At 46.7% G+C, this 102,960-nt stretch overlaps 5 protein-coding genes, 1 long non-coding RNA gene and 1 pseudogene across 8 annotated transcripts; 3 read left to right on the top strand and 4 right to left on the bottom strand.

Annotated features, from left to right (window-relative positions):
* Positions 1–5,424: 5,424 nt before the first annotated feature.
* Positions 5,425–8,783, bottom strand: C6H1orf210 (chromosome 6 C1orf210 homolog). Its single transcript, XM_090335048.1, has 3 exons — positions 8,734–8,783; positions 6,449–6,567; positions 5,425–6,305 (listed from the first exon to the last, which is right to left on the bottom strand). Exons 2-3 carry the CDS (start codon positions 6,465–6,467, stop codon positions 6,019–6,021), a joined length of 306 nt encoding a protein of 101 aa, XP_090191174.1. The 5' UTR covers positions 6,468–6,567; positions 8,734–8,783; the 3' UTR covers positions 5,425–6,018.
* A 22,167-nt stretch (positions 8,784–30,950) lies between these two features.
* Positions 30,951–49,533, top strand: Tie1 (tyrosine kinase with immunoglobulin like and EGF like domains 1). Its single transcript, XM_090335049.1, has 23 exons — positions 30,951–31,053; positions 34,909–35,226; positions 35,304–35,414; positions 37,117–37,272; positions 37,430–37,561; positions 37,651–37,791; positions 37,986–38,114; positions 38,914–39,059; positions 39,311–39,455; positions 40,010–40,168; positions 40,322–40,459; positions 40,651–40,947; positions 41,330–41,620; positions 41,902–42,092; positions 44,347–44,557; positions 44,716–44,826; positions 44,981–45,171; positions 46,141–46,254; positions 46,362–46,432; positions 47,784–47,824; positions 47,907–48,003; positions 48,105–48,204; positions 49,097–49,533. Exons 1-23 carry the CDS (start codon positions 30,996–30,998, stop codon positions 49,166–49,168), a joined length of 3,420 nt encoding a protein of 1,139 aa, XP_090191175.1. The 5' UTR covers positions 30,951–30,995; the 3' UTR covers positions 49,169–49,533.
* A 1,337-nt stretch (positions 49,534–50,870) lies between these two features.
* LOC150061972 (small nuclear ribonucleoprotein F pseudogene) lies at positions 50,871–54,922 on the bottom strand (annotated as a pseudogene).
* A 7,036-nt stretch (positions 54,923–61,958) lies between these two features.
* On the top strand, positions 61,959–77,325 carry Mpl (MPL proto-oncogene, thrombopoietin receptor). Of its 2 annotated transcripts, none has more exons than XM_090333773.1 (12): positions 61,959–62,037; positions 62,199–62,331; positions 62,599–62,773; positions 63,499–63,630; positions 64,022–64,184; positions 64,423–64,549; positions 70,641–70,819; positions 70,948–71,090; positions 73,485–73,644; positions 73,767–73,863; positions 76,409–76,496; positions 76,684–77,325. In XM_090333773.1, exons 1-12 carry the CDS (start codon positions 61,959–61,961, stop codon positions 76,912–76,914), a joined length of 1,707 nt encoding a protein of 568 aa, XP_090189899.1. In that variant the 3' UTR covers positions 76,915–77,325. The 2 variants fall into 2 exon arrangements, with proteins under 2 accessions (XP_090189899.1, XP_090189898.1); XM_090333772.1 differs by having other exon boundaries at positions 62,599–62,777; positions 63,332–63,630.
* A 4,575-nt stretch (positions 77,326–81,900) lies between these two features.
* On the bottom strand, positions 81,901–82,647 carry LOC150061970 (uncharacterized). Its single transcript, XR_016535861.1, has 2 exons — positions 82,391–82,647; positions 81,901–82,263 (listed from the first exon to the last, which is right to left on the bottom strand). It is a non-coding gene; the product is annotated as an uncharacterized LOC150061970 (long non-coding RNA).
* A 107-nt stretch (positions 82,648–82,754) lies between these two features.
* On the top strand, positions 82,755–87,850 carry Cdc20 (cell division cycle 20). Its single transcript, XM_090335047.1, has 11 exons — positions 82,755–82,840; positions 83,001–83,231; positions 83,349–83,497; positions 83,609–83,705; positions 83,863–83,991; positions 84,083–84,279; positions 84,364–84,458; positions 84,606–84,834; positions 85,003–85,128; positions 86,964–87,081; positions 87,589–87,850. Exons 2-11 carry the CDS (start codon positions 83,051–83,053, stop codon positions 87,765–87,767), a joined length of 1,500 nt encoding a protein of 499 aa, XP_090191173.1. The 5' UTR covers positions 82,755–82,840; positions 83,001–83,050; the 3' UTR covers positions 87,768–87,850.
* On the bottom strand, positions 87,798–92,943 carry Elovl1 (ELOVL fatty acid elongase 1). Of its 2 annotated transcripts, none has more exons than XM_090335046.1 (8): positions 91,148–91,228; positions 90,092–90,151; positions 89,723–89,913; positions 89,460–89,540; positions 89,279–89,335; positions 89,094–89,199; positions 88,872–89,008; positions 87,798–88,719 (listed from the first exon to the last, which is right to left on the bottom strand). In XM_090335046.1, the coding sequence occupies exons 2-8, from the start codon at positions 90,135–90,137 to the stop codon at positions 88,498–88,500; spliced, it is 840 nt and encodes a 279-aa protein (XP_090191172.1). In that variant the 5' UTR covers positions 90,138–90,151; positions 91,148–91,228; the 3' UTR covers positions 87,798–88,497. The 2 variants fall into 2 exon arrangements, with proteins under 2 accessions (XP_090191172.1, XP_090191171.1); XM_090335045.1 differs by lacking the exon at positions 91,148–91,228 and adding an exon at positions 92,860–92,943 and having other exon boundaries at positions 87,799–88,719.
* Positions 92,944–102,960: the final 10,017 nt, after the last annotated feature.

Raw genomic sequence — 102,960 nt, 5'->3', positions numbered from 1 at the left:
CAGTGCTCAGGCCCTGAGCTCAAGCCCAGGACTGGCAAAAAAAAAAAAAAAAAAAAGCAGAAGTTAGAGTTTAACTTTGAGAATCATACTGACCGGTCATGGCCGTCTCTAAGATGTAAGTGAGAGAGCAACAACCCCGCCTAGCCTTACAGGCTACTTTTATAGGCCACCAGCCATGTGGGTGGGCTTGGCCATACACAGGTTGCCAATGGAATCTCAACATACTTGAGTGATGGCTGGGGCAACCACTGACACCTTTGCTGTTTGTACTGACCTATCATCTAGGCTTTGACAACAAAAGAAAAGGAGGGAGTTTCCTGGCAGGAGAAGGGGGTAAGGTGAGGAGGAATTCTGGTAACCACCTGGTTAAAGCTGTTCTCCTAATCTGAGCTCTGTTATCAGGGAATTTACAGCCCCCCCCCACATCTTGAGTCAAGTACTCCTTTGTCAGGAAGATGGAAAATGCCTATAGGGGAAGGAAGAGAGGTCTCAAAGGGGTCTCTCTATTTTAAAGGGAAATCTAGGGAGAGGTCCCTTCAAGAGAAACAATAAGAAAGATCTAGAGACACAATGAGGGGTAGTCTGGACTTACAGGCTCCTTTCGGGTAACAAATGATATAGACAGCTATCCCTCCTGGTCCTCACAGTCTCAGGTCCTCAGTCAGGTCACCTGGATGGATGGATGCTGGGATAAAATCTAGGAACTCCCCAGATCTGATCCACTCCAAGTGGTCTTTACATCATACCCAGCTAGACTAGTGCTCCCAAGGGGAGCTGCCCCAAGTTCAGTGTGTAGTACAAGGACCAGGAATGCCTGCTTGATTGTTCTCTTGGGCCTATGAGACTGCCCTGGGCATGACTTTGGAAATCATCCCACAGGCCTGAAAGAACACAGGCAGTGAAAGGCTAGGCCTGGCCAGGGCATGGCTGATCAGTTTTGCCTTCCCAACCTACCCTCCCAAGCCCAGATTTCACACCTTGAAATTTCTGGGCTCCCCATTCACTGGTAGAAGAATCCACACAGTCAAAGTGGGGAGCAGCCCAACTCGCCAGAAGGTTCCTTGTGTGGGTCAATTTTATCCTTACTTCAAGGGGTGCTGTTGGTGTTATTGCTGGGCTGGGCCAGGCCAGTTGCTGTTCACATCTCTGAGCCTCAGTGTTTCAAGCTGCAAAGCAAGGTTGTCTATCGAGGTGTTGATTGTGCGAAAATGCTGGCATATCTTTGTTGCTGTTTTTTCCACAGCATTAGAGGTTTCTTTGTTTTTGTTTCTTCCACCCCCGGCCCCCAATCCTTTGCTGTCCTGACCAGGTCTTTGAACCTGAGTCCTGGGAAATAAATTCACATCTCCAGCCCAATGTGAAAGAGGACTGAGATTTGGCGAATTCCTTTCACAGGATTAAGGCTGGCTACCTGTTGTGGGGAGCCATTATCAGGAAGTGTGGGGGAGCCATTATCTGGAAGTGTGGATTGAGAGGGATTTGCAGAACACTTGTAGGGTCCTTGTGCTCGTGAAGTACACATACAGAACTCAAGCAGTCCTGCTAACGATCATGTGATGTTTAAGTATTCCTGTGATCTCGGTCTTATTGAGAAGTCAGAGCAGGGAGGGGTTGAATAACTTGGCCCCACGTTATGTAAATGACATTGCTGAGATTTGAGTCCTGGTGACCTGTGCTCTCATAGCTCTTCACTACCCTGCTAGGATGTTGCTGGAGCTTCTCAAACTTGCTATATGTGTCCTTTGTGATACCTCCCCCATTCACACAGGACCCAGGATAAGGCCATGCCTTTAGAGACATCCAAGATGCTAGATTGTCCTCTGGAGTCTTGGTTAGGATCCCCAGAGCAGAGCAATGACAGCTGCCATGAGCCAAGCTGAGGTCTGGGATCTAAAGCCAGAAAAGACCAGATCAGACAGCTAGTCGAGTTGAATGCCATACCTCCCAGAAATTCTAGTACTCTTGATCCACTGAGTCTGTGGACCCAGGTCAAGTTCCCTCCTTGTGCCAGGGACAAGGTATGCTGAACACAGCAAGAACAGATTCCCCCAAGGAATCAATGAAGCCTGGAATAACAGAGTCCAAGGTTCTGTGACTCCAAGGCCCTGCTCAGCCAGGCTTGGTATCCAGCAAGTTCTGAAGGAAGTCCTGCTTGGAGAACCTTGCTTGGAGAATATAGGTGGCTTCTAGTGTGGGATCTGGCTTTTCCCTTCTCCAGGGTCTAACATAGTTCCCAAAAGGTATGTAAAAATAGGGACAGCAGAGTCACTCTCTTGCACAGTCTGAACATAAGAAGGCTCTGCTGGGGTGGGAGCCAGGGGAGCTGGAGGACAGGGGATAGGCCCAAATGTGTTTACAGCAGCTTCTTCCTCAGAAACCAAGATCAGCCCTCAGCCCCTTAAGTCCACCGCCCGGGGTCCTCCTCCAGGGTCTCAGGCTGTGAGGTAGCTTCCATTCTTCCAAGGCCTTCATAATCAAACCAACTCTGGAACTCAGGAACAACTGCTGAGTTGGGCCAGTTCCACATAGTACCAACCCTCAGGAATTTCCTTGTATCAGTTAGTTTTATCCCAACGTTGAGGCTAGACATTGGAAATGCTGCTGGGCAAAGCAGGCAAGGTTCAATTAATGTGTTTGACCCATTCCAGAAGTCTGGAGGCACCCAGTCATTCCCTAAATACACCTATCCCTTGAAATGCAGTACGGCAGAAAATCAGATCTAGGACCCCTCACAGACCCCCAAACCATCATATATGAGATAACGTGGTATTTCACACACATCCTCTTACTTACAATACCTAATACGCTGCCTACACATCATTACCTTTGCATAAATTTAGCATAATCCTTGGCTCCTGGCAAATGGGAGTTTCATACTTTAAATTTTCCTGGAATTTTTGAAAAAGAAAACTGTTTTTTTTTTTTATGGTACTGGGGTTTGGACTCAGATCTTTATGCATGCAAGACAAGCAACTCCACCACTTGAGCTGCAGTCCTATGCTTTTATCCAGGGTCAATCTCAAATTGTAATCCTTCTACATCTATCAACTAGCTGGGATTATAATGTTGGACCACTATGTGTGGCCTCCAAATATTAATAATCCATGGTTGGTTGATTCATCTGATGAAAAGCCCTGAGATGAGGGTCTTACTCCATCCTCAGCACCTCTTACTCTGCCCATCTCCGGTGACCTCATCCACTCCTGTGTTCAGTGACCACATTGCCAAGCATCTCCAAACCTATATCCTCCTCCTCTGTGAACTCTGGGCATCTCCCCCTCAAAAATCCTGCATCCAGAACCATCCCCTCAGCTTGCTCTTCTCCACTGCACCCAGATGCGGATCCAGAAATTAAGGCAATTATGTGATGCCTTCCCAGCTCCCCTAAAATACAAAGGCAAGTTCTGTCAACCCTGCCTCCTTCCTGTGTCCAGAGTCTCTGTGCTTTGTGTGACACCTTAGTCAGATCTTACTACCTTTAGCTCATTTTTGCAGGGACCACTTTTCTATCATGATTTTACCTCTCTTGAAACAAAAAAAAAAAAAAAAAGGAAGGCCACAGTTGCTCTCAGGCTGGAGTGTGAGCTCTGCACCTGTCTCCAAGGTCCTAACAACAGAGACTGCTTGGTCTTCATCACTGCCATGAACCCCATCAGATACTGCACTCTGGTCCTCCAGAACCTTCTCCCTCTTTCTTCAGCCCTTCCTGCATCACTCACTCTCTCCATTTCCTTCTCAGCTAATTCTTCTATCAAAGGCTGGTACTGCTTCCTAGGGAAAAAATGTGCCCTGGGCACATCTTCTTATCTGAGGACATGGAACAGACAGGTGAGATTTCCAAATTGCATGTATTCTAAGGACCTTGCCTTTACTGATTGGGCCACTGGTGAATACTTGCCCCATATTTGACCAAATACAGTCTCTTGCCTGAGTGCTTAAAACTTGAATGCCAGGCCGGCACAGTGGCTCATGCCTATAATCCTAGCTACTAAGGAGGCTGAGATCTGAGGAACAAGGTTCAAAGCCAGCCTGGACAGGAAAGTCCATGCAACTCTTATCTCTAACAATTGGTTTTGTTGTTGGTGGTGGTGGTGGTCAGTTGTGGGGCTTGAACTCAGGGTCAGCGTGTTGTCCCTGAACTTTTGTGCTCGAGGCTAGTGCTCTATCACTTTGAGCCACAGCTCCACTAGCCTCGAGCACAAAAGTTCAAGAACAACACGCTGACCCTGAGTTCAAGCCCTACAACTGACCACCACCACCAACAACAACAAAACCGATTGTGGGGCCGGGGATGTGACCTAATGATAGAGTGCCTGGCTAACGTGCAAGAAGCCCTGAATTCAATTCCTCAGTACCACATACACAGAAAAAGCCAGAAATGGTGCTGTGGCTTACGTGCTAGAGTGCTAGCCTTGAGAAAGTCCAAGAACAGTGCCCAGGCCCTGAGTTTAAGCCCCAGGACTGGCAAAACAAACAAACAAAAACAAAGATTGCTACATTGCTTAGTCTCCCTGTAGCAACTATGACCCTATCCTTCCCTTTCCTTCATCAAGATTCTTCGAAAAGTTTTCAATATGTCTTCCACTGCCTCATCTTCATCTTTTCCCTCAGTACATGGGCTGGAAATGTGGCTTAGTGCTGGAGTGGTTAGCATGCATGAAGCCCTGAGTTTGACTCCTCAGCACCACATACACAGAAAAAGCCAGAAGTGGTACTGTGGCTCAAGTGGTAGAGTGTTAGCCTTGAGCAAAAGAAGCTCAGGGACAGTACCCAGGCCTGAAGTTCAAGCCCTAGGACTGGCAAAAAAAAAATTCTCATCTCGTAGTCATTCAATACATACACCTGTTCCCTAGAACTCAAAGATCACAGGGGATCAGCATTACAGTCCCTCACAGACACCAAAATCCACAAATGCTCAAGTTCCCTATGTAACATAGCACTATATATATATATATATATATATATATATATATATATATCCACATACACCCCCCTCTTATACTTTAAACCATCTCTAGATTACTTATAACATCTGATGCAATGCTCACACATAAGTTCATTTTCAGCATAGTTTTGGCACATGGCAAATACAAGTTTACTCTTTGAATCTTTCTTAAACATTTTTCCCTAAACAGTTCTGACCCATGTTGCTTGAATGCATGTGTACATGCATTCCAGAGCTAGGAAGGGCTGACTGTAATTAGCATCCATCTTATGTGAGATTACACAACTTGAAACCTCGAAGAGCTCACAATCTATCTCTGGGGACAGGTCTGGGGACAGGTCCGGGAGAGTCAGGTCCCAACGGCCATGAACTAAAATGTGGAGAAACTGACAACAGGCATGACCAAAGGATAGGCCAATGTAGGAGAGGAGGTCTAAGGAATGTCTTGCAGCTGATTGATAAACCCTGGTTTAGACGTCTTGTTTTTAATTAAAAATGAAAATCGATTTATTAATTCCTCTGCAAAACATATAATCAGATTATTCACTTCACTGATAAGAAAATTGTCAGTAAGAAACTTGGCACTGGTTTCTACCTGCTTGAATGTGTTGTCCAGGCACATCTGACAGGCCCCAGGGGCTGGGGTCAGCTGGCCAGGTTGCCATCACTGTCAGAGAGAATGGAAGGAGGGCAGGGCTGTCCAGGCAGGGGAACAAGGTAAACAATGACTATACAGTAAATAAACATTTAGTGAAGTAGGGAGTGCAGTAGGAGCGACACAAAAGTTGATCAACGGGCCAACTGAGTCCTGATCACATTCTTCTGTTGTTAGGCTTTAACCGGGGAAAAGCAGGGAGCCATTGAGCAAGAGCAGGTCACTGTCACTTTGGTGGCTGGTAACAGGAAAAAGAGGATTATTCTATCCCTGGTCAACCTTTAAGCCCTAGCCACCTTTGTCCCTGAGATCTGAGATTCCCACATAGCATCCACTGTCCTTAAAAGATCAGATATCAGATATAGAAGGAGGAATGTCCAAAGATCGCAGATCAGAGTGAGAAGTGCTCCCTGCTTCCTTATGTCTCCAGCTCACCAGCCCCAGGCTGGATGTAATTGTCTTCAATGAAGCCATCATCATCCTCATCTTCAACCACCACTGGACGGTCCCCGCCCCCAGTTCTGGGCAGCGGGCGATGCTGGTAGCTGGCACGGTATTGGCGGCAGACATGGCATTTGGCAGCAAGTGCAATGAGGAGAGACAGGAACACGGCCCCCAGCACAACCCCTACTAGTACCGGCCACGCCCGGCCCCCACTGCTGGGTGCAGGGGTCATGGCTGATGCTGTGGGGAGCCCCACGAAGGCTGCAGAGAAAAGGACAACATTATAGGTGGTGCCCAGGTGATGCTCCAGGGAAAACTGATTGAAACGCAGGCAGGACCCTTTCCCCAAGCCCAGCAGCTAAGGGGACCCCATCCTCTTGTTAGCTACCCGCCCTGCTACTCACTTTCATTTGTCTCACTCATGGAGCGGCCTGATGAGATCAGGGAGCTTCGGCTTCTACCAGAAAAAAGAGCCCAGGCTCCAGAGAGACCCCAGATGCCAGGCAGTTGTAGGGTACAAGTCCTAGAAAATATACAGAGGCATAGGGGTCAAGGGCAACCAGAGGGACCACATTCCCGGCCACACTCCCAGCCACATCTGGCACTGCACAGATGTTGATGACTGGAACACTGCCCATTTGTCCACAGAACAGAAAACTCTTGAGTTCAAGGAAACTGGCTCTGCCTTTCTTTTTCTTTCTTTCTTTTTTTTTTTTTTTTTTTTTTGCCAGTCCTGGAGCTTGAACTCAGGGCCTGAGCACTGCCCTTAGGCTGCCTCAAGAGTAGAGCTCTACCATGTGAGCCATAGCACCACTTCTGGCTTTTTCTATGTATGTGGTACCGAGGAATCGAACCCGGGTCTTCATGTATGCTAGGCAAGCACTCTACCACGAGGCCAAGCTCCTGGCCCCTGGCTCTGCCTTTCTAAGGCATGGTTGCTAGGCTCAGTTCTAGAAGCTTCTAAAACAATAAACAAATTCTGATGCTCTTAATGAGAACTCCTTAAGGCTCAGATACCATGTAACACACACACACACACACACACAAAATTATATGGACATAAACACTATGTCTACCTTATAGATGAGGACCCCAAGGCCAAAGAGGTGAACATACTCAACTAAATCCCAGGTCCCTGCCACGAGAGCCCCCTCTGCCATGCTGCTTGTTAATAGATTTGGCAGAGGCAATCCTGTCTCCTAAGATTAGACAGCAACAACTGTATGGAAACATTGAAGAGAAGGATGCAAGTCCTTCCGAGGACAGAAACCTTACACACAACCAGAGCTGCTCAGTGTGGTAAGGGCACTGCCACACACCTCAGTGCTCAGCCCTTGCAGCAGCTCCTTCAATACTTAAATCCATGGCAGGCCCACATTCTACCCTGGAGGGAAGCTCACGCCACAGATGACCCCCCGCCAGGACTGCCTTAAGCAGGAAATGATGGGACTGAGGATCACGGAGGCTGGGCACTCTGGAGGGAAGCACCTGAGTCAGGTGACCAGCTGGAGCAACTCAGGGAGGCTTGGGGATCCCTGGAGAAGTGACACCTGAGGCAGAGGTACGGGGGAGACACACCTCAACATGCCAGAGAAGGGAGAGCTAGGCTTCCATTGGAGCAGAGCCACCAGGCTAGGGAAGTACCTACAGAGAAGCCCCGGGGCCAGGAGCGTCCAGTCTGTACTATGCTGCAATATGGACTCAAAAATACTCGGGCTCCCCGCACTCAACTGGCCCTCAAGCCCCAACTGTGGTCAATACCTCCAGCCAGCCACCCCTCTTCCCTGCCCACAAGCCAGCGTCCTCCTCTTGTCCTTCCAGCCACTATCTCCTAACTGGTCTTTTCTGACCTCTACTCCATTCCCCAGAGCCAACTCTGAACCTAAAATATGCTTTGGAAAAAATCCTTCCAGAACTTCTCAGCGATGCTCTTCGGATTCCTAGCCTATCCCTGAAGCTTGTAATCCAGCACTGAGCCCTCGGGCCCAACGTCTTCCTGGACTCTTCCTCTTGAGCCCCAATCCAGGCTCCAGGAGACTACTCCTGTCTGGCTCCTAACCATCTTTGCCTCAGGTTTTTGAGTCTCCATTCTTCTCAAGACCAAATTAAACCATCCCAATCATGAGGTTGCCCAAGGATTCCCCTGGGTGACCTCTACCTGTTCTACCCAGTCAGCTGCCACTCAAAATGGGACAGCACCAGTTCCCTGAGCGCCTGGAATCGTTGTGTGCTGACAGTTGTGTGCTCAGTGCTGCAGGCAGCGCTGGGCCTCTGCTACTCAGCACAGGTTAGAGAAGTTAACGGAGGAAAGGGGGAGAGAAGAAGGAGTGACTATATGGGAAGAAATCTTTTACAAAGGAGAGAGACATGGGTCCTTCTGCCACTAGCAAGGCACCAACTTCTCCAAAGATGAGCAAGTTCATTACCTTGAAAGGATTCAATTAGAATTTTTCAAGGGTACAACGCTTCCTTTCTCCCTGTAAATTCTTCCAAAAGACCCATACGTGTGCACACACATTCTACCCATTCCCCAGCCCTCACTGGCCTGCCCATCCCCCCCACCACACAGCACACACCACTACAGATTCGGCCCACGCAGATGTGTAATTTCTCCAGCAGCCTCTGGGGATCTCTGGGGCTCTCCCACGCCCCCCACCCCCACCCCATGTCTTCCCCCTGGGCTCCCCACCTTCAGGAACTGTGCACAGGCGGTGGAGGTGGCTTCCGGCTGGGCGGGCACAACGTGGACAGGTGGGCGGGCCGCTGCGGGCTGACTCACCTGGGGACGCAGTGGGCGGGGCGGAAGCGCAGGTGCGGGGAGGGCAGGTGCGGGGAGAGCTGAGCACCCAGGAGACTGGAGGACTGTTACTGCATCTTCCCAGGTCTTTATGGGTGAAGGTGCACCCTGCCCCCAGGGCTGGAGAGCTGGTACAGTGGGGTGCAGAGGGGACCTAGAAGAGGCCGGCCTTAGCCTACAGCGTCTCAGGCTGATTGCCCCGATAAACAAGTGAATTTCCGGTGGCGGGTCCAAAGTTCAGAGTGGAAGGGAGAGTTTTTCAGGTCCTGGCAGGCAGTGGGCGGGAACTGCAGGGGAAGGGGAGGGCATTCTTCCCAGGCAAAGCCACCGGGCCCAAGGACACTCCATATCCCCCTTGAATGTGTGTCTGTGAGAGGAGAACCCCTGGTTCTCTCCTCCTGGGTCCCGGCCAGAAGGCTTTGAACCTCTCCCAAGTGTTTGCTTACCTTTCACATCCCTGGGCCTGATGCCTCTTGTCTGTCCTTTGGATACAGCACAAGAGTCACCTTCTCGTGACATTGATCAAGATGCACTGTATTTATAAACTGATTTGTTTAGTTGAAACCCCTTAGTATAACTACTTAAAGAGTATGAAAAAGAAATTGGAGGAGGAGGAGGATGACGACGACGACAACTACGACAAGGACCAGGACAAGGACAAAGAGGAGGAAGAGGTCACCTTTTCTGAGCTGTTTACCCTGGCAAGCCCTGTTTCGGGTACTGGGTACCTTCTGTATGCCTTGTAGCCTTTTTCTCAGTACCTGGTACTAATTCCTCTCCGTGCTGCCTTCCCCAGTGGCCTGAGAGCTCACCCAGAAATAGACACCCTGTCTGACTCATCTCTGGGTTCCCAGGACCCAGCACAGAGCCGGTGGCAGGACAGGCTAGGTACACAGCTCAAGGACCAAAGATTGCCTACACCAGTGTAACCAAGGTAGCTAGGACAGGGACGTGCCAAGATGCACAGGAACTAACTGCAGCGCTGGAGCAAGGGCTGCCCAGAGGTGATACACAGTCGAACTGAGGACACTTTCTGAAATACTCTCAATTTCATGACAGAGGAATGAGAGAAGTTAATCAGCCACAAGTGACAAATTACAAAGTGAAAATCTAAAGTGAGAAGCAGCAGCAAAAGCCCAGCACCGGTGGCTCAGGCTTGTAATCCTGCTCAGCAGACTGAGATATGAGGATCTCAATTCAAAGTCAGTCTGCGCAGATCCCCGATTCACCAGCAAAGGGCCAGAAGTGGAGAAGTGGTTCCAGTGGTAGAGTGCCAGCCTTGAGTGAAAAAGCTTAGGGACTGCATGAAACCTTGAGTTCAAGCCCTGGTCCTTAGATAAAGGAAAAAAAAAATGTTTATTTTACCTTCTTGAATGTGTATAAGAACCTTGAGTGACAGTCCTAATTAATACTGACCCACCTTCTGCACTTTGGTATAATCTGTCCTTCCTATATGCTAGCAGGTTCAAAGGGGTCAATGTAAAAAGCCTACGCTTTTCTTTCTTAGATTTTCATTATAATGAGTTCTAGCATTTTAGATCTCACTTCTCCCCACCCGCCCCCCCCCCCCAAGTGTTATCTGTCCTGTTGCTGGGGGTACAGCAGCTTGTCCCAGAACAGGTCCTTTTCTGGCTAGCAAGTGTAATGGTTTAATAAATGCTTTTCTTTCTGGGGATCTCTTGCTCTCAGGAGCAAGGTGGTACAATGAGGATAGTGGAAGCCAGTTCATACAAGGCCCATCGCATACTCTGCACCAGCTAAATCCAACTTTTCCCTACTCCCAGAACCTACCATCCTCTCTCCTCCCAGGCTTGGCATATTCTGTTCCACTATTCCTGGGACCTGTGTTTTGCTCTACAACTTGCACCTCCAACTCCTCATTCCGTGTCTCCACCATCCAGATTCCTTACCTCTCAGGTCCCAGCTTAGGAGCCTCTTATTTCTTTCTTTATTTATTTGTTGGGTTTTGTTTGTTTAAAGTAGTTGTGCAAAGGGATTTCAATTCAATGTGTCAGTTATGAGTAGGACACATTTTCATCATTGTCACCTCTTCCATTATTCTTCTTTTCCCCATCTATCCCAACCCTACCAATTCCCTCAAGTTCTCTGGTTTCAGGAACCTCGTTATCTAGACCAGCCTTCCCTGATGCTCCCTAGTCTGAGTGACAAACCCTCTTCACTCCTCCTGCACCCCACACCCTGAGCCCTTATCCCCCCCATTGCCCTGACCACACTGTATTGTGATTTTCTTTTCAGTATTCCATGTAAGTTGTGGGGGAAGTTCTCATAATCTCCCCGATATCGACACTGGCAAAAATGAATACTGAAATGAATGAATGAGAAGGAAGTGATCATTATCCCTGAATGGAAAAATGAATGCTAAGGAAACATATTTTATTTTCTTTTTGAAACAAGGAAGTCCTAGGAATCAACCAACAGTCACAGAACACCTATCATGTCCCAGCATTGCTTTTTGGAGTTTTTTTGGTCAGTTGTGAGGCTTGAACTCTGGGCCTAGGCACTGTCCCTGAGCTCTTCAGCTCAAGGCTAGTGCTCTGTCACTTGAGCCACAGTGCTACTTCTGGCTTTTTCTATATATGTGGTACCAAGGAATCAAACTCAGGGCTTCATGCTTGCTAGGCAAGCACTATATATACATACATATATATATGTATATATATATACATATATATATAACATTATACCCCTTTTTGGTCATTTTCAAACATGTGATTCAGTAGCAATTACTACATCCATAATTTCTGAGCATCACTCTAGTTTTACAGCACTTCTCACTGTAAAGGATACTCTTACCCAGTAAGCACCCACTCCCCCATTTCCCTCTACCCACCTGCCTTGAGTTTGCCTATGTTAGATATTTCATATTCATGTCATCATATTTATACTAGCTTTGTGGGGGGAGGGGCTTGGACTCAAGGCTTCGCACTCTTATTTGGTTTTTCCACTCAAGACTGGTACTCTACCACTTAAGATATGCCTTCACTTCTGGCTTTTTGTGGCTAATGGGAGATAAGAGTCTTATAGACTTTACTACCTGGACTGGCTTCAAACCTTGATCTCAGCTCTCAGTCTTTGGAGTAGCTGGGATTATAGGCATGAACTACCAACACTTGGTTTTGTGCTAATTTTTTTGTTTTTGTTTTTCTTTGTTTGCCAGTCCTGGGGCTTGAACTCGGGGCCTTTGCACTGTCCTTGTGCTTTCTCAAGGCTAGAGCTCTGCCACTTGAGCCACAGCACCACTTCCAGCTTTTTCTGTGTATATGGTACCAAAGAATTGAACCCAGGTCTTGGCAAGCACTCTATCACTAGGCCAAATTCCTGGCCCCTTTGTGCTAGTTTTTTGTTTGTTTGTTGTTATTGTTGTTGTGGGACTTGAACTCTGGGCCTGGACTCTATCCCTGACTACTGCCCTATCCTTGAGCCACAGCGCCACTTCTGGTTTTCTGGTGGTTAATTGGAAATAAGAGTCTCATGGTCTTTAGTGCCCGGCTGGCTTTGAACCGTGATCCTCAGATCTCAGCCTCCTGAGTAGCTAGGATTACAGGCATGAGCCATCACACTTTCTGTGCTGTTTTTTTTAATGAACTATTTTTAGTTGATCTTCATAACCATGCCACAAGATAAATACTGTTTACCCACTCAATAGATGAAAAAGATGAGGTCGTAAGAAGACAAACTGCCATGAAACCTTGAAGAAGAAAATAAAGCAAAATGTCCATTCATCGACCAATGGTCTGTCATTAATCCTTTCTACAAAGAATACTCATCAGATGCCCACCACAGTGCCACAACCAGCCCATACAACACATGTTGCAAAACAGCAGGTGGCAACCTGCTGGAGACCCCACAGCCCTGAGTGCAGAGAGGGTAGGCTGGAAAGCAAAACATGCGTTGGAGTTTCGGCAGCTCTGATGCAACAAAACAACCAAGCTGCGCTGCCAACCATGCAGTAAGCACTGTGAGAGCTGCTGGAAACACTTCATGCTTTCATTCTGGCAGGGAAAGCAGACACTACACAAATAAATAAGACCATTTCAAATAATGGTGAGTGTTGGAAACAAGATAAAATAGCTTCATGTAATAGCTTCATGTGATCATGAGAAAAAGCTGTTACTTGACATGGCCAGAAAAAAAGAGGGACTGGTTGAGGAGGAGAGAGAAAAGTGTGGAGCGTGGAGGTAGGCAGGGTGGGGTGGAGGGGAGGGAGTGGGGGGGGAAGGCTATGTCAATATCTAGTGAAAAGCATTTTGGGAAGAGCACAGTCAGAGAGACAGGAGCATGTCTGGCTTGTTCACAGCAGCAAGGCTGCTGCTGGATGGGATGTGGGGTGATAGGGATGGCTGATGCTTCTGGGGTTCATCAGTCCTGCCTCCCTTCTGTGGGACTCAAAGTTTTGCTGATTTGGGCTGAGGAGGCCAGGATGAAAGCAGAGAGGGAGGCCAGCCAAGAAGCTGCTGTAAGCATCCAGGGGAAAGGAGACACCACCTCAGGGGAGTCAGGAGGAGATGGGAAGAAATATTCAGGTTACAGATACATTTTGAAGAGAAAGCTAACAAAATTTGCCAACTGGATTTGGGAATTGAGAGAGAAAGGTGAAGAATTTTGTCAATAAGAGCTGCTGTTTACTAGTACAGGAACACTGTGGGAGGGCTACAGGGAAGGGAATCAGGATCAAGGCTTTGGGCACACTGGGTGCCTGAGAGACATAAACTAACATGGGGTCTCAAAGAATCTACAAAACATGGAGTCAAGTGTTTGGGTTAGATTGGGTGAGAGAAGCGCTCTGGAATATACCTAGAGTAGAGATCAGACTGGGGAAGAGAAACAGGAAATGAGGTGAGGGAGTGGCCCTGGTGGTGAGCTTGAGGGATCCTGGCCAGAGAAGAAGACATTTCAAGGACAAGGGCTTGGTTAGCACTGTTAAGTTCTACAAATTGGTCAACTTAGGTATGGACTGCAAATCCACCTTTGAAGTTGGCAAAGTAAAATCCCCGGTAACCTTGACAAGAGCAGTTTCCCCAGTATGTTGAAGACGAATGTCGGATGAGGGTGTGCACAGATTAGCAAGCACAAAAAGTGAAGCCCTCTTTTTCCAAGAAACCCTTCTCTAAAAGAGAAAAGCAGGCAGATGAAGAGAAGGAAGACCCTGAGGAGGAGCAGAACACAGAACTGCTAGATCAGGCATATGCTGGTCAGAAAAACCCAGGAGAGACAGGAATTTGATGATGAAGAAGGAATCGAGAAACAAGAATGAAGTCTCTGAGGAATCAATGGAAGGTGGGGTTGGATACCGAGATCTGGCCTTGACAGAAACAGCAGAGTCCCTCTTAGTCACTGGGGGAAGATGGCCTGTACTGGGAAAATGCAGGTCTGTGATGGGAACATCTGGACAATTTCCTCTGATTCCTATGTATTTATTTATTTTTCCAGAGCAGTAGGAAGCAAAGTCCTCAGCTGGGAGGAGACGTGGGCAGGGGGTACTAAGGCTGGAGAAGAGAAGAGAAAGTATGAATTTATTCCAGAGCAGAGGTGTGAGAGGTGACCCTAGTTGTGTAATAAGCTTGTGGGGCTGCAACAAATCCCCTTAGGGTAAATGAGTCTGTTAGGGTTTTTATTTTCTGATCACTCCAAGTCCAGGTGGGGAGAGGATGGTGAGAAAGATTTAAGCAGGAGTAGGGATTTTCCAGGCAAATACAATAAAGTGCATGCCAGAGAGGCAAAGACGCTAAGCTATAGGCCAGGGAATGGAAAATGGATGCAAGATCTGGCAAGGGTAAAGAGAGAAGTGGGCCTGAAAAGTGTGGGAAAAACAAAACAGAGTGATCTGGTGGTTTTGCAGCAGTTCCGGTGTACTACAGAGTAGGAGGACCTGGTGACAGGGGCAGGATGATGGCAAAGGGTGGGCCCAGGGAACTGAGGTCACCCAGACAGTGCAATTCTTGTTAAAAACAGGTTCTAATGTAGGAATCATGGCATAGTCCTGAACTGAGGCCTTCAGAGCAATGGTGGCTTTAACCCTTATCTGAAGCATGTGGCTAATCTGCTCAATCAGAGGCCTAAGTATATAAAACTCTATCCTAAATAACCCCGGGCTCCCAAATCCCAGTCTGGCACCTTTCCAGTTATATCCTGGCTCTATCTTTCTGCACGGATCATTCACATTTCCCGTCACAGTGTTCAGTTCTGCAGTCTCTCGGAGTGACAGATAGCAATCACTTCCCTTTGGGGACATAATTGCATTTCTCAAAGATAGCTCAGGTTTCTGCGAGCCGAACAAGGCATGGATACAGAGGAAGCAAAAGCACGAGGATTCCCCAGAATCCACTCACACTGGCTCCCTTTCCCATCAGACCTAACTTCCACCCCACCCCTCCTGGAGCAGGTAAGACTCCTCATCTGAGGGGTCTCTGTCTTGGGGGGCTGAACAGCCTGTTTGAGAAGCTAGTAAGAATAGGAAAGTACATGTGCTTATGCAGGAATACGCTCACAGGGCTGAACATACATTAATTGATGCTCAGTAAAAAAATTAGTTGGATTGAGGCATGCTTAAGATCAGGGAGTTTACTTGCTGGCTCTGAGTTACAAACTGGCTATTAGTCCTTTCCATTCTGTGCACAAAGACCTAGGTTCTGTCTTAAACAGATGAGAAATTGTGGCAAGCCTCTAAAGGGAAGCCGCCCATCTCTCATGCTTCCAGTCACTTCCAGCCTCCCACTAAAAAAAAAAATCATCGGGGCCGGGAGTTTGGCCTAGTGGTTAAAGTGCTTGCCTAGCATGCATGAAGACCCAGGTTCGATTCCTTGGTACCATATACATAGAAAAAAGCCGGAAGTGGTGCTGAGGCTCAAGTGGTAGAGCTCTAGCCTTGAGAAAATCCAAGGACAGTGCTCAGGCCCTGAGCTCAAGCCTAGGACTGGCAAAAAAAAAAAAAAAATCATCTGCTTCTTTGAACTTTAGCTTATTCTTAAGAAGACACACGCTAGTCCTCCTCTCCATCTTCACTTTCCCAGGAATCTGGCCTTGCTCCACTCCAGATCTGCCACTGCTAACTTCCTAGACGTATTGTATTCCCTTGCCTGGCCCTCGTCACTTAGAACAATCCTAAAGTCCACTGAGAACAGGGTTTGGAAAATGAACCGTTCGCTGAGAAGTCGGTGTATAAAGAGCTCAAAGGACCCTTTTCCAGTGGTGCCTCCTGGGAGACCCCAGACCAAAGCACCATTTAAAGCCAAGGGTTTTCCCACCTCCTCAAAGTTGATGGGCCTAGAGAGCATCATAGTATTCCAAGAGGCCCTGAGTCCTTGGCCATCCCCAACCACACCCACCTTAAAATGCCAATAAAATGACCTCACAGACTTGAATCTAACACCAGCCTCCTGAGTTGATGTCTGCCCGTGCCTGGCTCTCCCTTGCCATACCTGATGGCATATAAAGATAAACATGGCACATACAAAGTGTAATGATGTACCGGTCTATGGACTGCCATGGTTTTTTAGTTAGCTCTGGGGTAGCAAGGCCTAGGGAAATCAGAGTTCAGTGAGCCTGGCAGAGACAACCACATCCTCTCCGGAGGATGCCTCAACCATGGAAAAGGATGGAGGCATTAGACCAGCAGGACTAGAGGTGTCCGCCATGCCACAATAGGGCAAAGTGGGTAGAATGATCATATCTGACATGCTCTTGCTCTTGGGGCGGTTTGGTTAGGAAGGGGAAGGAGGGACGCTGGTACCCACTTGAGCTCGCAGGAGTGTTGGAGCAGGCCCCATGCAGAAATCCTCCTGTGCAGGCACCCCAAGGCTGTCTCCTGGTGACAGCAGGATGCTCACAACTGTGTGTGCTTGCAACACCATGCACCCTGCCCATTTGGGACATCGTTTCTTCCTCCGAATGGAGGCAAGGGCCAAACTGGCAAACACCACTGTGCCTTCAAGGGAAAGGGCTAAAGAAAGGGATAGAGTTGGAACACTGCCTTTCAATTGTGCTATTGTGGGAAACACTAGTGTATGTGCCACTATCTCTTTGCCCTCTATCCAACATTCCAAATATTGGGCACCCAGAAAACATGCCCCACAAGCAGATCCTGAAGGAATATGTGACTTAGGCCATGGTGACAGTTTTGTTTGTTTGTTGTAAAATGTGCTTTGTATGCTAAGTAGCTTGCTATTGTTTGAGGGCAAACAATGAATCACTTGTGTCTCATACAATTGGATGTGGTATTGGTTCTAGGATTTCAGAGTGACCCAGGATAACTTTGAGGCAAGATGCCCTTAAAGCTCATACCGGCTGCTCTGCCTGTCTTCCCTTTCCTCTGCAAAGGGCCCCATCCACTGTGACACAGAACCGAGTTCAGCTCATGGTTTTTCCAGAATAAAATCTGATGCTTTCTGAGTATATGAGCACATTCTCTGGCTGTGAATCAAATTGTCAGAGGCCAAAGCTAAACTTCACCATGTAAATAACGTGGGGAAGAATTTGTTTCCTCATCTGTAAAATGGAGATAACAATGAAACCTATCTCAAAAGGCTAAGAGACCCAGTTAGGAGTCTGGCCTAGTGGTAGAGTGCTCGCCTAGCATGCACAAAGACCCAGGTTCAATTCCTCGGAACCACATACATAGAAAAAAGCCAGAGTGGTGTTGTGGCTCAAGTGGTAGAGCTCTAGCCTTGAGAAAACCCAAAGACAGTGCTCAGACCCTGAGTTCAAGCCCCAGGACTGGAAAAAAAATGCTAAGAGTCTAGCCAGGTGTGATGGCTCACATCTGTAATCCTACGTACTCAGGAGGCTAAGATCTGAGAATCGAGGTTCAAAGCCAGCCCGGGCACTAAAGAACATGAGACTCTTATCTCCAATTAATTACTAGAAAACCAGAAGTGGGGCTGTGGCTCCAGGGGTAGGGCAGTAGCCTTGAGCTGCAGAGCTTAGGGACAGCACCCCGACCCAGAGTTCAAGCCCCATGTAGCCAGTGCCTTTTTTTGGCACTGGTAAATCTCAATATCTGTCAGCCATTGTAACGGCCGTTGCTAGCTATTCTAGTGTTAGACTGTTTGCGTTACTGGGTACATCTCATTCTAACCAAGGTCATCAAAGTGTGTTCCAAGTGAAGTAAATCCTGAGTTTCTGTTTGGTCCCTGCACATTGTGCTGGTTTCAGCTTCTGATCTCACAAGACTCCTCAGAGCCAAATGGCCTTTGTCAAGCATTTTGTAGAAAAGGGACTTCATTCAATGCCGTGTTGAATTAACTGGAGCTTCCTTTAAATAAAGGCCTGTTTTTAGAAGCTTTCGGTTTTCAACAAAGAAAAGAACACAACTAATTCCAAGTAGTCTCATCACAGCTTATCGAAAACACCTGGCACCTCTTTTCAGCCTGACAGTGCACACACACACACACACACACACACACACGCACACGCTAACCTTAGGACACTGCCTCAGACTACTGTTCCAAAAATATTTGCTGCCAAACTTCCTCTCACTACTTGTTTCCTGGAAGAATAGCAAAACTGGCTTTTAAATCAACAGTATGTTTAGGTTTTGTTGAAGTGAAGTGAAAGTACAATTGTTACTACAAAATCTCTCTCTCTCTCTCTCTCTCTCTCTCTCTCCTTCTCTCTCTTCTTTCTCTCTCTCTCTCTCAAAGCAAAGATATTTTTCTTCTTTCTGTCTATCAACATGGAAAGTGCAAAAGTGTTTCATTGTTAAATATGGTTTCAGACAAAGATAGAACTTAAGAATCTGTTATCATGTTACTTATTTTAACCAGAAGTAAAACTTAATAATGTTTGGGCAACACTTACTTGTTTTTCAAAAAGCCACTGTATTAAACAGCAAAGTAAAGGCACAGATGGAAAATACAAAGACACCAGCTTCAGGCTTGCACATGACCAAGAAATATCTCAAATACTTTTCAAAATTTTCTTAGAGCCAAGATACAAGGGCGTGCTTTAGGAGAAGATAGGAATGTAATCTGGGGCGGGCATAAAAGGCATATTGGCACTGCTCATTTCCAAATCACTGAACAGGACAAAGCAACATTTATCTTCACATACTGGCTTAACATAATTTGTACACAATAGCTTCCCCAAGAAGCAAATATAAGAACTCTCACTCCATTAATTTTGAAAAATATTTGCATGGGTGCCCAGGTAATCCACTCTAGTTTGGCAGGTTTACTTGGCAGCAGTCACCAATGGCCTCCCTGCTTCACTATCACTTCAGAAGATGACCAGTGTGACACTGTTTCAGATGGCTTTGATGTCAGTGTTTCTGCTTGGGTGGTGCTGATGGTGGAAGCAGGGCCTTGTCCATGCTAAACAATGCACTCTAAAACTGAGCTATTCCCCCAACCTTCTGCCCCTTGAGGCCAGTTTTGGAAGACAACTTGGAAAGAATTTCTGTCTTCCCCCCTCCCCCATGTAGACTTTTGATGGAGCCCCAAATTTAATCTGCTTTTTTAAAATTCTTTTTGATGCGTAATTCGCACCACTATTTCAACCATTGAATTTCTTCTTTTTTCTCCCAAGATTAAATAGGATTTAATTGCATTTGCATTAAATGAAAAATATACCCCTTGGCTAACTCAGCTAAGGATGATTATGGTATCAGCAGCAGGACACCTGGGTATAGCACACCTACTGGGGCTAAATCTAGTGAGAGAATCTATCGAATTTTCCCTGCGTTCCCCTTTCTTTTTTTTAAAAAAAATTTATTTCAATGTACAGAGGGGTTACAGTGATATTCACCAGATAGAGGGTGCATTACTTCTCACACATTGACATCCCTTCTTACATTTTTGTCCCCATTTCCCTCCCCCCACTCCCTCCCCTCATTTTTCCCCTCCTATTTCAAATAAACAAGTAAACATCTATATAATATACCAGGTAACAAAGTGGGATACTGAAACAATATGAGATTAGCCAAAGGGCAACACAAAAGAGAGAAAAACATAATACATAAAGAATAACGGTCACTTATAATTAAGCTTTGTTTCCATGTCCTGGAGGTCCATTAATTTGGCCTCATCCTATAAGGCCTTATGTATCTAGGGTTTGAGCTATTGTAATCCTCTGCTAGGAGAGTTCTAGATGTGTACTCATTATTACAGATGAGGGAAACCATTGAGTCTATTTTCCTTTGGGTCTGGCTTACTTCTCTTAATATGATTTTTCCCAAGTCTTTCCATTTCCTTACAAATGGTGTAATGTCATTTTTTTCTGATGGCAGCATAGAATTCCATTGTGTATAAATACCACATCTTGTTGATCCAATCATCAACTGAGGGGCATCTGGGTTGGTTCCATATGTTTGCTATGATAAATAGTGCTGCAATGAACATCATTGTGCTAGTGGCTTTAGTATGTCCTTGTTTCTGGACCACTGGGTAAATGCCCAGTAGTGGAATTGCTGGGTCATAGGGGAGATGTATGTTTAGTCTTTTGGGGAAATGCCATACTGCTTTCCATAGTGTCAACCACTGAATTTCAATTGCATCACTATTTCTATGAGAAGACTGTGGACCTTGTCTATACAGTTAATGAAATCAAATCCATGGACGTTTTCATGAGTCTGTCCCACAATCATTTATCTACATGCAGTCTACAGCTGGAAGAGTAGCTTAAGAAATAACACAAGAAAGTCAAATGAATGTTGTGGTAGGTATAAGAGTTTGTGGTCTGAATTCAGGGAGACTGTGGATCATGGCTATCAGGCTTTTCTGCACCTCTAAAATCTATGGGATCCCATGAAGAACACTAGGCTCTGCCTATAAACTTTTACTTAAAAAAATCAAGAAAACACTAGTGCAACTGATTTCTAGTTGAACCCTGCCTCCAAAGTGGAACTTAATATTATAATTGCCACTCCAAAAGTTTGTCACATCCATTGGAACTCTTGTACATTTCTGGCCTTTTAGGTAAGCCAAGTGGGCCTGGGATTCACTGTGAAGCCTCACGTTGGCCTCGCTTGAACCAGCGGCCCTCCTGCCCCAGCCTCCTGAGTGCCAGGACTGTAAGTGCATGCTACCATGCCCTGCACTCATTTTATTTTCAAATCAAGGAAATAAATATGAAAAGCAGAGTTATTTTAAAATTATTATTATTTTATTCACAAGTAGGTACTATAGGGCAGAGAATATCAGCTGTTTATATGACAGATACTGGATTCAATTTCTCAGTACCAGCCCTCTATTCCCATTTGCCTAGTCCTCTCATCCTAAGTAATTACTTTTTATTTATTATCTTTCCAGTTTCCTTATACACAAGCAATATAAATATAGATTCTTTTCCTATCTTGGATTAAAAACTAACTCTATGTACACTGCTTTTCACTTTCTTATTAGTTTACCTTGTGGAGCTACAGAGTTTCTTCAGTCCTGTTATAATTATGTAATATCCCATTGTAGAGCTAGACCAAAATTTTGTTAGTAGTCTCCTATTGGCTAAGGTCTAGTTACCAGTCTATGTACAACCAGGCCATAAGTATTTGTGACATTATATATGGTGTAAGTATATCTACAGGATGAATTTCCAAAAACATGAATAAATGGGTAAATGCACCTGTGATTTCTGATAGCTATTCCTCAATTGCTGTCTAGGGAGGTGGAACAGTATGCTTTATGTATGAACATACTCACACTGGTCTATAAAAATAGTGATCAGGGGCCGGGAGTTTGGCCTAGTGGTAGAGTGCTTGCCTAGCATGCGCGAAGACCCGGGTTCGATTCCTCGGTACCCCACATATGTAGCAAAAAGCCAGAAGTGATGCTCAGCCTTGAGAAAGTCCAAGGACAGTACTCAGGCCAGGGCTGGCAAAAAAAAAAAAATAGTGACCATTTTTCTTACCCTGGGTCTGGGTGAGGTCCAGCATGTTTTTATATGTCAAAAGGCCATTTGTTACTTCTCCATAATCATAACCTTTCATCATTTTCAGAATCATTGCCCACTTATCTTTTGGATTTTCTATCCTTTGATTTCTTTCTTTCTTTCTTTCTTTCTTTCTTTCTTTCTTTCTTTCTTTCTTGTATGTGTGTGTGTGTGTGTGTGTGTGTGTGTGTGTGTGTGTGTGTGTGTGTGTGTGTGTATGGATCTTGGGGCTTGAACTCGGCCTGGGCGCTGTCCCTGAGCTCTTCAACTCAAGGCTACTGCCCTACACTTGAGCCAAGCCCCACTTCCCATTTTCTAAATGTTAATTGGAGATAAGAGTCTTAGGTCTTTTTGTGCCTGGGCTGGCTTTGAACTTTGATCCTCAAATCTCATCCTCCTGAATAGCTAAGATTACAGGTGAGAGCCACTGCGCCAGCTGTTCTTTGATTTCTTATCTTTCATATGAGTTAAGAAATGTCTCACATTCCTCTACTATTTTTGCCTTTCAGTGTTTATTTGTAGCACATTTGATTAACACTTTCTTTTAGGATCTATAACCTGAGTTTGACTTAGAAAGGTCTCAACCAGAGTTATAAAGAAATACCCATGTTTTCTAATTCTTTTGTAAATTTTGTTTTTTACAGTTTGTTCTTATATTAATAAAATGATGTCAATATTATCTTTCAGATATCAAATTGAATTAAAATTAAACTAAATTAAAATTAAATTAGAACATTTTTTAAAGCCCAACTTTTCCTACTGGTTTGAGGTTCTACATTTTTTCAGAAGCTACCTTTCTTCCTGAGTGAGTCTTATCTCTAGATTTTCTCCCCATGCTACTTTAATTATTATGACTTTGGATATGTTTTATGTTCTAGCAAATATTGAGGTGCAATGAATTGCCTCATAACCTAGTTACTTAAAACACAATGGTTTTATTATTTCTCAAGTCTCTTATGAGTCAGAAATTTGGAAAGTCTTAGCATGGTATTTGGGTTCTGGCATATTCATAACCAGTACTACTTGACCATTAATGTCAGTGGGTAACAAGAAGTAAATCTGTGATGAACAGGAAGTGCTAAAACAGCTCATGGCTAAACAAGCATCTATCTGTATGAGTGTGTGTGCGTGTGTATGTGTGTGTCTGTCTCTTTTTCTCTCTGTTTCTCTCTCTCTGTGTCTCTGTCTCTCTCTCTCTGTGGCTCTGTCTCTCTCTCTCTCTGTCTCTCTCTCTGTCTCTCTCTCTGTGTCTCTGTCGTCTCGGTCTCTGTCTCTCTCTCTGTCTCTCTCTCTGTCTCTCTCTCTCTGTCTCTCTCTCTCTCTCTCTCTCTCTCTCTCTCTCTCTCTCTCTCTCTCTCTCTCTCTCTCTCTCTCTCTCTCTCTTCATATGTAGCCTCAAGGCTTTTTTTCTCTGCATAGAAGACTTTGAGCTTCCTCCCAGCTTGGAAGATTCAGAGAAGTCAGCTATTTATGTGGCAACTCCAAGTTATAGGACACTGTTTCTATTAAAAAAGTAAAAGCTGTCCTACCTTTTCCAGCTTAGCCTTCCTTGGAAGACACTGAGCATCATGATGCCACACATTCTATTGTGTGGGTGTGGGTGGGTGGACGTGCACATGTGCACACCCATCCCCAGACCTGAACTTAGAGCATTGTTCCTAATTTTTTTCCCTCAAAACTAGTGCAGGTGCAGTGGCTCATGCCTGTAACCCTAGCTATTCAGGAGGCTAAGATCGTGGTCAAAGCCAGCCTGGGCACTAAAGACCGTGAGACTTTTATCTCCAATTAACCACTGGAAAACTGGAAGTGGCCCTGTGGCTCAAGGGGTAGGGTGGCAGCCTTGAGCTGCAGAGCTCAGGGACAGCATCCAGGCCCAGAGTTCAAGCTCTATGGAAAAACAAACAAACTAGTTTTCTACCTCTTGAGCCACAGCTCCATTTCTGGCTTTTGTTGGTTAATTGGAAATAAGGATTTCGAAGATGTCCCTAGTAGGTCTGGTTTTAAACTGTGATCCTCAGATCTCAGCCTCCAGAGTAGATAAGATTACAGGCGTGAGCCACCAATGCCTGGCCCATAACTCTACTTCTCAGTAGGAAAAGTGTATCTGTTACAAAGAAAGAATATGTAGAATGGGAGGTCAATTTGGGAAATACAGTCTTCCACATCTTACTTTCCACTGGGGTTGAGGCATATTTTACAGATCTCTGTTTTCTTGGCCATTATTACCAGTAGAAAATTCTTACTGTCAATTAGCCTTTTTAGAAACCTGCTATATAAAGTAAGTTCACTGATAATCATATGCCAACCTTTTATCATCTTCATATAGTATTTAACTTTAACGATGGCTAAGTTTCCACTGTGTTTTTCTCCCTTGATGACTGAACCCAGTGTCTATGTATGCTCAATAAGCACACACTTGCCACAAATGTGCATTCCCAACCCCCCACGTAGGATTCATTTATGAAAATATATATATATATATATATATATTTGCCAGTCCTGGGCTTGAGCTGAGGGCCTGAGCACTGTCCTTGGACTTTCTCAAGGCTAGAGCTCTACTACTTGAGCCTCAGCACCAATTCCAGCTTTTTCCTATATATGTGGTTCCGAGGAATCGAACCTAGGCCTTCATGCATGCTAGGCAAACACTCTACCACTAGGCCAAACTCCCAGCCCTGAAAAAACATATTTTGAAATCAAATAGTTGGTATGACTGTTTTGTGGGGGCGTTGGGAGGGTGGAGGTTCTCAGATCAGGGAGTTGGAGATATCCTTATGGAGTCATATTTAGCTTAAGATAAGTATATATAACTACATATAGAAATTTATTTGCAACCGTTACCACATATATTTCCTTGTCAGCTGAGACATCCTAGAAGCAATAAGAAGTTAGTAGTAATGAGCAAATGGATTCCCAGGTTTTGCTTGGTGCTGAGTATTCAACACAGGATTCGTAGTCACAAAGTACCTACTCCACCTCTGAGCTGTAGCCTTGGTCTCCACTCTCAAATTAAAGAGACCAGGGCCTTTTGAAGGTATAGGATGAGTCTAGGACTACAGTTGGACACATACAAGAGGAATCTAGAGCACGTCGTTTGTGCTTAAAAGTAAACAAATGCTAGAGAATAATAAACAAAGAACAAGCTATAATTTGTGAAAGTGTGTCAACAGGGACCTGGGAACAACCAAGAGTTCCCAGTGGCCAAAGCTGGAATCATTTGAGCAACCAAGTGAATAAAGAAATATTTGGACTATTACACTAAGTATGAAAGAATTATCTATAAGTTGATAGTGATATAAATAAAAGATGGGTTAAGTATGTACGTGGGTGAAGAGAGGAATCTGTCTTTAAAAGAATTCCAAATAATTTATGGAGCTACTTCAGCTTCAAAGAAGGAAGACATAGATCTCCTTTCCTCAAACACAGACTATTTATAGTGATTTCCTCCACAAAATACAGAATGGAATGGAAAGGGAGGAGAAAAATAGTCATTTAGACAGTAGAGAAATACAAAAGATACAACACCAGCCCAGTTATTGATGTCAATGTGGGCTGTGATAAATTGTGTCCCTACTATGTGCCTTTGACACAATGTGATGAAGATGGCACTTGATCTTGGTGGTCTTCCTCCCAGAAATCCATAGCTCCAGTCTTATCCTGAGAAAAGCATCCGGAAAATTCCAGTCGAGGTTATCCTATAAAATAATAGCCTTGTATTCTGTAAAAATTGTCAAAGTCATCAAAGCAAGGAAATCCTGAGAGACACTCACATGGCCAAGAAGAGCCTAAGGAGACATGACAATGAAATGTAATATGGTGTCTGCAGATGGGGTCTTAGAATAGATAAGAGACATAGAGGGAAACAGGTGGAATATTGATTTAAGTTTTTAAGGGCTAGCCCAAGTAGTTCAGAATCAGCAAGATCAATCATGTCTTTTAAATATCATAAATAAACAAACAAACAAGATGGACAAATAAATACCATTCTCCCATCTAGCTCAGGAGAATGAGCTAATGTGATACACAGGAGGCTGTGGGCTGTGGCCAGTGGCAGTGCAAGGCACTGCTTCATCTCCACTGCCCTGACACTTGAAAGTCCATCTGGGTACCATCATCCCCATCCTTGACTTCTAGACAAGCATCAGTCCCTTGAACTAAACCTGGGAGAAAGAAGTGTTTCCCCAGGGCCATCATATCCCACACTCAGTGGGACCTGGCTAGATAGTCCTCGACCCTCCAGGTAAACTCCATGCAGCCTCCTGCTCCTTGTCAGCATGGTCTGCGGTTCTAGTTCCCTAGGCCCTCTCTCCACCTCTATTCCTGGAGGAACAAGGGTGGAGGAGGTCAGATGAAAGAATGATCCAACCTGGAGAAAAGAAGTTCCAGTCCTAAATAGGCAAGCAAAGGGCCAATCGCCCATGGCCTGGGGACTTCTTAGAGCCTTGGAAATAAGTAGATCATACATTGGTCATATTTAAGAAAAGACCCAGATATCACCCTGATAATAAAATTAAATTTATAAAAGACCCAGTACCCCCACCCCACCACTTCCTTCAGTTCAGAGAACCATCCTTCTCATTGCCACTCAGGAAATCTTGGACTTCCAGTCCGTCTTGAGTTAATTTAAACATCTTGTTAAAGTCTTGTGTTCAAGTTTTCAAGTGTGTTCCATGAAAGGATCTCTCTTACTTCTTAGGCTATATGTTCCAAGGTGTAACACCTCTGCTCATGGTTGTATCTTTTTCTTTTCTTCTGGGTCATGGGACTTGAACTCTGTCTGGGCACTGTCCCTGAGTTCTTCAGCTCAAAGCTATTGTGGTTGTATCTTTAGCCTATGCTACAGGGCCTGACACATGGAAGGGCTTGGTAAAAATACATGGTCGGCCTCCATCTTGTTTTCATTAGCCTCATCCCAGAGAAAGGCTATTTCTCCAAATGTAGAAGTGGCCAAATCTACGAAGTGGCTAAGAAGAACACATAACAATGTTCCCTGTCACTCAGACCAGTCAACACCAGGAAGCAAACACAGCCCTGCTTAGTCACAGCCCACTGTCCCAAGGAGTCTTAGACGATTCTGAAACACAAGTCTGTTTTTCAGTTGAGTTGAGAAAAGGGCAGCTGCTAGGTTTGTTTGTTAGTTTTGTTGTTGTTGTTGTTGCTGTTTTTTGTTTTGAGATGGTCTCATTATGTAACCCAGGCTGGCCTCAAACTAAAGATCCTCTTGCTTCAGCCTATCAAGTGCCAAAATGACAGTTGTGCCCCCACCACTTATAACTTAGCTTTTCTTTTGAGAACCTACTACAGGCTTTTAACTACTTTGCCACTGCTAAATCAAGGTCAGTAAATTTAGTACTTGAAAACTAAACTTACAGGACTGGGAATATGGACTAATGGTAAAGTACCTGCCTAGCGTGCAAAAAGACCTGGGTTCAATTCCAGGGTACCACATACCCGGAAAAGGCTGGAAGTGGTGGTATGGCTCAGGGAGTAGAGCACTAGCCTTGAGAAAGCCCAAGGACAGTGCCCAGGCCCTGAACCCCAGGACTATCCAAAACCAAAACAAAACCTAAACTTAATAGATAGCATTTACTCAAAGCTTTACCTCAGTGTTGTATCAAACTCTGACTGTTCTAGACCCCTGATAGCTCACTGAAAGCCCTGCATGTCCCCTGGTGCCCATAGCTAGAATTCTGGCAGGCAGGGAGGGGTGCGGGGAGGACCGCTTGATTAGCAGTGACATATTAGCCTCATGTGGGGTGGGTCATACTGCTATTTTTTGCTTAACCTGCCTTTGGCTTAGCTCTATCATGATCAATTTTATTTGTTTGGGTTGTGGAGTTTATCTTACAATCAACAGAACTGTCTATTTTCTCAAGCATTATTTTTGTCCTGTAATTTTCCAGTCACTGAGTCTTAAAGATATGTATTGTGGTTTAGATATTTCCTATTGTAACAGCTGATGTATTCACAACCCACTCAACATTTGCTTGTGGGGTGATATTTCATTTAGCGTGTACTGTTTATAAACCGATGCTATTTAAATTACTTGCAACATAAAGTCAACATATGTAAAAATACTTTTATACTTTATAGAACATTATTGTATAATATACATTCTTATATAAAACTACAACCGTTGCCTTTTATTTATCTACAAATCATAATTACCAGGATTTGTTTTCCAGAAGACAGATGGGCCTAGAGTCTTTATATGTGCCTCAGTTAGTGTCTTATACTTCTCTATTCAGAGAAAACACCTGTGCCTCTCTCTGTGTAATTTTCAAAAATAAATATTGCTCTCATAGTTCTATATGTCTACAAAATAACATGGGGCCCACCAGGTTTCCTAAAACCACAAAAAGTGTACTCTGCCTGCAACCCTGCCACACAAATGACCCCAGAATGTTCTAGTCCCTTTCTCATCCTGTATTTGAAGATCTTGGCACCAAAGGAACTATAGTCTAAGGCAACAACCACTCTCACTCCTAACAGAGCCTACTCAGAAAGAGCTCATCGCAGACTCTAATCTAGGAAAAGGAATACCTGTAGGCCAGGGAGGTCCCTCTAATCATTTTTCATGGGACAGCAGGAGCCAAAGCCTTTCTTGGGATTTTCCAGGAACATTTAGCTGCCTAAGCCAGCTGAATCCACGTATAGGGATCCAACTTCTCCAAGAAAGCAAATTTGAGTCTACATCCAGAGGAGAATCTAGTCTTCTCCCAGAACAGATTCTGGGAAGATGTTCCAGCCCCAGAGGGAGGGTTTGAACTTTGAAATCACCTAAGTTGATACTAGTCTCAGCTCTCCCCCACTCATTCCATTTAAAAGGGGGTACAGAGTTAACGAGTAACACTTCCTTTGCCTCTCTGCAGTACAACATTCACACTATACACATATTGCTCTGCTCTGAGACCACTGGAAGCTAGAGATGAGTAGGGGCTTCAATGTGCTAAAAAAAAATGGATCTGGAAAATGAAGAAGAGGTCAGAGCCATAGGGTTTGAAGGCTGGGCTATTTCCAGGTATGGACGGTCTTTTTAGAGTGGAGGCATCTCAGGCCAGGCAATAGTGACTCACCCATATAATCACAGATACTCAGGAGGCTAAAAATCTGAGAACTGTAGGTCGAAGCCAGCCTGGGCAGAAAAGTCCATGAGATTCTTATCTACAATTAACCAGCAAAAACAAAGCCAAACTGGAGTTGTGGTCCAAGTAGTAGAGCACCAGCCTCAAGCAAAAAACAAAAACAAAAAAAATCTAAGTGAGGCTGGGAGTTTGGCTTAGTGGTTAAAGTGTTTGCCTAGCATGCACGAAGACCCGGGTTCAATTCCCCGGTACCAGAAGTGGTACTGAGGCTCAAGTGGTAGAGCTCTAGCCTTGAGAAAACCCAAGGACAGTGCTCAGGCCCTGAGCTCAAGCCCAGGACTGGCCAAAAAAAGGAAAAAACAAAACAAAACTAAGTGAGCCAGATGCTGGTGGCTCACACCTATAATCCTAGCTACTCAGGAGGCTGAGATCTGAGGATCACAGTTTGAAGTCAGCCTGAGCAGGAAAATCTGTGAGGTTCTTATATCCAGTAAGCTACTTGGAGAAAAAAAACAACAACAACAAAACCCTGAAATGGTGCTGTGGCTCAAGTAGTAGAGTGTTAGTTTTAAGCAAAAGCAGCTCAGAGATAATGCCCAGGCCCTAGGTTCAAGCCCCAAGATTGCACTCCCCGAGCCCCCGCACCAAAAAAAGAAGGGGAAAAAAAAAGTCAGGTGAGAAACCCAAAGTTTTAAGCTATAAGTACTAACACACACACACACACACACACACACACACACACACACACACAGTGGATACATCTCCTTGGCAGACATCTGCTGTCTTAGTATCCAGAGGAATTGTCATGGATTTGCTGCAAAATTAATCACAGCAAACAATGGGCTAGAGCCTTGTTAGCAGCCTAAGCCAAGGGCCATCTACATCACAACTCACTGCTTGTATGTTCCCCCGAGTCTGCTCAATGTGTATCCTTGTGGAATAATCAGCACTGACATGCCAAGGCCCAAGTGTTCCATACATAAAATAAGAAAGCTAGGAGCATGGCCTAGTGGAAGACTGTTTGCTTAGCATGCATGAAGCCCTGGTTTGATTCCTTGGTACCACATACACACAAAAAAGCCAGAAGTGGTGCTTTGGTTCAAGTGGTAGAGTGCTACCCTTGAAAAAGCTCAAGGACAGTGCCAAGGCTCTGCGTTCAAGCCCCAGGACTGGCAAAAAAGAAACAGAAAAAGGTCTGGAAGCATGGCTTAGTGGTAGAGTGTTTGCCTAGCATGTACAAAGCCCTGGGTTCAATTCCTTAGTACCATACATACAGAAAAAGCCAGAAGTGGTGTTGTGGCTCAAGTGGCACCAGTCTTGAGCAGAAAGTGTCCAAGGACAGTGCCTAGGTCCTGAGTTCAAACCCCAGGACTGGCCAAAAAGAGAAAAAGAAAAAAAGGAAAGAGAAATAAACAAACATCAAATAAGAGAAGTTTGCAAGACAAACGGGAAGGCTCCCTGTGTGCCTTGTGTTCCTTTGAGTGTGTAATTCCCGACTCGAAAGATCCATGGGAGGGCTGGAGTTGGAAGGGCTCTGGAGACTGATGAAGGGCTGCCCAAGATGTGGTGTAGTCATAAACCCCTTTATTGAGTGGCAATGCCTTTGCACAACTAGTTAAAGATATTTTTTTAAATATTAAAACAAATCCTCAGGTTGCATATGAGCTGCTCTTTAAAATCCCATGCAATGCTGCCAGTATCCTGGATGGCCATGAAAGTCACGTGGGCTGCATTGTGTATCTGTGCTGGGAGGAGGGGGTCATAGGACAATGTCCTGCCTCCAAGCCTCCTCAATAGGCGGAAGCTACTGGCTTCCTCCCTTTCCTGCCTTCTGTGTGCCAGCAAGACTGCTGGCTAAAGGGAGAAAAGGGGATAGGAAAAATCTGCCCAACCATGGCTAGGTCTGTCTTTGCCATACCTTTTCCAGACCCCCACCTTTTAGGTGCCTTTTAGAGCCTTCTAGGCCACACCCATCCTTAGCCCTGTGTGAGTTGGACTGGGGGTCCTAAAGAGTGGGAAGCAAGACAAATCTTCCCCACCCCTGTCCCACCACCCCTCCCACCTAAGCTACCTCATTTCCTTTTCCTCCCAGCACCAGGGTACACTGATCGGCACAGGCCAGGCACTCAGACCACAGCAACTGAGCCCAGGCCTAGTTGGTCCTGGCTGGCCTGGGTCAGTTTCCAGAGTATGGTCTGGCTGGGCTCCCTTTTCCTGTTTCCCATTCTCTTCTTGGCCTCTCATGTTGGTAAGTTTTCTCACCCACCCTCCACCCCCTCCACCTTATTTCCAGACCCCAAGGCCTTTATTTTCCCCCAAGAAACCCCATCATATGGAGAAAGAGAGCCTAGTAGATGCCATGAGCTGGGGAGGAGAAGTATGAAGTTATTGTTTAACGGGTAGAGTTTGTTTGACAAGATGAAAAGAATTAAGGAGATGGATAATAGTGTTTGCACAACGTTATGAATGTATTTTCTAACACTGAACAATATGTTTACAAATGGTTGAGGTGATACATTTTAGATCAGCCCCAAAGTAAGATCAGGTGCTATAAATCACCGCAGCCTGGTCCTAGGGCAGGGGTGTGGACAGCCACTGAATGCTGAATCTTGGGGTCAGTGGGACTAGTCAATGGCCCTGTGATGTTTTCAGTGCATACTTAGAGGGTCAGTGTGTTGGGCCCATTTATCGAGCACCAATAATATTCCATTAGCAGAGAGACCACAATCTCTAGATCTGCAATGATGCTGATCTTGGTTACAGAGTTTAATGCATATACTGTATTCTGTGTGCTCAGTACAGCACCTGACTCTTGACAAAGCTTTCTGAACAAGTGACTGGAGAAAAACACAGAAGGCTGCCTTTGAGTGGTTTGTCATCTAGTGGGGAACTCGGGCCAAAGGATGAAGGCTAAACTGAGACAGATAAGAGCAGATGGGCAGGGGGAGGGGAGGAGGCAAAAAAAATGGAGGCTGGAAAGATTTCATTAAGAGAGGGGAACATGTGAAAGCTTGATCTAAAATGCTGGGACATAATAAATTATACAGGTCTCTAGGCATTCACACAGTGAGACCAAAGGTGGATACTCTTTGGAGAAGAACAGAAAGTAATAATGCCTATGTGCATCTATGATCATACAAAATAATATTTATTGAAATGAACTCCAGAAAATCAGAGTCTTTTTCTTTTTCTGGCTGTTTTCCTTTTCTTTTTGTTCTGTGTGTTTGTTTATATGTCTCTGGGAGTGTAACGGAAGGAGGCATGAAATGGGTGCAAACATACAGCAATGGTATTCACTAGACACTTGAAAATGAACTATACAACTTATAGGTGAAGATGGGAGGGAAAAACAGAGAGAGAGAGCGCAAGAGAAGGACTGATATTGTCTCCAAAAAGTACTCTTTACCTAACTTATGTAACTATAACCCCTCTGTACATCACCCCAATAATAAATAGTAAAAAAAAAAAAAAAGAGAGAGTGGGGGCCAAAATAATAATTGCGCATCTCAGAGGCTTTGAAGCACATAGGAAAAAAGATTCCTGCAAGGAAAGTAGCCAGAGAGACAGTGTGAACGTAAGGGCTCAGGAGCATGCATATCTCCCGAGAGCAATGGACACCCATGGAAGGTTATAGACAGAAGTCACAAGGTGGTGTTTATCACGGAGCTTAAGCTCGAGGCCTCAGCTTTTTTTTGCTTAAGGTTAGCACTCTACCACTTAACCCATAGCTCCACTTCTGGCTTTTTGGCGGCTAATTAGAGATAAGAATCTCACAAGCTTGCCTGCCTTAACTGGCTTTGAACCGTAATCTCCAGATCTCAGCCTCCTGAGTCTCTAGGATTACAGGTGCCAGCCACCAGCCCCTGGCTCATAAAGTGGTTGTGAGTCAGATGGATCACTTTGGTGGATGAGCTGGGAGCGGGGAGGGTGTTTGCTAGGACAGTCCAGGTGAAGAATGAACAAAGGTGCGCTTGGGAGATGGAGGAAGGAGGTTAGGAAACAACCTGCAGAATTTTGTGATTGGTTAAGTCATCAGGAAGCTCAATGGTGTAGGTTTTAAATTCAGACACCTTGGTCACTGCATGGCCTTGGGCAAGTTGCTTAACTTCTCTGATTCTGCAAAACAGGTCTACTGACACCCACCTTCTGGCACAGTCATGGTAAAATGAGAGACCATCAGTAAAGTGTCTGGGGCATAGTTGACATCCTATAAACTTCCATTATTTCCCAGTGCAAGTATAAGAGGACTCCTTAGTCACGGTCTCAGGTAGCAGCTATTATCCTGAGTCAGATAACACAGCAGGTTTAGAAGATGCTGTGGAAATTTAATTTGGGTAAAAGATTATCTCAGGTACTGACTCAGAGGTGACAGTTAAAGCCTTAGGAGTGGAAGAACTTGCTCAAGGAACATTGTAGAATCATAATTATTATTCCTTGTAAAGACGGTCATCCAATAGGGTCATGAAGATGCAATGTGGAAATGGTTTTGGTACCTGGTAGGTGGCCAGTAAATGCCAGCTTTGTTTATTTATGGAGGGCTTTCAAAGGATAGTAAATAATAAGCTACATGGCCTTTAAATTAATAAATGATTGGACAGTTACCAGGCAGGGATAGGGAAGGCGGAGGCCCGGAAGGTGTGGGGTCATGAAGCTGAGATGGACTAGCTGACCTTTAACTTCATGGTGTCTGCAGGCTGTGCATCAGTTGCCCAAACCTGAACCGCCCCTCCCCACATACCATGATTTTCATGCCATGCCTTGTTGCCCAGGCTGCTCTCCGTGTCTAGAAAGTTCTCTTCCCACCTGTACCCCTCCTCCCCATTCTCCTCATCCATGGTGTCCTCCATGAGTTTCAAAAGCTCTCAAGTTATACCTCTGAAGATACCTACTACCCCCCCCCCCCCCCCCCCGCCATTTCCTCCTCCTCCCTCGGGCTGGGATCAGTTTCCTCTCTGCTCCCTCACACAGCACCTCTTCAGCTCACAGCCTTGTCCGTGTCTGTTCCTCTAAAGCAGTAAGTTCTGTGTAAGCAAAAACAGAACCCCACCTGTTTCTATACCCACCTGGGCCTTCCCTGTATCTCTGGGCAGCGGAGGGCTAAGTTTATTTCTGCTCCATAACTACCTGAAACCACAGCATAGCAAAAATTTTCACCATTTCCCTTTGGTTAATCTCATATTGTTACTATACCTGACTGTGTTACCTGGCATATTGTATATACGTCTGATTATTTGAAATAGGAAAAGGAATGGGGGAAAACAAGATGATTGGGAGGGGTGGGGGAAGGAAATAGGGAAAAAACATGAGAAGGGGTATATCAATGTGTGAGAAGTAATGCACTCACTATCTGGTGAATGTAACTGTAACCCCTCTATACATTACAATTAAAAAAAATTCGCCATTTCATGGGCTGGGAGTTTGGCCTAGTGGTAGAGTGCTTGCCTAGCATGTGTGAAGACCCCAGGTTTGATTCCTATGTACTACCTACATAGGAAAAAAGCCAGAAATGGTGCTGTGGCTCAAGTGGTAGAGCTCTAGTCTTGAGAAAGTCCAAGGACAGTGCTCAGGCCCTGAGCTCAAGGCCCAGGACTGGCAAAAAAAAAAAAAAAAAAAAAAAAAAAAAAAAGCACCTCACCATTTCTGTGATGACCAGGGGGGAGCATGGAGAGCATGGAGAGACACTGTGGTCTCTGTGCTTGTCCCAGCCGGCATCTTCTGGTAGAAACAACTAGAAATGGCTGAGAAGCAAACTTGGCAGTGTACTTAAAGGAGGAGCCTGCTCAAGGGCCTCCCAGGGAGGAAAGGAGATGGGGCACAGGTATCCTGGGGAACCCGGGACCTGGCCAAGGGGAGCCATCTGGCCGGGGCCAGAGGTTTGTATGCCCTGGGTTTTGTACCAGGACCCCAGTGCACCAGAAAGAGGAGAAAAGGGAGATTTGCCCAAGGCCAGGAGGTGCCTGGCAGGGAAGGGGTGAGGGCAGGTGCCAGGGAAAAGATTGGAGGTCCCCCCCTCTTCAGAGGGGATCAGAGGACTGGAGAGCGGGGATGTAAGACGGGAAGACTGGCGGAGGCTCTCCATGGAGTCACTGTTGTCCTGGCGCAGAGGCAGCGGCGGACCTGACACTGCTGGCCAACTTGGGCCTCACGGACCCGCAGCGTTTCTTCCTCACCTGTGTGTCGGGGGAGGCCGGAGCGGGGCGGGGCTCGGAGGTCTGGGACCCACCCCTGCTGCTGGAGAAGGACGACCGCATCGTGCGCACCTTCCCGCCCGGAAAGCCCCTGCACGTGGTGCGCAACGGCTCCCACCAGGTCACGCTGCGGGGCTTCTCCAAGCCCTCCGACCTGGTGGGCGTCTTCTCCTGCCTGGGCGGCACGGGGGCCCGGCGCACGCGCGTGCTCTACGTGCACAACAGCCCCGGGGGTGAGTGTGGCCTAACGGGGGCGGGGAGGCCGGGAGGATGCTCTCCCCCCGGGACTGACCTCACCCCCCACCCACAGCCCACCTGCTCCCGGACAAGGTCACCCACACAGTGAACAAAGGCGACAACGCCGAGCTTTCTGCCCAGGTGCAAAGGGAGAAGCAGACAGACGTCATCTGGAAGAACAACGGTGAGAAGGACGTTTGGTTTGGCAGGTGGACGCCTGGTTCTCACACCCCTGCGCCTCCTTCTCTCCTTCAGTGGCTTAAGCTTTGATCCTATTAGCTTGGTGGGTTGTTACCTTTCTGGACAAGGGCCCTATTTCTTTTCTTGGTGGGTGATGGGGCTTGAACACAGGACCGGGCAGTTGTCCCTGACCTCTTCTCCTGCTCAAGTGATAGTGCTCTACCATTTTGAGCCTCAGCTCAATGATTTTCTGGTGGTAAATTGGATTTTCCTGCCTGGGCTGACTTCGAACCCCAGTCCCTAGACCTCAGCCTCCTGAGTCACTGGATTACAGGCGAGAGCTCCACCATGCGGTTCTCGGGGCCCCTTTTCTGTCCAGGACAAAATCCTTGAGACCTATCATCTCCAGCTCTATGTCACCTTCCTACTATAGTGGGGGACAAGGAACTGATAGTCTGCTATCTCTTAAGCACTAAAGTGCCTGCCTCTGCCTCTCCCCTGCGAGTTAGTAGCCCATCTGCCCCCTCCCAGTAGGAACACCCCTCCTGGTGACAGCAATAGTCCTTACAGGGACAAACCTCTAGCCAAAGTCCACCTCCCCCAAGACACCTACCCAGCTCTGATATTGGATGCAGTAAGTGCTATGAGGCCTGGGCAAAACCTCTAGGTCTCAATTATAGGCCTGCCCTCCACCTTCACCCTGTCTGGCCTTTTGCCCACTGAAATGGAAGGCAGTATTTTCCTGCATAAGTCCAAAGATGCTCTCAGAACCCCTATTCACATTTCAGACTCTTGCATCCATGGGCTCCTGAGAAGGAAGACCCTTTTCTGCACCCAAGTGTTTGTTCCCTGAGCTCCAGAGCCCCTGAACTGGACAGGAGATGTAGCAAAAGGCAGCGTACTCTAGGTTCTCTGTACTATCCTGAGAAGATGCAAGAAGGGGCTGTGGCAGAAGTGCCTGGCTCATCATGTGGGTCCTGAAGGAAGAGCCTGTGGAGGAAAACACTAGAATAGAAAGCATCTGCACTGTGCTCAGAAGTGGGAAGACAAAGGAGGCAAACAAGAAAGAAGGAAAGGCATTCCAGGAGGCCTAAGTGACCAGAGAAAGGCTGGAGGGTCTGAAATACCAGGTGTTTCATGCAGAGAACAAGAAATTCGGGCATTCAGGAAGGTTAGGGGTCAGGCAGCATACAGAGAGTATGGTGTATAAGGCTGGAGGGCTTGTCGGGGTGGGGGGGAAACTACGTTGGAGAAAAACAACTACTAAGGAGTTGAATTTTTGTCCTGAGAGCAGTGGGAAGCTCTGTGAGTCTGAAAGGTGAGGGGTGCTAAGGAGCGTTATAGGAGAATCTCATGGGCTGGGCAAGTAGAGGTTGTTAGAAAGATTCAGGATGGCGGCAAAGTCCGTGTAGTAAGCCGCGGCAGGCCAAGGTCAAGGTGGGGCAGTCAGTGCCAGGAGACGTTGGCTTGGTTTACAATATGGAGTGGAAGTAGACTGACTAGATCTTAGGTGATATACTGTGTGGCTCCCCAAGTATGAAGAAGAGGCTGCTCCCCAGCTTTCTGACCTAACATCTCATGGTGCTTTAACCCCAGAGCTGACCATTGTGCATGGGGCACTGGATGGGATTTGGGCAGAAGAAGGCCTCTAACCTTTCTGTGCCTAGTCCTTTAACCCCTCCTTTGTACCTCACCCTCTATCCCAGGATCCTATTTCCATACCCTGGACTGGCATGAAGCCCAGGATGGAAGGTTCTTGCTGCAGCTCCAAAATGTACAGCCACCATCAAGTGGCATCTACAGTGCCACCTACCTGGAAGCTAGCCCCCTTGGCAGTGCCTTCTTTCGGCTCATCGTGCGGGGTCAGGAGCAGTGGTCATGGGTGGCGTGGGAGGCTGTCAGCCCTGTGGGTCCTGCTTGTGGGCTCCCAAAGATCCCTGAGGTCCCCAGAGCTACCCCAGTCTTCAGTCTGTGTGGGCAGATAGGTGAAAGTCAGCTGCTGAAGTCACTGTCCTCCAGGCTGTGAGGCCAGACGCTGGGGACCAGGATGTGCCAAGGAATGCCCAGGCTGCCTGCATGGAGGTGTTTGCCATGACCATGATGGCGAATGTGTGTGTCCCCCTGGATTCACTGGTACCCGCTGTGAGCAGGGTAAGAAGGAGGGCGGCGAGGATCCAGGCAAGAAACGACGCCTAACCAGGGGAGCCCCCAAAGAGTGAATCCACACCCCTTTTTTCTAGCCTGCAGAGAAGGCCGTTTTGGGCAGAGCTGCCAGGAACAATGTCCAGGCACAGCAGGCTGCCGCGGCCTCACTTTCTGCCTCCCAGACCCCTATGGCTGTTCTTGTGGATCTGGCTGGAGAGGAAGCCAGTGCCAGGAAGGTATGAACTAAACTAGTTAGTAATCACCATGGCCACTAGCCTGGCCCAGACTCTTCTGTGACTCTGCCGCCACCTCTCTCCACGGTTACCTGACTAAAGTTCTCTGTATATTCTGACGGTTAGGCAAACTTGCCTCATCTGTGCTCTCCTGGCCCCTGGCCCCTCCCTTCTAACCACATCTCCTCTCTTCCCAGCCTGTGCCCCTGGTCATTTTGGGGCTGACTGTCGCCTCCAGTGCCAGTGTCAGAATGGTGGCACTTGTGACCGTTTCAGTGGCTGTGTTTGCCCCTCCGGGTGGCATGGAGTACACTGTGAGAAGTCAGGTATGAGCATCTGGGTCTCTGAGACCCCACAAGTCAAGTCAACTTCCACAAAACACCTCCCTGGCTCTGACTTGCCACTCCTTTCCTTATCATTTGCCCAAGTATTGCCCTCGGGCAGAGAATAGTCTGTCAGGGATTCTCACCATTCAGCCACCCACATCATGGAAGATAGCAGCCCAGAGTACAAAGACAAAGGAAGCCCAGAGCAGTGTTGAGAATCAGGGAAGGCTTCTGGGAGGACAGAGAGCTGAGATTGGATGTGGAGGATAAGAGAGAAATGGCCAGAGAAGAATGTGGAGAACGTCCAGGCATTGAGACTCAGATTTGGGTTCCAAGACAGTGAAGTAGACGCTAAGGCCTTCGAATGTGTGTCCAAAGGGTTTACACATTCAGTATGACAAGAGGGAATGAAAATGGTTGAAGGGACACCAAGTGGGTAGAAAGAACCTCTCATGACTGGGCTGAACACAGAAGCAGGAGTCTGTGGCCAGAGACCAGAAAGGATCAAGCCCTGAACTGTTTTGGCTGTGAAAATGATGGCAGGCGTGTCTGTGAGTATAAGGAGATCGATCGTAGGAAGCAGGTTGGGAGAGGAGTAGGAGGTGGATCCTGAGGCAGATTTGATACGGGGCCTGAGACCTATGGCAACTGGACAGGCCTGTGCTGGTTTCTGGACTTACGTGTGTAGGCTGACTCCAACGCCTCCACTGAGATGGGAAGCAAAAAATAAGATGTGCTTTGGTGGTCAGGTGTCTGCTTCATGGGAGCATCGGGGTGAGTGTCCTCTCTCTCATACCAGACCGGATCCCCCAGATCCTCAACATGGCCACAGAACTGGAGTTCAACTTAGAGACAATGCCACAGATCAACTGTGAAGCTGCAGGAAACCCCTTCCCAGTACGGGGCAGCATAGAGCTACACAAACCAGATGGCACCGTGTTCCTGGTCAGCTCAATGCCACCTACCCCACTGCCCCCTACCTCCATTTCCCACCAACTTTACAATTGATTTCTCAGTCTCTTAACCCTTTCAGAACTTTCTGTAGGCTCTACCTACTGGCCTGGCCATGGCTCAAATGAGATCTGGCTGGTCAGAGAGGATGGCTCTGGGCTCCTATCTCACCAGTAGTCCAGAGAGGCATGAGATCTAACTCATGGGCGTACATTTTCTGTTCCCCTCCCCATTGTCTTTCTTAGCCTACCAAATCCATTGTGGAGCCAGACAGGACCACAGCTGAGTTCAAGGTACCCCTCTTGGCTCTTGGAGACAGTGGGTTATGGGAATGCCGTGTGTCCACATCTGGTGGCCAAGACAGCCGGCGATTCAAGGTCAATGTTAAAGGTCAGTAATTATCCTAGAGTCATGGAGGATGGAAAGTGGGCAGAGTAGGCATTACTGATCCCTGGTCAGACCGGGGATGCTCATTGAAGGTCAAGGACATCTAGGTTCCCATCCAGTACCGGCCAAAGAAAAGAGATCTGAGCTGGGCAGTGTCAAGGCTGGAACCTAGCTTGGTCCCACTGGAAATGACATCCCATGGCTCAGAAGCTGAGGACTAGCCTTGCCTCCTGCCTAACTGTGTGTTTCTCACCACCACACATAGCATGCTTTTAACCCTGCCCCTAGCACACTGTTCCATTTCTGAATCACCCCCCATGGCTGACCATGTCACACTCTCACTTAACATCTTTTGAGATACCTAGGACCTTATGGATTTGTCCTATGCTCCCCAAGCTGTACAGGATTGAGAACTATACCCTTGGGTCCTAATCTCTCCTGGCACCGGTTGAACTTGATCTCCTCCATCTAGTCCAGAGGATCTTCAGATCCAAACCAATAGATAGATATATGCAAAGTCCAAAGCACAGAGAGTCTTATCCTGAATCTCCTGGCAGTACCCCCAGTGCCCTTGACAGCACCTCGGCTCCTGGCCAAGCAGAGCCGCCAGCTTGTGGTCTCCCCACTGGTCTCATTCTCTGGAGATGGACCCATCTCCTCTGTCCGCCTGCACTACCGGCCCCAGGACAGCACAATGGCCTGGTCTGCCATTGTGGGTAAGTAGGGAGGGTGCTGGGGAAGAATGGAGCTTGGGGGAAGTGGGAGGATAAGCTGAGAAGGGAAAGAGAGGGAGCATGGAGAAAGGGGTGGGCAATGGTGGCCTCAGAAAGCAGCTGGGACTGACTGTATGTGGCACACTCTACCCACAGTGGACCCCAGTGAGAATGTCACATTAATGAATCTGAGGCCGAAGACAGGATACAGTGTCCGTGTACAGCTAAGCCGGCCAGGGGAAGGGGGAGAGGGGGCCTGGGGGCCTCCTGCCCTCATGACCACAGATTGTCCTGGTGAGAGGCCAAGAGTCATCCCTCCCTATCTCCCTCAGGGGCTGCTGCCCTGTCCATTCACAGTTATCATATGGGATCCATCACAGGGGCCCCTCCCTACCCTATTAGAGCTTGCCCTACCCTGTCCCCTGGGACCCATCCAGCCCCAAGAACCCATATGACACTTCTGACCCCCTGACCTCTGGCCCCAGAGCCCTCATTGCAGCCATGGCTGGAGGGCTGGCAGGTGGAGGGCTCCGACCGGCTTCGAGTGAGCTGGTCCTTACCCTCGGTATCCGGGCCACTGGTGGGCGACGGTTTCCTGCTGCGCCTGTGGGATGGAGCAAGGGGGCAAGAGCGGCGGGAGAATGTCTCGTCCCCCCAGGCCCGCACTGCCCTCCTGACTGGACTCACACCTGGCACCCACTACCAGCTGGATGTGCGATTGTACCACTGCACCCTCCTGGGCCCAGCCTCACCCCCTGCACACGTGCTTCTGCCCCACAGTGGTATGCTCCAGATGGGGTGACGGGCTGGGGATGAGGACCAGGAACACAAAGACATGGGAGACATAGGAGGTTCTGGAAGACTGGGTGGACATGGAAAGAAGTATCTCAGGTATCAGAGAGGACATAGGACATGAGGAGGATGAATCTGTCAACAGAGCATATGGGATGGGAAGGTCATGGTTTATATGAATAATGGAGGTGCGGAGAGGGCGTGGCGGGACTTTGGGAGACTTGGGGAGGAACAGAGATATACTATTGATAAAGATTAATCCAGGCTAGATTGGGAGTATGGAGGAGGGAGCATAATGGAATGAATGTGAATAACCACTCAGCTATCTCACTGGTCCAGTCTAGCCCTGCTTTCTCACTCCCTTCGCCCTAGGATCTCCAGTGCCCCGGCACCTCCAGGCCCAGGCTCTGTCTGACTCGGAGATCCAGCTGACATGGCAGCGACCAGAAGCCCTCTCTGGGCCTATATCCAAATATATTGTGGAGGTTCAAGTGGCTGGAGGCTCAGGAGACCCACAGTGGATAGATGTGGACAGGCCCGAGGAGACAAGTACCATTGTCCGTGGCCTCAATGCCAGTACACGCTACCTCTTCCGCGTGCGAGCCAGTGTGCAGGGTCTTGGAGATTGGAGCAACACAGCAGAAGAGTCCACCCTGGGCAATGGTAAGAGGGCGGTGCCCAAAGGACTTGTGGGCCCTGGGGCTGACTGAATTCCACCTCACCCCTTATCTTAGAGCTATAGCATCCCAGGCCCCAACCAACAAGTGACACAAGCTCTGAGCTAGCTGGAACAATCATATGGCTCCCTATGACAGTCCCGGATCTCCTCATCCAAGTGATCTCCCCATGTTCTAGTGGCTGGGATCTTTCACTTTTTCCTCTGTGTGGTGGCCTTCGAATTCCTTAATGCAGGTATCCCCCAATCTCTTCCTCATTGTGTCCAGGGCTGCAGAGCGAGGGTCCAGTTCAGGAGAGCCGAGCAGCTGAAGAAGGCCTGGATCAGCAGCTGATCCTGGCTGTGGTAGGCTCTGTCTCTGCCACCTGCCTCACCATCCTGGCTGCTCTTTTAGCCCTGGTGTGCATCCGTAGAACCTGCCTACAACGGAGACGTACCTTCACCTACCAGTCAGGATCAGTGAGTGCCCTTGGCTCTGCCCTTTGTGTGTGTGTGTGTGTGTGTGTGTGTGTGTCTGTCTGTCTGTCTGTCTGTCTGTTTCTGCCCATGTATATACAAGTACTTGTACACAGTACATCGACATAGGCGTTAATGTTACGTGTGTAAGATTGCACTCAACAGTGCAAAATGCCCTTTTTGATCATCCTACATTTGCATTAATGGTGACATACTTAATATTGCCAGTTTAAAAGAACTCAATGTTGCCTGTATTGCAACCATGGCCAAGTTTAGGCTTGGATGTGGTTAATTTGAGATTCTCCTCCCCATTCTTTAACTTTCCCATGGGAGTGCTGCCAGTCTTGATCACATGGTAATATCCTCGAGGGGCAACTGGGTCCATGCTAGCTCCTATTCTTCCAGGCCTCACCCCTTGGGAGCCAGCCTCTTGTCCTCACATATCTGTGCCTGATATGGCCTCCTGCCAATAGGACACTCAGACTGTAGGCTCTTATCTGAGCCTCCATTCTCCCAGATCCCAGAGCCCTCTTTAGAAAGTGCCCTGTGCTTGCCTATACTCTACAGAGGGTAGCAGTGTAGGGCTGTGGCCCCAAATACAGCTGGCTTTGCCCCCTCTAGAATTGTACCAGGCCTCAGCCTTCACTCCTGAGAAGAAAGGAATGAGCTTCCTCTTCCAGGATTCCCCACTAACCTGCCTGCGTTTTCTGTCACACTGTAGTTCAATCCTCTGCCTCTCTGTCCAGATACTTATGTAAGGTGAAGGAGAGAGCTGGCATCTCCCAATATCACCTCATCCTACTACTCTTGTCTCTTTTAAACAAGTCCCACTGTTGTCACTTAGGATCTGAAATCTACCCTTGGCCCCATAGGTCTAGTTCTTGATATGTGGAGCCAAGCTTTGGCATTTAAAAACAAACAAATAAAAAAAAAAAAACAGCAACTCTCTTCTCTCTTAAGGGCTGGCTCTTGTGATAGAAAGCCCAGTGTCCAAGGCCAGTGACTCTGCTATGCCTTTAAAAAATCCATCCAGAGTTTCAATTGGCTTCTTTGTTCAGACTACATTGGCCCTGATTCTGAGGTCAGCACACACAGAAAGCCATCACTGCCAGGGGGCACTAGGGGGGGGGGATGGTTACAAACAGTGAGGGAAGGTGGTAAGAAAGCAGCCTTTAATGTGCAAACTACCATAATACATATTAAGATGCATCCCAGTTACATGTACCTGCATACAGCTGTCTATGGACATGAATGTTTGTGTGTGTGTGTGTGTGTGTGTGTGTGTGTGTGTGTATGTCAGTGCACATGTGCATGCCAATGTGGGTGATCCATATATAATGAATGTGTCCTTTTGCACCCTCAGAGCCCTCACAGGTGTGCATATGTATATTTGTATGGATGCAGCTACATAGGGTGAGGCCATAGAACAAGCTGGTGCATTCTCACCTAGCCATGTTGTGTATACATCCACGTGAGCCACATCCCCAACTTTACCCATCAAGCTGGGCTTCAGTTTATTTCATGCCACCACAAGGTTCAAGTTGATCCTCCTTGTGGTTCTCATATTGCAGCTCCTTGGACCTGTTCAGTTAGCCCCTATCCTGCCATCAACCAAGCCTGGGCAGACCTCCAACTCTGTACAAGCATTGAACATTCCTCTTTGTTAGGGTCCTACTGTCTTCAGGTCCTGACTTTAGAGCTATGGCTAGATGCCAAGTGGGTGAGAAAGAGAAATCTCTGCTGCTACTACTGTGGGGATGAAAACTCCTCCACTGGCTCTCAGTAGCTGAGGGTTTAGTATATAGGAGATACTCAAATAATGCACCCAAAGCTGTCACCTCTCCTGACTGTGGGGGACGGTGGGGGGCCTTCTTGTAGGATCACATACCAATAGGAAGCTCACTCCTGTCTAGTACAACTCACTCTATTTCTTTTCTGTTTTAACTGTCCAAAGATCATCTTTTTTTCCTGTCTATTGGCTCGCACAGCAGCATTTAGTGATTTCCCATCTGCCCCGGTTTTACCTTCCAGAGTTCCATACTCTGGAGTCGTAGCTTCAGCATTTCTCATCTTGGGTACTTGTTCAGCCAACCACCCACCTGTGGATCTCTCACCTCTGATTCTGTGTCACTTGAAGTCTCTGTGTCCCAGGCTTGAGCGACAAGGCACTCTGGATCCATCTGTCTTTGTATGTTTACCTGTGCCTCTTTCTGTCCCTGTGTTTCTTATGTCTGCCTATTTGTCTCATCCCATGAAGGGAGAGGAGACCATTCTGCAGTTCAGCTCAGGGACCTTGACCCTAACCCGACGGCCAAAACCCCAGCCAGAGCCCCTCAGTTACCCTGTGCTTGAGTGGGAAGATATTACCTTTGAGGATCTCATCGGGGAGGGGAACTTCGGGCAAGTCATCCGAGCCATGATCAAGAAGGACGGCCTCAAGATGAATGCAGCCATCAAAATGCTCAAAGGTGCCTGGGCATGATACCTGACCCCTTGCCTGACCCTCTGTCCCCCAGAAATCCCAGGCCCACCTTGCTTCCACCAGCAATGGCCTCTAACCCTCAACAGCCCATGACCTTTCTCCCAAGTTATTTGTGGCAAGAGTGACACCGGACTCTTTACACAGAGTATGCCTCGGAAAATGACCATCGGGACTTTGCAGGAGAATTGGAAGTTCTGTGCAAACTGGGGCATCACCCTAACATCATCAATCTCTTGGGGGCCTGTGAGAACAGAGGTAAGCCCTCTACAGATCACCTACCCCTTTCGCCTCTGCTCAGCCATACGTTACTCCGTTCTCCTGCACCTTTCACACTCCCCATCTTTTACCATCAGGGTCTCCTCACATGGTCTGTTTCTGAATCACCACCCCCTTTCTCCTCACTTTTCAGGCTACTTGTACATCGCTATCGAATATGCCCCCTATGGGAACCTGCTAGATTTCCTACGGAAGAGCCGAGTTCTGGAGACTGACCCAGCTTTTGCTCGAGAACATGGCACAGCCTCCACCCTTAGCTCCAGGCAGCTTCTGCGCTTTGCCAGTGATGCTGCCAATGGCATGCAGTACCTGAGTGAGAAGCAGGTATGTGTGTATGGGGGGCGCAGGACCTGGATCAACCTCAAGAGGCAAAATGAGTGGTTCTTACTGAGTATGAGGGCTGGGGAACAGTGAAAAGGACATGACTCCAGGTTCTAGGCCAGAGAAAATAGAATGGGGATTATCATCCCAAGATGCAACTCCAGTGGGAAGTGAAAGGTGAAAAAAAAAAGAGAGAAGAGACTGCTGCCAGAAGGGAATTTAAGATTGAGGAAAGTGAGCCTGGTACGGATGGCTCACACCTGTAACCCTAGATATTCAGGAGGCTGAGATCTGAGGATTGCTGTTCCAAGCCAGTTTGCCCAGGAAAGTCAGTGAGCCTGGAAAGAGAAGTCCATGAGACTCTTCCCTCCAATCAACACTAGAAAACCAGAAGAGTAGCTGTGGCTCAAAGTGGTAGAGTGTCAGCCTTGAGAAAAAGAGCTCAGGGACAGTACCTATGGCCATGAGTTCAAGTCCCATGACTGACAAAAAAAACAGACTGAGGAAAGGCATCTCATGTAGAGTTAAATTTTGAGAGCCTTTGAAAGTGAGGGGCCAAAGCCAGTAGAAGGGGAGGGATTGGTAGAGAAAAATCTTGGAGGAGGGTGGAGGGCCAGGAGGGAGGGCTCTCCAGAAAGGGTCAAAGGGGAGCTGTGATTAGTGGGGAGAGGGTGGGAGAAAGGGGATAGGAAGCACAGAGAGAAGAGGAAATACGTTGTGGCCATTATGGTCCTAGGAAGAGAGATATAACCTGAACATCGCCAACAGGCCAGGTCACAGGAAGAAGGGGTTAAGGAACTAGTGACCTTTCCTAGACAGATCAGCTGATCCAAGACTGAGACCTATGTGGACAGGAAGAAAAGGCAGGAGTTCCTAAAGGCACTACGGAAGCCCACGCACAAATCCCACTGCAGACTGACTGACTTGGGCATCCTCATTCTTTGCTTCCCTGATTTTGGACTTTACCTGCAGTTTATCCACAGAGACCTGGCTGCCCGCAATGTGCTGGTTGGAGAGAACCTGGCTTCTAAGATCGCAGACTTTGGCCTTTCTCGGGGGGAAGAGGTGTATGTGAAGAAAACTATGGCAAGTTTCACCCAACCCTCCCCCTGGGTGCCCCTGCCTGGCCCCTCCCTCAGATTCCTCAAACAGACCCTTTCTCCACACCTGACCCCAGATCTGTCCTCTCCCAGGGGCGTCTCCCAGTGCGCTGGATGGCCATCGAGTCCCTGAACTACAGCGTCTATACCACCAAGAGTGACGTGTGAGTGTGGGGGGAGGAAGGGGCAGGAGGCCTTGGCCCCCAAATGTCACTCAGGCATAAAATAGACACAATTGAGTAGTCTAAGGTAAGAGTGAGGCTGTTGGGTATGGTCCAGGTGTGACATAGATTCATCTTGGATATACCTTGGTAGAATTCAGCACCTTAGACACTAGGTGGGGACCGTCTGAAAGGAAGTGAGGGGTTTTTTGTTTTTGTTTTTGTTTTTGATTTTGTGGGTCATGGGGCTTGAACTCCACTTGGGCATTGTCCCTGAGCTCTTCAGCTCAAGACTACCACCCTACCCTTGAGCCAAGCCCCACTTCTCGTTTTCTAGAGGTTAATTGGAGATAAGAGTCTCAGGTCCTTTTGTCCCCGGGCTGGCTTTGAACCTTGATCCTCAGATCTCAGCCTCCTGAGTAGCTAGGGTTACAGGTGTGAGCCACCATGCCCAGCTAGGAAGTTTTATCAGGGAAGGTGTTTTTGAGGTAGGGACAGTTTCAGATTTTGTGTAGGACTAGAGGGATGCTATGGCTAGTCCCTTGAGTAGCTGGAGAGAACACTCGAGGAGTGTGTTTGCCTTCTCCTGCAAGGCAAGCTCATGTCTTCCTGAGCACACTAACAGCCCACGATTCAGCTCTTTCTGGGCTCCTCACATCAGATGGCTATTTTGGCACACACTTCCTCTGACTCCAAAATGTCCATCTCAGTCTAAGGTTTGACCTGCCTGACTTTTTAGCTTTGTCTCCTGCTCCACCCAAGTCCTGCACCCCTTCACCTGGCCAGCCCTGCCCTGTTCTTGCCCAGCACACTGACTGCCCCCTTCACTACCACATGCCTGCTTTCTGTTCTGCCTCAAGACACCTACACTCCCTCCCTCTACTAGAACTCCTGGCCTTGGCCTTGATATATATCTACATAGACTTCTCCACTAGGTGAGATGGAGTTAAGAACAAGAGTTTTTGAGACTGACTGGGTCTGAGTAGCTGTTCTGTTGCTTGTTAGCTGTGTGGCCTTAGGCAAGCTAGTTAATCTCTTGGTGCTTCTGTGTCTTCATCTGTTAAACTGGGTAATAATAGAGCCTTTATTGTAGACTTGGCTTGAGAGTTAATGTATTTAATAAACAGTGTATAGACCATCATAAGTGCCCAATAAAAATGTAATTCTGTGGAACCCAAGGTCAAACGTTATGAAGGTGTATTAATGGAGTAAAGATGGCATTTGGTCAAGGCCAGATGATTGCAGAGTTGACACACACAGGGCCTAGAAGGGGCTGCCTGTCCTGGATAGATACAGACTGAACTATTGGGCCTCAGGGCCTGGAAGGCAATCAAGTCTATCCTTCTCCTTTCAGCTGGTCCTTTGGAGTCCTCCTCTGGGAGATTGTAAGCCTTGGTGAGTCCCTATCCAGTTTCCCAGAGCACCCCACCTTATCCATGAGGTCCCCGTGGACTGAAGAAGTCTTTTCCTCCCACAGGAGGTACCCCCTACTGTGGCATGACCTGTGCTGAGCTCTATGAAAAGCTGCCCCAGGGTTACCGCATGGAGCAGCCTCGAAACTGTGATGACGAAGTGTGAGTCACCTCATCTCTGTGATAAGTGACCTTGATTCTGAGCCCTGTGGCCCCCACCTGATGATCGAGGCCTGAGCCTCACTTCCAATGTCTGTCTGCAGGTACGAACTGATGCGCCAATGCTGGCGGGACCGTCCCTACGAGCGCCCTCCCTTTGCCCAGATCGCACTGCAGTTGGGCCGCATGCTGGAAGCTAGAAAGGTGAGAGGCTGGGCAAGCTCACAGGAATGCATGGCCACTGTGTCCTCGTCCCCACCACACTGCTCACCCAAACTCCCTCAGCGGGAGCTGTCATCACAGCTCGACTAGGCCCAGAGCTCAGCTCCCTTATAGGCCTTGCTGGATTAGACACAAGATCCTTCTACAGATATCTAGAACTTCCACTGTTTAACCACAGCGTCAACCCCCCTTCCCCTAGCTCACAGTCCCAGACTAATCGTCCGTTCTCCTCTGCTGAGGCCCTCAGCACACTGTGATCTGGGACTGTTCTCCTTGCCTGGCACAGAGCCAGAGAAAAATGTGTGAATGGCCCACTTACCAAGGATGGATGGGTGAATGAATGATACAGGAAAGGTTCACGTGAATGAGTGGAGTTAGGTAGATAACATAATAATTTTATGAACAAGTGTGCAAATTAATAGTGGAATAACCAACGATGTGACTAAATGACTTATCAAATAAATATATAGAGAATAGATATCAAGATGAGTAAAGATGAAAACATTTCTTTCTGTGATAAGGGTCATATTCGTCTTAAGAAACACTCATCTTGAGATGAATTCATGGTGTCAGTCATATAAATGAGAGAGTTGTCAAGAACAGCCTGAGACTAGATGGCTAGGTGAATGAATGAGTAAATAGGTGAGCAAATAATTGATGGGATGAGTGCATAGAAAGGCCTCGGTAACACTTGTGTCTAGGGATCTCATCTGAGATTCCGAGCTATGGTCTGATGCCTTCACTGCTCTGGGCTGTATGGACCACCCTTGATCATGAGGCTAACTTGAATCTGTTCAAATCAATGCCAAGGATATGGAAGTCAAGGCATTTGAGGCCGGGAATGGCTCACACTAAAGCTTTGCTTTGTCCCTAGGCTTATGTGAACATGTCGCTGTTTGAGAACTTCACTTACGCGGGCATCGATGCCACAGCTGAAGAGGCCTGAACTCTCCTGCCTCTCACCAGAACCTGGCTCTGCTGGCCGGAGCAAACTGCTCTCCAACCTGGGTCTTCTGACCCTTCTGAGCTGCCTCAAGGAATTATTTTAATTTAAGCAGGGAAGGTAAAGAGAAGACCCAGGAAGGGGGCAGCTGAGGAGAACAGGATCTCCCCATCCTTTGCAAGCTGCTCTTATGGCTACCCTTCCCACACTCCTTTCCTGCTTAGCTGCTCCATATATGTGCTTCCCATTCTGCTGATCCCTTCAGTTAAACCCCTACTTCAGCTTCTTAATCACTAACATGTCTGGTTTAACTACTCCTCCCTCACTGCCTTGTACTCAGAAAAAAATAAATGCTCTGAGAAGCTCCAGTCAATGTCTACCTTTTACTGATGGTCAGTAGATGGGAAGAGCTAAACACCGAAGAAACTGGATTTTCACAGGAAAAGAAACACTGTCCCCAGACATGCTGTCTGAAGCCCGGGTCCTCTAGGGAAATTGCCTCTCCATGATGTATATCTAATGTTCTGGAGACTCTGGATACAGGTACCACTAGTCCCCCCCCCCCCAATCAGAGGTCCAATTTTGTTGCTTGTTTCCTCTCTGTTTTCCAACCTCCTCACTAACATCTTCCTTTGTATCTCTGGGTAGCTGCCAACCTTGGATTTTTTTTTTTTTTTTTTTGCTCTGTGCAAACACTATCCATGGCAGGATTGGCTGGAGCCCAACCTTAGCTCAAACCAAAACTCAGTATCAGATATATTGTGGCCTGTCTCTAGTGTCTTATCTTCCTGTTGTCTCTAGGCAGCTTTGGCCATCTGGGTAACAACTTTACCTCCTGGCTGATGGACCCAAAAAGAGGAAGGCAAAAGCTACTTCTCATGTCAGCCAGCCACAGACAGATTCCTTTGCCTCCCTCAGGATCTCATGATGTTCTGGGAGGAGCTTGACTTTTCTTCCTGGATTCTTGCTTCCTACCCCAAAAGTCAGTCCTGCCCTATCTCATGCTGGGTGTCTCTGGGCTTGTTACTTCTATGACTACGTTCATGTTTCTGCATATGGGACTGAGTACATAAAAACAAAATACTGCTGGGGATGGTGGTGCATGCCTTATATTCCTGTGCCTTGGAGGAGGAAGCGGGAGAATCCTGACTTGCAGGCTGGACGGGGCTACACAGAAGACCCTGCATCAAGAAAACAAACAAATAAGCAAACAAAAAAACAAGTGGCTCATGCCTAGAATCCCAGCTACTCAGGAGAAGATGATAGTAACAGGCCAGCTAGGCAAAAAGTTAGGGAGACCACATACCCCGACACACACACCTCAACCAAACAAGCCAACATGGAGTACATACCAGTTATGCTACCTATGTGGGAGGCATAGCTAGAAGGATTGTCGTGTAAGCTAGGCCCAGAGAAAAAGCAAAAAAAAAAAAAAGTCCTGGAGATGTGGTTCAAGTGGTAGTGTATTTACCTAGTAAGTGCAAGACCTTGAGTTCTAATCCTAGTACCAACAAAATTTCTTTTTTTGTTGTTTCAATAATGTATTGTTTCAACAATGGGTTTTACATGTAAATATCTACATATGAATAGTAAGCAAATAAGACTGACAAATTTTTATTGTCTAGAAATTATATGTTTGTATGTAGTGTGTGTGTGTGTGTGTGTGTGTGTGTGTGTGTGTGTGTGTGTATGATCCTCCAACTGGCTATGCTCTCATTTCCCCATCTTCTTCTTCCACACCTGTGATATAAAGGACATCGTTACACTTAGTCACACTTCACCCAGATGTCCAGGCAATGCCTTATCTCTGCATTCTTCTGTACTTGGCATGTTCTTAGCCATCTACAGATACCAGGTTGCCTTTGTATTCTGTTCCCCGGTTAAGTTTCACCATTTCTGGCTTTCCTGTTAGTCCATTAAGGGAAGGTTTGGGATTGAGAGGTAAACACAGCAAGAATACAGACTCCCCATCGCCTCTGAACGCTCAGACCACCACACCACCACTGGAGCTGCTGCTGTGAGCTGGAACCCATGATCGATGACAGAAATCCAAAATTGCTTTAAAAAGCTAACACTTACATGGTGCTTAAATACTGACCATGGCTTCTAGCACTTGGCCAATATTAATTCATTCAGTCTTGAGCAATTCTTATTAGGGAGGCATCATCATCATCATCATCACGTGCATTTTACAGAAGAGAAAGGCTCACAGAGATTAAGTAATTTGGCTAAATCTTATTGCTAGTATCACACCTGGATATTCTGGTTCCTGAGTCTTCTCTCTCAGCCACAGTACCATGCTGCTTCTCTGCCCAGTGGGAAAGAGCCAGACTTGGATATAGTAAATTGCTAAATCCAACACAGATACATTGATCCTATACAAAATGCTATGACAACAACCACCCCCTCCCCACAGAAGAGCCCCCACATTCCCACTGTGGCACCCTAACCCTCCTGCAGACCCGGTAGGTCTGGGCCATGGTTGAAATTCTCAGCTTTGCCTTCCCCCCATCCCATCCTGTTCCAGCTTCAGTTCCCATGCTTTACTCACAGGGAGTAAAGCATCTCATGGGAGATGGTTGGATGGCCTGAGTCAAGCAGGGGTTGGAGTGAGAGATCAGCACAGCAACACAAGCTTGTTTCCAGAGAAACTGATCGCAAAGGCCAGAGGAAAAGCTTCACTAGGGAGGTGGCTGGGAAAGGCAAACTTGGTAGGCACCTGGTTGGAGAGGCTTCACTGCAGCCTATCCAGACCACAAAAAAAAAAAAAAAAGGAAGTCCCACCAGTCAGCCCTGACTCATTCATTCCCCTCTCCCCCAAGGAAGGAGTGATTTCCTGCAGGCCCTTCTGGACAGCTTAGGCCCCTCCCCATGGTCTGTCTGTCCTCTTATCTCACCCCAGGCCTTCTCTAGTCAAACCCAAAGCTGGGGGCAATGAAATGAGCCTTCCTCATGAGCCTTCCTCTTTTTTTGGCAGGCCTTGGATTCGGGGATTGGAAAGATGCCAGCAGCCTAAGTAAAGGCAGCTCAGAGGCTAGGATGTCTCATGCAAGACAGGGCAGAAAGCAGGGCTGAGAGCTTGCACCCTTGTGTCACCGGACGGAGGTGAGGTTTAGTGAAGCTTCCCTTTAAATATAGGAACTCTTTGGGCCGGGAGTTTGGCCTAGTGATAGAGGTGCTTGCCTAGCATGCACAAAGTCCTGGGTTCAATTCCTTAGTACCACATACCTAGAAAAAGCCGGAAGTAGTGCTGTGGTTCAAGTGGTAAAGCTCTTGCCTTGAGAAAGCCAAAGATAGTATTCAGACCCTGAGTTCAAGCCCCAAGACTGACAAAAAAGGGGGGGGGGACTGGGAGTTTTGCCTGGTGTAGAGTGCTTACCTAAAAGACTGGGTTCGAATCCTCGGTACCACATTCACAGAAGAAAAGCCGGAAGTGGCACTATGGCTCAACTGGAAGAGCACTAGCCTTGAGCAAAACATGTCCAAGGACAGTGCCCAGGCCCTGAGTTCAAGCACCAGGACTGGCACACACACAAATATATATTTAACAAAAATATATATTTATATATATTATATATATATTGTGTATGTGTGTGCATGTGTGCCAGTCCTGCTACATAGATAGATAGATAGATAGATAGATAGATAGATAGATAGATAGATAAAGGCTTCACTTGGGATCCTTGATTTTGATCACAGAATAATAATTTCTGGACAAGTCACCATGGCAGAGCTTAATTGAGTAACTAAACAAACAGGCAATCAAATAGACAAAAAGCAGACAAACAGAGGGCAAGGGCACACTCTTACAGAGTGTGGGTGCTCTCATAGGGAGATAGAGGGTTCCTTAGGCTGATGGGATATTTATAGGGCAAAGGCAGGAGGTCTGGCTTTAATTGTTATGCACAGATAGGTGTTTGGTTTTTGCTCTAATTATATCTGGTGTTACTTTGAGTTTCCAAGAATCCATCCTGCTATAAAACAGGAGCTTGAGACAAGGAAGGGCCTTTGTTATCTGTATTTTGGTCAGGTAGATTGAGTTTTCTCAGGAAGGCATTCATTCTGTCAATTAGCTGTTAAGTTGGGTGAGATATGCATCCCTCAGGAAGAAATGCTTCTCTCTTTCAAACAAAGATAGCATTTCTGAAAACTGTGAGTTTCCTTCATAGGCCTCAGTTTCCTTAAATTATCCTGCTTCACTTGCAGCCTGTTTCTCTCTCTCTCTCTCTCTCTCTCTCTCTCTCTCTCTCTCTCTCTCTCTCTCTCTCTGTCTTTCTCTCTCTCTCTAGTGGGCAACTACTGGTCCTTTTCTCACTTTAGCAGCATTATACCCCTCTGGATGCCCCCTGTGGGAAAAACTCACATCAGGCCATATGCCAGGCACATATTGTGAAACAAGTGATTAGAATAAAAGAAATGGCTACAAGGTGACCTTAGTCAGAGGTATCTGTATAGGGGTTTAAAAAATAAAAAGCCAGGCGTGGTGGCTCATGCCTGTAATCCTAGCTACTCAGGAGGCAGAGATCTGAGGATCAAAGGTCAAAGCCAGCCTGGACACAAAAGGACCTGAGACTCTTACCTCCAATTGACCCCTAGAAAATGGGAAGTGGGGCTTGGCTCAAAGGTAGGGCGGTAGCCTTGAGCTGAAGAGCTCAGAGACAGTGCCAAGGCCCAGAATTCAAGCCCCATGACCCACAAAAAATTAATTAATTAATTAAAAAAATAAAAAAATGTCAGACCTGAATTCAAATCTCAGCCGTCCCCTTTAATGGTGACTTTGTATGGCTTTTACTCTTCCGAAGCCTCTGTTTCTCTTCTGGAAAGTGAGGACCAGGGCACCAAATGGTCATCATGTGATGAAATGGGGCAGCCAGCTGCTGATAGCTCATGTTCATGATACTACCTGCTCAGAAGGCTGAGATCTGAGGATCACTGTTGGAAGCCAGCTGAGGTGACAAGTCTGTGAAATTCTCATCTCCAGTTAACTGCCAATTAAAAGCCAGAGATAATGCTGTGGAACAATGCCCCAGACTCTGAGTTCAAGTCCCAGGACAAGAGAGAGGGGGAGGAGAAAGTTTCTTTTTGGAATGTAAGGAAGGTGACAGGAAGGAGAAAGGCCCAACTTCTACTCAGCTTTTACCCAGCAGGGGAGATTTAATAATCCCTTCTGGGGTAGTCACAGTTCCTCTAGCTAGGCCAAAGGCATAGCATGGCTACTGACATATAAGAGTACCCTCAAGGGGCCAGGAGCATGGCCTAGTGGTAGAGTGCTTGCCTAGAATGCACGAAGCCCTGGGTTAAATTCCTCAGTACCACATACACAGAAAAAAAAACAAAACTGGAAGTGGTGCTGTGGCTCAGATGGTAAGCACTAGCCTTCAGGCACAGTGCCCAGACCCTGAGTTCTAGCCCCAGGACTGACAAAAATAAAAACAAATTCTGTGTAGACTCAGAAGTAGAAAAGACTTTTGTATGTGTAACCCAACTTTATCAAGGCTTATAGTTCTTTGGGGTTACTTTTTCCACTTATATCTATTAGAACATTCTGTCCCAATCCTATATCCTCTGGGAAATCTATGCCCTCCTCTGCTTTTTTTCCTCACTGGTTTGTTTGAGATAAGGTCTTGCTTTGTAGCCCATGCTGGCCTTGAACTCTTGAGCTACTTATTTCAGTTTCTAGACTCTTACAGATATGCATTATCACACCTGGCCCCTCGGTTGTTATCAGAACCCTTCCAGAGTTTACCTCTTCACCATGGTTCCTCAATCTGAATTTTTACTCCTGCTAAACTTCTGTGGTTGTCATCCTCTCTCAACTGCACAGGTGGTCATATCTTCCTTTTCTTGGTTCTAGGTACAGAACACTGTCATGGAATGTTTGTGTGTGCTGTGAGGAAGCTAAGCAGTCATGGAGTAGGGAGCAAATTTAAAACTAAGCATTGGTGATTGCTGTGCTAAATTTCCCTCAGGCAGTCTTTCTAGCTAGAGTTTCTTGCTGGTTAACTTTTTTTTCTCTCTCTCTTCAAGCCATAGTCTGTCTTTCTCTTCTTGGTTCGTCTCCTTGTCCATCCTTCAGCTTGGCAAGTTCAGCTCTTTAACTACCTCCTATCAAGATCATGCACAAAAGGCTTTCTTCTTTTTTCAACCAACAGCACTAGCAGGACTGATTGTACGTGCCTGAACTTACAGGTAGAAGTAGGAGGAGCTTAAGTTTAAGGCCAGTCCAGTCAAAGATAACAGAGGAGATTCTACCTCAAAAATAAAATGCATGGTCCAGGTATGTCAGTGCATGCCTGTAATCCTAGTTTTTCAGGAGATAGAGCTTAGCAGGATCCTAGTTAGAGGCCAATCTGGGGAAAAAGCTAGTGAGGCTCCACTTTAACAAAACCAAAGTAGGCATGGTGATAAAAATCTGCAATTCCAGCTACTGGAGAAGCATCTGTGGGAGGATCATGGTCCGAGCCTGGCTCGAGCAAAAATAGGAAACCCGTCTGAAAAATAACGGATCAGAGAAGGATAAGAGTCATGGCTCAAGTTGCAGAGTACTTGCTTGCCCAACATGGGAGAGACCCTGGGTTCAAATGCCAGTACTGGAGGTAAAAATGTTTTTGCATAGAAAAGCCATGGAGGCCAGGAGCCTATAACACTGGCTACTCAAGAAGCTGAGATCTGTGGATCGCATTTCGAAGCCATCCCAAACAGGAAAGCGTAGGTGACTCTTATCTCCAACTAACTAGCAAAAAGCCAGGAGTGGACTGTGAATCAAGTTGTAGACTGCTAGCCTCAAGCTAAAAAGCTCACAGGGATGGCACACAGACCCAGTTTAAAAAACAAAAACCATCAACAACAACAGCAACAACAAAAACTGCATGGGTCTCTCTGAAAAGAATGTGAAATTCCATCTCTTTTTAGTTATTTTCCTCACTGCCTATAATTAGGAGAAGATAAAAAAAGATCCCTTCCCTCACCCCAAAAAAATAGAACTTAGGGACCGGTCTGGAATCACAGAGGAAGTTTCTGTTTTCAGGCTAGCCATGGAAATGAGGCCCTATGACAGAAAAGGGAGAGGTGGTGGATTGAGTTTAGTAAAGATTTTTTTTTTTTTTTTGCCAGTCCTGGGCTTGAACTCAGGGCCTGAGCACTGTCCTTGGACTTTCTCAAGGCTAGAGCTCTACCACTTGAGCCTCAGCACCACTTCTGGCTTTTTTCTATGTGTGTGGTACCGAGGAATCGAACCCAGGTCTTCATGCATGCTAGGCAAGCACTTTAACCACAAGGCCAAACTCCCGGCCCCTTTAGTAAAGATCCAGGAATGGGACTTGTTCCAAACAACATGTGTAACCATGAAAGGATTTTAAGCAGGTAAAGGAGTTGGGGGAAATGAAGCAAATTAAAGCCTCAGGAAAAAGCAAAGTATAATATTTTGACTATCAGAATAGGAAACATATAACCTTATTGACAAAGCATGTCCTGACATATTACTAGGGTATGATTAGAGCTATTATTTCAGAAAGAAGTTTGACAAGGTGAAGCAAGAGATGGAGACATGGAAGCCTGGTGGTGCCTAGAGCTATTTGAACCCAGACTTTCTGACTGGATAAAGAATGCAGGTGATAGGTGCCAGTGGCTCACACCCTATAATCCCAGCTACTCAGGACACGGAGATCTGAGGATTGCAGTTTGACACCAGCTCCTGCAGGAAAGTCTATGAGACTCTTACTTCCCACAAACAATTCAAAAAAGCCAGAAATGGTACTATGGCTCAAGCCTCAGCTCTCACGTTGAGCAAAAGAAGCTCAGAGACAGCGCCCAGGCCCTGAGTTCAAGCCCTACAACCAACAAAAACAAAATTTAAAAATTGCAGGTGTTAGAAATTTTGAAATAATGGGGAGATAAAAGGCAAGGACTCAGCTGGGCATGGCAGCTCATGCCTGTAATTCTAGTTACTCAGGAGGCTGAGATCTGAGGATTGAGGTTCAAAGCCATCCCAAGCACTAATGACCCTGAGAGTCTTATCGCCAATTAACCACCAGAAAACCGGAAGTGGTGCTGTGGCTCAAAGGGTAGAGTGGTAGCCTTCAGCTGAAGAGCTCAGGGACAGCGCCCAGGCCCACAAGTTCAAGCACCTCCCCTCTCCCCCCCCCCCAAAAAAGGCAAGGACTCAAGTAGAAGCTCACATGAGCCAGTTCTCTTTCCAACTCACTGCTGACATCCCTGTGGCAATGATACAGTTCTTATACCACATAACCAGCAAATCCTACAAAACAGAACTCCTTCCTCTGTGAGAGCTGGTTTCAGAGTACACCATGACCCAAGGCTCCTCATTCAGCAACCCCTGGACTGGGGAAAGCAGCTCTTTGTAGCTGTGTGGGAGATAAGGAAAAGGAAAACAAAAAATGCCAGGGGTGCAGAAAGACCCCATCTCAACTCTGATAGACAGGTCCCTGTGAGAGGGAAGCAGGGGCCTCCTTCTACAAGTCATAGAACTCGATAAGGACTTGGATGTCAGAGTGCAGAATGAGGATTGGAGAATCACTATCGGATTTCAAGTTCAGATGTCTCAGTAGCCTGTGAGATACTTCTCTTTCTATAAAGAGAAACTCCCAAAGGGAGTGTGACAGCAATAGCTCTGTTTGGGACTTGATGAGTTTGATATTGAGATGTCCAATGAGTAAGAATTTAAAGTTCAAGATAGGGATGAGGTGTTGAGAGCCTCCTGGTGTATAAAAAGCATTGAAACCACGGGATCACTGAGATACATAAAAGACACAGCAAAGTACATCTAGAGAACAGCAAAATTTAGAGGCAAAATAAATCACAGAAGCAAACTGAGAGGGAATGTTACAGAAAATAGCAGGAGACCAGGAAACTATGACATTGTAAAACCATACTGAGTTGACAGGTACTCAAGGTCATTGACATGAACTTGGAGATATAAATATAACTATATAGACATAGAAATCTTTGATGGGATATATATTCTATAGACATTGATATATTATATAGATCAATATATATCTATGACATACAAACTATCAGCTTAATTTTAATTTTGTTCTTAAATTTATGTGCCAGTGATTGCATAAAGATTCCATTCTTGAATACTTGTTTGTTAAACTTGACATTTGAAATATGATGTAAAAAAATCAGTGTTAATTAAAAAAACGTGTGTTGAAAGTGTGAGTTAGATGAGAATTTAGAAGAAAGACAGCACAGCTATCTCCTACAGGGTAGGAGATAAGGCTCAAGGGACCAGGTCAGGCAAGGATACCAGGAGGCATTTGAATTGTGTTATAAGGCAAGGGGAAGCCTTGCAGTGGGAGGGAAAATTGAAGTACGTAGTGAAGACAAATATATATATATATATATATATATGTTAAATTTGTCATTCTGTTGTGTGGAAACTGGACAGGATTAAGAGTAAAGATGGAACACCAAGCAAAACGCCATTGTAATTGAAATATGTACTAGGATGGAAAAAGTGGAGTGATTAAAAGTGTACAAGATTGTAGTACATTTTAAAGGAATAGATGACAGGACTTGCTAATTAACTGGACATAGGGTAAGCAAAACCAGTTCTGAGGTTTGCAATTTAATCAATTGAACAGGTAGAAACATCACTTACAAAAGTGGCATGACTAGGAATTAAAAATAAACACAGAAATGGGAACTAAATCAATCATTTTCTTTGGGGGAACTGGAGGTATGGCTCAAGTGGCAGAGTTCCAGCTATGAGTGGAAAAGCCAAGTTGGGAGTGCAAGGTCCTCAGTTCAAGTCCTAGCACATGGACATGTGAGAACACACCGGGGAGGGGAGATTTCTTTTGGACAATCTTTTCTTGAGATGGTTATCTTCCATTACGTTGCCTAGGCTAGTCATAAACTTAAGTGATCCTCCCTTTTTTTGTTTCCCAAGTAGCTGGGACTACAGGCATGAACCACCATATCCATCTAAAATGCAAGATGTCTATTAGATACACAAGTGCTAGTTGGAACGGACAGTTGGCTATCCATATCTAGAACCCAAGGAAGAATTCATAGCTAGAGGCATTAACTCTGAAGTCATTAGCATTCACATAGCATTTAAAGCCCTTGGACTACCTGAACATTAAAGAAAGCTGTGTCTTCCACCTCCAGCCCAACCTGGCCACCTGTAGCTCACACAAAAGGCTGAGATTTGAGGATCATGGTTCCAAGCCACCCAGGCAGGAAAATCTATGGGACTCTTATCTCCAATTAACCACCAAAAAAGCCAGAAGTAGAGCTGTGGTTCAAGTGGTAGAGTGCTGTATCATTGAGCAAAGGACTCAGGGACAGCACCGTGGTCCCTGAGTTCAAGCTCCAGAGACCAGCACAAGAACAAAAACAAACATAAAACCGGCATGTGGCTCATGCCTGTAATCCTAGCTACTCAGCAGGCTGAGATCTGAGGATCAAGGTTCAGAGCCAGCCTGGGCATAAAAGGACCTGAGACTCTTATTTCCAATTAACCTCTAGAAAACAGGACTCGGGGCTTGACTCCAGGGTAGGGTGGTAGCCTTGAGCTGAAGAACTCAGGGATGGCACCCAGGCCCAGGGGTAGAGCTGTACCCTTGAGCTGAAGCCCCCAGAACCACAAAACAAAAAAACAAACCAAAAAGCCCTACAAAAACAAAAACAAACCAACACTTAATCTAACAGAGGCTGGAAATCCCTTAATGAGGGGCAGGGAAGGGGAGGTAGATCCAAAGTCATTACTATTGATCGTTACCACCTGAGGGCTTGTAGGACCAAGGACAAACTTGGCTTAGATACAACTTGTGAAGAAATGGTGCAGAAAACTAAGACTTCACTGGAGACCTAACGAACTTCCCTCTACTCACCCTTACCTCCTAAAATTCGGAAGAAGAGGGAGGAGGAGGAGGAGAGGGGAGGAGGAGAGGGGAGGAGGAAGGGAAGAGGAGGGGAGATGGAAGAGGTGGGGAGTGGGAAGAGGAGGAGGGGGAGAGGAAGAAGAGGAGAGGAAGGAGGAGGAGGGGGAAGAGGAGGAGGGGGAGGAGGAGAAAGGGTATTAAGCTCAATTAGTCCCAACAATGGAAGCTATGGCTAGTAAATATGGGTGTTAATATGGTTATGTATGTTCCTCACTCCCAATGCCTCCTCCCCCATCCCTACAAGAGTCAGCTCCCCAGAGTAAGTACAGCAGCCACCTACAATTCTACGCCCAAGAGGAAGCCTAGCTTTCCATGAAGAGATTATATCTATATCTTACCTATTAAAGATCATATCTACACCTCTGCTACTAACATTGGGAAGACAATCACAGTTGAGACTAATTCTGAGAAAACCAGATAGAAGTACTAAAGACCATTCTTGTTGTTTTCTATTTCACTTTTTATTATCTTTAAGTAGTTATACAAAGGAATTATTCAACAAAGCAGCTTATGAATAAAATGCATCTTAATGTTACTTCTTTCAACATTCTCACCCATCCTTTCCAACCCACTCCTTCCCTCACTTTTCTTAATTTTGTAGTATATATATTGGATTTTTGGCTGCATTCCTCTCCCTTCTCTTCATAAAGACTTTTTAAATCATATATACACACTTACAACTTAAACTTCTGTGTTTAAGATCATCTTACGTACTTACCATTCTCTTGTAAGAACATTTAAAAATCTACTCTTTAGGAATTTCCAAGAATGTTGTACTTTATTACTAAAGCCACCTGTGGCCTGGCATCTGTGGCTCACTCCTATAGTTCTAGCTGCTTGAGAGGCAGATATCAAGGCCAGCCCAGGAATGATGTGAGGATTTTGGTAAATGCAATGGGTCTGGGGCAGGGTCTAGCTCCGGCTATTGTGGCTTTTCAATAGACCATATTTTGAGTGGAGGGACGCTGAGGCTACCCACCACTATGGGTGGGCACAATGTTTCTTTTTTCTTTCTTTCTTTCTCTTTTTTTTTTTTTTTTTTTTTTTTTTTGCCAGTCCTGGGCTTGAGCTCAGGGCCTGAGCACTGTCCTTGGACTTTCTCAAGGCTAGAGCTCTACCACTTGAGCCTCAGCACCAATTCCAGCTTTTTCCTATGTATGTGGAACCAAGGAATCAAACCCAGGTCTTCATGCATGCTAGGCAAGCACTCTACCACTAGGCCAAACTGCCGGCCCAAGAATGTGTTTCTTTATACACAAGGTCCCAGGACCTATTTAAAGCAGAACTGCCTATCTGCTATGGTAGTAAGAATGATAGTCATTTCTTGGCAGGTTACCCCCAAGTGCATGGCATGGCTCTCTAGGCACTGAAGGTTGCGCTTCTGGGCTTTGTGTAGGTGTATGGTCTCACACAAATCTTTAACTTCTCTGCATCTCAGTCTCCCCATCTTTATAATGGAAATAACAAGACTACTGCAAGGGCTGCCCAAGTCAATAGGTACAAAGTGGTTAATGTGAGCAGCTTAATTAAGTACTCATTCAGTTTTGCTAGTCTTGATGGTAGAATGCTGTTCTGTTACAGATGGCGGAGACCCATGTAGTCTTATTCTCCTTTCGGTGAACAGTCAAATATAAACCCCTTCATCTCCCTCCCACCAACAGGCCTACGTCCTGTCTTTCAAATTCTTCCTATCCTTCTGCCCACTCCCCCGCCCCTGGCCCCAGTGTGGTCTGGATGGGCCCCAGAGGGGCAGGGGCAGGGACAGGGACAGGACGTGGGGCTGTATCTGACAGGAACCTGAGGGGCTGGCCTGGGAGGGGATTGGGGCCCAGCTTCCTGAAAGGAGGATGGGCTAAGGCAGGCACACTGTGCCGGAGAAGATGCCCTCCTGGGCCCTCTTCATGGTCACCTCCTGCCTCCTCCCGGTCCCTCCAAACCTGGCACAAGTCACCAGCCAAGGTGAGGTGTAGAGCGGGGCCCAGACATAGAGAACCTTAGAGGGAATGGGAGCCCTGAGAAGGGATGCAAGGTAGGAAGCCCCACTACTTCCCTACCCATGAACATGTCTGGGGGTTTGGGGCGGGGGGAAAGCAAACCCCAACTCACCTGCTGGTTCTTAAATGTCTCTTTGCTAGCCTCGGATTCAGAGCCCCTAAACTGTTTCTCCCAAACATTTGAGGATCTCACTTGCTTCTGGGATGAGGAAGAGGCAGGACCCAGTGGGACATATCAGCTGCTATATGCCTACTCAGGGTAGGTGCTGGGCTGTGCCCCCCTCCCCTATATCTGCCCCTGTACTTAGTGTATCCCATCAGCTTCCCTATCTTTGGGTCTATCATGCCCTAAGTAGCCACCTTATGCATGACCCAGATCAAGCCATCTCATAAGCCTAATTCCACCTATGCCAGAGAGTGAGATGAAAGTGGCAGCAATGGAAACAGTAGCTGGGCATAGGACCCACCTGGATACTCAGGGCTGAGTATGGTAGCTGTGTAGGTAGGACCTCTCCTATGCCAACAGAGAGAAGCCCCGTGCCTGCCCTCTGACTTCTCAGAGTGTGCCCAGCTTTGGGATCCGCCATGTATGCCAGTTTCCAGCCCAGGATGAAGTACGTCTCTTCTTTCCACTGCACCTGTGGGTGAAGAATGTGTTCCTGAACCAGACTGTGATGCAACGAGTGCTGTTTGTGGATAGCGTGGGTAAGGACATCTCCATCACTCCACTCTCTGCCTGCAGTCTGCTTCCTAGAATCAGACTTGTCCAGATAAGGTGGATATTTCCTGCTATCTAATCCCCAGAGGCATCTTGAGACCCCTTTACCATTTGCTCCCACCTTAGCATCCAGAGCTAGACCTAACTTACACGTATCACTCCACCCCAGGAACGCCCTGCTCATTCCATCATTCACACATTCATTTTCTCACCGATTCAACAGTTACAGAACACCTGAGCATGCCAGGTGCCATGTCAGGAGATGACAATGTGGAGAGGAAAGGGGACCCCTGCCGTAAGGAGCATGGAATCTGGTAACCCCAATTACACTATAGTGAGGTCGCTCTTCTTGTGAAGAAAGGAGAACAAGATAAGGAACCTTCCTTCCTACTCTCACTCATCTTTCGAGAGTGGTGATCTGTGATCTTGTAAAAATCAGAGCTGCTCCTAATTCCACCTCCAGCACACCTCTTTTACAGTCCATAGGTTGAATCATGGTTGGTGGCACTCACAGTTTTGATCCACCCTGTCTTGCCTTCAGGTCTTCCGGCTCCCCCCCATATCATCAAGGCCATGGGCGGGAGTCAGCCAGGGGAACTTCAGATACAGTGGGAAGCTCCAGCACCTGAAATCAGTGATTTCCTGAGGCATGAGCTCCGCTACGGCCCTGCTCATCCCAGGAACTCCACTGGCCCCACCATTATTCAGCTGCTCTCCTCTGAAACCTGCTGCCCCACCCTGCAGAGGCCAAACCCTGGCTCTACCCTCCACCAGTCTCCATGTGCTCTGCTCACAGCAACCCAACAGGAGGGACCAAGAGAAACCACTCCAACTCGAGAAGTATTTTAATCTTTTTCTATTCTACCTCCTCTCCCCCAACATTTCCAGAGGCAGGGACAGGTCATACTTTGGGAATTCTAGACTGGGTTTGTCCTTAGGAGTTATTGTAGACCCTGATTAGCCTTTAGGGGCCCTCTCTATTTAGGTGGTATCTCACTTTGCATCATTTACACTGACAAAATTGAGAACTAACAAACTGGAGATTTCCAGTAGGAAATCTCTGACTATCCCCTGAAACCCACTAACCTGATCCCCATTCTGAGTGTTGTACATCTAATCGGTGAGGAGCTAGCTCTGAACCCACATGGGACGGGGGTTCAAGTATTAGGGTTGGTAGAGATCTTGGAGGAAAGGCAGACCTAGATTCTGATGCTGGGATTTTTATCCCCAGGCTCCATCCTTGAAAGTCAGGAGAGGAAGTTGCCTCATCTCTGGGCTCCAGCCTGGCAAGTCCTATTGGCTCCAGTTGCGTAGCCAACCTGATGGGGTCTCCCTCCGTGGTTCCTGGGGATCCTGGTCTTTACCTGTGACTGTGGACCTTCCCCAGGATGCAGGTGGGTCAATAAAGAAATGGGGAGATAGGAAGGAAATTTTTTTTCTTTTAAGATCTCTAGGTTGGGCTGAATGTGAAGACTCTGAGAAATCATGGTCTTGCCTGATGACCAAACTCTACTCAGGTGATAGAAGCAGATGTTCTGTTATATATGTAAAAATGATCTGGATACTCTGTAGTCTATCTACAGATCTATAGCCCATACATGGCTCTAATAGGGCTTCGCATTTTGACCTCAGTGACAATTGGCCTTCAATGCTTCACCTTGGACCTGAAGAATGTTACCTGTCAGTGGCAGCAACACAACCATACTAGCTCCCAAGGCTTCTTCCACCAAAGCAAGGCACGATGTTGCCCCAGAGACAGGTAAGAGTTGAACTGAGTGTGTTGGTTGAGTGTGATATTATGGGAGAGATCCTAAAACCAGCGGAAAAAGGGAAAGATGGCTTCTGGTCCTCTTCACGCTCCTGCTTTTGACTCCAATCCAGTCTCTGTGCTCTGCTACCTACTCTGCCATCCTCAGATGAATGCTTTGTATTCTCAACCTTTTCTTTCTATTCTTCCTAGGAATGTCTTAGTCACATCACATCATCGTCACAGCCCACATTCTCATTTACTTCTATCTATTCCCCAGGCTTTGTACTCAGTGATCTTTGCTAAGCTCAAACATTGCTAGGTCCATGTAAAATTCATTCGTGGTATGGCCTTCCACACTCAAGTATGTAATACAGCTTCCCGTGGTCAAGTATGGTCTCTGATCTGTTGAATCTAGACAAAAATTAGCTTGGTCTTTTGGGATATCCATGAAGCATGGTATGGAATCTGGACTTCTACCAAATCAGTGTCTCTAGATCATGTTCACTGTCCTCTAACACTAACGTTATGTGTCCAAGCCACCCTCATCTCTTATTCCACTACTGAAAAGAACAGATACCATCCATGTTCTCCACAGAGGAGCTGGAGAGATCTTTTAAAAATACTAACCTGGGGCCAGGAGTTTGGCCTAGTGGTTAAAGTGCTTGCCTAGCATGCATGAAGACCCGGGTTCGATTCCTTGGTACCACATATATAGAAAAAAAAAGCCGGAAGTGGTGCTGAGGCTCAAGTGGTAGAGCTCTAGCCTTGAGAAAGTCCAAGGACAGTGCTCAGGCCCTGAGCTCAAGCCCAGGACTGGCAAAAAAAAAAAAAAATACTAACCTGAACCGACTACTCCCAGATTTAAAGATGCCTGTCATGTCTTTATAAAGTGCTGCAGATCTACCTCCCATCCACGTGCTTCAGCTTCTATGCATTGCCCTTCACTCCCTCTGTCCCAGCACTGGCTCATTGATTCCCTTATAGCTTCCATATTGCTTTATGCCTCTGAGTCTTAGCGCGCATACTATTTTTCTAGTTCTCCTATCTTTATTTCTACTGGCTCTCTCAGGGAACCCTCCCTGACCTTGCCTATTACATCCAATAGCACACAATTTTACATTCTTGTTCTTTTCAGTTTGCCATTTAACATTTACTTTTCATGTGATTATTTGGTTGACTAAAAAATTCTGTCTCAGCACTCCAGTTGAATAAAGCTGACCTTGACTAATATGAGCCAGGAGGACAAAGTCCAGATATGTTTTTACTCACATATATTTTCTCATCTACCGGAAATACAACAGTTACTTAGTTAAAAATTGCTCAGTAAAGGGGCGGGGAGTTTGACCTAGTGGTAGAGTGCTTGCCTAGCACGCACGAAGACCTGGGTTCAATTCCTCGGCACCACATACATAGAAAAAAGCTGGAAGTGGTACTGTGGCTCAAAGGTAGAGCTCTATCCTTGAGGGATAAAAAAGTCCAAGGACAGTGCTCAGGCCCGAGTTCAAGCCCCACAATTGGCAAAAGAAAAATATTGCTCAGTAAAGGCCAGGAGTTTGGCTTAGTGGTGGAGTGCTTGCCTAACATGCATGAAGACCACAGGTTGAGTCCTCAGAACCACATACATAGAAAAAGCCAGAAGTGGTACTGTGGCTCAAGTGGTAGAGCCCTGGCCTTATGAAAGCTCAAGGACAGCGCTCAGGTCCTGAGTTCAAGCCTCAGGACTGCTAAAAAATTTGTTCAATAATATGGGTATGGTGGCTTTCATGAGGCAGGAGGCTTGTAATAGAGGCTAAGGCAGAGAGCAGCCTATTGAAAACTGTCTCAAAAAACAAAAAAACTGAAGATATGGCTCAAGTTGTAGAGCATCAACTATCAAACATGACCAAGCAGACTGAATGTGAGGACCCTAAACAAGTCCAGTACCAGCAAAATAAATAACCAAACAGTTCAATGAATAATTCTAAAAACACTCAACAATTTTAATGTATTTCTGTTGCTTCTATACATTTAAAACATACAAAATATTTAATTTTAAGATACAAATTGGAGCCAAATACTAGTGGCTCACACCTATAATCTAGCTACTCAGGAGGCTGAGATATCAGAATTCAGGTTTGAAACATCACAAGCAGGAAGGTACATGAGGTTCTTATCACTGAATAACCACCAACAATCAGAAGTGGGGCTCAAGTAGTAGAGCACTAGCTTGAACACAAAAGCTCAGGGCAGCCGTTGGCCTGGAGTTCAAACCCCAGAACTAGTATACATGCACACAATTTTTTTAAAATTACACACACACATACACACATACACACACACACACACATCATATTACATTGTCTTCTGTTCTACCATGAACTCAGTTTCCACATAGAAGTCACTCAGGATTTTTCCCATTCCTATGTCCTCTACATCTATCACTCCCACCTTTTCAATATCTATTGAATCATCTTTCACTCTGGACCACCTCCAGCACCTGTCTTCAGAACTTCATCACTTGGCACATGGAAAACCACAACAATGACCTAAGGGATTCCTCTCTCTCTACCTATCCTTCACAAATCCTTCCTACAAGCAAGCTGCAGCTAGAGAGATCTTAGGAAGTACATGGCTATTATGACACTTTTCTGTTTAAAGCCTTTAAATATCTTCACAATTGTTCGAGATTAAGTTCAAGCTCCTTGAAGAGGCCACAAAAAAAGCCATCCATGACTGGGCTGTACTCTCACAGGCATTATCACCAGGCCCTGTGTCATATTACAATGCATTACCAGGTCCCGTATCCTAATACCATTCTGTACCATCTAGCGTTTAGCATTTCCCTCAAAGCACTGTGTGTGTGTATGCGTATATGTGTGTGCGCATGCGCGCGCGTGTGCATGCGTGCATGTGTGCACCCGTGCATGCATATCTGCACACACTGTTATCTGAGCATCCACATATGCCTGGTATGCTAAGTTGTTCCCTTTATCTAGCCTACTTCTAGCCATGTCTCAAGCTAAACCTTAGGCACAAAGCATTCTCTGTCTCTCCAGTCAAGGTTAGATGTTCTTCTATGATAGAGGTTAGCCTGTCCATAGTACCGAAAATACCTGTTTTGCTATTTCTCCCATTGAAATGATATCTCCTTGAAGATTTTTTCTCTATGAACTCAAAAGGCCTAGCACAATGCCTGGCACAGGTGACTAAATGAGTAAATAGAAATATATACATCATGTTTTAGAGATGACAGTTACTTAAGAATTGTAATCAAGAAGCAGATATGATTCATTTGCTCAATAAACAAATTATTGAGGTTATTTAAATGCCAGGAATTGGGGGTAGAGAGACAAAATGAAAAAGATTCTATGGCTGGGAATGTAGCTCAGTGAAAGATAGACTACTTGCCTAATATGTATAAGTCTCTGGATTTCATGCCCAATAACAACAACAACAACAAAAGTATAGAAAGGATCCATAGGGCTTATATTTTAGTAGGGGGTAGAAGAAGGAACAAGGAAAAAGTTTACAGAGATGAGGCAACAGGGTTATATGATAAAGATAAGCAAAAGAAGCCCTACTTTAGACTGAATAGTCAGAAGAGTCTCACCAAGGAGGTAACAGGTTAACTGAGATCCAAGAGACAAAAGGGAGACATGCAGGGCAAAGGCAAAACACAAGATATTTGACATATTTGTAGTAGCAGCTGGAGGCCCATGTAGATAAAGAGTGATAACACTGGTGTGAAAATCATAGGAAGAAAGAAAAGTAAAGGTAGGAAGAGGTGCTGGAAGTTTTGCTTAGTGGTAGAGTGCTTGCCTAGCATGCACAAAGACCTGAGTTCGATTCCTCTGTACCACATACATAGAAAAAAAGCTGGAAGTGGTGCTGTGGCTCAAGTGGTAGAGCTCTAGCCTTGAGAAAACCCAAGGACAGTGCTCAGGCCCTGAGTGCTCAAGCCTAGGACTGGCAAAAAAAAAAAAAAAAAGTGCCCATCCCTTTGAAAGATCTTAAGAGGAAGAAGAATAAGCTGGTGCTCTTGAATCACACACACCTGCAATACTAGCTACTCTGGAGGCTGAGATCTGAGGCTTGTGGTTTAAAGCCAGCCCTGGTAAGAAAGTCTGTGAGACTCTTATCTCCAATGAACTACCTACCAAAAAGCTGGAAGCAGAGCTGTGATTCAACTACTTAAGTAAACCTTGGGCATTAACTTTGAGCAAAAACCACTTGAGTTCTAACCTTGAGGAGAAAACAAAAACAAAAAAAAAACCCTCAGGAACAGTGCCCAAGCCCTAGATTTAAGCACCAGGCAGGCAATAAAACAAAACAAAAAGGAACAATAACATGACTCACATTAAAAAAAAAAAATTAAGGGCCAGGAGTTTGGCCTAGTGGTTAAAGTGCTTGCCTAGCATGCACGAAGACCTGGGTTCAATTCCTCAGTACCCCACATACATAACAAAAAGCCGGAAGTGGTGCTGAGGCTCAAGTGGTAGAGTGCTAGCCTTGAGAAAGTCTAAGGACAGTGCTCAAGCCCTTAGCTCAAGCCCAGGACTGGCAAAAAAAAAACTTTCAGGGCTAGGGACATAGTTCAGTGGCAGAGAATTGCCTAGCAAGCATGAGGCAGTGGGATCAATCTTCTGCACAAAAACAAACAAAACATCCAGGTGAAGTCCCAGCACTCAGAAAAGGTTGAGGAAGAAAAACCATGAGTTCAAGACAAGCCTAAACACTATAGCAACACCCTGTCATAAAAAAGATAAGAAGCAAAAAAGAAGCCGTGCATGGTGGCTCACACTTGTAATCCTAGCTACTCAGGAGGCTGAGATCTGAGGATCAAGGTTCAAAGCCAGCCCAGGCACAAAAAGACCTCTAATTAATCTCTGAAAATGGGAAGTAGGACTTTGCTCAAGGGTAGGGCAGTAGCCTTGAGCTGAAGAGCTCAGGGACATTGCCCAGGCCAAGTTCAAGCCCCATGACCAAAAAAAGAAAAAAAGAAATAGAGCTGGGCATAGTGGCTCATGCCTGTAATCCTAGCTATTCAGGAGATTGAGATCTGAGGATCTTCATTCAAAGCCAGCCTGGGCACTAAAGACCAAGAGACTCTTATCATTTCCAATTAATCACTAGAAAATGGGAAGTGGAGCTGTGGCTCAGGGGTAGGGCTTATAGCCGTAAGCTAAAGAGCTCAAGGACAGCACCCAGGCTCAGAGTTCAAGCACCATGACCCACAAAAAAAAAAAAAAAAAAAAAAAAGAGGAGTTTGGCCTAGTGGTAGAGTGCTTGCCTAGCATGCACAAAGACCCAGGTTTAATTCCTCGGTACCACATACATAGAAAAAAAGTTGGAAGTGGTGCTGAGGCTCAAGTGGTAGAGCTCTAGCTTTGAGAAAGTCCAAGGACAGTGCTCAGGCCCTGAGCTCAAGCCCAGGACTGGCAAAAAAAAAAAGAGTAGAAAGAAGGCAACCAGTTAAAAATTTGCTTTAATCTAAGCAAGAAACATGGTAGTCTCCTCTTGTATGATAATGATGATATACTGTGGACATTGTCAGATTTATAGAAGCAAAATTGAGTAGTCATGTGGAAAACAAACTGAAAGCAGTGGTGGAAATAGAGGTGAAAAAGGTCATTTAGAAAGCTGTTATAATAATCTAATGCAACATACCCAATGGAAGTAAGAACATTTTTTAAACACAAAGATGTTTTTCTCTAGAAAAGATGAAAGATCTTTACTCTTTGAAGTAATCCTGTGAAGTAAGTATCAACCCATTTTGCAAATGGGAAGAAATTAGAGTGGAGTTTTTCTTTTGTTTTTGTTTGGAGTGGGGGAGGGAGGCAGTCCTGAGGTTTGAACTCAAAGCCTTGTATTTTCTAGGCACATCAAATAATTTGCCCAAAGTTACATAGTAGTGAGTCAAGACCTGAATTCTACAGACTGTCTGTTTTCAAACAAAAAGCTCAAGGGGAAGAGGCAGAGCTTCCTGGTGTAAAGACAGAGGCCCATCCAAGGGAGGAGTTAGACCCGCGGTCCACACAGGCCAGTTTCTGTGAGACGGGTAGGACAGAGGTGATTCTCTTGGACAAGCCTGCTGCAGTCATCCTCTTGGCCTGCTTCTTAGGGACCCTGTCTGGGAAAAATGTGAAGAAGAGGAAGAACCAAATCCACAGCCTCCTCAGTTCTCTCGCTGCCACTTCAGGTCACAAAATGACAGCGTTATTCACATGCTTGTCGAGGTGACCACAACCCAGGGTGTTGTTCACAGCTACCTAGGATCCCCTTTCTGGATCCACCAGGCTGGTAAGATCTTCCCTATTCTTCCCACACTGTTCTCACTGCCCCCAACTGTATGCATGTGATTCTTAACTCTAACCCTTCTGAGCCCTGACCCAAAAGGGCTTAACCCAGTCCCCGCTGAAATCCTGTAGTACTCCTCCCCACCCCAAGCTTGCACTGGAAGGAGGTCTCCAGCGGACAGCTGGAACTGGAGTGGCAGCACCCATCAACCTGGGCAGCCGAGGAGACCTGCTATCAGCTTCGATACACAGGCGAAGGCCATCAGAACTGGAAGGTACCATCAAGTAACAAGCGCTATATAGATCATTCCTATACTGTGTTCCTCTATCTAGGCTTATACACCTGTGTTTTATCTGATTCAACTGTAGTTGCTCTTGGGCCTGTGACACTGCAGGTTCCCCTGCTTTCCATTTATCTTTGGAATAGCAGTCTCCTCTCATTTTCTCATCACCTCTGACTGAATTTTCTCCCTCTTCTCTTCTGGCTCCAGTCTTTCATAAAAGCTAGAGTCTCAGTCAGACACTTTGCTCCTATGTAAACACATATCTCATTTCTATGGTTGCGATATCTATATCCTAAAACCTCTGTTTTATCACTTTAATATGCACTCCTTTCCCCCGCACTCACACATGCTTTTATCCCCTTTTGGTACTAGGGTTTGAACTCAAGGCCTTCTGCTTGCTAGGAAGATACTAGACCAATTAATCATGCCTCCAAATCTTTATTGCTTCTAGTTGTTTTTCCAAATATGCTCTCGTCTTGGGAGCCTAGGACAATCCTCGCGCTCACACTTGCTGCTTAAATATGATGACAGGTAAATCCCTGACCTTTTCTTGGGTAAGATGTAGTCTTTCTGACTTTTGGCCAGGCTTGCTGGAGGACCCTTGATTTTCCCTATCTTTGCTTCTTAAGAAACATAGGCAACTTACTTCAACTTTCCAAGTCTGCACTTCCTTGTGGGTGAAATGTGAATAAAGCCATCTATCATATAGAGTTAGGAAATAAATAATTGCCTAGCATAGTGCTTGGCATATAGGAGGTGCTCAATGTATACTAATGTTATTTCTCAGCCTATGTTTATTCTCCTCTAATGTACTTGTACTGAGATTTAGTTCACATACAATACAATAAAGTGTCCAAACCTTAAATATTATTTTACATATATACAGCTATGTGCCCATTACCAAGACCAAGATACAAATTATTTCCAGCATCCCATAAACTCCTTTGTCCCCTATTCACTTTACCACCAAAGAGTAATCACTACCTGACATTTTCTTTTTTGAGAGTTTTACTATGTAATCTAGGCTGACCTAGAACTCAGGATTCTCCTGCCTCAGCATTCTGAGACTACCAATGGAACCCACTAAACCCAGTAACTGTTAAACTTTATAATCTAGAACCATACAGCATTTCTTCAAACTTACTCCTGTTTCCTGACTCTGTTATAGTCTTCCTTTCTCTTTTCCCTTTCGTTCTTTCCTGTTTATCAACAAGTAAGTAACATACTAACTCTGCAAATCCTTACTACTATTATGTTAGAGCTCTCTCTCTCTCTCTCTCTCTCTCTCTCTGTGTCTTTGTCTCTCTGTCTCTGTCTCTGTCTCCTCTCTCTCTCTCTCTCTCTCTCTCTCTCTCTCTCTCTCTCTCTCTCTCTCTCTCTCTCTGTCTCCTCTCTCTCTCTCTCTCTCTCTCTCTCTCTCTCTCTCTCTCTCTCTCTCTCTCTCTCTCTCTCTCTCTCTCTCTCTCTCTCTCTCTGTCAGTTGTGGGTCTGGGCAATGTCCCTGAGCTCTTCAGCTCCAGGCTAGTGCTCTATCACTGAGTCTCACAGACTTTTGTGCCAAGGCTGGCTTTGAACAGCAATCCTCAGGTCTCAGCCTCCTGAGTAGCTGGGCAGGAGCCTTGGGCACCGGGCCTTAGCTTTCCGTGTGAGCATCAGCTTTCCCATCTGTGGCCTTAGCACACTGAACTAGCCTTTGATCCCCAACCAAACAGCGGAGGCAGCATTAACTGTTTCTTTGGGTTGCCATGGTGCTTTGTACTAATTAGTTGTGATTCTTTGTTTGGCTGCCTCATTAGCTATGTGAGAGACTGTGGGTCATTTATCTTTGTCTTCAGTGCCAAACACAATGTTTTCATATCCTAAGCAATTCATAACTTCTCACCCCATTCAGTTAACTAGTTCCCCACTTGGGTGTGAAGCTCCAGCACTTAGCACAGGTCTGGCATCTTGTAGGAGGCGTTAATATTCTTGTCACAGTCTGTGTGGTTCTGTATAGCCACAAACATAAATAAGTAATATAACAAACTTATTCTAGCAACTGCTAGAAACTCCAAGGACTTGGGCGGGGGGGCTTTCTATCTGAGCATCTGGGTGAGTCTCAGGGTGTCCAGGGCCCAACCAGAGCCGCATCTCCTAGTCAAGAGACCTCCGTGGGGGTGGGAGGGGGGTCCCCCACGTGTCCAGACGCACGGCCCTGAGAAGGCTAGGTGTGACAGCGGTGGGTGTACTCTGGTGTGCTCCTCCAGCAACAGGGGAGAGGAGGCGCGCTAGCGGGAGGAGGAGGAGTGTTTGGCAGGCTGTCAGGCCCTTGGCGGAGACCCTTGACTTCCTGGGGCTTTGATCCGGTGGGATTTTGGTTTAACTGGTGTGGGCTTCTCCGCGCAGGTGCTGGAGCCGCCTCTCGGGGCCCGGGGAGGAAGCCTGGAGCTACGACCCCGGTCCCGCTACAGCTTACAGCTGCGCGCCCGGCTCCACGGCCCCACCTACCAGGGCCCCTGGAGCGCCTGGTCCGACCCGGCGAGGGTGGAGACGGCCTCGGAGAGCGGTGAGACGGGGCGGGCCGGGCCGGCTCAGCTCCCCAGGTGGCCGCAGGGAGCTGGACGGGGCGGGGCCGGCCGGGCGGGGCCGGAGGGAGCGGCCAAGGTCAAACGATTTTTGTCCCCCTAGCCTGGATCTCCTTGGTGACGGCTCTGCTCCTGGTGCTGGGCCTCAGTGCCCTCCTGGGCCTGCTGCTGCTGAGGTGGCAGTTTCCTGCCCACTACAGGTACCATGCCTGCTGAGAGGGAGAAAGGGAGGGGCGCTGCGTGGCCACCACCCGAAGTCCACACCCATAACTTCAGCTGTCTCCACGCACTGCCAGAGTCCACTAGAACATGGGATACCTGGAGCAGCCCCTTCTCACCAGGCCAGTGACCTGGCTACCTGTTCATCCTGGGCCCCAAACCCCACAGTTAACCCCTCTCCCTTCAGCCCATCCAATGGGCCCTCAGGCCTGGTCATTTCACCTCTAAATGCTCATTCAAACAATGACTCCCTTTCTCTAGCCAGACACACAACTTGACTCACTGAAACAGAGCCTCTTCTCTCTCCCATTAGCCTCACAAAGCCACCAGAAAAAACTTTCCAAAAGACACTTGTGAGCCTGTCATTCTCCTCCTTAAATCCCTTCAGTAGCTCCCCAGGATAAAAGCCAGAGAGCAGTGAGCCTTGCCTGCCCCACACCCTCTTCTATTCCAGGTGTCAGCCTGGCTAAACTGTGGGGTGATTTTCTCCACTGCCTCGTTTACTTCTCAGTGTCTTTGCACAGAATGTCCTCTGCGCCTAGATTATTCTCCTGGTTAACTAATACATATTCAGCTATAAATAACTTTAACTTTCTCTTAAGAAATACTTCCTGACCTGCCCTTACTGGCTACTTTTCTGTGCTCTGTTACCATTTTATTTTATTTATTTTTCTTTTTTTTTTTTTTCTAGAAAATGAACTTGGGGCTCACGCATAATGTTAAGCACACATTACTCCACTGAACCACCCCTATCTCCCTGGTCTTGTGTGTATTTCTTAATGTCTTCTTCATTCTACCTTACTTGGTCATTTTTAAGTCCTCAGCACAGAGCCTGCCAAATAGCAGGCCCTGAAATGAAGGTTAGTAATGACTAACTTAACTTTTGTGAGGGCTGAGGAGAAATGGCACTGGAAATTACAAGCCCGAAGGATAGAACCCATACCACCTCAGTGCTCCAGCTGGTTGGTGCTGTGTGCTGATCCTTGAACACTTAGAAATGAGCTCCTCCAAGCAGACTGTTTTCATAGTCCTCGGCTGGACCAGGTATCCCTCTTTGTGGACTCACAGCTCTCTTTGAACATGCTTTTCTTGGAACTTCTAATCTGCCTATGTGTATGCACATCCTGGAATGAAGCCTCCGAGCAGATAGCCACATCTCACCAAAACACTGGGGGAGGGGAGGGTGCTGCTGAACCGGGAATACTGGGTAAGTCACTTCACTTGCCTTGAAGGCATAGAGATTAGGTGATGGAAGAAACTAGAAATGTTCAGCTAAAGTCCTTCCACATTGAACTATGGTTAGCTGGGTATGGTGGCTCACGCCTGTAAGCTTAGCTACTCAGGAGGCTGAGATCTGAGGATCATGGTTCAAAGCCATTCTGGGCACTAAAGAACGTGAGACCCTTATCTCCAATTAATCACTAGAAAATGGGAAGTGGGACTGTGGCTCTAGGGTAGAGTGGTAGCCTTGAGCTGAAGAATTCAGGGACAGCATCCAGGCCCAGAGTTCAAGCCCCATGAGCCACAAAAAAAAAAAAAAAAAAAAAAAGAACTATGAGGATTCATCTTAGTCTATGTAGTAATTTTTTCTTCTTCTATGTAGTAGGGCTTGAACTCAAGGTGTTAAGCTCTCACTCAGCTTTCTTGCTCATTGCTGCTACTCTACCACTTGAGACACACATCCAGTCTAACATTTTGCTAGTTTGTTGGAGATGCAGTCTCATAGATTTTTCTGTCCAGGCTAGTTTTGAATTGAAATCTTCCAGGTCGCAGACATGAGCCACTGATACCCAGCTCTATGGTTTTCTGCATTCATTCAAGTAATTTTTTAGGCACTTATTATGGACCAGATGCTGAAGATACAGGAGTGAAAAAACATACAACTTCTGCTCCAAGGAGTTTGATCTAGGAGGTAGACACACACACACACATCAACACAATAAATACAAAATAAATAAGTCAAGTGCTGGGCAAAAAAAAAAAATAAAGGAAACCAGGAAACCAGGCATGGTGGTACATACCTGAAGCCCTAGCACTCCAAACACTCAGGAAGATTCTGAGTTTAGGGATAGTCTAGTCAATTATACTGAGGCTCTGTTTTTAAAAAAGTCATAAAAAGAAAAGACAGGAAGGAAGAAAAATAAAGCAGAGCATGAAACAGTGAAGAAGAAGGGAAATGTTACTGTTGGTAACAAAGAAGGCATTGCCTATCAGGATAACATGTGAACAGAGATATAAATGAAGTGTTAGCCCAGTGTTTGGGGAGAGAGAAGGTCAAGTGCTAAGGTCCTAAGGCAGAACTGTGTAAGGAAGTTCTGCAACACCCTGCACTATTCTTTCTGAAGCTACCCACCAGTGGCTACTACCTCCCTCTCCCTCCCTGAGATTTCCTTAAATCCTTTACACTACATCGCTCCAAGTTGTATTCTGCCTCACTGCCTACCCCCACTGTCCTGCTCCAGTGTTCTAATCATCCCTCCCAACTCATTCCCATGATTCAGGCCCCCCATCTTCCTTCACCCCTAGGAGACTGAGGCATGCCCTGTGGCCCTCACTTCCGGACCTGCACCGTGTCCTTGGCCAGTACCTTAGAGATACTGCAGCCCTGAGTCCGGTGAGTATGCCCTCTCTCCTACTTTCTCCTCACCACCTATGACTCTCACCACCCAATGCAACTTGTTCCAGGGTCTTGCCCAGTAGTGTACCGCCCTGAGGCACTACACCTAGCCCAATTCTCCTGCCAAAATGGTCCAGCCCCGAGGATCTGCTCTAATCCGGCTCCTTTTGTCCATTTCTCTCAGCCCAAGGCTACAGTCACAGATAGCTGTGAAGAAGTGGAACCCAGCCTCCTTGAAATCCTCCCTAAGTCCTCAGAGAAGATTCCCTTGCCCCTATGTTCTTCCCAGGCTCAAATGGACTACCGAGGCCTCCAGCCTTCTTGCCTGGAGGCCATGGCTCAACCTGGATCCTGCTGTACCACCCATATTGCCAACCATTCCTACCTACCACTAAGCTGCTGGCAGCAGCCCTAAAGACAGACCCCTCATGCCCAGTTCCCTGGACAGACACAGAACTCTGCGAGCTTTCTCATCCTGCACCCAAGGCCTCACATCCATTCCTATCTAGTCAATTCCTCGGACTTTGCCTCACTGATCTTTCTATCCTATTCCAGACAAATCAAGGCCCTGGTGTAAAAGGTGCTTAGAAACTACTTCTGTTGAAAAACACTGACTCCCTACTTGGACCTACAAATGACTTCAAGGCAGGATAAAAGTGAGGCATCCCCATTTATTTATCTATGTCCTTTGCTTTAAACTACTTTCTCCTGCAGTTACTTTACAATTATCTTGGAAGGTAGGAAGGAGGAACAACCCACCCAACAACCCGCCAGACATTATTACTCTTACATTATTACTCTTACTGTAATAAAATCTCATCTGACAAATCGTGACTGTCACACCACTTCTGACCTAGGACTGGGCCTCTGACTCATTCCTCTGACATAGGATTGGGGCTGCTTAAGCCTACCTTTCACCCCTTGTCCATAGTTCTTGGTCTATTTAAACCTATAACCCAAAAATGGCTGGCTGGAATGCTATCTTCCTTTGGCATGTCCATGCCATGCAATAAATTTCCTGCCCTTCACCATGTCTCTTTACTTGGCATACAGAGGTAAGTGGCTGGACCTGACATATGGAAGCCCAGGAGTTTGGGCCTGAGATCTAAAACACCAGTTCCATTTTCTCTATAGGCAGGTTCATTTAACTAAGTTCCTTTGTTTTTATCTTATTTCTCTCTCCTCTCAAAGGTCAAACTCCTCAAAAGGAAGCTTTATTTTCCTATGACTTTGTAGAGTACTTTAGTTGTGCCCCTACTACCTGCCACTTCTTAGTGAAACAACTTAGGCAAAGTTCACTTCAAAAAAATTTTTTTTCTGTCAGTCATAGAACTTGAACTCAACCTGGGCACTATCCCTGAACTTTTTTGTTCAAGGCTAGCACTCTACCCTTTGAAGATAAGAATCTCACTTACTTTCCTCTCCTTACTGGCTTTGAACTTTGATCCTCAGATCTCAGCCTCCTGAGTAGCTAGGATTACAGCAAAGAAGCTCAGGGACAGTGCCCAGGCCCTGAGTTCAAGCCCCAGGACCAGCAAAAAGAAACTACAGTATCTTCATTGTTGTTGTTTTGGTAGTGATTGGAATTGGACCTAGGACCTTCACAGGCTAGCACATAGCACATGCTTGACCACTGAACTACATTCCCAGTTCTTTTGTTTTATTTATTCCTCTAGACAAAGTCTTGGCATGTAGCTCAAGCTAACCTTGAACTCTAGATCCTCCTATGTACTAGGATTACAGGAATGTACCACTCTACTTGACAAAACTCCATTCTCTCTCCTCCCCCCCCCCCTCTCTCTCTGCCAGTCTTTGAGCTTGAACTCAGGGCCTGGGCACTGTCCTTGAGCTTTCTCAAGGCTAGCATTCTATCACTTGATCCACAGCACTACGTCCAGCTTTTGCTGTGTAAGTGGTACTGAGGGATTGAATCCAGGGCTTCATGCATGTTAGGCAAGCAATCTACCACTAGGCCAGACTCCCAACCCGACTCCATTCTTTCTTTTTTTGGGGGGTCATGGGCTTGAACTTGGCCTGGGCACTGTCTCTGAGCTCTTCGGCTCAAGGCTACCACCCTATCCCTGGACCTGGGCATTGACCCTGAGCTCTTCAGCTCAAGGCTACTATCCTACCTTTGAGCCAAGCCCCACTTCTCGTTTTCTAGAGGTTAATTGGAGGTACCAGTCTCAGGTCCTTTTGTGCCTGGGCTGGCTTTGAACCTTGATCTTCAGATCTCAGCCTACTGAGTAGCTAGGATTACAGGCGTGAGCCACTGCTCTGGGCCCAAGACTCCATTCTTAGTCTCGAATTCCACCTAGCTTTGCTGCCTTTACAGTATGTTGACCATTCCAAAGTTATTAGCTCCAGCCTAGACTTCTACTACACCTGTTATGCTTTGTGAAAGTATCTGTTTACATGTCTGTCTCTTGCTACTTGTCTGTAAATGGCAGGGCTATGACCTATCCTTTTCCCCCAACAACTAGAATATTGTTGGACCATGATAGTAGGCCTTCAATAAATATATTCTCCCTCTTCCCCCCTCTCTTGTTCTTTTCTTTTTCTTTCTTTCCTTAGTTATTACCAATACTGAGGCTTAAATGCAGGGCCTTACACTCATACTTGGCTTTTTTTGCACTCAAAGCTGGTACTCTACCACTTGAGCTACACCTCTTCTGTTTTGGTTTTTCTTTTGGCTAACTGGAGGTAACAGCTTCATGAACTTTTCTGCCCAGGCTAGCTCAAGTCACAATTTTCACAATCTCCTGAGTAGCTATGATTACAGGTGTGAGTCACCAGCACCCAGTCAAAAACCTGTTTTCTAAATGAATTTGGAGAAAGTTACCTTCACTCCACACGATTTCTCTGTCATCCTCTAAGCCATTCATAGGCAGTGGTGAATGTACTAAAACTGTGGAAATGAGGCATTCCCCTAACATACTATTCTCAAACAAATGTTCTATTTATTTGTGGTTATTTTTTTTCCAGCTCCAAAGGTATTTACTGTATTAGTTATTGTCTTGGCAAAAGCAGAGGGCACATTACTTTCTTTTTTTTTGTGGGTCATGGGGCTTGAACTCTGGGCCTGGGTACTGTCCCTGAGCTCTTCAGCTCAAAGCCACCACCCTATCCCTGGAGCCACAGCCCCACTTCCCATTTTCTAGTGATTAATTGGAGATGAGAGTCTCCCAGTCTCTTGAACCCAAGCTGGCTTTGAACCGAGATCCTTAGATCTCAGCCTCCTGAGTAGCTAAGATTACATGTGTGAGCCACCACACCCCGCAAACTACTGGGTAATTTAATCCCTTTAATATAGGCTATATTTCCAAATGTGAGGACAAGATTTGGGGAAACCATCAAGAAATAATGCAGTATCCCAGGACTAAAACAGAGGCATCAATCCTAGACATCAAGAGGTCAGGGGTGACCCTTTGTGATTACCATATGTAGACAAAATAACTATAAGACAGGCCTTCTTCACAGGCCTTCTTGTAGCCTCTGGTGAAGGATTCAGCCAACCTCTAGGGATATGCAAGCAGGTAGCCAGTGAAATAACCCCTCGATCTCAGGCTTTTCAGGAGTCAGAGTATGGATATGGCTGGGGGAATGGATTATGCACCTGTTCTATGCCATCTATTTTCCCCAACCAGATCCTCTCCATCCTTCTCCATTTTAATTTGTGCTCTGCAAAGCTATATAGGCTCTAGTTTCTGTTTACATGTTGTATTATGTCCCCCCCTCAAAACTCAGATATTGCACTAGTACCTCAAACATTACTGCACTTGGAAATAAGAGTCATTGTATATACAATTAAGGTGTGATTATTAGTCTTAGTCCAATATGATTAATATTCTTTTTTTTTTTTTTTGCCAGTCCTGGGCTTGAGCTCAGGGCCTGAGCACTGTCCTTGGACTTTCTCAAGGCTAGAGGTCTACCACTTGAGCCTCAGCACCACTTCTGGCTTTTTTCTATGTATGTGGTACGGAGGAATTGAACCCGGGTCTTCGTGCATGTTAGGTAAGCACTTTAACCACTAGGCCAAACTCCCAGCCTGATTAATATTCTTAAGAAAAAAATAAAGGAAAAAGGAAAACTTGTTTCCTAGCTATTTGAGAGAGGTGAAAATAAGAAGTGCAGCTGAGATCAGCCTGGAGGAAAGAGTTAAGAGATACTCAACAGCAAGCTGGGTTTATTGGTTTATGCCTATAAGCCTATTTATGTGGGAGGCCTAGATTAAGAGGCTTACTCCAGGTAAATAAAATTAGGACCCTATCCAAAAAATGAAACAAAAAGGGATAGAATTATGGCTCAAGTGGTAGAGTACTTGCCTAGCAAAGGCGAGACTTTGAGTTCAAACCATAATGTCCCTTTCCCACCCTCACACCCTCTCCCCCCAAAAAAGAAAATTTGATTACCAGTCACTACACTGGGAGAAAGCCAAGTGAAGATGAAGGCAGAGACTGGGTTGCCATCAAATCAAAGGAGGCAAAGACAGAAGTATGAACAGACTCTATAGTCATGTGTCACTTCACTTGGCCAGCCTGCCTTCCTTCCTTCCTTCCTTCCTTCCTTCCTTCCTTCCTTCCTTCCTTCCTTCCTTTCTCACTCATGTGGCTTGAATTCAAGGCCTGGATGCTATCTCTGAGCTCTTTTGCTCAAGGCTAGAGCTCTACCACTTTGAGCCATAGCACAACTAGCAGCAACTATCAGTGTTTGAGTAATTGGAGATAAGAGTCTTAGAGACTTTTCTGCCTGGACTGGGTTTGAACTGTGATCCTCAGATCACAGATCTCCTAAGAAGATAGGATTATAGGTGTGAGCCACCAGTGCCCAGCTTCTTTACTTTAAAATGTCTGATTTTCTACAATTGTACCCTTACCCTTCTACAGTTACTTACACTTAGCCTAGAAGTTGCAAATTACAGGTCATGTTTTCTCCTGTTTTGTGAGCTCTTTACTATACAGAAACTCTTACTAATTCTCCAATACCTAATAGACTAAAATCCAAACTCCTCGAGGTAACACTCTGGACTACCTTCTCTCAGCTTTCTGAGGTTCTGGAAAGTTTTCTGGAGATCTGGAGCTCCTAGCACAGCCAACTCTGAGTTACTTTTTGAAAGTAACTACAAAAATATAAATGTTTTAAAGTGAAGGTTAATAACAATACTAAGTTTGGGTTAAGGCCTGCAGATTATTTTTGGTGGGCGAAAGGGTTGATCTCAGATTAAACTTGAATCTGGCTTTTTCAACCTTTATTTTTTTCCAAACAGCATTTTGTTAGGATTGCTGAGGTTAGGTGGATTGCTTGAATCTGAGCTCTACTTTGCTCCAGTTTTTAACCTCATTCGGATGCAGTTACTTTTTTCTGCTTTGCAAGATAAAGAATTAAAGCTAAGAAACATGTAGATGGTCAACCTATTTATTACAATATATTTATTACTGCTGCTTCACCTCTGAGCAACTTAAAATCCAATCAAGCTGCATGGGCAATCCGACCTTGATTCCTACTAACTTCTTTTATGAAGTTATGCAGACTGCTTCTCGGAGTCTCGGTGTCTCCACTGTAAGACTGGCATTTGTGGTCCATAGGAGAATGCACTAAGTAGGTGCGACAGGATCTCTAGGATTTACTGACAGCTCTAAAACTGCAGGGAAGAAATCAGCTGCAGTGTCTGGCCAGGAGTAGTGTTCCAGATGCGCAGTTTTGAATCTCGATCCTTTTTCCTTGACCCAGGCAATTCACTTCCTCTCTCTCAGCTTTATTCTCCCTGTTTGTTACACAAGCAACATAAAACACACTCGAGTCAGCTCCCTGGCTCAGGCTCCCAAACGACTCCATCTCTCCACCTCCCCGGGCTCCACCCTAACTGCCGAGCTCCCTCGGGCTGTCTTTACCCTTCCCGGAAAGCTCGATGACTTCGGGTCCCCGCACCAGTTTTGTGCCTTTGTATCTCGATCCCCGCCCCCCAGACCCCCCGCCAGCCTCCAGCTCGCAGCCGAGCCCCGCGCGAGCTGGCTGGCGGTGGGTGCAGGGACGCCGAGGAATGAATGGAAGCAACTCCAAAACGCAGGCCCCGCCCAGACTCCCAACTTTCAGGGACTCAACTCTTTCAAATCACGCTCCGTCCTGGATTCTCGTGAGAGCTCTGACTCCCCCCTCCCCCTCCCCCGGCCCATCTCCCGGAAATCCCGCCCCCTAAGTGCTTAAAGGCCAATGGGCGAGGGCAACAGTTGCGACGGTTGGGTTTTGAAGGAGCCAATGAGCGCTCAGAGCGGAGAGTTTAAGAGAAACAGGCCCTGGACGCCGGGGCAGGTTGGGGCTTGGAGCTTGCTTGGCGTGCTGTGGTGAGTAGAGCCCCGGCCGGGCCGAGGGCGGCTACTGTGGGCAGAGGGGGGCATGCCAGGCCGGGAGAGGATGAGGTTGCGGGGGTTGTCTGTGATTGTGAGGCTGGCTGGCAATGGAAGCCCCCGCGCCGCCCTCGAGCACCGTCACCTCTCCCTCCAGGGCCCGGCGTGCACCATCTCCCCGCACCCCTTTGCCCTCCCGGCGCTCCCATGGCGCAGTTCGTGTTCGAGAGCGACCTGCACTCCTTGCTTCAGCTGGACGCGCCCATCGCCAATGCGCCCCTTGCGCGCTGGCAGCGCAAGGCCAGGGAAGCGGCGGGGCCGGCCCCCTCACCGATGCGGGCTGCCAACAGATCCCACAGCGCCGGCAGGACCCCGGGCCGAACTCCTGGTTAGTTTGGGGTGCGGCGGGAACACAGGGAAAGAGAGAGGGAGAGGAACAGGCAAAGAGCAGCCTTCGTGCTTCTCCCAAAGCCTGGTCACACTGTCTGGCATCTCCCCGCCCCAGGAAAATCTAGCTCCAAGACTCAGACCACCCCTAGCAAACCGGGCGGTGACCGCTATATCCCCCAACGTAGTGCTTCCCAGATGGAGGTGGCCAGCTTCCTCTTGAGCAAAGAGAACCAGCCTGACAACAGCGAAACGCCTACCAAGAAGGTATGTTTCCCAAAGGGGCAAAAGCCATGGGCCCTGACTGGCCTGACACCAGTCTGTCTCACCACCACCTTTACGTGTGTGTGTGTGTGCACACGCACATGTGTATTCCAGGAGCATCAAAAGGCCTGGGCTTTGAATCTGAACGGTTTTGATGTAGAGGAAGCCAAGATCCTTCGCCTCAGTGGAAAACCACATAATGCCTCCGAAGGTAAGATCTAGATTTCCAGGGAGCTTGGTGTTAGTTCATTGGGTGTGAGTGGAGGCGGTGATGGCAGAGAGATGCCTATCTACTCCCTTTCACTAGGGTTGAGGATAAGGGAGGTGCCAGTTTTCCCCATGGATCAATGCCTATTCTGTTGCCATAGGTTACCAGAACAGTTTGAAAGTACTCTACAGCCAAAAAGCCACTCCTGGCTCCAGCCGGAAGACCTGCCGTTACATTCCTTCACTGCCAGACCGGATCCTGGATGCTCCTGAAATCCGAAATGACTACTGTAAGTCCAGCCTTGTCAGTGGAAGGAGAAAGATGGCCTAGGGACCAAGCAAACAGAATGCTCATACTCTTCCATTTCTGCCTTTGGCCAGACCTGAACCTTGTGGATTGGAGCTCTGGGAACGTACTGGCTGTGGCGCTGGACAACAGTGTGTACTTGTGGAGTGCGAGTTCCGGTGACATCCTGCAGCTGTTGCAAATGGAGCAGCCTGGGGACTATGTATCCTCTGTCGCCTGGATCAAAGAGGGCAACTATCTGGCTGTGGGCACCAGCAATGCTGAAGTGCAGGTGAGACTGGTGCCTGCATGGGGCTTGCTTTGAACATGTGAATGCCAATCCCCAGTCTTTCATTCTACTGTCTCATCTCTGCAGCTCTGGGATGTACAACAGCAGAAGCGGCTTCGAAACATGACCAGTCACTCTGCTCGAGTAAGCTCCCTAAGTTGGAACAGCTACATCCTATCCAGGTGAGTGTTTTGTTTGTTTTTGTATTTGTTGTTGATGGTTTTACTGTTCTTTAGAAAAGTAGGTTTACCCCTGCTATATATACAGAGAAGCAGCGCTGGTTTGTATTTTGTGCTTCCATAGAACCTAAATCTCTTCCCTTCCCCCAGTGGTTCACGCTCTGGCCACATCCACCACCATGACGTTCGGGTAGCTGAGCACCATGTGGCCACACTGAGTGGCCACAGTCAGGAAGTGTGTGGACTACGCTGGGCCCCAGATGGACGACATTTGGCCAGTGGTGGCAATGATAACATAGTCAACGTATGGCCTAGTGCTCCTGGAGAAGGTGGCTGGGTTCCCATGCAAACATTCACCCAGCATCTAGGGGCTGTCAAGGTAAGAAAGGGGTTGGGCTGAGGTCTCTGCAGACCCTCAGGATATCCTTAGGGTCTATGAAGAGGAGGTGGGGTGGTAGCACTAGATACCTGGTTCATCTGTGGCCCCGTTTAGTTTCTTATCTAGCTCTACCACCCACTAACTTAACCCTGCTTTTATTCCACTCAGGCTGTTGCGTGGTGTCCTTGGCAATCTAATATCTTAGCAACAGGCGGAGGCACCAGTGACCGGCACATTCGAATCTGGAATGTCTGTTCTGGGGCCTGTCTGAGTGCTGTGGATGCCCATTCCCAGGTACTCTTTATCACCCAGCCTCTCCACACTGTCCTTTGCAGCCATGTCTACTTTGTTCTTTTGTACATGAACTTCTTTTGCTTTTTTTTTTTTTTTTTTTTTTTTTGCCAGTCCTGGGCTTGAGCTCAGGACCTAAGCACTGTCCTTGGACTTTCTCAAGGCTAGAGCTCTACCACTTGAGCCTTAGTACCACTTCTAGCTTTTTTTTCCCTATGTATGTGGTACTGAGGACTCGAACCCAGGTCTTCCGTACATGCTAGGCAAACACTTCACCACTAGGCTAAACTCCCGGCCCCCTGTACATGAACTTCTGTTTTAGCTCTTAATTCCTGAACTCCATTTAATTTTTTTTTCCCCTTTATTCCCCTGAACTCCATTTCTAAGTCTGGCTTACCTCCTTGCCCTCTTGCTTCAGAATGGAAGAACCTGCCCAGGAATCTAGAATCTGAAAAGCTGTCTGGAATCTATTTGTTCTCATCAACATCCGTCAGTTGTGCCTCAGAATATCATTGACATTTATTCATTCTGTGGGATACCTGACTGATCTCCAAGCTTTTTTTTTTTCTGTGAAGGCTGAGGGAATTACTAGGGTTCCAACTCAGAGCATCACACCTTCTAGGCAATTTGCTCTACCAATTGAATCATGCTTGCAGCCCTTTTTGCTTTTAGTTATTTTCTAATAAGCGCTTGCATTTTTGCCAGGTCAGCATGGACCAAGATCTTCCTAATTATGTCTGACACTTAGCTGGAATGATACATGCAGCACTCAACAATTTATTGGTTGAGATAGGGTCTAACGTTTTGGCTTCTTCCAATCTCCCATCCCTTAAGGAACTGGGATTACAGGCCATAGCCACTCTATAGGACCAAAAATTCCCCTCCCCTCCCACCTGCCCCATCACAGCCTGGGCTCCCTCCCAGCCTAGGTCCCTACACATAGCCCACCTCCTCAGAGCCTGGGGCCTCCAATTCCACATGAGGCTTCAAACCCCTTAGGGCGTGAGATGTCATGTACACAGGATCCCAGAAAATGTGGCCCAAGAAGTAGAGCTCAGACACTGTGAGCTGTAAGTGCCTGGTGGGCACTGTTGGAAGCCAACCTCAAGTTGAGTGTCTCTGTCCCCAGAAGACACACTGGAAGATCTGAGCTGGGGTAGCCTACCTTGACCAACCAGGGCAGCAGCTGGAGCAGCATATACCTCTGGCCCTGGGGTAGAGCTTGAATTCATGTCTGCTGCAAGCCAATAATAGCTCACAGGAATCTTAAGAAGGGCCCAGGGTTTTTGTTGAGTTTTGTTTATTTTTGTCCCTGGTAGTAGTACTAGGGGTTTGAGTTCAGGGCTTTGCATGCTAAGTAGGCAGTTTACCATTTAAGCATTGCCCCCAGCCTGGTTCAAAGCATCTATAGCACCCTATCTGTCATTTCCACTTCTGATCTGAGTGGAAATTATCTAGTACTGTCCTCTACCTCTGGTGGCATCCATCACCTACAAAATACAATCCAAATTAAATTAGAATAATTTTCAGCTATTGCTGGTCAGACTGCCTGTAGTGGCTTTTCTTCATCCAATCTACAAGCAGCCTTCACTATAGACCTGGACTCTACCATCCCTTAGCTCAATTTCAAATTCTTATTGTCGCAAACTTTCATGTCACTTAGACAACTTACTGAACTTGTGATTGACTAATCTGTAAAATGAATAATTGTCTCATGTGGCTTTTGTTGGGCAAGTCTGTCTGTAAAATCTGGCAGAGCACTTACTCCTGAAATAGGTTGTTCTGATCTGAGTAGCCTTGGCTTTGTCATTCATGCCTATGCTGGCCTTTCTCCACAGGTATGTTCCATCCTCTGGTCTCCTCACTACAAGGAGCTCATCTCAGGCCATGGCTTTGCCCAGAACCAGCTGGTTATTTGGAAGTACCCAACCATGGCCAAGGTGGCTGAGCTTAAAGGTAGGTGGCTAAGTGATGGAAGCCAGACAGAAAAGCTACATATTATTTGATTCTATGAGTAATAACCAAGTAGGTCTATGTAGCAAGACAAAAGAGTAGTGTTCGCCAAGGCAGGTAATAAGAATGAATGAAAATGTTTGAGACTGGATAGTAGTAACGGTAGCTGTGTTAGAATCTCACTAAATAGTACATTTTAAAGGGGTGCATTTTATGTTATGCAAATTACATTTCAAGGTGGCTGTCAAAATTGAAGGGCAGCTGGGTCTGAAGTTCTGAGGATCAGGTTTTTCAAAGCCAGCCTAGGCAGGAAAGTCCAGGACACTCTAATCTCCAATTAACCACCCAAAAGCCAAAACTGGAGCTGTGGTTCAAGTGTACAATGCTAGTCTTGAGCAAAAAAGCTTAGGCAACACCTAGGCCAACTTCCAGCCCCAAGACTGGCATGAAAGAAAAAAGAATGAAAGGTTGTGGGTATGTCTAATTCACAAGGAACTGCTCTCGCCCCAGGTCATACAGCCCGGGTCCTCAATCTGACCATGAGCCCAGATGGGGCCACAGTGGCATCCGCAGCAGCAGATGAGACCCTTCGGCTATGGCGTTGCTTTGAGTTGGACCCTGCTCGGCGACGGGAGCGGGAGAAGGCCAATGCAGCGAAAAGCAGCCTCATTCACCAAGGCATCCGTTGAAGATAAAGCCATCACCTCAGTTCTGTTTTGTTTTTTTAATTATTTTTCTAAATAAAGTAATGTCTCCCTTTCTTTTTGCATGACCTAAGTCCCAACACCATCTCCTATTCTTATCACAGCTGGAAATGGCTGTGGGAGTCTTCATCATCCCTTTTGTTTAGACAGAGATAATGCCAGCTGTACCCACCTCTGTTCACACAGGTCTACACACAGCCTCAGTGGTTTCCTCTGTCACTTTAATTAAGACACAAGTGAATAAGCAGCCTCCAAAGGCTGTATTCCCAGGCCCCCAGCCCACCTAGTCCTTTGGCCCAGAACCATCTGTTTCTGCAAGGGGTGGAGGAGAGAGCTTGAGTCCATAGTGACAGTTTATTGCTGACCTCTTCAGGTATGAGGAAAAAGGCCATAAGACCCTAGTGGGGCCAGCCCTGAGTGTTCCTCTCCCAAGTTTAAGGCAGGGAGGGTGAAGTAAGTGTCCAGCCCTTTCTGCCCCCAGCTCTGGTAGCAGAGGGCGGTAAGGCCACATCCCTTGAAGCTGGCCGGAAGAGTGGGTGAGGAGCGGAAATGGTGGTCCCTGTAGACCCAGCTGTGGGTAGGGAAGGACCAATCCCCTGCTCCGTCCTCACCACCTGTGCCCTGGTAACAGGTAGAGGTGGGAAGGACACTGATGAATGCTGCCCAAGGTGCAGTCCTGAGGCACTTCGGTGGGCGCCTATTCAGGCCTTGCTTCTCAATTGGCCTTGACCTTGTCCCGGCTTGGAGTTCCATTTTGCTGAAGTGCACGAGGCAGCCGCTTGCCCTTGGTGTAAGAGTGATACCAGAAGTTGGAGAACAGCAAGAAGAAGATGGTGCCATACATCCAGATAAGGTGGATAATGATTGGGAACTGGTAGTTGCAGCTGGGCATGAAGTAGTACTGGGAGATGTGTAGGGAGACCAGGACAAACTGGATCTAGGAGAGAAAAAGGTAAAAAACAAACTAGTGAATAGTAGAGGGGGTAAAAGAGGAGACAGTAGGAAGGGGTGCTATCAAAGTTGAAACAGGACAGAGAAAGGCTCCAGACTAGAAATTTTGGGGTAGTTATTAGCTACGGAACTCCTTACCAGCTGTATGGCTGTCATATGCTTTTTCCACCAAAGGTAGGGCTGCGCCCTGGGTCCAAGGGCAGACAATCCATAGTACAGGTACATGACAACATGCACAGAAGAATTTATCATGGCATGGAAAGAACCCATTCCTCCTGTAAAGGAACCGAATCAGGTCAGGCGAGTTGAGCCTCTGCTGTCAGTGGCCACCTCTCTTTCCCAAAGGCCTTCACCACTCACCTGGAGCAACCTTGATACCCCACCACCAACTCCAGGGAAGCACTGAGTGATGGAAGACATGTAGGAAGGTCACCTGCCCATCCTTCTTCCGGAGAATGAAGATCACCTGGGAGAAAAATGGGGAAATGGTTCAGAACTAGGACCATTCCCCAACCCATCCTCCAAGTTCTCACAACTATACTCACTGTGTCCATCAGCTCAATGAACTTGGAGAAGAGAAAGAGCCAAGCCACTCGAACCATCTGGAAAAAGTCAGGGCAGCCTCAGTACTCCACACGGTACAGTGAGCCTCCCCAAACTAGGCCATGAACACAAATCACACCGCATCACCCAGGTTTGGTTATGACTTCCCCCATCTCCGCTTACCCGGAGTGCCTCAGGGCTGTTAGAGTAGTCCACAGGGTCACAGCGCCAGGTGTAGGTACTCAGCCAACCAGACATTAGGAACTAGGAAGGAATGTGGATTAAACCACCAGAGTTCCCCCCACATACACTTCCCGGCAGCCCCTCTTCCACATGACCTGAAGAAATGGATGTGAAAAGTTCCCTGGAAAAGAGAGTGCCATGATGCGGCCCTCTGACCCACCCTTCCTGCTGACAGACTTGAAATCCTAGGCATTCTGGCCCACCTCATAGACAATGTAGAGGGAGAGTGCCACCAATGAGAAGTTGTAGACAATCATGAAGCTTCGGAGTTGGAAGGGCTTTCGATTGGCCATGATTCGAGGCCCAAGTGAGAGGACGAAGTACACATAGGTGAGGAGGATGGAGGTCATCAGCAGGGGAGAGCCCATCAGAGGATAGTTCTGGATTCGAGGATCTGAGAATAAGGGTCAAGAAGTCAGCAAGGGTCTCAGTGTTCAAAGGGGACTCATTAGATCTAGAGACATGAGATCAGGGTCAAGGGATTCATAAGGACTCTTCATTAGGGCATAGCTCTACATCCTGAGATTAAACCTGGGAAATGGGGAAGAAAAGGCTGATGGACAGCATCTTACCTGCATGCTTCATCATTTCCTGGTACAGATTCACAACAGCCTCCATCCTGGCTAAGGATTCTGGGGGAGAGATGAAGGATGGCTATATCAGGCAGGCAGGGCCTGTTACATGTGCCTGTCTCTCACATCTGATAAACAGAAACAACAGAAAGAACCAGGCAACTCTGATACCTCATCGAGAAAGGACAGGGCTGGGGACAGAGCTCAGCAGAGCACTTGCCAGACACAAGGCCCTCGGGTTAGATTCTGTAGCCACAGAGAGTGGGGGGGAGAGGGGGAGAGGGAGAGGAAGAGGAAGAGGGAGAGGGAGAGGGAGAGGGAGAGGAAGAAGAGGGAGGAGGAGGAAGGGAGGGGGAGGGGGAGAGGGAGAGAGAGAGAGAGGAAGAAGAGGGAGGAGGAGGAGGAGAGAAGGAGGGGGGAGAAAGAGAGAGAGGAAGAAGGAGAAGGAGGAGGAGAGGAGAGGGGGAGAGTGGGAGAGGGTGAGAGGAGAGGGAGGGAGAGAAGGAGGGAGGGGAAGGAGGGAGCGAGAGAGGGAGGGAGAGGGAGAGGGAGAGGGAGAGGGAGAGGGAGAGAGAGAGAGAGAGAGACAGACAGACAGACAGACAGACAGAGAATAGACAGTGAAAGGAAGGAATTATTGGGGCCAGGAGGGGGAAGGAAGCAACAATTTGGTGGCAGTTGCCTTCCTAGAGAGGGTAAAAATTGTTCCACCTTTCCTTTCCACAATATAAGCACTGCTCTTGGCTCCTCTCTGGAGTCTTACTTCCTGACCTCTCCTCTCCTCTTCCATTCTATGAATTCTAGTCCCTTTCTACAGCCTTCCCTCCTCACCTGAGAAAGATCTCATCTTCAGAAATGAACCTGCCATCCCTGCCTCCCGGGCTCAGAGAGGTCATTCTTCTCTCCAGGACCCCTGCTGCCCATTTCTCTCCCAAGACCCCCTCATCTTCGTACCTCCCTGCTTCTTTATGCCCCTTCCAGAAGCTTAGCAGACTAGGGTTCTTCCTAACCCTGCTAGACACTTGTCTCCCTAGGTCTGTCTTCTGGGGCTCTCACCTCCAGCCTCTCTTCTCTTCCCTTCTCCTTGCTGGTGCTCTCTGCCGGAGCCCTTCCTCTCCTGGAGGAGCCCTTCCTCTCCTGGAGCCTGGCTCTTTGAGACTCCTGCCCTGGCGGCTCCACCTGTCTGACTAGATCTGGTAGCCCGCCCCGCCCTCGGCCCGCCCCTGCTGTATTGGACATGGGGTAGAGGGTGGGTCTAGGCCAGAGGTCAATGCCTAGGGGAGCAGGACCCACCAAGATTGAGAAAGCCATGCAAAGCCCCAGACTCACCACCTACCAGCCTGGATCAGCCTGATGAGCTAAAGTTAAGTCCTAGGAGCTCCAGAAACCTCGCCTGGCTCTGGCCCAGGCTTGTCTCAAGGACTTGCTAAAAATCCATCCTCCACATCCTCCACTGGACCAACCACAAATTCTCAGTTTGTCCCATTTCAGAATGGGTACAATCACCCTTCCCTTACTGGGAGTGGCAAAACCACCAGTGGCATGTGAGGAGGTGGGGAAGTGGGGGAGGTCTCAGGAATCTTCCTCTCCCTCTGGGAGGGGTACTAATAGGCTAGGTCCCCTCCTTCTCAAAGCCTGAGGAATGTCGGGGGAGGGCTTACAAGAACACAAAACCCTCTCCTAGATCCAAGAGAGCCTGGAACACTAAGACTGTCCCAGAAAGATCACTCAATAGCGAGGGCATCTGGAAACTCAGCATGGCCAGGCTCCAAGCCCTGTCATCCACACCTTCCCACTCCACACACCTGCCTCTCACACTGCTCTCCACTACTCCCTCCCCCATGACACACACAGGCCTAGCACACAGCCCACTCACCTCCAGCTGGCCACCAGTGCCCAGCCTCTGACACTGCCCAACTGGCCCCTATAGGCTGTGACACAGGGGCACCTAAGCCTCACACACCTGCCTGGACTGCAGTCCCACTGGCACCCACACAACACCATGCACGGGCCACATATGCAGGGTGAATGAACACCTGGCCATGCACACCACATGGTGACACACACCTCCCTCCTTCACAGCAATCTCCTGGCTTGTGTCAGTCCTCACGTCTTTACTTATAGTCAGACTTTGTTTGGTGGCCTATGCTGGGGTAGGAGCCTAGTGCCTAGGCTTAGGCATGTGTTCTCAAACAGTTCCTCTCCAGCACTCGTGAGGTTGCTAGCTCCTTATCTTGCTCAAGCACCCCTCCAGGATCCCTCCCTACCCTACACACAGGCGCCCAGAGAGGCACTGGCTTCTGGTAAGCACCTCTCCCCAAGCTGAAGGGAAATCCGGGTGTGTCCCTAGCGAGAAGGCAGTGGGATCCTTCCTTCCTTCCTTCCTTCCTTCCTTCCTTCCTTCCTTCCTTCCTTCCTTCCTTCCTTCCTTCCTTCCTTCCTTCCTGATAGGTGTGAGGGAAAAGGGCATGGCAAAGGAAAGGGAAGGGGAAAGGAGAGGACCAGAGGGAAGAGGGTAAGCCCAGAAGTGGTGGAGGAAGGCCTCAGTGCTCACAACTGGGAACTAGGGAGCGAGGGGCCGAGGGAGGCAGGGTGATGGCCAGGCCCTGCCCCAGCAGCTGGGACCTCCCACCCACTCGCCCCAAGAACAGCCTCGCCCACAGCCTGAGCAGGGCAGGGCAGGGCAGGGCAAGGAGGGCAGAGTATGGGGCAGGGCTAGCCAGGCAGGGGCGCTGGCACGTGGGGAGCCGTGGAAGGTCCAGACTCACCAGTAGGGGCCAGGTGGGCAGCACGGAGGGCTCGGAGGGAACCGGACCAGAGCAAAGTCCCCAAGGCCAGCCTGCCGGCCACTTCCTCATCTGCTGGGCCGACTTTCTGTCACCAGAGGGGGAGGGGGCGGGCCGGGTGGGGGGCCGCCTGCTGATTGGGCGGCCAGCCGAGGCAGGAGGGCCGTCCAGAGCGGGCTTGGCCGCAGGGGCGGGGGCAGGGGCGGGCCGTCAGATCCCGGGGCAGGAAGCACACCCAGCCCGGGCTCCCCACCCCTTCCCTGGGCCCGCCTCGCCGGCGGCTGCGGCCTGGCCTGCCTAGGGAGCACAGCCTTCAACGGCCCCATTCTTGATCCTCTGACCAGTCCAGCAGCAGGCCCCACAACCTCTGCTGGGTGCGGAAGGCCCCGCTTAGGACTCCGGGGAAAGTTCCAAGCTTCAGCCATAAGCCTAAGGAGCATCTCTTCCTCCCCGCAGGGCCCTTCCTAGAGGCAGGGGAGGGGTGGGGGTGTCCAGCTGTGCGCCCTGAAGGCTGCTGATTCCTGCGGCCAGAGGGCTTAGCTGGGGGGAGCAGCTGGCCACGGATGCCAACCCTCTCTGAGCCTGAAAATTTGAATGAGTTCCATGTTAGGAGCACCAGAGTTTTCTGGAATGGAGGTGGGAGAGTAGAAGCTTCTGGAGGCAAAACCGTGAATCACTGATTCAGCTGGCCTGCAAGGTAGTGAAAGGGGAAAAAGAAGTGGAAATGTAGTTGGTGGTGGCTGAATGTAGGAACTGAAGACAGTCTGTGAGGCCGTCTGATTTTTATTGCAAAAGCAGAGAACTGAAAAGTATATAAATCCACGACAGTGCTCATGACCATGTTAAGTTCTGGTGCCCGCGTCCCTGCCCTCGTAGGTTGCCAAGTCTCCTTAGAGGTAACAGGAAACAGATGGGATTTGACAGGGGCAGGCAATGTGGGAATTTCCTCAAAATGTACCACCTGCCCACTTAGTTATCAGTTCTATATTCTCTAGCCCGCACTTCCACACACTGGCTAACTAGACTGGAACACTGGAAGTAAGAACCAGGTTTTGGGGCCAGGAGCATGGCTTAGTAGTAGACTGCCTAATGTACACAAAGCTCTGGGTTCGATTCTTCAGTAGCACATACACAGAAAAGGCTGGAAGTGATGCTGTGGCTCAAGTGGTGGGGCACTAGCCATGAGCAAAAAAAAAAAGAAGCTCAAGGACAGTGCCCAGGCCCCCCAGGCCCTAAGTTCAAGCCCCAGGACTGACAAAAAAAAAAAAAAAAGAACAATATTTCAGTAAAATGAAACTCTATCTCCAGTTCCTGAAACAGAGTTTTGCATAAGTGATTCAAGAACCACTCATTCAGGGCCGGGAATTTGGCCTAGTGGTAGAGTGCTTGCCAAGCATGCATGAGGACCCGGGTTCAATTCCTTGGTACCACATACATAGGAAAAAAAGCCAGAAATGGTGCTGTGGCTCAAGTGGTAGTGCCCTAACCTTGAGAAAGCCCAGGCCTGAGTTCAAGGCCCAGGACTGGCAAAAAAAAAAAAAAAGAACCACTCATACAATTGGATGATATAAAAGTGGACAGAATCCAGACTGAAGAAGTAAATGGTGGCTACATGGATGTTTTCATCCTAGAACCAAAATACATCTCTAAGTCAGTTCATTAGTACCCATTCTTGACAAGGAAATAGGAACCTACTTAGCATTGTATATTAGGCTGCTACTTGATCTAGTCCCCTACCTCGTCCTCTCATTCTACCTATATCACTCTTCTATATGTGGTGACATACAGCTGTAAATTCTAACACTTGGGAGAGACTAAAACAGGAGGAGCTCAAATTTGAGGCTAGCCTAGGCTAAATAGAGATACTCTGTAAAAATAAAATTAATAAAAGACCAGACAAGCAGGGAAAACAGCCCAAATTGTTAATAAGATATATGCATGTATTTTGGATGTACGAGCATTCATTTAGCAATTTTTTTCTACAACTTACTGTGTGCCAAGCATTGCTTTAAAAGCACTATCCTCTAAAAGCACTTTGTTGAAGATAAAAGACTATTTAGACTGTGAGACTATCCCAAAGTCCAAACATATTAGTGACAGGAAACTTCAACTATGTATTTATTCACTTGGGCCCCAATGGTAAATGACCAAGACAAGACCTATATAATTTGTTGGCTTACTGAACAAAAAACATTCTCCAGGTCCCATGTTCAGGTATCACCACCACCACCACCAAAAATAACAACAAAAAGAATTTATTTAACTTTCATATTCTGGTTTAAGCCTTGTCAACATTTGTTATAACTTAAAAGCATGCCTTCAAGTTATTAACGAAGTAACTTCTCACTTCTTTCAAATATTTGAATAAAATAGATGTTTTTGAAAAAAAAAAAAAAACATTCTCAAAGACTCTTTAATCAGGGTCAGGAGTGTGGCCTAGTGGTAGAGTGTTTGCTTAGCATGCACGAAGCCCTAGGTTCAATTCTTTGGTACCACATATACAAAAAAAAAACAAAAAACAAAAACCGGAAATGGCGTGGTAGCTCAAGTGGCAGAGCACTAGCCTTGAGCAAAAAATGTCCAAGGACAGTGCCCAGGCCCAGAGTTCAAGTCCCAGGACTAGCCAAAAAAAAAAAAGACTTGGCGGGGTTGTGGAGAAAAAGGAACCCTATTACACTGCTGGAGGGATTGTAAACTAGTTCAGCCACTCTGGAAAGCAGTGTGGAGGTTTCTTAAAGAACTGAAAATTGACCTTCCCTACGATCCCGCCATACCTCTTCTGGGCATCTACCCTGAACATCATAACCCAAGATATGATAAGAACACCTGCTCAGCTATGTTTTTCTCTGCACTATTCACAATAGCCAGGCGATGGAAACAATCCAGATGCCCTACTGCAGATGAATGGATACAGAAAATGTGGTATATATACACAATGGAATTCTACATAGCCAACAGACAAGATAAAATAATGGCATTTGCAGGAGAGTAGATGAATCTAGAGCGAATCATGTTGAGTGAGACAAGTCAAGACCAAAGGAACAAAAGGTGCATAGTATCCTTAATATGCGGCTATTAGACCCAAATAGTACAAGAGAGAGGACTCAATATTTGCATACCCAATGCTATGGACATGGTATTGGAAATATAAACAAACTACATAGACATAAAAACCTATGACTCTATAAACATAATGTTTTATTTCATAAATTAATATGTATCTATGATATACAAACCCTTAGCCTAATTTTGATTATGTTCTAAAAACTGTCAATGATTGTATATAGAGATTTCCTTCTTGAACACTCGTTTGTTAAACATGTCATTTGAAATATGATGTAAAAATCAATGTTACTAAATTCTTTAATAAAAAAGACTTAATTTGATTCAGTTCTTCCTAAAGCATCTTCCAGTATCTGATAACAGACCCAACTCATGCTAAATGGTATAGCTATGCCTTTGAGATTTCTGCAAAACTTTCTAAGAGAATAGTCAAAGAAATTCATAACTCCAGTAGAAAGTAGTATTTCCACAGAGATAAACCCAGAGGGTTATGAAAGCACTGAGGGTAGATATTAATCCAGGGTAGGGTTTTTTAAAAAGTTCACAAAAATGGGGAGCATTTAAAAACTTTCTAGAAGGCAAAGAAAGGCCTTCCAAACAGGCAGGAACAAATATATGAAGGCAGGAAAAGTAGATATAAATCATCTGAAGAACCTTGTAGCCATAGTTAAATAGAGGTGATGTGTGTGTATGTTGAGATAAGGTCTTGCTATATAGGTGGTTTACAATCCTACTTCAGTCCTCCTACTTCAGCTTTCTAAGTGTTGGGATCATGCCTAGCTTCTGTTTTTATTTTTCAGCTCAACTGCACATTAGGATTATCTGGGGAGCTTTTAAAATATCAGTGCCTGGCTCTTACCTCCAGATTGATTCTAATGGCTGCTTTTTTTTTTTTAACAGGAAGAGGCTGAAACCTGTTTATAAGTATGGAAGGGAACAATAGGCTCTACCACACATGAAGAGACATTGGCTTCAGCTAATAGACTGAAGCATATATCAATAAAGAGAAAGTCTGTGCGTAGATTGGAAGAACTCGAGGAAGTTTTTATCTAAAGGAGTTGATTTTCCCTTTAGTCAACTGATGAGACATTCATTGAGCATGGAGGTAGTAAGAATTTTAGGAAGTTGGCTGGGAGTGCGATCGAGTAGTAGAGTGCTTTCCTGGTATGCATGAAGCCCTGGTTTCAATTCTTTGGTACAACATACATAGACAAAGCCAGAAGTGGTGCCATGGCTAAAGTAGTAGAGCTCTAGACTTGAGAAAGCCCAAGGACAATGCTCAGGCCCTGAGTTCCTGAGTTCAAGCCAAAGGACTGGCAAAAAAAATAGTAATAATTTTAGGAAGCTGTGAAAATCTAATAGCAATGATGACTGACACTGGGTGGACTCAGTAGACAGAGATGAAGGCCCATTGAGTAGGAGGACCATGAGGAGTGATAGTCCCTAGCATAGGTTAGGTACTGTTTTTGAGACAAGAACTCACTGTGTAGCCCAAGTTGGCCTTGAACTGAGGATCAACCAGCTTTTGCCTCCTGAGTTCTGGGATACAGGCAACACCACCAAGCTCATCTTCCAGAGAGTTTAGAGAAATGGGAGGGGAAAACAGCAGGAAATGAAACTGGTGGGGATCTGTAGGGACACTGGGAGGTGGGGGGCTTGGAGGTAAGAAGGCTCAGGAAAGGTTAGGAAGAAAATCAAGCCAGGGTAAGCGGACAAACTGGAGAAACTGAACCCACAGGTTCAAGAGGAGGATCAAGTGCTAGCTAAAATTCCATCTTCTTCGTGGAGCCTTCCTGACTCATGGGAAGTGAAGTGACAACTTCCCCTGGGTCCCACCCTGGATGACTCACTCCTTACTCACTGTTCATGAAGGGGCCCTTTGCCACCTTTCTCCAAAAGATCAAACATGATGTCCTTTCTCAGCCTGCAAGCTACTATCTGTAGAAGCTCTACCAACTGTATTGCCATGATTTTTTTTTTGAGGCTCTGTGTTTCAGTACAAAAGTTAAATGGAAGTGGGATTGGAGAAGGAGCAATGGCAGTGGGAGTGAGTGAGCAAGTGAGTGGAACAGTGGAGAGAAGACACTATAGATACACAGGGTAATTAGCTACAAAGAACAACAAGTGATAATCTTAGACAAGGGCAACAGGAGTAGCAGGTGGAGTTGAGAGGGGTTTCCTGGGGTCTGGGTCAAATTTCTCTCGTCCTCATCCTGTAACAGCAAAAAGCACTTTCTATTACCCACACAGAGGAGCTGAAGAAGGGTTATACCCATGAGGACAGAGGACAGGGAAGCTAAGCTGAGGGCAAAGTGTTTCCCAGTTAATAATTCCTCATGTCTCCAGGTTTCAGTCAGCTAAATGTGTCCTTTTCCTATGGACCCTGGGATCAGGGACTGAGGCTGGAAATACATCTGACTTACAGAAGTGGTAGACTGCATACAAATGCTCCTCTTCATTTGGAATTTGAAGGTGTGCTTGGACCTCTAAAAGGTCATTGGGTAGCTAGTGCCACATAGTGTTCACTGAATTCTAGATCCACAGAAAAGGGAAAAGGAAGCTCCTTGAAGAGAGGGGTGGCTTTTTGTTTGGGGATGAACAAGAGAGCAGACTACCAGGATGGAGGAAGAAAACTTAGTAAGATATATGAGAAGGATGAGGAGGAGAAAAGAAAAGCATAGTATTTTATCCCATTCTTCCTTTGACAAAATGGGGCCAACTGTTCTTGTTGAACTTTGTAAGATCAGTACTATTATCCCTCTTAGCAGATGAAGAACATGAAATAAGAGAAGTTGATTTACATAGCAAGCAAGTTGGAAGCAATACGTAGGTATTTCAGGCAGAGGGAAACACATAGGGCAAAGAAATATATAGAACCAGAAAAGCATAGGACAAGCACAGAGAACTGTAAGTGATTCTATTTGTTTAAAGCAAATACTGAATGAAAGGCCTTCATATAATAGGATAAAAAGTGGGCTGGAGTCCAGTGTGGTGGTTCATGTTTATGATCCTAGCTAATTAGAAGGCTGAGATTGGAGATTCAACAACAGTCAACAATTCTTGAAATCCCATCTCAATGAACAAGCTGGATGTGGTGGCTAGCTATGCCAGGAAAGGACTTCAGTACAGGCTAGCCTAAGTTTTCAAAAGCGAGACTCTATCTCAAAAATAACCAAAGCAAAAGAGTTGGAAATCATAGCTCAAGTAGTAGAGTACCTGCCTAGCAAAGAGAAAACCATTCCAGAAGTGATTTTTTTTTTAAAGTAGATTGGCATGAAGTCATGATTTTGGATAGAAAATAAGTTGTTTGTATAAGATCATCTTTTGGGCCAGGAGTGTGGCCTAGTGGTAGAGTGCGCGCCTAACATGCACAAAGCCCTGGGTTCGATTCCCTGGAACCACATACACAGTAAAAGCTGGAAGGGGTACTGTGGCTCAAGTGGCAGAGTGCTAGCCTTGAGCAAAAAGTGTCCAAGGACAGTGCCCAAGCCCTGAGTTCAAGCCCCAGGATTGGAAAAACAAAAACAAAACAAAAAGCTCACCTCTAAAGATTTTGAGGAAGTTGATATGATCCCCATTGTGCCTTGAAAGACGACCTTGCCACTGTAGGTATTTTATCAAGAGGAAAATGATGAGAAAAGGAGAGCAGGTGGGAACCCATTCAGGGATACACGTGTGCAGATATGATACAGCAAGGTCTGACCTAGACCATCAGTGCAGAGAAGGAAGAAGAGGTGATAAAGCAGATAGTAAGCCTAGAACTGACACAAGGTGTGCACACTGGATAACAGGGTGGAGCAGACAGACAACATGAATGGGGTTTGAAACACTCTGTGAGGTGAGATGGCACAGTCAACAATCGGAAATGCGAAGCTGCAAATTCAGGAGAAAGGATCCACTCAAGGGGAAAAAAAAGATGAGGATTTTTCTTAGAGGTAAAGTAACAGCAATAGTACTGTGGGAGCTCTAGCTCTGGTTGTGGTCAGATATTTGCCTATCCTTGGCTTTTTTTTTTTTTTTTTGAAGAATTCCTTGAGCTCATTAATCCTGCTCCCTGTTCCTATTCCCCACTAATCCAAGCCCTTACTGGCATTTTATCCAGTAAACCAAGTTATTCCATGAGGTGATGATGTAGAGTGGAGCAATGCAGAGACTGCTCAGACATTTAAGTCCTTATGTCTATCTAGAACCGTCCACATAACCCAAATACAAGTGTGTATCCTATTTTTTGTTTTTTCGTTAGACAATTGTAATGCCTTGTAATTATCATGTGTTGTTGTCAAAGGCAGTTTCATAGCTCAGCACTGCTGGCTCAGGCCTGTAATTCTAACTACTCAGGAGGCTGAGATCTGAGGACTGCAGTTCAAAGCCAGCCCAGGCAGGAAAAATCCATGAGACTCTCTCTCTTTCTCTCTTTTTTTTTTTTTTTTTTTTTTTTTTTTTGCCAGTCCTGGGCTTGAGCTCAGGGCCTGAACACTGTCCTTGGACTTTCCTCAAAGCTAGTGTTCTACCTTGAGCCACTGCACCACTTCTGGCTTTTTCTATGTATGTGGTACTGAGGAATCAAACCCAGGTCTTCGTGTTTGCTAGACAGGCACTCTACCACTAGGCCAAACTCCCGGTCCTCTCTCTTTTTTTTTTTTTTTGGCCCATCCTGGGACTGGAACTCAGGGCCTGAGCATTGTCCTTGGGCTTTCTCAAAACTAGAGCTCTACCACTTGAGCCACAGCACCACTTCTGGCTTTTTTTCTTTGAATGTGGTACTGAGGAATCAAACTGGGTGTTTGAGCATGCTAGGCAAGCACTCTATCACTAGGCCAAACTCATGGCCCCAAGTCCACAAGACTCTTATCTCCAATTAGACACCAGAAAGCCAGAAGTGGAGCTGTGGCTCAAAGTGGCAGAAGGCTAGCCTTGAGCAGAGCACTAAGGCTCAACCCCTAAGTTCAAGTCCCATGACAGACAAAAAACAAAACCCAAAGATGATTTTATGGAATAAGAATTTCTCAGGAGAAAGAACAAGATGAAAATAAAGCATTTGAGTGCTATGTGCCTGAATGTTCTAAGAAGCTTGGGCTTCTCAATGTTTACATTTTTTAAATTTTAAATATGCTTGAGCCAGGCGCGGTGGCCCATGCCTGTAATCCTAGCTACTCAGTAGGCTGAGATCTGAGGATCAAGGTTCAAAGCCAACCTGGACACAAAAGGACCTGAGACTCTTTATCTCCAATTAACCTCTAGAAAACGGGAAGTGGGGCTTGGCTCAGGGTAGAGTGGTAGCCTTGAGCTCAGGAACAGCGCCCAGGCCCAGAGTTAAAGTCCCATCCCAACCCCTCTTCCCGCGCCCCCCCACCCGCACAAAAAATATGTTTGATTGAAGGTACTCTTTGAGATCAGTACTATAATGCCATTCTGCAGATTCCTGGAAATGAAATAATTTGTTTAAGGTCCTAAAATAGGTGCCACGGCTAGCATTTGAACTTACAAAAAAGAAAAAATTCAATGAAGCTGAGCATTGTAATATGTCTGTAATCCCAGCACTTTGGAACAGAAGTGGGAGAACTGTGAGTCCAATGCAAGCATTGTCTATATGGTGAGTTCTGGAGTACTGGACACAAAGACCCTATCTTAAAGGAAATATTGCAACATAAATATGAATGTTGTAATAGAAATGTGTAGAAGGTTCACAGGTAGTTTGAGAATAATCAAGTATACAGGAAGTGACATTTGAACTGAAAGGATGAACTGTCCACCATGAGAGCAAGAAAGAGGACAGATGGTCCAAGTGGGCGAGTATGCAAAGTCATGAGAGCTGAGACAGCTCTTGGCCCCCAGGTATTTCTGTTCAGCTATAGCTTAGAACACTTACAGCAAAGTGACAAGGAAGGGAGAGATGTCATGAGCCAAAGACTGAAAGGTGGTTGCTGGTGAGAATGAAAGATAAGCATGGGACTAAAGAGCTCTGCTTTTGATAACCAGTGAATTATATAGATACTTGTAGTCACCTGAGCCTGGCCTAGTAAACAAGCATAGGCAAACCAGGGAGATGGAGACCCATCACAACTGCAGAGAAAGTTTTATAAGTAGTGAAGGAGGACCCCTGCTTAGAACAAAATGCAAAGAGACTGTGGAACTGAGACTTTACCTAACTTGGATAGACAGGAGATATTTAGAAATGATTGAAGAAAAAGAAGAAAATTTTAGGTGAAGGAGCTTGTCATTGAGACTCAACTCAAAATGACACAAATTAGAACCAAACTGAAGCTTAAGACAACATAGGTAACACCTAAGTAGGAGAAATAAAAGTCACAAAACTAGACACAAAATGGGTTCACCATGTCAGGCTATCCCATGTAAAAATGTTCATGGACCTTCTCTGTACTAAAACTGACACGAAGTGTGTCTCCTGAGAACAGTTTCTGAGGAGAACTGCAGGAAGAGGGAGAAGTTTCGACATCTTAGAAGGATTTGTCAGTCAATCATTTATTCAAACAGTGACTGCTGTTGTGGGGCTAGCTAATGTGTACTGAGCCACTATTATTATCCTCTAAAGGACACTAAGGAAATGGAGGCAGAGCGAAGTACACTAACTACTTAAGGCTATACAGCTAGTGACTTGATAAAGATTTAAACCTAGGCATTTGGGGCTTAGTGGCGGAGTGGTTGCTTAGAGTACATAAAGCCCTGGATTCGATTTTTTCTATTTTTTTTTTTTTTTTTGCCAGTCCTGGGGCTTGAACTCAGGGCCTGAGCGCAGTCCTTGGGTTTTCTTAAGGACAGTGCTCTACCACATGAGCCACAGCACCACTTCTGGTTTTCTGTGTATGTGGTATTGAGGAATCGAACCCAGGGCTTTGTGCATGCTAGACAAGCACCCTACCAACAGGCCACGATCCTGGGCCCTTGGTTCAATTTCTCAGTACCATATACACAGAAAAAGCTGGAAGTGACATTGTGACTCAAGTGGTAGAGTGCTAGCCTTGAGCAAAAGAAGTTTATAGACAGTGCCCAAGTCCTTAG

The sequence above is a fragment of the Megascapheus bottae genome, chromosome 6 (assembly GCF_031878675.1).
Source record: "Megascapheus bottae isolate mThoBot1 chromosome 6, mThoBot2.hap1, whole genome shotgun sequence".
NCBI lineage: Eukaryota > Metazoa > Chordata > Mammalia > Rodentia > Geomyidae > Megascapheus > Megascapheus bottae.
The sequence above is the reverse complement of the archived record's forward strand: the minus strand, read 5'-3'. Positions and strand labels throughout refer to the sequence as shown.

Excerpts from the sequence above, each read along its gene's own strand:
- Tie1 (XM_090335049.1), top strand. The coding sequence starts at position 30,996 with ATGGTCTGGCTGGGCTCCCTTTTCCTGTTTCCCATTCTCTTCTTGGCC. Across the intron at positions 41,621-41,901 it reads AGAGTCCACCCTGGGCAATG|GGCTGCAGAGCGAGGGTCCA; the intron begins GTAAGAGGGCGG and ends CATTGTGTCCAG. Across the intron at positions 46,433-47,783 it reads TATACCACCAAGAGTGACGT|CTGGTCCTTTGGAGTCCTCC; the intron begins GTGAGTGTGGGG and ends TTCTCCTTTCAG.
- Elovl1 (XM_090335045.1), bottom strand. The coding sequence starts at position 90,137 with ATGGAGGCTGTTGTGAATCTGTACCAGGAAATGATGAAGCATGCAG. Across the intron at positions 89,914-90,091 it reads GGAAATGATGAAGCATGCAG|ATCCTCGAATCCAGAACTAT; the intron begins GTAAGATGCTGT and ends CCTTATTCTCAG. Across the intron at positions 88,720-88,871 it reads ATATGACAGCCATACAGCTG|ATCCAGTTTGTCCTGGTCTC; the intron begins GTAAGGAGTTCC and ends TTTCTCTCCTAG.
- Mpl (XM_090333772.1), top strand. The coding sequence starts at position 61,959 with ATGCCCTCCTGGGCCCTCTTCATGGTCACCTCCTGCCTCCTCCCGGTC. Across the intron at positions 63,631-64,021 it reads AAACCACTCCAACTCGAGAA|GCTCCATCCTTGAAAGTCAG; the intron begins GTATTTTAATCT and ends TTTTATCCCCAG. Across the intron at positions 71,091-73,484 it reads AAGGCCATCAGAACTGGAAG|GTGCTGGAGCCGCCTCTCGG; the intron begins GTACCATCAAGT and ends TTCTCCGCGCAG.
- Cdc20 (XM_090335047.1), top strand. The coding sequence starts at position 83,051 with ATGGCGCAGTTCGTGTTCGAGAGCGACCTGCACTCCTTGCTTCAGCTG. Across the intron at positions 84,459-84,605 it reads AACAGCTACATCCTATCCAG|TGGTTCACGCTCTGGCCACA; the intron begins GTGAGTGTTTTG and ends CCCTTCCCCCAG. Across the intron at positions 85,129-86,963 it reads CTGTGGATGCCCATTCCCAG|GTATGTTCCATCCTCTGGTC; the intron begins GTACTCTTTATC and ends CTTTCTCCACAG.